General features: G+C 34.3%; 20 protein-coding genes, 1 long non-coding RNA gene and 1 pseudogene across 30 annotated transcripts; 10 read left to right on the top strand and 12 right to left on the bottom strand.

Annotated features, from left to right (window-relative positions):
• Window positions 1-1,263: 1,263 nt before the first annotated feature.
• LOC123217105 lies at window positions 1,264-5,360 on the bottom strand (annotated as a pseudogene).
• A 10,754-nt stretch (window positions 5,361-16,114) lies between these two features.
• Window positions 16,115-18,015, top strand: LOC123216732 (dof zinc finger protein DOF2.5-like). Of its 4 annotated transcripts, none has more exons than XM_044637276.1 (2): window positions 16,115-16,255; window positions 16,895-18,015. In XM_044637276.1, the coding sequence occupies exon 2, from the start codon at window positions 16,915-16,917 to the stop codon at window positions 17,737-17,739; it is 825 nt and encodes a 274-aa protein (XP_044493211.1). In that variant the 5' UTR covers window positions 16,115-16,255; window positions 16,895-16,914; the 3' UTR covers window positions 17,740-18,015. The 4 variants fall into 4 exon arrangements, with proteins under 4 accessions (XP_044493211.1, XP_044493212.1, XP_044493210.1 ...); XM_044637277.1 differs by having other exon boundaries at window positions 16,128-16,255; window positions 16,885-18,015; XM_044637275.1 differs by having other exon boundaries at window positions 16,212-16,349.
• Window positions 18,016-19,115: 1,100 nt separating this feature from the next.
• On the bottom strand, window positions 19,116-22,924 carry LOC123216733 (ORM1-like protein 3). The gene is made up of 3 exons (XM_044637278.1): window positions 22,556-22,924; window positions 20,701-20,849; window positions 19,116-19,491 (listed from the first exon to the last, which is right to left on the bottom strand). Exons 1-3 carry the CDS (start codon window positions 22,742-22,744, stop codon window positions 19,353-19,355), a joined length of 477 nt encoding a protein of 158 aa, XP_044493213.1. The 5' UTR covers window positions 22,745-22,924; the 3' UTR covers window positions 19,116-19,352.
• Window positions 22,925-25,318: 2,394 nt separating this feature from the next.
• On the top strand, window positions 25,319-29,321 carry LOC123216731 (probable serine/threonine-protein kinase WNK4). Of its 2 annotated transcripts, XM_044637273.1 has the most exons (7): window positions 25,320-25,928; window positions 26,778-26,815; window positions 26,912-27,139; window positions 27,224-27,444; window positions 27,522-27,679; window positions 27,790-28,192; window positions 28,271-29,321. In XM_044637273.1, the coding sequence occupies exons 1-7, from the start codon at window positions 25,674-25,676 to the stop codon at window positions 29,125-29,127; spliced, it is 2,160 nt and encodes a 719-aa protein (XP_044493208.1). In that variant the 5' UTR covers window positions 25,320-25,673; the 3' UTR covers window positions 29,128-29,321. The 2 variants fall into 2 exon arrangements, with proteins under 2 accessions (XP_044493206.1, XP_044493208.1); XM_044637271.1 differs by having other exon boundaries at window positions 25,319-25,928; window positions 26,778-27,139.
• A 252-nt stretch (window positions 29,322-29,573) lies between these two features.
• LOC123216205 (DNA-directed RNA polymerase III subunit RPC10-like) lies at window positions 29,574-31,111 on the bottom strand. Its single transcript, XM_044636603.1, has 4 exons — window positions 30,956-31,111; window positions 30,702-30,830; window positions 30,516-30,606; window positions 29,574-29,799 (listed from the first exon to the last, which is right to left on the bottom strand). Exons 2-4 carry the CDS (start codon window positions 30,813-30,815, stop codon window positions 29,672-29,674), a joined length of 333 nt encoding a protein of 110 aa, XP_044492538.1. The 5' UTR covers window positions 30,816-30,830; window positions 30,956-31,111; the 3' UTR covers window positions 29,574-29,671.
• Window positions 31,112-31,992: 881 nt separating this feature from the next.
• Window positions 31,993-34,600, top strand: LOC123217565 (protein yippee-like At4g27745). 3 transcript variants are annotated; one of them, XM_044638648.1, is made up of 3 exons: window positions 31,993-32,264; window positions 33,908-34,047; window positions 34,293-34,600. In XM_044638648.1, exons 2-3 carry the CDS (start codon window positions 33,955-33,957, stop codon window positions 34,518-34,520), a joined length of 321 nt encoding a protein of 106 aa, XP_044494583.1. In that variant the 5' UTR covers window positions 31,993-32,264; window positions 33,908-33,954; the 3' UTR covers window positions 34,521-34,600. The 3 variants fall into 3 exon arrangements, with proteins under 3 accessions (XP_044494583.1, XP_044494582.1, XP_044494584.1); XM_044638647.1 differs by lacking the exon at window positions 31,993-32,264 and adding an exon at window positions 33,175-33,519; XM_044638649.1 differs by lacking the exon at window positions 31,993-32,264 and adding an exon at window positions 33,527-33,796.
• Window positions 34,601-36,142: 1,542 nt separating this feature from the next.
• LOC123216805 (calcium-binding protein KIC) lies at window positions 36,143-36,983 on the top strand. The gene has a single exon (XM_044637380.1). It carries the CDS (start codon window positions 36,374-36,376, stop codon window positions 36,752-36,754), a length of 381 nt encoding a protein of 126 aa, XP_044493315.1. The 5' UTR covers window positions 36,143-36,373; the 3' UTR covers window positions 36,755-36,983.
• Window positions 36,984-37,788: 805 nt separating this feature from the next.
• LOC123216804 (serine/arginine-rich splicing factor RS31-like) lies at window positions 37,789-41,181 on the bottom strand. Of its 2 annotated transcripts, none has more exons than XM_044637378.1 (6): window positions 41,040-41,181; window positions 40,752-40,902; window positions 39,084-39,196; window positions 38,698-38,927; window positions 38,279-38,608; window positions 37,789-38,144 (listed from the first exon to the last, which is right to left on the bottom strand). In XM_044637378.1, the coding sequence occupies exons 2-6, from the start codon at window positions 40,858-40,860 to the stop codon at window positions 38,114-38,116; spliced, it is 813 nt and encodes a 270-aa protein (XP_044493313.1). In that variant the 5' UTR covers window positions 40,861-40,902; window positions 41,040-41,181; the 3' UTR covers window positions 37,789-38,113. The 2 variants fall into 2 exon arrangements, with proteins under 2 accessions (XP_044493313.1, XP_044493312.1); XM_044637377.1 differs by having other exon boundaries at window positions 41,035-41,053.
• A 1,990-nt stretch (window positions 41,182-43,171) lies between these two features.
• Window positions 43,172-45,468, bottom strand: LOC123216133 (pentatricopeptide repeat-containing protein At5g08510). The gene is made up of 2 exons (XM_044636502.1): window positions 44,172-45,468; window positions 43,172-44,067 (listed from the first exon to the last, which is right to left on the bottom strand). Exons 1-2 carry the CDS (start codon window positions 45,096-45,098, stop codon window positions 43,456-43,458), a joined length of 1,539 nt encoding a protein of 512 aa, XP_044492437.1. The 5' UTR covers window positions 45,099-45,468; the 3' UTR covers window positions 43,172-43,455.
• Window positions 45,469-45,622: 154 nt separating this feature from the next.
• On the bottom strand, window positions 45,623-52,001 carry LOC123216131 (U-box domain-containing protein 44-like). The gene is given in 6 exon segments (XM_044636499.1): window positions 45,623-47,068; window positions 47,747-48,237; window positions 48,701-49,004; window positions 49,552-49,718; window positions 49,721-50,948; window positions 51,637-52,001. Coding segments are annotated over 5 exon segments (3,021 nt in total). The 5' UTR covers window positions 50,784-50,948; window positions 51,637-52,001; the 3' UTR covers window positions 45,623-46,072.
• Window positions 52,002-52,674: 673 nt separating this feature from the next.
• On the bottom strand, window positions 52,675-55,032 carry LOC123216132 (pentatricopeptide repeat-containing protein At5g16420, mitochondrial). Its single transcript, XM_044636501.1, has one exon. It carries the CDS (start codon window positions 54,906-54,908, stop codon window positions 53,331-53,333), a length of 1,578 nt encoding a protein of 525 aa, XP_044492436.1. The 5' UTR covers window positions 54,909-55,032; the 3' UTR covers window positions 52,675-53,330.
• Window positions 55,033-58,616: 3,584 nt separating this feature from the next.
• LOC123216134 (ras-related protein RABA3-like) lies at window positions 58,617-59,778 on the top strand. Its single transcript, XM_044636503.1, has 2 exons — window positions 58,617-59,004; window positions 59,104-59,778. Exons 1-2 carry the CDS (start codon window positions 58,742-58,744, stop codon window positions 59,552-59,554), a joined length of 714 nt encoding a protein of 237 aa, XP_044492438.1. The 5' UTR covers window positions 58,617-58,741; the 3' UTR covers window positions 59,555-59,778.
• Window positions 59,779-61,446: 1,668 nt separating this feature from the next.
• On the bottom strand, window positions 61,447-63,905 carry LOC123217005 (AAA-ATPase At2g46620-like). The gene has a single exon (XM_044637732.1). The coding sequence runs from the start codon at window positions 63,270-63,272 to the stop codon at window positions 61,821-61,823; it is 1,452 nt and encodes a 483-aa protein (XP_044493667.1). The 5' UTR covers window positions 63,273-63,905; the 3' UTR covers window positions 61,447-61,820.
• Window positions 63,906-72,210: 8,305 nt separating this feature from the next.
• LOC123215915 (proline-rich receptor-like protein kinase PERK12) lies at window positions 72,211-73,756 on the top strand. Its single transcript, XM_044636214.1, has one exon. It carries the CDS (start codon window positions 72,277-72,279, stop codon window positions 73,513-73,515), a length of 1,239 nt encoding a protein of 412 aa, XP_044492149.1. The 5' UTR covers window positions 72,211-72,276; the 3' UTR covers window positions 73,516-73,756.
• A 2,258-nt stretch (window positions 73,757-76,014) lies between these two features.
• Window positions 76,015-79,510, top strand: LOC123217412 (protein TILLER ANGLE CONTROL 1). Its single transcript, XM_044638440.1, has 5 exons — window positions 76,015-76,175; window positions 76,275-76,320; window positions 76,650-77,287; window positions 78,238-78,382; window positions 79,234-79,510. The coding sequence occupies exons 1-5, from the start codon at window positions 76,170-76,172 to the stop codon at window positions 79,248-79,250; spliced, it is 852 nt and encodes a 283-aa protein (XP_044494375.1). The 5' UTR covers window positions 76,015-76,169; the 3' UTR covers window positions 79,251-79,510.
• A 2,394-nt stretch (window positions 79,511-81,904) lies between these two features.
• On the top strand, window positions 81,905-83,971 carry LOC123217413 (cytochrome b5-like). 3 transcript variants are annotated; one of them, XM_044638443.1, is made up of 4 exons: window positions 81,905-82,038; window positions 82,186-82,265; window positions 83,322-83,388; window positions 83,521-83,971. In XM_044638443.1, the coding sequence occupies exons 2-4, from the start codon at window positions 82,188-82,190 to the stop codon at window positions 83,769-83,771; spliced, it is 396 nt and encodes a 131-aa protein (XP_044494378.1). In that variant the 5' UTR covers window positions 81,905-82,038; window positions 82,186-82,187; the 3' UTR covers window positions 83,772-83,971. The 3 variants fall into 3 exon arrangements, with proteins under 3 accessions (XP_044494378.1, XP_044494376.1, XP_044494377.1); XM_044638441.1 differs by having other exon boundaries at window positions 82,142-82,265; XM_044638442.1 differs by having other exon boundaries at window positions 82,122-82,265.
• A 3,202-nt stretch (window positions 83,972-87,173) lies between these two features.
• On the bottom strand, window positions 87,174-89,904 carry LOC123217411 (cytochrome P450 78A9-like). Its single transcript, XM_044638439.1, is given in 3 exon segments — window positions 87,174-87,437; window positions 87,440-88,013; window positions 88,845-89,904. Coding segments are annotated over 3 exon segments (1,599 nt in total). The 5' UTR covers window positions 89,814-89,904; the 3' UTR covers window positions 87,174-87,381.
• A 4,772-nt stretch (window positions 89,905-94,676) lies between these two features.
• Window positions 94,677-97,710, bottom strand: LOC123215976 (uncharacterized membrane protein At1g16860-like). The gene is made up of 4 exons (XM_044636305.1): window positions 97,256-97,710; window positions 95,945-96,100; window positions 95,204-95,415; window positions 94,677-95,105 (listed from the first exon to the last, which is right to left on the bottom strand). Exons 1-4 carry the CDS (start codon window positions 97,568-97,570, stop codon window positions 94,892-94,894), a joined length of 897 nt encoding a protein of 298 aa, XP_044492240.1. The 5' UTR covers window positions 97,571-97,710; the 3' UTR covers window positions 94,677-94,891.
• A 3,539-nt stretch (window positions 97,711-101,249) lies between these two features.
• LOC123215248 (homeobox-leucine zipper protein ATHB-7-like) lies at window positions 101,250-102,697 on the bottom strand. The gene is made up of 2 exons (XM_044635265.1): window positions 102,111-102,697; window positions 101,250-102,019 (listed from the first exon to the last, which is right to left on the bottom strand). The coding sequence occupies exons 1-2, from the start codon at window positions 102,465-102,467 to the stop codon at window positions 101,654-101,656; spliced, it is 723 nt and encodes a 240-aa protein (XP_044491200.1). The 5' UTR covers window positions 102,468-102,697; the 3' UTR covers window positions 101,250-101,653.
• Window positions 102,698-108,963: 6,266 nt separating this feature from the next.
• On the top strand, window positions 108,964-111,843 carry LOC123216190. The gene is made up of 2 exons (XR_006502204.1): window positions 108,964-109,743; window positions 110,556-111,843. It is a non-coding gene; the product is annotated as an uncharacterized LOC123216190 (long non-coding RNA).
• A 14,310-nt stretch (window positions 111,844-126,153) lies between these two features.
• Window positions 126,154-126,985, top strand: LOC123215825 (auxin-responsive protein SAUR32). Its single transcript, XM_044636076.1, has one exon. The coding sequence runs from the start codon at window positions 126,386-126,388 to the stop codon at window positions 126,692-126,694; it is 309 nt and encodes a 102-aa protein (XP_044492011.1). The 5' UTR covers window positions 126,154-126,385; the 3' UTR covers window positions 126,695-126,985.
• Window positions 126,986-131,175: 4,190 nt separating this feature from the next.
• Window positions 131,176-139,958, bottom strand: LOC123216729 (CDPK-related kinase 3). The gene is made up of 11 exons (XM_044637269.1): window positions 138,983-139,958; window positions 136,574-136,704; window positions 136,181-136,222; window positions 135,687-135,795; window positions 135,454-135,532; window positions 134,124-134,420; window positions 133,666-133,775; window positions 132,604-132,711; window positions 132,430-132,492; window positions 131,901-132,068; window positions 131,176-131,815 (listed from the first exon to the last, which is right to left on the bottom strand). The coding sequence occupies exons 1-11, from the start codon at window positions 139,532-139,534 to the stop codon at window positions 131,678-131,680; spliced, it is 1,797 nt and encodes a 598-aa protein (XP_044493204.1). The 5' UTR covers window positions 139,535-139,958; the 3' UTR covers window positions 131,176-131,677.
• Window positions 139,959-140,224: the final 266 nt, after the last annotated feature.

Raw genomic sequence — 140,224 nt, 5'->3', positions numbered from 1 at the left:
TTGGAAACATTAGGAGAAAAATTTAGTTTTTTGAAAACTTGAGGTGAGGAAAAATTGTTAATTTTTAAAGTTTAACAGAAAAAATAATATAACTAAGGGGCTTAGTTAAATTTAACGGTCTATGAATAAGTAAAAAGGATTTTCAAAATTAATAAAAATGTATTTGAAAAATAAGCATATCTTGGGTGGGAAATAGTCCTTTGGCCCCAAAAAAAACCATTTTAAAGATGGCCAAATTTATTTAGAATTTGAACCTCGTGATGATGTGACATTTGAGGTTTCTTATCGTTTGATCTCACGAATTAAACCAACCACAATAATAATATTAATAAATGGCCATAAGGGTATTTTTCATCCAAAGTGCCTTATTATCTTACGCTGTTTTTTTTTTTTATTTTAAAAATCATATTCATCTATTTATAGGTGATTAAAATTAATAAAATTTTAACTCTTTAAAATTTTATTTTTTTCTTTCCTACATCTTAAAAATTAACTATTTCTCTTATAAACTAAATTTTAAAAAATTAATATTTTCCATCGTAGGTTTAGTTTTCAAACTTCAGCATCAATGTCAACAACCTCTCTCTCTAACGATCTCTCTTCTCTTGATTGAATACCTAATCAAAATCGAATGAAACTAAAGAGACGAAACTCTTTGTCTTTCTAAAAGAAAAAAAGACGTCAAGGAAGATAATCATCTTAATAGACAAAGACAAGATCTTTGTCTTTGTCTTTGTCTTTTTAAACGAGATTTTTTATCAATTGATGTTTCAGAGGAGGAGAAAGAGACTATAGGAACTTAATAATACGTTGAAAAATCTTTGTCGGGGATGCTAGCGTCAAATTTAACTTTAGGGATTAAAAACTAAACCCTAAAGAAAAAATATCATTTTTTAAAAACTTGACATAGAGTGTAAACTTTTAGTTTTTAGAGTTTTGAGGAGGTAAAAAGATTTTTTTTTTTTAATATTACAAATGAAAAGATGATTTTGTTCTTAAAACTAATGGACTTGATTTCTTATAAATGGGTATTTGAGATTTTCATAATTAAGAAGTAAAAATTTGAAAAAATAAGATACTTTGGATGGAAATAAATCCTTTGGCCTTAATAAATTTTTAGAATGTTCTATCACTATTAAGAAATTACAAAAACTTGAATTTTTAATATTTTACAGCCAAAAAGACAACCCAGTTGTCGAAAATCTAGTTTTATGAATATTAGTTTTAATTAAAAAATAATTATGATACTTCACACTAAAATATCTCAAGTCCAGTACTGTATCGCTGAGAATAAATAAATAATAAATAATAACAAATATTTCCTTTCGAAAAGTAATATATTTAAGGATAGAATGACTCATTACAGTAGCTGCAGCCGTACCTGAACGGGTGTTTGTGGCTATGAAACCCGAACAGAATGGTGGACGGACACAATTGACTCCAGTGACAGCCCGAGCACATGGGCAACAGGCTAAATGCACCACTAGACACTAACCATTCAACCACCCAACTAACATACAATGAGGAAAGCATCCCCACTATTCCCTTCTCTTATTTCTCCTCATTCATTCTCATTTTATAATATATCATCTTTAAAAGTCCCCACAGAATATCTCCCTTCTTAAATCAATCCATATCTAAACCAGATGGGGTATGATCCTTCTGTCGAGACAGGTAGATGGGGCTATTTCTACATAAACAAATCAAATAATGGTATAATTACATTTAAACCACCCATATATTATACCAACCTAATACTGTAAAAATGAACATCTGATTCTATTGTAAAACTCCTATAGGTGCCTATTAACCTCGTGCCAAAGAACTAGGATTGCCTTTAACATGGTATGCATAGAGCTCATTCATATGTTTACCTATTCCATCCAGGATTTGCTCTGGTGGGATTTCAGGTGCCTATGAACCTCGTGCCAAAGAACCAGGATTGCCTTTTAACATGGTATGCATAGAGCTCATTCATATGTTTACCTATTCCATCCAGGATTTGCTCTGGTGGGGATTGCAGCTGAAAATCCAGTTTAAGAATAGGTAGTCAAAGTTTACGTCTAAAGGCGTATGGGTAATCCATAATTCTGGAATGATCTGATCCGTCCATCCCAACCACCTGTTACAATAACCAGACCCCATGCATGGGGAGAACCATGAGGGCTTTTGAAAGATGTCTTGAGAAACTTGCACCAGGATTTATGCATTGCAGTCGATACAACCATTGAGCTTGGAGAGAGAAGCTTCTCCTCAGGCCAGGTTGCAGATCCCCCGGGCAAGGACTTGGAAAGTATTCTGGGGTTCAGCAGAAAACGTTCAGGAGAAGAGAATGGTAATTTGCATTGAGAACTCACACCCAACTCTGGTTGCTGTGACCTATGTTCCCGCATCCCTGTAAGTTATCTGGAACTCCAAAGGGTGCAGAGGCTCCTGATAAGCTTGATAAGATGGAGTTCCCACATGCCATCCCACACCAGAGAATGGCAACAGACACATTATTTGAGAAAAAGTGCTCACATGACCAAATTTTCTTAGTTTGGAGCACAGGCCCATCATGACTAACATAATTCCAAATATAGACATTTGAGTCATCACTTGCTGAGACAACATGCCTCCCATCTGAGGTGAATGATGCTGATATCTGACTCCCAGAGTTATGCAGGCCTGAAAAAAAGTAAAAGGCTTTAAGAGGAAATTCAAGAGCTACATAGGGAAAAGATGTTGACTAAAGCATTAATGGTCCAAAGAGACATATACAAAGAAAATAAGGTTGTCTATTTTGCAATAAGAATGCACATTCTCTGTTATATCAAACAATTGCTGCAAGAGAAAAAAGAAATCCTTCATACTGCCAAGGTTTACCCCAAAAAAAAAAAAAAATGCCTGAGGCCATGAACATTTTATGAAGAGTCTGTAAGCTAACAAACAGACAAACCTACTATATTTGCACAAAAGCTACTCAGTGAACCATACCTGACTAAAGGACATTAAAATAAGGAAATAATTACCAACCTTGGAATTTGCAGATTGTATCTACACTATGAAGAATTCGGACTTGTGAATCAGCAGAAGTGACCATCATTTTAGTTGAGTAGCAGGAGACAACTGCACAGATTATATCATCACTTTGTAAAATATTCAACAAGCAATAAGAAAAGCTTGAGAACACGCACATCAAATATGCCATAAGATAAAACAGATGAGAAAGATCACCTGCAAACCAGTTATCCTCTTTCATGGAGATTTCTTCTTACTCTGTAAGCATACTTGAGCATACAGTTGTAGGCTATCTGATCCATGCAAAAAAGACCATTTAGTGTTCACCAAAGCAACCCCCTGCATCATAATATGAATTAACCTATCAACTTTCAAATACACATCCATCATGAGTTTCAATGGAAATCATATGTGGTTTGGGCAAATAGAAAATCCGACTATATAACAACCAGAATCACAGCTCAAGTATATAACAATAAATATCCAGGTAATCCACTAAGATTACAACTCAAACATGAATCAAAAGATTCCATGCAGCAGAAACAGCTCCAAAGTCTATTTAGCACAAGTTAGATATAGGAATCACAGATATTAGGAATCCTTTCATCTTCCTCCTCTTCAAAAAGATCCATATAAAAGAAAATAACTTAAGCAAAGGCTGAGGTTCCATGATCACTTTTGGTAAAAATTTCAATTCATAAACACAATTAAATTACTCAAAAATTAAGCTTAAAATATTAATTCACAAGAATACAGCCAAAAATTCCAGGCAACAAGCTGAAGCTTCTCACGTTCAAATAAGGAAAAAAGAGCAAAAGAATAATTTGAATCTCCAGACATTAATTGTTACAGGAGAACAGGCTGGGTAATAAACATGTACCTGAGACATCATAAAATTGACAATTGCCAGCCATGGAGCCAACAACTGTACCCTGCATGAAAGGAGAAGATAGTATACCGAAAACCATTATAATTGCAGACATTAAGCTATCATTCTAAGGAAATAATGAAGGAAAAAGTTCGCCATAACTTTCCATCAGGACGAAAACAAATAGCTGTGACTATTTCAGTGATGTCAGTCCAGTCAACAACCTGGCAATCAGAAATTGCCCAATACATACTTTCCCCATCTATTGAACCGCTAGTGAAGTAATTATCGTCCACAGGATTAAAATGAACACACGTGACTGTATCGCATGGTAGCACAAAATTAAAACCAAAAAGGGACAAGATTAAAATGCCACAAGCTATCAGTCAACAGTACCTTGTATACTTACACCAGAAATAGCTTTCAAGAAACTACAACAAGGAGCAAAGGATGTACCATAATTATTGTGGGAAAATACTTTGAGGCATTGGTTGCATCCCACTTGCCACAGGCGAACAGTTTTATCAACAGAGGATGACAAGAGATACTGCACACATTACAGGTAATTAGATGCCCAAATATGTTTCAGAGAACAAGAAGTGAATTGCTTGTGAGAAAGCACTAACCTTATTCCTTGACCATGAGAGATCTAAGGCCTCACCACAATGTCCACGTAACTCATGGATTGGTCTCTCCAGTATTTGAAAAACTTTCTGGGGAAAAATGACACAAGCTGAGTCTGATGTTTTCCGTACACCCTTCAGTTTACCCTTATTCTTTTTATCCATGCAAACAGGAACAAATTCATAAAGGTTATTCATGGTGCAGTACTCACATGAAGGATCATAATCAGCAGCTTCAAAATCCTCTGATCTCTCTGACTCCACCACTTGCCACACACACACTAAGCCATCTTCACCAGCACTTGCTAGGTATTGATCACCGGGACTAAATTTCATTGTTAAGATTGAACCCTCATGGGCCTGTATATCTTGTTCCATCTAAAGAGCTGACAATTCCTTTGATTGCTTTCTTTGAGGTTGAACCCTAACTTTTCGAGTCCTTGCCCTGGTAATTGAATAGGAATCATTGGCTATCATACAACCATCCACAATGCAGGCTGCAGAACCTAGTCTTCTCAGCCACCTCTTCTTTACTTGCTTTCTCACAGCTCTCAGATTGCCCCCTTCTTTGACATCTCTCAGCATCACTTGCTGAACCAAGGGGGATAAGCCAAGAGTCCTCTCAAACTCCTCCAAAGTAAGTAAACGGTTTGGCCCACTTCACGAAGTCTCCCTAGCTTACCATCCTGCCCATTTTCATCCACATTGAATTCTGCCCCGTCATCCAAATTCCTAAATCGACATACAAAATTCTTTTTTCTTGGCCCATCAAGCAATTCCCTAGCATCGCCCAAGCAGCATGACAATGAAGACTGACTAGACAACAACCCATCATCAGTATCGGATGATCCTAGTACTGCCTCACTGCCTCACTACTCTTAGTGAGTCTATCAGTCTCTACGTCAACTTTGTCACAAGAATTAATTCCATTTCCAGGATTATCCCTCCCTGTTTGATCTACACATAAATCCATCCATTTTAGAAATTTTATCACGCCGTTCATGAATGCTGCTTGGATTCTTAATCCAAATTTCATATCCCAAACTACTGGGCAAGGTATTAACTACCCCAAAATCAGAGTCCATATGTTCTGGACTATCGGACCCCGAATCAGATACAGTGGACAAGTCCTCACGGTGTCAAAGAACTGATCATCTTCTTCACTCAAGCTCCCCATCAATGAGACTCACCTATTCCAAAACATTTCATCTCTCAGTAACCTTAGGCAATGTCCCAAAAGTTCCTAAAAGTATGAATCAGAAACATATTAATGCCTAAAAATGCGCGTAATCAGTCCACCATAAGAAAGGAACCAAAAACACAGGCCCCAAACAATCCCACCAACCCATGGTAATAAGAAAGGAAAAAACAAACATTTTGAAAGTAAAACTCATAGATCAAAACTAACAATAATATATCCAGACAGATGAGTGCATATTAAACAAAGCATTGGCGGGGAAAAATATAAAAGACGATAATAAAGAGGTAATAAGTAATATTTCTCCCTTAACAAAAAAATATAAAGTAGAAACGAGTCAAACAAGAAAGTGATTTAAGGCGTTCGGGCACCTGGGGTTCTTGACGAGAACTCCGTCGAACAAAAACAATCCTTCGTCATTTATTCATGGTGAAAATGGATTGAATTCACTTCACAGTTCTCTCTCATTTTTTATTGTTCCATTAACTCCAGAGTTAAAAGTATCTGCTTAAAATATTAAAGAAGGCCGAAATATAATAAGAGAAGAGAAATTGGCATACAAAATCTCGATAGCAGTGAAAACGGGTAGCCCAAGAAACGATATGAAAGTGTTGTACGACTGCCGTTTCTTTCTCTTTTTACTGTTCAACCTTTTGATTGGATCTAAACTTCAAGTACAGTTTCATATTCCGCACCTCTCTGGTTTCACTCACACTCAAAAATTAGGATTTTTTTAAGGGAAATTAAAATAATTGCCCCAAAGATTAAGGGCTAAAGAAAATTATCCCTAAATCTTAACATTAAACGAAAATACCCCTCTACTCAAAATCGTCCAAAACCACGCGCACAACAGCCAAACACACGAAACTGAAAATTTTGAACACACGATTCGCACACTCGGCAACTCCGATTTCATCTGGTGATTTTTCCGACGTTTTCGACAACGACGATGGACAAAAAGGTTAGTAAAACAACCTTTGTCATCTCTTTATGCATTTCATTTCACGATTTGAGCGATTTGATGCGAAATTTGGGTGTTTTGCGTTAGGGTTTACGGTTAGAAATTTTCGAAGAAAATGCTTGATTGTTTGCTGATTTTGATGAATTATGTTAGGGCTTTTATGTTAAATTAGGTGTAGAGTTGATTGTTGTTGAAATGAAGTTTGAAAAACGAAGTTTGAAAGGTGAAATGTGGCCACACGAATTCGACAGTCACCACGCGAATGGCGCAGTGACCACACGAATTCGTGTGGTCAGAATTCGTGTAGACGGGGAGGTGTTTTGAACTTTTCAAACTTCATGGACTACACGGAATCGTGTGGTTGGGGGTGAAAATGTGCATTTTCATCGTGTGGTGGGGCATAGTATAAATTGGAAAACTTTGTGGGCTGGCAAAATCACGGTCAACCCCCCGAATTCGTGCAGTTGACTCACAAATTCGCACGGTTGACGCGCGAATTCGCGTGGTGGGGCAAATTGCGGTTTTCCAGAAGTTTAATAGCATGCGTTTCCTCTTGTTGGAATCAGGGGGCAGAATGTAATTCTATTAAATTTTAAGGCTTTTTTGATATTTTTTATATGGGATCAAATTGAAATTTAACCATCTTAAGGTTTTTTGACGTGTAGAATTCGAATTTGATATCTGTTTTTTCGAATAAGGCCTCTATGTATAGAATTGAATAATTTATTCCCTAAAATTTATATAAATTTAATATAATTGTAATTTAATTTTCATACAGAGAGTTGTACAAAAGAGAAAAAGAGACGAAAGCAGAGATGAACTGCGATTTCCTCTCGAAAAACACTTCAAGGCTCAAGTTACTACATGTGGATATAGAGATGTTGGAGCCGTGATAAAAAAATTATTAACAGAGAGACAATTACAAATGTTTTGGCGTACATGTTTCGGACACTTCCTAGAGTTGAAGGATAGTCGATTTAGTGGGGTCCTAATACATTCCTTCATCCTTCGAGCGGTAAATAAGGTGACTTCGGGAGAGGAGTTATGGTTTCGGGTTAATGACGTGGATGTCAGATTCAGTGCATATGAGTTTGCTATTATGACAGGCCTTCGATTCAGTCATTTAGTAGATATCGACCTCTACATTCCATCGAAGGCCACAGATCGGATCCTCCAGACATATTTTCACAGGTGTAAATCAGTTACATATGCTGATCTGAGTCGTGTTTTCCAGCAGAGACCGTAGGGGGAGGATGATACTGATGCAGTTAAGTTAGCACTATTGTTTTATCTTCACATGGGGTTGTTAGGGAGTGACTTGAGGAAAACAATTCCCCAGAAGATATTACAATTAGCTGATCATCTGGATGGGTTTAATGCATACCCGTGGGGAGTACGAGTATGGCAGATGACATATCGCTCTATATGCGATAACATCTCCCGAATTTCTATGGATTCCGGTCCGAAAAAGAAAAAAGAAAATTCGCTTAAGCAGTATGGTATCATGGGATTTCCATTAGCGTTTCAGGTAATTATGATATTTATTAATTCAAACAAAAAATGAAAGTTTAAAATAAAATTAGTTTAATATGATTGTAAATATATACAATAATCGATTTATATTGATATTGCAGTTTTGGATTTACGAGACGCTGGACTCTTTATTTCGATGGGTAGATATGTCGCCGTATGTGGGAGCCGCCCGGATGTTGAGATGGCACACGAAGGATATTCCGGGATGGGATTCTATCTCAGCTATCTTCACTGGAGATTCAGTAAGTACTAATTTATTAAGTATTAACAAATACTCTAGATATAACAATAATGAATACTGAAAATAAATATTTTGTAGGATGATGTTAATTTTTCATTAGATTTATCTCCAGTTGAGAGAGATACGGAGTGGTATGAGGATATTGTCCGATATACAGGGGTGTCGGATAGTCGATCTCCTTCGGTGTCAGGAGATGCACCATCGAGTCCTCGTGACGTTAGTTCTCCGATCGTTGCCCCTCATCCTGTTGATGCTTGTGTTCAGCCTCCTCCCACATGCCCGATTAGTGACCCTATCGAGGAGCACATATCATCGGATCTCGTGCCTAGACCCCCTACCACCGAGAACATATCACTAGATCCCATGCCTATGCCCCCTACCACTGAGCAGATATCAGATGATCCTCCTACCACTGGATCAGATTTCTCCATTCATCACTTTGATGCTGCATTGGCTCGATGGGGAAATCTTATCTTAGATCGACTTACTGGATTAGAGGCTAGGATGGAGGATAGGTTTAGTCGCATCGAGGGTAGGATGACTCTTACGGAGGATAGATTGAGTCGTATAGTGGATACGACGACTCGTACGGAGGTCGGACACTCTCATCACCACACAGATACTGTCGGACAGGTAAAAAAGTTAATATTTTATAAGATATTTCATCTATTTATATACGCAATCATCTGTAATCTTATAATAATTGTAAATTATATTACAACCTTCTCGGGACGATGGTGACAGACTATCGACAGGGGCTTTCACGTTCCCGTCTCCACCTGTTGTCGATGTGAGTGTTAACTGCTTCTAGTATTTTAATAATGTTACTTTTGAAATAAATTTTAATATGTTAAAATTATTACAGCGTCGGTTATTTGATGAGAGACCATCCCGAGAAGATATGATATTGGCTGTTGATATTAGCGATTATATATCATCGCATGAGGTTTTCTCGATAGCACCTCATACGATGGTTCATGTAATTAGAACGTCATTTTGAAATAAATGTTATATCTGAATTATTTGATTATACATCTATTAATCCCGTTAAATATAACTCATCAGTAACTGTAGTTATAACAAAAACTGAAACACATTCTTTAAAGAGGTTAGATAGGCCGTTAAGAACCTCAACATCCTCATCATTCGAAATTTTTATCGGAGCACCGTCGTCGAGATGCCTCGGTTTCATACTCAACTGAATGTTAAATATCCGTCGATCTATATTACACTTGTCGCTCACTATTTCGATTAATTCTTCGAATGATGTGTGTTCTGGAATTTAAATCAATTTCCTATTACCTCCAACATATTTTATAACATTATCACCCTTTTCTATCCAATTTTCCCCATATCTAATTGAAGCATATCCAGCCATTTAGATTAATCCTACAATAAAATATATAATCAACATAAATAATACGACTGAAAATAATATTTACAGATGTCTATTACATAATTATACCTATTTCATAATTCAATTATATATTGTGACTACTTAAATATATCATGTTTTGATATTACCCTTTAAAAAATAATAATTTAATTTAAAAGGGTAGTTTTGGTATTTAAGAGGATATTTGAGGCATTTTCGTTTAAATACTTTAATATAAGGGTATTTTCGCTTAACTCCTAAAATTTGGGGGTAAATTGTATATTGCCCAAATCAAATATATAATCAGCATAAATAATACGACTGAAAATAATATTTATAGATGTCTATTACACAATTATATCTATTTCATACTTCAATTTGACAAAATAATATTATTAAACATACCCTACTAATTTTTATTATTTTACTTATTACACATAACTATAATTTATTATATAAAATATCACATATAATTACATTATTAATAAAATAATAACGATTAAAGTAATGACAAGGATAAATACCTCGTAATGACGAACTTTTCTCTTCACGCCCGAAATCTTGAACACGAACTTATTTTCTCTCTTCAGAAATCTCTCTCAGATATGTTAAAAATGAAGGAATATATGTGTTTTATATAGAAATAGAGGAAGTGTAGTTTTGGTATTATTTTGGGGCATTTTTGTTTAAATACTTTAATTTAAGGGTATTTATCTTTAACCCCAAAATTTATGGTAAATTTGTTTATTCCCTTAAATAAAATAGTAATTTAAATTAGAAAGGTAGTTTTGGTATTTAAGGAGATATTTGGCACATTTTCGTTTAAATACTTTAATTTAAGGGTATTTATCTTTAACCCCCAAATTTGGGGTAAATTTGTTTATTACCCCACTAAAAAGGGCATTTATTTTAAAAGCAATACTATGTGTACCTACTTTAGGTACACAAATGTATACACACTTATATATATCATCATATGATTAGTTATTGTTTTATTCTTAATTCAAAATTATCTAATCATATGATGACATATATAAATGTGTATATATTTATGTATCCAAAGTGGGTACATATAGTTTTATTGTTATTTTAATTTCCCTTTTTTTAATGCATCCATCGTTACTGGAAAATATATGAAAAAGGAAGAAAAAATAAGGGAATACTGGGCATGAACGTTGTAGATAAAGATGGTTATATTTTTATACAGTGATCTGGAAAAATAAAATCAACAGTTACAAAGACTTACTCTATAAGTCATGGTACCATTCAATATTACAGATTTTCTCTTGTTTCTTAACAAATATCTTGGACATCCATTTTCTGGAAAACAAAATTATAGAAGATTCATCAGGTATAATATAATATTTAAACAAAAGTTATGCCAATAAAATCAGTAATAAGTCTCTTGGGGAGCAAAGAAAAGAATCACCATTTTGTAAATATATCCAATTAAAGAAGCACAAAAATTTTGACTATAACATTTCAGATTAAGAACTAGTATTGCCTGATGTAGAAATATTTGCAGGAGTTGTCTGCGGTTGAAGAAACAATTCACCCACAATTCTGGAACGTTTTGTCAACTGCAAATAATATATTACATGTCCATCATTCATCTGAACACCAACTGATAACGTGTTCTTCAGAATAACCACAACGTGGCTGACTTTGTTTCTTTCTATAAATTATATTATGTTTTTGACACAATGGTTCTGAAGACTATGATTGTGATCGATGACCGAACGATCAGGCACTGTTATATGTTATTTTATCGTTGGATATTTTATTCGAGACTTTGAATCTAGTCTTTAACTTTGTAAATTGCAATGCAGATCCCCTTTCAAACCGTAGAGAGCGACCGTTGGAGGGAAAGAAAACTTTGGAAAAGATAGACGGCTGGCAATATTGTCAAATTAAGTGACGAAGATCTAAAAATTAAATCTTAAGAAGAAACTGTTATTTTTTAAAACTTTAATTAAAAAAAAATTTTAATTTTCAAAATTTAAGAAAGAAAAATGAGATTATATTTTAGTTTATTTTTAAAATTAAAAGAAGAATATTTAGAAAAAGAGTAATCCTTTGGTGGGAAATAGTCCTTTGGCCTATATTAAAACGTAGATCTATTAATTAAATGCTGGCTATGATATAATTATAATATAATAGCGTCACGCAGGTGATTATTCTATTAAAGGGCAGTTCACCGAAATTTGGCACCAATGGGCAAATGGCAATGGGCTCCAAGATGCCCCTTTCTGTTTTTATTTTTTAAATGAAAATATATGTTTTTATTTTTTAAATGAAAATGGCAAATGGCTTTGTGCCGATTTGTGCTTAGCAATAATCAATTGAGGTCTAGTTTAATATACCAAAATATAGGTTTGTTTTCTTTTTTTTAAATAAGAAATCCCGTTTAAATTGGACTATTATATTCAATCAGAATTAGTCAAACTAAGCAAGACAAGTTTCAATTTTAGTAACTGATCACATAATTAATAAGTCAAAGAGTTTGATTTTGATATATTATTAAATAAAATTTAAGTTCAAATCTATTTATATATAGATTTTCTTTTTTTGTCACTTAAACTATTCTTTAAAAGTTTTAAAATATAAGTTATTTTATGCAATAACACAAATGATCTTTCTTTTTATCTTATAAATATCGGAGTATTCTTTAAAGAGACATTTTTTTTTTTAACTCATATGGTTGCTCTAATGAAATTTCCCATAAACATAAATTCCATGACGATAGATATCCGATCCCAATCGGCGAGCCAAAACACTTTAAACAATCATCCAATTCATTATAATTTCACTGTTACTAATCCCTTGCCCTAAATTACACCTAAATCTATTGTGGTTTTTTTTCCATATCAACACTTCTGGTTTGTGGTCATGAAGAAAGAAACTATATAGGTGATGCAATTATTTTATCTACAATTTGATCAAAGAAGAATATATATGACCAACTCAACCTCCCGGGTAGTATATGTTGTGCATAAGAGTTTAGAGTAGGTTGCAAATTCCATCAAATACGATAATTACATGAAAATTAGCAAGAGAGGTGCTACTTGTATCCCCAAAGTGTCTTAATTAGGCTACATTTGTTTTTACGATGAACAAAAATATTTTGATATCAATAAAATAATATACACAAATAATGATGTATCATTATATAATTTAATATTATTTTATCTTTAATTTTAAATTATTTAATTATATGATGACACATCGTTATTTATATAGAAAGTTATGAACAGAAGTTGTATCTACAATATTAACCAATTCATGCTCCCAACATTTGAGGAATTATATAACTTTGACATGCCTTCCAAAAATATAACTAAGACAAAGACTATACATACAACTAAATTAGCCAATTGTACACATAACTATACAAGGCAACGTTTCTAACTGAACAGCGGCTATGTATTATTTAGACATTGACATTATTGTGCCGGGCGGTGGGGATTTTATGAGCTCCAAGAAATAAAGATCTGGGAGCATACAAAGCATCAAGACTTGGATGAAGAAACGCCAAGGCAGGCCGGGCCACAGACCACTGCCTAGTGCCTATCACAATTAATCGTCACGGCCATATTGGCTGCTTTGGAAGAAGCATTGATTTGATCGATGCCGAACCATAGAAGAGACAGGAAGACCCGTTAAGCAAAACACACATAATGATCTGCTTGCCATTTAGTGAGAAAGAAGAAATATCAATACTGTTTGAACTTTGTCAGTCAACCTGAGCAAAGTTTGTCTGATGTGAGCTTTAAAACTACACTTTGGAATCCCAGTTTTGGTCTGTAAATTGGATCAGAGTTAAATAGAAACTGTTTAAACCCAAAACCCGAATGAGGCCGAGAACTACAGAATCATATTTTTACAGTTGGGTCATCTTCTTTCATAACAAGGAGCCATATATGTGTCATGGCTTCAACTTAACAAAATGCACATGCTGGGAAATGAACCCATATATTTTGTGGATGGGTATCAGCCCATGGCCTTTTGTAACTTTGTTGGGCTCTAAGGGGTCAGCTTTGACCGCAATTTACATTAATTTAGGTATAAATTATAATATGTTAATTATATAATAATACTCAAATATTTGATGGCATCAATATATTTGATATTTAAATTAATAATTAATAATTATATAATAATTATATGCATCTATTTTATATGTATAAATCAATATTTAATTTTGTATATGATGATTAAATATTATTTTATTATTTATTTATAAATATCCACTTAAATAATGATATATATCAAATATATATTTATATATATAAATTTAAAATGTGTTTCATAATAGTTTTATTATTATTATTAGAATAAGAGTGAAAAGACAAAATGTCATTCTAGTTAAAAAAAAATCTTCTCTACTGTAAATGATTCGACAGACAGAATTAAATAATTTGAGTCACAATGCTTTTCCTTAATTAGTGGTATTGGGCCCTAGGGCCGACCTAGGAGTATGGCCATCTGTCAAAAAATTGCAGGAATTTGTAAGCTGAATTCCAGAGGATACTACTTAACTTAAAACAAGAAGACACCCAGTTTAGGGAAGAACAAAATTTAGCATATGATGGTGTGTATTAATGTCATAAATAAATCTATATAATATTTTAGTAGAAAATGAAGATGGAAGGTGAGGTGTAGAGCACCAGAGAAGACGAGAATCTAGATCCATGTTGTAAACGTTCAAATTCAAAATACCTAGCCCATCACTGTTAAAGAGAATAATTTTGGCCACCAAGAATAATCGTATTCTGTTTTCTTAGAAAGAGATTGATGATTTGTTCAAAAGAATATCTTTTCCAGGAGACAGGAAAAAAGGGTTGATTTTAAATCATGTGTAAAGAATACTTTTGAAAGCAATTGGAAGACCATCATCATTTTGTTCTGAGCCAAAAACATAAAACAAAAGACATGAATTAGCCAGAGGCATTATATTATATTTATATATATATTGATATGTTCATATTTAAAAGATGAAGATAGATTTTTAAAAGAAATTGAAAGAAAAAAGGTGGTGGAGTATCAAGTATCAACATCAAGAGAGGCAACAAAAGCAGAATGAATTTCTCTTCAATCCTACCGCGCATAAAATGGGTACCACCAAAATTGCTTTTGTCGGCTCATGTCGGCTCTTGAACTTTCCATTTTCACTTTCATTTCTTTAATTTCAATTCTAATTAAGTACGCCAACAACTCATCCTCATCACTTTCTTTCTTTCTTTCTTTCTTTCTTTAAAAAAAAAAAAAAACCCAAAATATTAATCAAAACTTGATTCTCATCCTAACCCTGGATTATTTTAGAATTACTTAAAAACAAGAGGAAGACAAATTTTAGCTTAACTTTACTAATTATTCTATCCATCAACTATTTTACTTGGGAATCTTTCAATTCTATGTTAGTCTCAATATGTTATACCAAAAACTCTTTCAAAAATTTCAGTTTCTGATCGTTATTTTCTTTACAATGTAATTTATTAAGAAATTATTAATTTATTTTTTAACATAATTGATAAGATTATAACCATTATTTTCTCTCATTTTATAAATATAATTGATTATTAAGAGGATATGGGACATACATGGGGAAAACCTAAATTAACTTTAAAATTTAATGCCTAATACTTATGGCATGTGACGAGGTTCACATAAAATCCAAACTCTTTCCAAGACTCTTATCAATAAATAACTCTTGCTCACAACACTTCTCTTGCAGTTTTATATATACATTTTGCTATATAACATTTTTATAGAATCTGTTTAAGTAGGTTCGAAAGTGGGTTGAATTATGTTAAAAAATTATATTGTGTTTAATGTACTCTTTTTATTTACATTTGTTTTTTTATATTACCATAGTGGGTATCAAAATTCAATAACAAATATTACTATTGTTACATATTTTATATAAGATTTTGAATTGTTTAGATGATCATAACAAGTGAAGTATAAATAGCAAGGGAAAGCACTTCTGCAGTTTGAAAGAAACATAAAAAGCAACAGCAGCAGTAGACTGATGGAGGGTAGAAGTGCTGAGAAATTAGTACAGAGAAATAAAATCTAAATGTTTATGATGGTCCAAAGTCCACAAATCCCAAGTTCTGCCCGTGTCATGTACAGAAACACTGAAAAGATAATTAAAGGCCTGTAATGAACACCATGCATTATCAGGTCAAAAAGGAGAAACCCACCACCACCACCACAGTGACACTCATATCCCACCCACATTCAAAGAATTTTCTATTACTATATTTTATAATAAAATAATGTCTGGGACAAAATTTCTGTACAGAAAATAACACAAATATTAATAATATATTACTAGTAGTCAAAACAAACACCTCTTTCTCTCTTTTATGGTTCATAAAGTGTGCTAAAGCAATAGCATACAAACAATCTCAAACATTCCTTCTTGCACACCAGCAGCTGCAGACAAAAGAGGTGAATTCTCTTTCTTTCTTTCTGAAGTCATCACTTCCTTTTCATTTACTTTTCCTCATCTTCTGAATTTATGGATGCTACTAAATGGCCGCAGGTGGGTAGATCTTATTAAACTTGATGATTTTTATTTTTTTCAGGCTTAGATGTTTCTTTTTCTGTTTTCTCTTTTGTTTGGATCAAGCTCTGTCAGCTATTTGAGGGAATTCATGATAATCATAATTATTTATGCATGTTATATTAATTTCTTCTGCTATAAAATAATTTTTCTTCTATAATTATAGGGTGCAAATGAATCCCATTTCACCTGATGATGATCTTTTCCCGAAAATATAAACTTTGTTTGTAAACGTGAAAGCACTGCACTTTTTCTTTCTTCACCTTTTAATTTGTATAAGGAACAAAGATAAAGGAATGGAAAAGCAACCATATATATTTTGGGTTGTTATATGTATTTTTTTTCTCTTTGTGTCTTTTCTTTTTCCATATAATTTTCAAGTCGGAAAAAGCCTTCTGTGTTTTTATTTGTTTGTTTCCTCTTGCTTAATCTTGTCTTCTGTAGCTAGATTTCTATTTTCTTATCATCTTTTTGTTTTGTTATTAAAATCTATGATGTCTATATGTTTCTTTAGAATTTTTCAGATATCGGATTGGCGAAGCCCATGGAAGAATTGGTTTCTAAGCCTATCTTAGAGCGAAAGGCAAGACCTCAAGAGCAATTGAATTGTCCAAGATGTAACTCAACCAATACAAAGTTTTGCTACTACAACAATTACAGTCTCACTCAACCAAGATATTTCTGCAAGACTTGCAGAAGGTACTGGACTGAAGGAGGTTCTCTAAGAAATGTTCCTGTTGGAGGAGGTTCAAGAAAGAATAAGAGATTTATATCTTCTTCAACATCTTCTTCTTCATCATCGGTTTCAAGCAAGCTTCCAGATCTTAACCCACCAAACATTTCTCACTTTTCTAATTCTCAAAACCCTAAGACGACTCATAAAGGTCAGGATCTTAATCTGGCTTTCCAAGTTATGCATGAGACTCATGATATGTCTCAATATGTTGAAGTACCCAAAACTGAAAGCAACAACAACACCAACAACAATCAGCAGCATAACTCCTCCTCCTTGGCTTCTTCCTATGCTACCTCATCTTCTCTTTCAGCTCTAGACCTGCTCAGAACCGGAATTTCTTCAAGGGGTTTAGATTCTTTTATCCCAACACCCATACCAGCTGATTCAAATACGCTTTTTCCATCTGGGTTTGCTTTGCAAGATATCAAACCAACACTTAGTTTTTCCATTGATGGGCTCGGAAATAGGTACGGAAGTGTCCATGGGGATCAAGAGAATACTGGTGGGAGACTCAACTTCTTTCCGTTTAGTGATTTAAAACAACTTTCTAGCACAACTGAAGTTGATCAGAATAAAGGACAAGGCGGTTCAACAGGATATTGGAACGGGATGTTAGGTGGAGGACCGTGGTAAAGAAATTAAGAATTTCCTCTCCCTTAATTTTTCTTATGCTTAATTTTCACATGGTATGGTTGTTTAAAGCTGTTTAGAAGTACTAACAGGAAGATACATATGAGTTTTATTTTTATTTGTTTCATATTCTTGTTTTTACCATTTGAACAATGAAGCTTATTTAGGGTTGGCTTCAATGGTGGTTTTTATTTATGGATCGATACTTTGTGTTGTGAAGACGGAAGAATAGGTGAATATAACGCCTGGTTTTTCTGAGGGCAACATGGCCATTGTTCATTTAATCTTCTATCACAAGTTGTTGTGTGGATTTTCTAAGCTATGCAGTGAACAGTTGATATGGGACTTTGTTAACAAAAATATTTACTCAATTAGTTACATTACAGTTACAATCACAGCACAAAATACTAATTAGTTGGTTTCTTTGGTTCTTTGTTATCAATATTCCAGCACCATGAAAGCAATTCCTGGTGCTAATAATGAACCAGACATCATCTGGGGATGTTTATGTGAACATATGGTATAATTTGGACCCAGTGTTTAAAAGAGTTCAAATGAAGACCGTTATCTAATTTGAAAACGAAGGACGCCAGCAGATAATAAAGGAAGCAAATTGAGCTTAAAAAACTAGTTACCTGCCCCAACTAAGAAGCGCTGACCTAATCTCTGCTAGACAGTTGGTCATTTTTAAAGCAAACCCATTTTCCATAATCATTACTCGAAATTGCTTTTTGTATGGAAATATGAGAAAAATACGGCAAATCCATCCATCTTTAGTCTTACGAGGGACCCCCAAACATTCCCCTGGGCAAGCGTGCTCGTAATTAATTTCTCCCGCCAAGTCAATCCTTTCATACAAAATTGCTATAGTTTATTTGGTTTATTTTAGCAGTGTTTCCCTTTCCCACGTTAACGTAGACAAGTTGCAAAGAAACTTCAGCTTCACTTCACAATTCTGCTTACTCCTACACGTCTCAATCTTTCATCGTATTAGGCTGACTCGATTTGTCGTCGTGTCCAAGTATAACTGGTCCTCTAAGATCTCTACAAAGATTTGTCATCCCTATTTCGGCAGCTCAGTCACACTTGACAGTCTTGGAGGGTAGAAAAAGCATCCCCCTTGCTGGCGCTAAATAAAGCTGATGCCGAAGGAACCCTCTCCGACAACAAGTCTTCTCTCTCTCTCTCTGACTATCTAGGAGCATATTTTATCCAACTAATACTTTAGTCTTTATATATGCAAAATAAAAGGCGGTCTAAAATTTAATAAAATTTTAAGTGTCAAAGCTAGGCGCCCCTGACTCTGAATTTGTTTTCTTCATTAGAAAAAACTCAACATTATAGGACAAAATGGTGTTTGGTATGAGAACCACACGAAATAATAGAATATTGAATGTGATATGCGGATATCAGAACTGTAATAAATGACCATCCACAAAATAAAAATTATCTACTGTACAGGATAACTCAGATTACACTTATTCCTTCGTTCAAAGACATTACATATTCAAATATTATCATCCCAGTGGCCTTCTATACAGTGATGTAAAATTTGTGCAGAACACAAAGATCAGTAGCTTTTAAGCAGGTAAAACTGTCGTTGTCACCCTACCAACTCACTTATCTGCATTGATTCCAAAAATCCGGACCTTGTGCATATTAGGGAACTTGGCAATAACAAGCACAGCCACTGCAAGGGTGTTGAAAAAGAGCATTGGATGTTCGTAGTCAGTGGTATGTGATGCAATCAAGTACCTGTTGAAGAATAGATAAAGGTAAGTTTGGATTACAGATGAACTAGATCACACCAAAATTTAAGTTCCAGTCAGAGCAATCAAGTTGAGAATAAATCATTAACCAAACAATTTTCACGCTTCTTGAAGGAGAATATAACAGTTGATCACAACTTTGTTCATTCCCACAACAGGTGTCAAAAAGTAACTACAAAATAGAATGAATTGGTGATCTTTAACATTCTCCACGGGGTAAGAAATGGAGTTACTGCATCATATAACATCCGCCTGGTCAGAAATGGTTCTTAAATATATCGTTTCCTCTTCCTATGCCTGATTGATATAGATGGATTAACTAGTAATAGCAACTACAATGCCTATCTTGTTTCATAGATAAAACAGAGATGATTGCGATTCAATAAGGTACACCTAGCAAAGAAATTTACACAATCCCTGCAACAAATTTCCAGAAACATCAAGTATTGTATTCCAAATGATTCTCTAGCAACTGCAGTTGTGTTTGTCACTATTTAGGGTGAAATATGGCACTATGATGTGTGAGCCAACAGAAAAAAATTAACAAGGATCTGACTACTAGCAGGCACTGGTTGCCTAATCTGGAAAGATTGAACAATTATCAAAAGAATCAGGTATGGAATGCCTATGGTGCATTCCAAGCTCTGGCAAGAGCACCGATATCCAGCTTAGTCAGTCTTAATATTCCATTATCTTGGATCACATGACAAGCCTTAACAGATCATTGATATTCAAGAAATGACCAAATTGCAAGCCCTCACATGTATTCCAAAAACATTTTAATGTATGAATCATTGATGGAATTGCTATGTAACAAGTGTACAGCTGAGAACTGTTTAGAATTCAAATTAAAGCAGAAATGAAGTTACTCCAGATCAAGTTAACACACTTAATACTTGAGCACAAATGCAGGTGCCACTGCATCAGCTATGCATGTGTCAATACACAGAGCAAAAGAGAGCAGGCTTCTCAATTTTATCTATGACATCACCGAAGGTAGCAGTAACATCAAATAAATCCAACCCAATGCTAAGGATTTTCAAACTTCTTTACGACTTGAGAAATGAATAGAGATATAAAATCAAATCAATCACAAATAGACCCAGAGCTAACTTGATAACGACTTTATGCAATAAATTACTCAGTATACGCATCACAGGTTGAATATTGTGTGAAATCATAGAAGCAAACTTACAGCACCACAGGAACAACAGTGAGGAACTTTCTATTGCGAGTAAGCTGCTTTCCATTGTCTATCTGCTCCCACCAAGTCAAACTATTGTAAATCCCTTGATCTTCAGCAAAGGGAGTTCCTTTTTTCCAATGAAAAAAGTGATAAGTGATCTGGAGGGACAAGCATTCATGTCAGTCAAAGTTCACAGAAATAGGAGGCAACTTATAGATGGATTCAGAATGGTAAATGAAAAGGCAGGATAATCAACATATAAATTAAGCCTATCAAAAATTTAATTGGCTAGAACCTAATTCTGGATGGTCTCAGAATACTTATCTTTAAGCCAACATTCAAATGCAGTCACCAAGAGAAATTTAAAAAAAAAGGAAGATATACATTAATTAGCCTGTATATAACATCAGGGTATTAAGTTATGTATTATTATAAGAAAATATGACACTTATTCAATTAATCAGCAACTAGTAAGCATCAGCAAATTATTTAATAGGTCATTTATCATTGTTCCTTTCTGATGAATATCAGAATGTATCTTTTAATCTGAGTTTGCACAAAGCTCACATCTTACAAAGAAATTAAATAAATGATAGAGAACCAATATACAAAGAACTTCACTAATACAAGTACATAATAGAACTACAAAAACATTCATCTCCTTTAGTAGTTGTCCCTATCAATTATCAGGTTAAGTATGATGCAGATACAGCACTATAATACAAAACCACTGCCACAATTATGCCATACCACATTTGACAGGAAGAATTGTTTGTGAAAATTTCAAATTCAAATGTTGCATGCAACATAGCTGAGGAAAGAGGAAACTTTGTTGACTTGGCACCATTAAGAAGATTCAAATGGATGGCTGAATAAACTAAAAACAAAGGCTTTCTGGCTACAAGCTAATTAGTCCATGAGAAGCCCATGGAAAATCATACTCAACAAATGATGAACAAGCAATAAAAAACAATAGGATTTAAAACTGAAACTCTGCCCTTGCCCTAAGGGGATATAATAAATTAATTAAAACAGCATCTAAAATATATGTTACAGTGTAAAAAAAATCTCCGAAAGAAAAGAAGGAAATATTAACAGCTCCACAAGGTTAACCACAGGGAAGACAGTCAAATAATATCCTCTACAAAAGAGTACCCCATGATAAAATAAAGAGCTGAAACAAGATTCATGAAATGATACCAGACAGTAAAATAATCTTTGCCACGATAAATTTTAATGCACTTCAGAATATATTCAATCCAGCTTCCAATTTAAATATAAAATTGTATACAAAACAGTACACTTAAAACTTATTTCAACACATAATTCATACAAAAAAAATCTTTTATTGGATAATACTGACTTAACGAAAGCTGAATTCCCTCAATCTCACTAGTTCTATAAGAAGACAGTAACAGTCAAATGGCAAATAAGATGTCTATCAATTCAATCTGTAATAGAAACCTTGGAATTGAGACCTAATGCTTCATTTGGTACTCCGGTTGCATATTCGACAAGCGAGAAAATAAAATTGCTCACTCAAGCTATAATATCACAAAGCTAATCAACTTAATTAAGGTTGTAAGTCTCCCTTGATTTTGTGAATCTAAACGTCGGAACCCAATTAAATCCCAATTCATTAATAAAATAACCATAGAAAATAAAAATGACAAAATCCACTAGTACAAACTAACAAATTGCAACAACGCTTAACTCTATTAACTCAACCAAAACCAACCCAAGCAGAACATTCCAATTTTTTTCGAAATCCAACCAAACGTAAACCGAACAAAAAACAGATAACTACTGATTCAATAAAAATAAAAAAAGATAATAGCTATCAGGAATCGAATAAAAACCGTACGAGAAAATGGACGAGGTTGACTATGGTCCAGGCCATGCCAGGAGAGCAACCGAAAACAGAGAGAACGGTAAGCCAGGAGAAGAACAGTATGAGTATATAGGTGGTCCATACACCTGGATACGTGAACCAATCAGTGTTTCTATTCAGATCGGCCGGTGGCGTCGCTTTGACATACAGATTCGCCATCATATAATAATATAGATTTTAATTTTTGAAATTTTGAAAACCCTAATCAATCACCCTTCCGTTCGATCGGATTTGAAGATTCTGTTTCAGCAGGAGCAATGGGTTGATTTTTGCAATGTTAATATCTTGGAATCCAACCAAAATCAAGTGGTTTAAATAATCATATATCAACAAAATTATATATATTTATACCTATAATTTAAAATTAATAATAAAATAAAATATATTTAATTATATAATAACATATATATTTATATGTATTAAAAATAAAAATATATAATTTTATTGTTGTTTAAATCATACATCCTTACATGTGAAAATAATAAATGCCAACGAACACCAACAAGCTAACAAACTCAAAGCCAGTAATTTAGTTGAGCCTATTACTCAACCTTCTTTTCTTTACATTGGACCTAAACATTTAGGCCCATTTGACTTGGGCAATCCATGGAGAACCGACCCATAGTCCTTATTGTTAATTTATTTTAAGAGTTACCCATTCACTTTTAAACATTTTTGTTGAATCGACTTGTAACAGTTGTAACAGTTAAAGTATCTGCTTGATAACAATACTGACTAACTTTATGCTTTAGCCTGATTGGATAACTCGTACATTAATTGTTAAAATTTTACTTAAGATCAATAAGATGACTTAACGGTTAAAACAGTTTTGAAAGTTTTTAAATGGTCAAATAACTATTTCTCATTGAATATTGACGAAACTATGGTTCACTTCCTTTAATAAAAACTGTTAAATCGCAATATATTTTCATTTTCACTAAACACAATTTATTAAGAATGAGGCCGATACCAATATCACTTCGAAAATAGATTTTAAGCCAACCCATGAATAATATGTCTACATAAATTGGATCTCGTCTCATTTTGAATATAGTTCAAATGGTCAAATTGAAATAATTGATTGCATAAATTCAAATGATAAAAAATAATAAAATACAAAAAGCATGTTAAAAAAATAATAAATACATTGAACAAGATCAAATAAATATTTTATCGAAACAAATCTAAAACCAAAGACTATATAATAATCTATTATAATTATAAATCGTCCATATAAGACTTACAAAATAAATTATCTCATTAGAAAAACAAAATTGAGTTTCGGTAACTCAAACATATCTTATATCACAAGCAAAATGAGTACTTATAAATTTTCAAAACTATTCTTTAATCCCTTGGTTGCTTTCTTGATGTTGATAGTGTCTTGTAACATATAACCCACTTCTGCTTTCTCTTTATTTTTATCATTAGTAAAATTCATTGAAACACCATCATTCCTTTTCTTCAATTCATTCTCTCTCTTAAACTACCAAATAGAATCCAATGCCTCTCAAGCTCACTTCTCTGTCAAACAGCTTCTTTAGCTCTACTTTTCACTTAAGGCCTTTCCATCCTTGTTGCTTTAGTCATGGATAAAATCGAAATCTTAGTATCCATATGGACTATGACTAAAACCCTAGTTGAACCCATATCAATAAGCCTTTATTATCATCATTTCTCTTACTATTAGTATTATTACCGGTAACAATATTATCATTCATCTAGTTGTCTCTGTTAACTTTGAAAAATATGAAATTAAGGTTTGAAAGAGGACATATGAAAAGTGAGTTGAGGGAAGAAAAGCAAGAGAGGTGCCAAATGTAAGGGCATTTGACACACATGAGACACAGGTGAGGAGGGGATAGTCAAGTGGCAATGAGTTATTAGTACAGATGGCAAATATGGACGGTGGTGAGTTGTAAAATGGATTTGGCAATTGTAACATCAGGAATGAAGATTGAGAATTGTTTTGGAGAGAAATTAAAGGGTTTTGGAGTAAAATAACTTTCTTATCCTTTTACTTAACAATTTTTATTAATTGAAATGGATAACGAGTATGCAAATGAAAATGAAAATTTAAATATTAGAATGATTGTTTCATCAAAATTCGGGTCAAAAATAATTATTGGGCTTTATAATACAACAAGAGTAGTACATCTTATATGGACTAAGCTATTTGAGTAAATTATATTTTCATCATATTTTTGATAAAAAATTAACTTTTTGATGCATGGGTTGATGATGATGTTTGTGATAGATTTTTTGCAATTTTAAAATTTCAAAAAGTAAAATGACACTTTCGTCTATCTATCATAAAAAAATTTCATGAACAAAGTTATGAATTGAGTTTAAAATATTATTTAACACATGTAAATTTTTTAAATTTTGAGCAAAAAAATACATTTTAATCATTAACCGATAATTGAATCAACAAAAATAAAGATTTTTGCAACAATAATGTCAAAAAAAAAAATAAACAACTTACACCATATTACAAAAATTAATCAGTATCAATTTATATTAATGATAATATATTATTATTAACTTAAAATTATTTAATTATATATTCATTATAATAATGTAGTTTCATTGACATGATACAGTTGTTAAACTGGGATCCGAACTGGCGCCAAAAGCGAAAACTAAAAAAAGGCCGTTACAACTGGCCGCCTCAGAAAACCGCAGCCCTTTCATTCGATCGGTTCAAAATTAAGCAATAAGGCACACTGTTTTTACTGTACATGAACACAGACCGTACAAGTGTTAGTTCAGACCTTCTTTTTCGCAACTCCTGTAACGGGATCGCCACAATTGTCTTTACTTGCTTTTCATTTCATCTCTTCACTGAAAAACTTTTTTGCTTTCATTTTTTCGCTCTTTCTCACAACAGATAATTGCTTTCAATTTCCTTTCATTTTATTTTTGTATTTATTTATTTTTGGGTTTTGGTTAGGGTAGATGAGCAAAATGTTATCGGAGCTTCGGGCGGGGCTGGGCATAGATTGAGAATGAGGGAGCTGAATGGTGTGAGGAGAATTGGGGTTATGAACAGTCCAGGTTCATTGCCTCTGAGAAACGAGATTGTAGTCGAATGCCGAATCCAATCGAGATCGGCGTTCGATTCCTTCTTCATTACCTCAGAACACCAACGTCGTCGTTTCGTTCTTACTGGCGTCGTTCTTTGATAGGTGAAATCCATGTTTTAAAAAAGAAATATATTAAACGGGTTGTTTTCCTTGTCTTCTTGGTGGCAGTTTGGTTCTTATCAGGAATGTTCGGGAGAATAGATTCTTCTGAAGGCGACTCTGGCATTGTTGAAAAGGATCCCACCGGTCGTTACGTTAGGGTATGCAACTATTGCATCTTCATTGGGTTCGATTATTATTGTTTTTAACATAGGTTTTCTTTGTTACATAGTTATTCTCATGCCTGCCTAGCATTAACTTTAATCAGTTTGATGGATAGTTTTGTATTGGAGGTCAGTTTTCTTAAGTACTAATGATTCAATTGTTCAAGCAGGGTCCCCGCTGAAATTTCTGTTAGGGAAGCGATTGTGAAGGAAAATAAGATGAAAAACGAAAATAATGAAGTGGGAATTTTAGTTATTAATTTGTATTCCTTTCATTAGATCCAATGCTGTTTTTGATGTATGGATAATGTGAGATTTAGACGCTCTAAAATCAATATTACCATAACACATATTACTAGAAGACCGAAACCAAAATTTTTGAAAATTAATATCAGTAGGAGTAAGTGCCATCACCTCTGTTATATCATTTATGGTATCAAACTATTGAAAAAGTTTAACCTATTTTAGATATGACGATATCAGGTCCTCTTGATATTATTTCCAGTTTGTATGAATTAATTAATATAATCTTTAGTCAGTGATTTGACCAGTTATATTCGGAAGACTTAACTTATATAAAACGGCCCACTGTTTTAACTTTTAATCACACATCAAGCACAGGACAGAAACAATCATTTCTCTAATGTAAGGTTATTGGGGTAAGTCTTCACACTGGCCCTTATGTAGCTCCGTTTTCAGGTTCAAATAGAAAACAAAGGCGACTTCATGTTAAGGTTATGCCATTGAATTTGGAAAGGGAACTATGTGTTTTGTCTGGCCTTGATTCTCTTTTTTGTTAGTGATGGGAACTTATCATTTTTTTTTCTTTTTTTCATTTTCGAACAGTATGATGAGGTCTTGGGCAAGGGTGCTTATAAGACTGTGTACGCTTTTCAACCTTACCTTCTACTCTCTTTCTCAGTCTCTATTTTGATCTGTGCATTAAGGATAGTTCTTGTACTTGGTTGTATCATTTGCAGTTACAAGGCATTTGATGAAGTTGATGGTATAGAAGTTGCCTGGAGCCGGGTGAAGCTCGATGATGTTCTGCAGTCTCCAGAGGATTTGGAGAAGTTGTATTCAGAGGTTCATTTGCTGAAATCATTAAAGCAAGATAACATCATTAAGTTCTACAAGTCATGGGTGGATGACAAAAAGAGATTTGTTAACATGATCACTGAGCTCTTCACATCTGGGAATCTGAGGCAGTATGTTTTCTTGACTGTTTATCAATCTTTCCTTCTTATTATGTTATGAGCTTTTGAAGTGATTGTTTACCTTTTGGTTGTTAGATATCGTCAAAAGCATAAAAATGTTGACGTGAAGGTTATAAAGAACTGGGCCAGGCAGATTCTTAGTGGCTTAGTCTATCTACACAGTCACAATCCACCTATTATTCACAGAGACTTGAAATGTGACAATATTTTTGTTAATGGCAATCATGGAGAGCTTAAAATTGGAGATCTTGGGTTGGCAATCGTCATGCAGCAATCTACTGCCAAAAGTGTTATTGGTAAAATATTTGTTCATCAGATGCTATGATTAGACTGAAGCAATAAGAAAGGAACTTATTTTCCCTTTTTAATCTAGGAACTCCTGAATTCATGGCTCCAGAGCTTTATGAAGAAGAATATAATGAACTCGTTGACATATATTCTTTTGGGATGTGTGTATTAGAAATGGTTACAACTGAGTATCCATATAGCGAATGCAAAAATCCAGCTCAAATTTATAAAAAGGTTACCTCTGTAAGTTAGCCAATCATCATTCTATAATGCATGGGTTCTTTTTTCGTTGAAATTCTTTTCTGTGGTAGCTTAATTTAAATGTCAATAAATTCTTATGAATTTTGTTGCAGGGCGTTAAACCTGCTTCCCTTGCTAAGGTGAGTGATCCCCAAATTAAGGAGTTTATTGAGAAATGTCTGGCTCCAGCCTCTGAGAGATTGTCTGCAAAAGATCTTCTGAAAGACCCCTTCCTTAAAGTTGAGAATCCAAAGGAACCTTCCCATGACCCTTTGCAGTTACCTAACCAAGACCTGAAATTGATCAATTTACCCAAGTCTGGTCCTTCATCCATGGATATAGACCCTGAGTATCAGAAGCTCTCATTAAGCACATGTACTGATAGCAACCATGGAAGTCCACATTTGCCAGTTTGGGAATATCAAAGGACCCATAGGAACAATGTGTTCAGGTTGAGAGGGATGAAAAATGATGAGACCTCTATATCATTGACCTTTCGTATTGCCGACTTATTTGGTATGTGATTTTGCCTATTGAAATGTTTTATTTATTTATTCTTGTTTCATAACTTATGAAGTGACTTGTATATGTTAGGTCGAGTGAGGAATATACATTTCCTCTTCTATCTTGATAGTGATACTGCACTCTCAGTGGCGAGTGAGATGGTTGAACAACTAGAGTTGGCAGATCATGATGTGGCCTTCATAGCTGAATTTATTGATTATTTGATAATGAAACTTTTGCCTAGTTGGAAGCCTTCATCAGATTACTCGGGTGGACCAGCAATAAGTCTCAATGGTGGATACCCAGCCCTGGGAAATGGGAAAACTTCAATGGCTAGCCTCTGGGATACAAGGCAAACTGGTGCTCCTTTTGAGTTTGAAGTGGAGCAAGGTATTTCTGGGCTTGGTACAAATTCTCGAGATCTTATTCCAGGCCGAGGGGAAAGCATGTTTGATGGTGACTATCATTCTTCTCCCATTTTGATTAATTTTGAAGACAAAGAATCACAAGCATCAGTTAGTTCAGATATTCTTGTTGAAGGTGCTTCTGCAAAACATGATACAGCAGCATCAGAACCTGCCGAGTATTGTGTTGGCGGAAGCAGTAAAGAGTTAAATGATTACGCCTCCGAGTTAGACCTTGGAGATTTCTATTATGATCATTGTAAATTACAAAGAAACTATAGTGATGCTGGAGAAGGTACGTTCTTGAATGAATTTATGAAAAATTCAGAACTATCATTCCCTAACTCAAGTGGAGAATTGAGCCTTACAAGCAGTTCATTTCTGTGTTTGGCTGACAAAGATTGTGATGAGCTAAAGATGGAACTGAATGCAATTATCGCTCAATATCAGCATTGGTTTGAAGAACTTTATAAGATGAGGGAAGAGGCATTGGAGGCTGCCAAAAAGAGATGGTTGGCAAAGAAGAAACTGACTGTAAATTAATTGAAAGCATCATTTCATTGATTTTCACATTGCCCGTTCCACCAGCTGTGATTATAACTATGATCTCTTGTATGGGATTTCACATCATTTTCCGCATTTTCTGGACTGCAAGCTTAGTTTTCAATTGAACTTGCATATACACAACTTAGATTTCCGGAAATTCAACAAGCTAATGCCTAGGATCTTTTCATTTACTCGCTGTTTTGGTAGCTATATCATTTAGTTTCAGAACAATCTAACCTAACAAAACCCGTCATCTTTTAAATTAAATTCAAAGAAGTCTTACTACAACTAATCAATCTGATCCAAGCCATATTACTACATTTAGAATAAAATTTGATTAATACCATTAACGCATAAACTAAGACTAACAAGGTCTGACATTCTTATCAAGCAATTTAAATCCTTAATTGGTAGCAAAAACTCATTAGAATTGATGCTTAAGATACTCCAAGAAGTTGGTTTTTTTTTTTTTTATTAAGAAAATAAAAGGGTCAATTACAAATAAGAGACATTCAGTCTTCTTTACTTTCTCCCACACTCCTCATTCATTCCACCTGTGTTTACAATTTTTGTTTGCACACATGTAAAATATTGTCATCGGCTCATCAGCTGATCGTGTCTGGAGTTCATGGTAAACAGCCTTCCCAAATTTGCAATTAGGGCATGTTACTGCTCAAAAAACAAAAAAAAAAAGGGAAAAGGGAAGAAAAATGAGTCATATGATCCACAAACAACAACAAAAACTGAGAAGACAGTTTTGAAATTAAATCTACAATCTTTTAATGTAATACAAACAATAGTAACCACCACTTAGAAAAGGAACTCTAAACTCTAGAATGAATGCCATTTACCCAGTTCCTCGGTTATTGCATAAATCAAAGTCATGTAATCCCAACTGCTAATTTTCTAGGGTTGAAGACAACTCAAAAATTATATGGCCTAAGAAAACATAATTCAGGTCAATAGAATTCCATTTCTCATATGATCATTGGATCAATCTATTCTATAGGAACATTTATATAAATGAGCTTTTTCTTTTCCCTCTTTTTATGGAGTAATGAGTATATTAACTTCACAATTAACATAAATCTTTCTCTTTAATTTCTCACAGAAAGTGCATTAGAAATGACAGGTAACTTCGGAATTCCTACTCACTCCCAACCTATATGAACTACTTATAATAAAATCAAACACCAAAATCCAAGCTAAAACATCAATGATCATGAATGAATCAAAATTGTTCGATGCATAAGAACCAAATATCAATAATTAAAAAAACAAAAAAAACAGGAACTTTAACATAAAACGATGGCACCTACAAACACCAAACATGTTAAACCCATAATAAAGAAAATAAAAATCGAAATGGAGAACCGAAAACATACCTTCAGTTTGGGGGCCATCCATCATGGCATCTTGAGTGAAAATTGGTTGAATTTCTTTCTTGACCAAACGTTGTTTTCTCTTGATTTTAACCTTAATAATATAAAGGCCATAAAATCTAAATCACCAAGAATTTAAAAAAAAAAAAAGGTACAGCAGAAATTACATTTTACAAAAAGAGGACACACCCTGCTTTCCATGTTACAGACGTATGGACAAGCAGGACAAGCGAATCTTGCAGGACGATCCAAGTGTGGCAACTCGTATTGCAACATCGAACCACAGGTCGGGCAAAATTCCATCTCTTTATGTCAAATCTGCATTGTAATTTCTTAATATTAATAACTCCTATTATTAAAACTCAAGAAGCATAGTAATTCACCTATATAATATATATAAACCAAACAACCAAGAACAATCGATGTAATGATCATATACATACATGGTAAACCGTTTATGCGAAATGACTTTTTCTGGGATTAGAAGGATTTTGTTGGGTTTTTCTAAACCCTAATTTCGGCAATTTCTGTTTCGGGAGACAAAACCACAAGTAAACACGAGTGAGTTTACGAATTTGGTAACTCCCTTCAAGGCCCCTAATTTTTGAGGAATTATTTTGCCCCCAGTATTTTACGTTAATTGTGCACCCCTTCCTATATTATTGATGCAGGGAGATAATAAGTTTTCTTAACGGCTTAAAACTGTTATATTCCCTATTTAAAACCTTTTATCGGCCAACATTTGATAGGTGGTTTCTATCATTTATCCCCCGGGTGGTTTTGGTTTAATTTAAGTTCGGTTCTTGGTGGTATATTGTTAGGATTTTAAGTTTAAGCATAAAATTTTGCTTTTATATTAAAAAATATAAATTTTTAGTATAAAATTTATGCGATCTCGAAGTTTTCAATTTTAATAACTAATTTTTTAGGTATAGTTTTCATAAGATAAAGCTAGTGAGAAACTAACGTACAATCAGACAATATAGACATTGTAACTTTAGAGTATGATGGTATATCAATATTTTAAGTATAAGGTATAAAACTTGAATTTCATATTAGAAATTATAAACTTTTAGTATAAGGTTTTTAACTTCTAATTTGAGATTTATATAACATTAACTTCCTAATCTCAATAATTAACTTGTAAAGTAAGTTTTGTATTATATTATATATATCTTTGAACCCAATTTAATCATTTTTCAATACAGAGTTGAATGGCCTAAATCGACCACAGTTTACTGATAGTCAAAGTCTGAACATGGCCAGTGATGAAAGATGAAGCAAATTTAACAAATCTCATTCTTTTGATTATATTTATATAATTCTTAGGTGTTGATTAAAATCGTAAGGACTCTTTTTATGGGTTAACATAATTAATTACCCTTTCTGTTTTATCAAGAAAAAATACATCAAATTTTCCCTTTACTTGATTAGTATTGTTGGGACTTGCGAACTCATAATGCCAATTGTTCTGCTGTAAATCTATGGCGTTTATGGTTTTCTTATGAAAGAGACTTCTTTGGGATAAGGCTTCTACCAGCCTTTACGTTCGTCATAAGTCTAACATTTAGTTAACATATTTTTGGGATTTGCTTAGATTTGTTGATGATAGCGCCTGACCTCACGGTTCCTGAAACGAAGAAAATAAACACAACTTTTCCATAATTTGGCCATTCCTTCTCACTATAAATATAGTAATATTGCAGTTGCAGACCAGGAAGTGTTTCTTTGATGCTTTCGTCAATGCTGCAGGTATGATTTTGATTTTTACTGCAGGCTATTTTTTCATTTCATGTTTTTTTTCCCTATAATAGGTAGCTGCGTGAATAAATTTTAGCCTTCGAAGTTTGATGGTGTTTAAAATCAGGAATTTTCTCACCGGATTATGGTTGTTTACTTGTTTGTGCTGATTGCTGAAGCAAAATGTCAAGTATTCAGTAACAGTAACCTGCCAATTTCTTGGGTTAGTGATTAGTGAGTAAATTAAAGTCAATTATGAATGAACATTCAAAGTCTTTTGCAAGCGGCATCAGCTACTTTTTGGTTTCAAGTTTTGATCGTCTTAAATCAAGACTTGGAATCTTATTTATTAAATTTCCATCTTTATACCAACCCCACCTCTTAAATTAGTGGATATGATCTCAAAACCTTCTTTATCAATCATCTTAAGATATGCCCTACCACGATCATTGTCATGAGAATTTATTTTAGTTATTTAAGAAATGCAGCATTATGATGGAAACTAGGAGCACTATTCCGGTCAGCCCAGTTTTGTGATACTTTAATTACATGTTTCTCAATTGATTATATTTTCTCTTTATCTACTTTTCAACTTGCCATTATGTAGGAGCAGAATTTGCGGCTCTTTATCTACAGTAAATTTCTTCCTAAAAAGTTTTAATGATTGACTTTCTCCTCAGAAATTAGATGGAAGTAGAAGAGAAACTTAGTTAGGTCAGAACTGGAAATTTTCTTCGCTTTAATAAAAAATTATTTCATTTTGGTCAGCATTTGGCTATCAGTGTCTTTGTAGTTGAGTTGTCTATATCAAGGCCAGAACTGGAAATTGTGGCTCAAACTTATAGACCCTGAATCAAATTGCAGTGCCTGCTTCTTTTTTCATAGGAGAAGAAGATAGGATAGCCTAAGGGAATAGTTTAATGAGAAAATTACAATTTTTACATTGGTTCTTTGAGAAAAATAGAACAAGAAGTAATTTTCTCCTCTGAAAAAAGGTTCTCATCTTAGTTTTCCCCATAAAACTAAACTATAAAGTCTTATCACAATTAAGAAAAGGTCAAATAATTATAATGATAACCACTCTTTGTCTCTGATACACATAAAAGCAAGCACAGCAGACAACATAATATGACAAATCTCTGGCTAGAAATGATGATATTCTATTCGTTTTTGTTTTTGTTATTTCATTTTTCAATAGAGGATTGAGTTTCTTGGTGGCGAAAACTAAGAGGACTGAGTCTCCAACCACAAACAAGGGCCATCATAAGTAATAATTTCTCATCAATGGTTTTATTCTATAACATTTTATAATCTTGGATGTTGCTTTTTAAAACTTCCATTGTAATACTCAGCCTTGTTAGCCAATCCTGTCTTTATCAACCCCTTTTGTTTATTCCATTTCTAATATCTTGTTTGGAATCTTCACTCAATCACCAGTCTTTTTATCATCTTTTGATTATAATATTTCTCAATCATTAATCAGACACAATTTTTACTTTTGTTCATAATTTTAAGGAAACTTTTGTTTTGAAGGTGATCTACAGGTAATATTTCTTCTGGTTTCACTGGAGGTGAACTATGATTTGCTAGTTGAGAGTACACTCAGAATCAATAAAAAATCTGACTGATTTTCTATTGTTTCAACTTTTCTGCAGTAGTAAATTGAACGGCTTCAGCAATTCGGCATTGAGCATCTTCTTCAATGGCAGATTTAATTGGGAATAGGATGTACAGCTGCTTCAAGTGTCGGAATCTTGTATCACGCCATGATGATATTGTTTCTAAAGGATTTCAGGTGATCTCTACTCACTGATTAGAAGTTTCTGCAAATTCTGTATTATGGGGTTTGTTTATATTATCACTCTTAGAAATAACACCTGATCTAATGTAAATACAGAGTCGCATTTTACTAAACTAATTGGGGTCTTTGTGTAAATTAATCGTTTAGACAAGTTGATCTGATAATAAGTTATATCAGTTGTTGAGGTTTTTTTTTTTTACCTTATATTATCTTAGTCTTTGAATCTTGTTATTGGGCAGGCAACCAGTGGTAGGGCTTTCCTATTTAGCCACGCAATAAACATCATTGAAGGGCCTAAAGAGGACCGGCATCTAATAACTGGTCTCCATACAGTTGCTGATGTATTCTGCTCTGATTGTGGAGAGATTCTGGGTTGGAAGTATGAGCGCGCTTATGATCAATCACAGAAGTACAAGGAAGGCAAAGTTGTGCTTGAGAATTTCAAGATTGTCAAAGAAAACTGGTAGCCATTATTAGTGATCTTGAATCTGTTCATGTTGGACCTGTACAGAAGAATTTATTCTTTTCAAGTGAAGGGTTTAAGCCATATATCATGTGTGGATAATATTGAAATGCTGGTGGTTTATAAATTCATTCAGACTGCACACAGAATGAATATTTTCTGACAGTTTACTTTTTGCTTTCATGCTGTGAAAATGGATGGCAGGGGAAAAATTTTTGTTCAAAGTCATAACTCATTAGCTAGGTAGGCCAATTTAAGATCATCTTTGAATCCAGTAATCAGGGCAGGGAAAAAATTCGTTCAAAGTGGTTTCCAAGGAATTCATGATATGCTAAGTTACTTTCCCAGGTTCTGGTTCTGAAGGGGAAATGATATCAAGATAATGATATCAAGATATAGATGAATAGTTTAAGTAGAAATGGAAATTTTATGTTAAAAAAAGTCTTAAGATTTACAAATGGATGCTTTTGCACGTTCTTCTGCCGGCAATGTTGAAAGGAAATACCAGCATATTCTTCTGTAAATTAATCCATTTAAAACTTAAACTAAACTTGTTCTTTCCTACTCCTTAATTACATCATGTAGATGGAATCTGCTAAAGGTTGAAAGGACCTAGCCAAACCATAGCTGTACCTCTAAAATCAGAGAGCTTACTTGCTCTTACGCCAATTTCTTCATAGATTTCTACTCAGTAACTACCAAAATCCTCCCTAAACAAGGACCCTCTATTCAAAATCAAAATCAACTCATTAAATTTGATTTTTGTGACTTACAGAAGCTTCCTTGTGATTTACAACTTATTGCTTTTGTCTTTTCCATGGAATTCAGTTCCAAGGCCCATGTTCATTTCATCAATGTAAGAGCAATGACCACGTACATCATAATTTCTTAATGACAAGTCTTTCAAGCAAATGTGTAGGAAAATAAGGTCTCAACTGACAGTTTGAAAGTTCATCTATGGAGACCACTTTATTTCATGGAAAAAAAAAATTAATTTAACAGACAGAAATAATAATTGTAGATAAATTACAGGAAATTGCTTTCATCTATACTAACCCTAAAAAAAAATTGAAAGGGGGCACTGAATTCTCGATAAGCAAGCATGGAGAAATCATGGTATTACAGTGCACCATGTGGGAGAAAAGGTTTGGATTGGGGCCAGGCCGGGGCCACGTCTTCGATTGTTTGGCCAAAAGGCAAAAATAATAATTGACATCAAATGAAGTAACAAAAGAAGAAGAATCCAAATATAAAATTGTAGGGTTGATAACAGAAAGGAACCTTCATAGAAGCACAACATCGGACATTTTAAGCAATTCAATTCCTTCGACTCCCTCAGCATTACGAATCCCCATCCCTATTCTCTCTCCAACTGCACCTTCCTGGAAACTCTTCCATTGGAATATTAAATTCGTTTCCATTTTCTAATTTTGCAAGAATATTTACGCAATGGTGGCACCACCATAAACACATAATGTACTGTATCACATGCCATACATGTGTCCTGTCATATATGGATCAAGCCGTCCAATATAATGAATTTATGATTTAATATACATGCAACGATAATATTCGTAACTTAAAGCCACAATATTAATATAATTAGATTTGTCATTTAGCAAGTATCCAAAGCGGACGGTTGTGATGAAGGTTACAAGTCAAGCTCAACTCACATCATCAACAATAGGCCGCAATAGAGTGTATAGAAACTTTCTACGCTTATAAAGGCTTCATCAACTCCGGTGTGTATGTTCCATTGTTAACTCCGTTTGCTAAACAACTTCAATTTTTTGTTTCTTTAAGTTAGGTATCCATTTTTTTATGTATAGGGGAGCTATTTGATCAGAATAAAAAAGTATGGAAAATAAGGAAATATCGACGAAGGCAACAGCGATGACAAGCGAGTATGAAGATTTATTACCAGTGATGGCTGAGAAGCTTGATGTAGAGACGTTTGTGTCAGAATTATGTGGGGGATTTCGACTTCTTTCGGACCTGAATAAGGGGCTGATAACGCCGGAGAGTCTAAGGGAAAATTCAGCATATCTAGGGATGGAGGGGATGACGAAAGAGGAGGCAGAGGCCATGGTAAGAGAAGGAGATCTTGATGGAGATGGAGCACTCAATGAAACTGAGTTCTGCATCTTAATGGTCAGACTTAGCCCTGGAATGATGGAAGATGCTGAGTTCTGGCTAGAAAAGGCTCTTGAACAAGAGCTAACCAAATCTTCATCTTGATTCGTGGTCTCTGTAAGTGTTAATTCTATGGTGAGTGGTTGAAAACCTCTGTTGGTTTCGTCATCATCATCAACTCTTTTGTGATTGTAAGAACAGTTTGTTTCTTAATGAATAATCATCATATTCATAAAAAAGCATTGCCTGTCTGGTGAATATTGTACACTTAATTGGCAAATATAATATTAGCTTTTGCCATACACAATAACAAGACTCCCTGCTTTCACATTCAGTTACAGTTTCATTTTCAAAAAAAAAAAAAAGGCAAATATTGGAATTAATTCAAAGTTTTAGACAGGGAGTAAATTCTTATATCACCGAAAACTTTGTTAGCAGATTTTTCCAACAGCTTCCCTTCAATCTACGAAAAGAAATATTTTATGGGCACAGACAACGTTTTTCTTTAGTCAAGTCAAGCAATGACTTGACTAAAGACTTTTTCCGGAAGCCCACTCAAAGCAAAATCCCGAACAGACAAGCACCAAGAAACCAATTGAATTAATCACTTTTCGCAGCAGCACAGAGCAAATAATACTTTAAGAGATTAACAGTTATCAAACACAAAGTGCTAGGAAAAGGGATTCGAAACAGTCATCATCACCTAATCAACAAGTAAGATTTCCACGTCAAACCAATTATGATTTGACAGCCAGCACGTTATTTACAGATTTTGGTACAAGTCAAAAGCTAGTCAAAATTAATTGAATGTAATGCGACGAGATGCCAGAATTTAACTGAACCGAGACTTCAAAGTAGGCTTACCAACTTTTATTAACCATAAGGGTCTATTGCATCCTTTAAAATAACTTTACCAAGTAAAGCAGACTGCAAAATTATGCATGGATCCGTCGGCATATTAATAAGAGAGTATCAATCCCAAATTTCCCTAGGTTTACCTTAAATATTTTGAAACATATAACATCTGACCACCTGCCCTGAGTACAGAGTAAATGTTTTTACTCCAAAATTTGAACATACGAGGATAAAATAACAAATAGCTTGATTTTATTTTTTAAATTATATGTAAATCCAAAGGATTTAAGAAAATCTTACATAAAAATGAATAAAAGTTTACATAGCTTGACAATATTCCCAATTAATTAAGCCAATGAATAAAACAAGATAACAATCAACATATACTCTGCGAATTCCACCTGTCAAACCGAATATATATATATATAGGTTCTATTACTAATTTTCTGCAAATCCAGAAAACCAATAACCAAACGTACAAATACATCCATAAATGATACCTCAAACTGAGAAAATGCTAATTCTACGCAAGACTATCTAGAAGTACCATGGACAGCTAGAAAAATAACATGGTTCGTGAGCACACTTCTTCCCCAGAATGCGTATTTCTCAAGTTCTTGACCTTCTAACTGGAGATCGGCTGTTATAAGGAGATCCAAGACAAGACACACACACACACAAAAAACAAAAAAAGATTATTAGATGGATATGAATATATCAATACATATAAGCAAACAAGCTCAACACACAGATTGCTGACAAGTGACAAAATACCTGCGGTATCTACCATACTCAGGACTCCTATTCCGGCCATAACCAGGACTCCTTCTCTTGTCATACACTGGACCGGGACTAATGTTCCTCCCATAATCTGGACTTCTGCGCCTGTCATACGCCGGTCCATTGTACCGATCATAAACTGGGCTGCGGGCTCGGCCACAATCAGGACTTGGTCTCCTACGATAAGCAGGACTTGGTGACCTCCCGTACGGACTATCTCCACGCCTACCATAACTACCTCTTCTAGGGCTATCATATCGGTCATCCCTCTCACTATCATCTTTTAAAGCGTACTCAACAGAAATAACCCTGTCCAATAACTTGCTGCACAGTGCATAGTGGTTTTGTTAGGAGCAAAAACCATTCACACAATAACTGATAAGCAATGAAACAAACAAGCATATCATAAGAACCTTCTATTGGTAGCATCAAGGGCCTTCGTTGCATCTTCTTGTGTTTCAAACTGCACAAATGCAAAGTTCCGTCGAATCCGAACATGCAGAACATTTCCATAAGGCTCAAAATGCCTTTTTATATCCCGCTCTTTTGTTCGAATAGGATCAAAGTTTATCACAAACAAGGTTTTAGTGGGCCTTTGATTTGCCATTGACCTAGACCCTTCACGATGCCGACCACGTTCACCCTGATGGATGAGAGATTTATCACTTGACAGTAAAAAGGGCGTTGATCTTCAAATAAGCCAATTGAATAATTGATTACAACAAAAGGTAGGCCAGTAATTGTGAGGGCACAAATACAAAATAGTATGAAACCCAAGGGAAAAAGAACCATAACACACCCTAGCCCACTCCACCGACAGCCTGCGTCGGTCATATCCAAACGGATGATTATCAAGTCCACGAATGGCATCTGAAGCATCCCGATCATCCTCAAAATAAACAAAAGCAAAGCCTGCAATAGCATGAACAACATCAGAGGAAGAAGTAATAATGCAAGACATTGGTACTACATTCACACAACCTGTAGTACATCAGCCAAATCAGGGTTCCTTCCCCAGACGAACAAAAAATATGCGACACCTGCATATACGTGAAGGCTGATGCACATAAGGATGCAGAAGCATTGTATGATGAACTAAATCAAGATGATGGCTAATGAAAGATTTAAAATCCAAGTTTTCAGGTCAGAGACGTCATTGCTAAGCATGCTTCACCATTCAGACAGCACGAAATCTGTAATGGAAGGCATGGCATGAAAGATTTCATTGATCCCACTATAGCTAAAGGTGGTAGGCATGACATATAATTTGATTGCTCCCCACCACGACCATTCTTGTGAAATGGAAACTTTGGCAGTGAGGTGGGTGAGTGACAGATGATCGTGTGAAGAAAATGCAGGATGATGCCATCAGTAAATGGAAGGAGAGCAGGCAGAGAAGTTTCCATTGCAATAAGAATATTTTGTAGAGAAGTTGGCGAGCCCAGAAAGAAGCTCAATTTCCCTTAGTAGAAGTTCCTGCGTCAAAACAAACACTTAATATGGAGGTTTTCTCCAAAAAATTTGTAAATTTGAGGTTTCCATTTTCATTTCTGCCAGGATGCAGTAGGTTTTTTTTTTTTCAATAGAAAAGAGGCCCTGAAATTATCACTACAACAGCAGTGACAAATCATAGTTTGATAAGTTGATAAAATCACAGCAAACCCTATACATTCATATATCAGTTTACAATTATCCTAGTGCATGGAATATAAGATACTTGTCAACGGCATGGCATAAGCCATAGGTCACTCAATAGATCAAAGCAATTAGAAACAATGCAAGGCCCTGATAAAACAAAATGAGGGATGCTAACTTCTACCCCACAAGAACAATTATCCAAAAATAGAAAAAAGTGAAGAAAAAACAATAAGAATGGGTCAAAAGCATAAGCTCCACGATCCACATGGATCATAAAGAAAAGAAGCTCACAACCATGCATGAGCAAGATAACAACGGGCACCTAATGGTCAGATGCAGAACATAAACACAAATCCAACTTTTCAACCACAGTAATTCAGTATACCAAGCTTCTAACTATAAAAAAGAAGTCCAGGTCAACTTTAATTTTGATACAATTCAACTAAATACTGCAGAACCTAAATATCGCAACCTAATCATCAGGATTCAATTTGTTTAGATTCTCTGCCGCTAACGGATTTTAAAATGCTGGAGTTTAAGTCCCCGACTAAGCTAGATTTGTAGCACTTTACTGAAAGTAATGTCTCGCAATTACATCTCAACCGTAGAGGAGCTGTTTATTTTTTATTTTACTTTATTTTAATTGTTTGAAAAGGGAGGTATTGACTTAATTCCACAGTTCAATGGCCATGGTAAAGTACACTGAAAAAGTCATTATGAGTGAGAGGAGTTTCTCTTTTTAAAAACTAGTTTGAGTAAAACCCAGTTCGTGACTGGAGTGCAAAATAACGTTTACAAACTTGAAACACGTATAACGGACGAAAGTTACCAGATTTCATGTCAACTCGCTCCACTCTTCCGTATTTGGAGAAGAGACGCTCTAGCTCAGATTGGCGAGTCTCGTACTCAAAGTTTCCGACGAAAATGGGTCTCGACATCGTTATTTTCACCAACAGCAACAACTTCACCCGAGCAAAAATCTACAAACAGCGCAGATAATATTAAAAATCAAAACGCAAGATAGAATAATATTAGTTTGTTGATTCTTAATTATAGAGAGAGTCGAAAGATTAGCCTATAAAGTTGTGATAGAAAAAAAAAAAAAAACAAACCTTACCAAATATATTCTAATCGAGAGAAAGAAAAAAACCCTAACTAAAGAGCAAGTTGGTAAAGTAAAGCATCCATGTGTTATGCTTTTATTTTATAAGAAGTAAAAAACAAAGCCCTATTTTTGAATTTTCCAAGTCCGTACGATTATCCGCGTCGTCTCTTGATCAAGCTGCCACAGTGTAAACCGTTGGATTTTAAATTACGCGTATTTATTTTAATTGCTTGAGCATTTCGTCTTGTTTGGGCTTAGACCGGAGAACAATTCTTTGATGGATCAAGAACAAGAAGCTTGTGATTTTTGTGTTTAACAGCCCCGTGACTTGAGGATAAGTGGATAAACAGAAGTAACAAGGAATCATCATCCACATCATCATCATCGCTAGAGCAGAGATTGGCTTTGGCTCTCTCTCTCCAAATTGACATCTCCTTCAAATACAATTGTAGTTGATTCAATCGATTGAGAATCAACTAAGATTTGTCTTCGTTAGTCATTTGTATTAGTTGATATTTTCATTTTGAGAGCTAATGATGATAAACATTTTGTTTAGGGAGTCAAAGACAGACATTCTGTTTAGGAAGCCTAAGACGAATGAGATTCAGTTGAAAAGTCAATTGCTTATGCATTCGTTGGAGATGAATGAGATTTATTGAGATTCGATTAAAAACGGTCGAATCAGTCTATCATTCTATCTTTGGGAGTGATAAAAGCATCAGTTAAAGATTGTTATTCTAAAAAAAAGTAGTCAAAGTGGATTCTGTCATCAAAAAATTTGTTGGTTTTTGAGTTAACCCTAACAAAGAAAAATGATAACTTTTTAAAATTTGGGTTTTATGAGAAATTATTATTTTTTAAAATTAATGAATGAAAATTAGATAAAATTTTATTTTTTATATTATTTATTAAATAATAATTTTATCCGTATTATTAATTATGATTCTAAAAAAATATAATAATAAATAGGTATTTGAATTTTTAAAACTTCGCAATTAAGAGATTGAAAAGACACAAAACCTTGAGTGAGAATAAGTGTTTTGGCCAATAAAAAAAAAGTCCAATAAAGTAGCCACATGTGACCTTATGAACAATTACTTTTTAATGCGGGGCCCTTGTGGCTTTTATTCCGTACTTAAGATTTACATGACCAAACTACCCCTCTCGGAGTTGAAAATTTAATAATATAATAATTTAAAGGCCAAACGATTATTTCTCACCAAAGGTATGCTGCAATCTCAAGTTTCTATCATTTAACTATGGAAATATCAAACACCTACCCATGACAAGTTAAATTTAACGAAACCCTAACCCCTGAAAATTTAATCTCATTTTTCTCTCTAAAAGTTTAAAAACTAACATTTTTTCCTAAGCTAAGTTTGAAAAGATTGCATTTCCCCCCTAGGGTTTAGTTTTCAAACCCTTTCACTTTCTCCAGCGCCATCGTCAGCCGTCTCTCCCTTCTGACGGTTTCTCTTCCACCGACGACCCCCCTCAACTTCACCCCAACCCATCCTACGTAAAGAGACGTCATCTGGGAAGGCGATCGTCTTCCCAAATGAAGACAACTCGTCTTCCCAGACGACGACGACTAGGAAGACAAAGAACTTCGTCTTCCATGGCTTCTCCGATGCCGATCGGGCATCCAAATGGGAGGAAATAGATCGTCAGAAGGAGAGGATGCTTCGGGAAGGAGAGACCGTCGGCAATGGAGCCGGAGATGTCGCCAAAGATTTCAAAACGAAACTCTAAGATGAAACTGCAATTTTTTAAAACTTAGGCTAGAGGAAAATTTTAGTTTTTAAAGTTTATGGGGGCAAAAGTAGATTCTATTTTAGTTTATTTTTAATATTATAGAGAAAATGAAGATTTTACCCTTAACACCGTTAATTTTAACTGTTCATGGGTAGGTGTTTGATGTTTTCATAGTTAAAGAGTGGAAACTTGAGATTGCAGCATACCTTGGGTGGGAAATAGTCGTTTGGCCTAATTTAAATATAAAATATTACAAGTCTCTGTCTGTTACGTGTTCAACCAAAGGAAGATTAAATTTCTCTCATTTTTCTTTTAATCGAATATCATTGTCCACACTCACAATGATTCATTTTTGTAGTTTCTGTTTGAAAATGAAATAAATTAAAATATTAAAATCAAATTGTAAATTCCACATGCATACATAATCTCAATCACAATAATAATTTCCTTGCATTACACTCACAGAACTTTCCTGGAAAGCTGGTTCTTTTTTTAAAATTGCTAATTATGACAACACGACTAATTCAATTCATTCATTCACATTTGTGATCACCTTCAGTGGTTTCCTAAACCAGGTATTCAAGCTAGTCTAATAAATTTTTTAATTAAACTAAATTTTTTAACATGTAAGGTTAAAAGCCATCCGTACATAGATTCACTATACCTGATATTTCTACTCTAGCAGGCATAGTTCTTCAAGTTCAGTTGTAAAGTAAGTTACATACCTTGGAAGTTTCATTTTTGCTGAAACCTCATCCAGTAGGGCATATATCTCATCACATCTAGCATGCCTTTTATCCTCTACAATGAATTTATGAATATCACCTCCCTCTTCAATGAGACTATATCCTGCTCCCTTCAAAATCTGACAACCTTTCATTGCCTTCCTTAGCCTTGCTACCCCGTCCCACTTTCCTGCAGATGCATATATATTGGAAAGAATAACAAAGTTTCCCGGATTCCAGGGTTCTAGCTTAAAGAGAGACTCAGCTGCTATTTCACCCAACTCAACATTAACATGAAAACTGCACGCTCCCAAAAGAGCACCCCATACTACAGAATCTGGTTTCATAGGCATAGTTTGTATAAGATCATAAGCTTCTTGTAATTGGCCGGCACGACCCAGGAGATCAACCATGCATCCAAAGTGTTCCAGTTTTGGAGGAATATCAAACCTCTTCTCCATGGATTCAAAAAGTTCTCGGCCCTTTTTTACCATGCCTCCATGAGTGCATGCTAAGAAGAGTCCAACAAATGTAACATCATCAGGCCCAGGTCCTTCCCTCTGCCACCACCCACCAAAAACATAAAGGTAGAACACAAACATGTTAGAAACTAACTGTCAAATAAACAAAAGAAAAAAAAAAACAGTAACCAAAGAGTCCATACCAGCATTTGCTCATAAAGCTCAAGAGCATCATTACATTTTCCATGAACAGCCAAGCCCATGATCATAGAATTCCACGAGCACAAATTTCTCCTCTTCCCAATCTCATTGAACAACTTCTTTGCCACATCAATTTTTCCACACTTAGCATACAATTCCAATACAGCATTGCACACATAAATATTCTTGAAAAAACCATTCTCTCTTGCATATTTTTCAATCCTCTGTCCAATCTCTAATGCCCCAAGATTTGCGCAAGCTGGTATCACACTGGCTATGGTAACCTCATTAGGCCTAACATCTTTCTCAGCCTCCATTTTCAAAAACATTGATAAGGACTTTGGATACTCTCCATTTTGGGCGAAACCAGAGATAATTGCTGTCCATGAAACGACATTCCTAGCTGGCATTAACCTAAATAATTCTAATGCTGCCTCCATATGACCGCATTTTGCATAGCCCGCAATTATTGAATTCCAAGTGGGCACTTCTTTAACCGGCATTTCATCAAACATCTTTCGTCCTAATTCTAATCGGCGCAGTTTCGCATACATATCAACCAAAGCAGTCAAGGCGAAAACATCGCTTTGAAATCCCGATTTAAGAAAATGGGAATGCAGGGTTTGGGCATGAGGAAGGGAATTGAGAGAAGCACAAACGGTGAAGAGGAAAGTGAAGGAGTGTTGATTTGGGGAGCAGTTTTTTATGCACATTTGGGCGTAGAGGGAAAGGCATTGGTGAGGTTGATTCTGAGAAGAGTAGGCTTGAATGAGCTTGTTGTAAAGAAAAACATTTGGCCTTGAAATTTGACTGAACAAGTTGTGAGCGTAAGGGATGTTTGGGATTCGCAGGAGCTCAATTATGAGGAACCTGTTATGGTCAATGCCATTCCTTAGAGTGTAGGCATGGATTTGTTTCAATTGGTTCATGCCAATTTTCTCCTTTGCGCATCACTGAAAAAACTTGTTAACACGTTTTGAACCGAGGCAACAGTATTCTTGTCTTCCCAAACATAAGTAGCCGCAATTAAAAGACTTGAAATAAACTGGGCTTATAATAATACAAAGACATGTTGGGTCAAAACTGTCTGAAAATCCATCAGCAATTGAGATTCATTGTACAGACAGAATAAATCTTCCCTTCTAACAAACGCTTTCTTTACAACAAGAGCATGAAAATATGTTCACGGCTGAAAACCACAGTGCACAGACCGCACATGGGCTGCTTTGAACAGAAATATGGTTCAGCAAACTACTCCATTTTTGCCTCGAGATGAACTGTCACCATCCACGGGGAAATGCAAACTCTCGGGCTTTTTCATGCATACTCATCCCCGCTTGTTCTATAATTCTGGACCAGCGAAAGCATCAAGCAGAGTGTTGGTAACCCAACAAACTCAGCAACAACTATCACCAACAAACAAATTTTTAGAAGAAAAGATTAACCGAATAAATAAGTGAGAACAGACAATAAATCTGTATTAATTCAAACAGCTTTACAATGGATGAGAGTCACTATTGCTTTACACACAAAACAGTAACGAAAAGAAGAATGAATAATTAACAATTTCCCCTTCCTACTCTGGCTTTTGAAAGGCCAATATCTCTCTCAATATTAACTAGCTAATCAAGAGGCTAGACTTTTCACGTCCAATGGTTTTCAATATGCCAACTCTCTTCCTCAATCAGTCAAAGACTGCCCAATAAAAACTCAATTTCCTCCTGTCTCTCCTTCCACAATGCCTTTCTTATTCCTCCTCCTTTCATAAAAGCCCTGCCCATTTCATTACTGTCCACTTCCCACTTAATAATATGAGTCCTTGAAGAGAGTTTTGCACCATCATCTGTTTCATCAGCACAACTATATATATAAAATTCATATAGCTGAAAGCCTCTAAATATCTTCAAAAATAAGAAGACTGATCGTGAAGAACATCCAAGTGAGCTAGTACTCTAGCTGAAAGAGACTTCATACTACTGTTGGCCCGCTGTGTTAAGTCAACCAAAGGCATCTGAGCAGATTTCCCATACTTCTGTTTGAACTCTGGTAGTCTGAAAATCCTTTCTATAGCATGCAGGGCTTTCTCCTGCAGTCTGGGAGAAGGGGAACTCAGAAATCTTATCATGCGGTCTATGGCATTTGCTTCTTCAAGCACCTTACTACCACTGTGCAGTTTTACACCTTCAATTAAAGTCAATAGTGCATCTAAAGAAGCTTCAGAGGCTCCAGGATCTGATTCTTCAAGAACCCTCACAAGTGGTGCAATTGCATTAGCCTCCAAAAGGCAAAATGATGTTTCAACAGCACAGAATCCTCCATGAATCCTGCAGACAGTATCTGGTGGAGCTGAGAAACACCAGAAACCTCGGTGCTTTGGTATTGGACGACTCAGCCCAAGTGAATTTTTTGAAAACCGAGCAAGAGAAATGGCTGCATGTTTTTTCGTCAGGCTGCTTCCATATTCTAGCAACTGAACCAATATGGGAATAACACCAGCCTCAGCTGCTCTCTTTTGACACTCCATATTTGCTGTAGAAGTGAAATGCCGAATGGCTCCAACAGCATTTTCAACTAACTGACTCTTATTTGGATCATTTTGCCTGCTATTTTTTAGAGAATTCACAATGATTGGAAGTGCCTTGGCATCCAAAAGCCACTGAGTGAATTGGGGCACTTCTGGAAGGTTAGAGATAATTCCCATTGCAGAGGCAATCTCTTCCTCATTGTCTGAAGATTGTATGATCTTGACTAAACACTCGATGCATTTCTGACCAACATGCTCCAGGATGATAGCTTCATCACCATCATCTACCAAGTGGCAGAACAATTTCACAGCATTTGGCCGGACATTTTGATCTTCATGCTCACATAGCTGAACTAGTATTTGAATAGCTGAACACTGTTTTAAGTCAGCAAACCAGTTAGTATTTTTCCAATGACATCCTACAGAAACTGATCATACAAAGAAAGTCAAAGCACAGAGAAGATATTCCAACATGGTGTGGGCTCAAAACAAAAAGTAAAAGGGTAATAAACTACTTGGAGTTATCAAAACTAGGCAATAAGGATCCCTAAAAAACATTGCCCATATTCACAATTAGCTCTAGTGTTGGGAAGATAGAAGGATTTAACATATGCAGTATCTAATTTAAAAGGTTAAAAAAGAAAGATGCCCAATATAATGGTTCTTATGTAATGTATAAAAGTAGCCCTTCTAGCTTCTCTGTCTCTCTTTTCCTGAAGATCAATCCTCAATCAAGACTAGCAGGTTATGCTAGTACCCTACCTCTAAATAAAAGTCCTCAGGAGCAAGGCTTCGATTATGTACAGAAGTACAAATTAATTGATTACTCCAGTAATCAGTTAATTAGTTTTTTAGTCTAAAATTACTCTGTAGACTCACATATAATACTTCATAAGAACCTTTCTCTATCAAACTCAAATTACATCCATAAATTTGTGCAATTAGCATTTTTCGGTATATGAAAATTGCACCCAAGAAGAGTCTATAGTTATTTCCTTCTGGATATGGAACACATACACAAACACAGAGCTAACAAGCACCTATAACAGATACCTGTATTAACATTGTCTTGATATTTCTTGCAGATGGAGACTGACACAAGGCATTGAAGGTTCGTAGAATCATTTGTTTGACATCAGGCCCTGTCAAGTTTATTAGTGAGAAGAGCATAAAAGTATCTTCTTTGGATTCCAATAGAGACACTGATGTCTGGCTGGATTCTTGAAACATTGTTGATTCAGCAAGATGCATAATAGTTGCTGCTGCCTGCTCACGCAAGCTTGAGGATGATGAACTGTGTCGGAAAAGAAGATCAAGTAATGGGCCCACTGCACCTTCTTTTATCATCTTCAATCCATTTTTAGGTACACTTGAAAGGTTTCGAAGAGCTCTAACAGCCTCTTTTTTCATTTGAATGTCACCATCAGAAACCAATCGAAGAAGTGAACCTAGCACTTCTCCTTCAAGCAAAGATGCTTTATGGTGGTCAGTCAACTCCATTTCGGCTAAAGTTGTTGACATGAGCATTTTAACATCTTCTGGACCTGCACAAACAATGAAACAGTGCCATTGAAACATGAGTGGCATACAAAATTAATCCGACAATTAAGCTGCCATTTGATTACCCTCGACACTTGAATCATTTTCCAATATCATCTGAAAAGAAAACAAGTGAAATTTTGACCTGAAAAAAATGCTTCAGCACCAAATTCATCTTACAATAATTCAAGCGAAAAGAAACTTCTCAATCTTAAAAGTTCAAAATTGAACAATTTCACATGTTGCAGTTGCAGGCTAATGTTACATTTGGTTGCAACAATCTCAGGAAACTTAAGTGGTTGCATAGCCTATGCAACTATTTAATTTGCAAAGGGACCTTCCTAATTTCCACCAGAAAATAAATTGAAAGATGTTTAAAGGAAAACAACAGTACAAAGGCCACTCATGTAAAACTAAGTTGACTCAATTTGACAAAGAAGCTAAAAGGTCATGAGTGAAGAAAAAAACCTGTCGAGAGTCGCTGCAGCAAATGTTTAAAATAATTTGCCTTTGCCATCTGAACCACATTTTGGTCAGAGAATGAGAGATTCTCCAATAGCTCCTGTGCATCTCTGGAAGCTTGACTGTCATCACTACTTGACATAGTCACCAAGAGGAGAATGCAGCCCTGAACTTTGCCAATGCAGTCTCGTAACATATCAAAATGAGACATTTCCAATAATAATGCAACTGCTAACTTCCTCTCTTCAATTCGACGCCCAAGAGATCGAACAATTGATTCAATTGCATTATCAACTTCTGCTAGTCTTTCCTGCAGCATATTTTCAGTTATTAGAGAAAAAAATCTAACTAAGTGATCAACACCTTTGTAAATATAATCCTATACACATCAGAATTGCAAATTATCCCAATTGGCAAAGGAAGACTGTAAATCAGGAGTATCCTTGACCAAAGTAGACATGTTTAGCATTGTCACCATGATGAACATGGAAATAAGTATGATCCTAGAAAATGAAATTCAGTATATTATTTTATTTTCTTATTGAAGTTTCTATTAACAATCCTAACTCACAAATTGAATAAATGAGTATATACCTCACAATGCCCATTAAAATACATGATATAACACAGATACATTCGCAAGTGAGGGAGTGAGAGACAAATACAGACATTTGTCTCAATAAATAGATAAAGATGTTCTAAGGTCTAAGTAAACATATCCGGACTATCCATAAAATTTAAAACAAACTCATGAAAAGGCTTAATTATGTAGTGGCATTGGATACTAAACAAAGCAACCTTCTCATTCTTGTTGGGAAATCAAACCAGAAAAAAAAAATGTAGTTTAAGTTAGGTACCTTAGCATCATCACTATACTCTGCTAAAATGCGAAGGATGATGAGAGTTCGATTTTTTACGTCACGATCTCTAGAACCAAGTAAATCAATAAGACTTGGTATGTAATTCTCTAAAATTAGCCATTCCCGATGCTGCTCTCTTTGTTGACAGAGATCCTGTAGCTGTTCAGGCAATGAAGCACTTCTCCCACGTCTTCGGACATGAGTTTTGGTTTCATAGAAGCGATTGTAATCATAGTGTTTCTATCCTTCCATTCTTCAATTGACTGCCTTAAGGTCTTGTTTGGCCGAAGAACTGATGTATCTAGAACTGTCATTGTTAGGGGACACAATTTGTTCCCATCTGAAAACCATTTCTCTATTGCACTTCTTTCAAATGTCTGTCCTGAAGAAGTTTCCACAGGGTCCACCATAACATCCCGAGTGATTGGGCAATAAAATGATTGGAGAGGTTCTAAAGGCTGACTACCCAAAGACTTCCGCTTGGAGAAATACCTTAACTCTTTCTCCCCTGGGGATGAAGCAGCATCTGCTCTTTCTAACAAAGCAATGATCTGATCCATTTGTATTGCCTCAGCTTGATCCTTCCTCAATCGAGCATTTTCAATCTCACTCTTAAATTCATTGAGCTCCTTCCTCAACGCTAACCTCTCAGTTGAGATACCTACAGCATCCGCTATGAGAGACAGTAAATGATTGGCATAAGAACGATCAGCATTCCTGTCCCGTATTCCAGATTCAACTTTCTCCAAAATTTCTTCTTCTGCTATAGCTGCCCTAAACTCGGCTCTCTGCATATTCTCACAGAGTTTTCCAATCTCTTCGATTATACCTGTTGAAAGATTTAGAGAGGCCAAAGGAATAAGACTGAGTGCACAGCTGATTTCTCTAGTTGCATCCTCTAAGCGCTTAACTATTGCTCGACAATTCATCAATTGATACACTTTGCTTTTCTTATTGCATTCCATGGTAAGTTGTTTCGCAGCTCTTATTTCTCGATTAAGAATCTCTATAGCATTGTTTAAGCTCTCAGAATTACCAACATCTTTATTATTCAGCTCTTTCAAGACTGGGATAATCCTGTGTAAATAAGTTGAAAGTTCCTTAAAACTCTCCTTGTTAACCAAGACATTGTTGGCAGCAAACCCGATCTCAAGGATAGCCTCTACAGTGTAAGAAATGAGTTCTGAAGCAGGAACAGAGGAGGCACTAGTAACCACATCTAGTGTCATGATGTCACAAACCAACTAAGTCAAGGAAGCAAATCCCTCTTTTCCCATTTATGACTGACTAGAAATGGAAGATGTCAAATTGAAATGCAATTGTCTGAGCATTTTTATTGAAAACAGCTTAGAAGCTTAAATCACCCTTCAAACTGTTCACAAAATATGCCTACACTGGATTCGAATTTGAAACAAAACTGTCAGCTATTTGCTTATAACTTTCAATTTCATGTTAATTATATATTCAAAAATTAACTCGTATAAAAATGGAACTAAGCCATCAATTAGTTGCAAAGAACATGGAGAAACAAAGAAAACCAATAACTGATTGTCAAGCCATTACAATGTAGAAGACAAAAATAAAATTATGATTCAAAGATTCTACATTATTTGATAACCATTAAAACTCGTCACCCACCAACCATGTCGAATACAATTTCTTAACCATTTTAATAAAAAATTTAAAAAAAAAAAAAAACTAAAGCAACTGGATCAAATTTCTATAAAACTAAAAAAATCAAATCAGCGTAGCTTTAAAAAAAAAAAAAAGGAATCAAAATCTAACATCAAGTGAAAATTGTTGTTGTTTTCCTCTGTTTCTTCTCAACCAAGCAGGCACCGGTAGCTTCAATAGATTCCAACAACACAAACAGTGTAAATTCTGCCAATTTGAGTCTAAATTCAACATAATGAGATCATAAAATCAGAAAGTTCCAATTTTCTTTCTTCAAAATGCGAGTCACAAAACCAAACCAAAACAGAAGCGAAGACCAAAATGGTCAACAGTGTCCCAAACTCCCAATGATTTTAATTGTATTAAATAAAACAAGAGCTTTCAACAATATAGAAGAAAGAGAGATACCTGAAACAAAGAGTTATGTCCGTGAAACTTCCCTGTACGACCGCCCGCTTCTAATGATACACCACAGTGTAATTGCGAGAATGAAAAAAATATCCCGATCAGCACGAGCCTTTGAGTAGTCGCCGGACCAAAGAGAGCCGAATAAACTAAACAAAACTAGGAGTCTACGAAGAAAAGTAAAATTGCAATTAAAATTTAATTTTATTTATTGTTTCTTTACAACTTGTCGTATGACTGTAAAGACTCTTTCCCAAGTCTTTGGCTCTGCAACTGTGTAGTTCAAAGGGGTTATTTTCCTGTCACTTGCCTTGACATTTGACCTCCATATGAAACACCCCATTACAAAAATAAATACATAAAAAAAGGAACTTGTATAAATAACTACCTGACTGAGCACAAAAGTTTATAACTAGATTCTTTCAATATTTCCTTTTTTTTTTTTTTAAGAATATATTAATTTGTTAACGTAAAGGGCGTTGCCTATGCAGCTCTCTCCAGCTGTGACTTTACACGTATACGTGTCAGATAGTAAATGATTGTTACAGCGCAGTGAGGGACCGGGCATGAGTGGGACGTGGGTAATTAATTTAATTAGAAGGTAAAATTCACTTAACCGGCCTTGTTTTGACATTTCAATATGATTGATACAGGTCAAAATGCCCCACAGCAGAAACACGGGGACTAGAAAATTAGTGTCCCGGATGGCGACGAATCTTCGCTTAAATTCCACAAGCGAATAGACTTACTCAAAAAAGCTTGCCATGCGTCTGTAACATAACGTGTTTTAAATATGGTTATTAACATCTTATGTTATAATATGTATCACACTAAATAAGATATATAATCTATGATATATATCGAATTAATAAAAAACAGTATTTTTGAATTTGTCAAATTGGATATTTAAGTGGTTTCAGAATTTTCTGCACCATCTGTGGATACCCAGTTGGACCTTTGAATGTTTTTAATTAGTCTATTTCCACAATTTTGCCAATCATTTGTTTCTGGATAACAAGCTGAGGTAAAGTGGGTCAAACATTTCCTGGTAATGCGGTACGTTTAAAATTGCAAAAAGAAACAGTCTGATATGGACAAACGCATCAAGTACAGTGTTTACTTTCCGTCCGGTTCCCTGAAACCAACACCAAAATCGTAAAAAAGTTGTGTCCTCTGCTCTTTTTTGGTTATTATCATAACAACGATTTAAACAAATGCATTAAGAACAATCGTACCTGTTCCCACTAAACAAAAATAGAAAAAATTTAATTGAGGAAGAAAAAAGACGCGTTTTCCTGTTGGTGAGCAAAGGCATAAGAAAATCTAATGAACAATATGCTGCAGTCAATCCACTCTCCATGGTCAGCGTAAACGTGTGCTATGTGTCTGCAATAATATACCTCCAACAGAATCTCCCGGCTTTGAAAATGATTTGGTAGCTTCTAAATACGTCTCTGCCAAGCTATGGTGAACTACCAGTCTACCACCATTATCTCTTCTCTTCTTGGTTTATTGATCAAGTCATTCATATGTCCACACTATACAAGTCTGCACTTAATTACTTCACAGAATTTGGATCTAAAGGCTCAGTAAATAATCAAATCTAAATCTTCTTAGAAGTCTTTCTTTGAAAGTCAGTTCCCCAAATGCAGAAATTGGGGGCAGGGTGAAGGCAGGTTCCGGCTTTCTCCATATGTTTAAGAAGCATTCTCCACCAATAATCTATCCAAAGTATAAGACCCGTTATCCAGAGTACCAATTATCCTAGTCAAGAAAAAGTCCCAGGAATCACAGTCAAGACCTCCACTAGCCATTGCCATTGAGAGAACCTTACTAACCTCTCCTTCCTTCTCTGACTCAAAAAGACCCTCAATCAATAAAGAAAAAGTCGACTTATTAGGTAAGCATTTTTTATCCAACATTTCTTCTAAAATCCTAATCCCCTCCTTTGCATTACCGATCTTGCAAAACCCTTTTATCAGCATGTTGTAAGTAAATGCATTTGGCTCGTGCCCTTTCTCCACCATGTCATCCCACAGCCTTCCCGCCTCAGTCAATTCACCACTCTCACACAATCCTGCAATCAGCGTATTATACGTTAACAAACTCGGAATCGAACCTCTTTCAAACTCATCAAATAACTTCTTGGCCTCAGAAATTTTCCCATCTTTACAAAGCCAGTGAATAAGACTACTTGAAATGGCATTATCCGGCATACAATTCTTCTTTAAAAGCCTTCTCCACAAATCGCAAGCATCTTCAACCTTCCCCTCCTCACACAACAAATCAATTACCTTACAACAGAGGGACGAACTCGGTACATACTTTCTCTCAAGCATATCATCAAGCAAGTTAAGTGCTTCACCGGATTTTTTTCCCTTACAGAGACCTTCAATCATAACTCCATAAGTAACATCATTAGGCTCAATACCATTATCTTCCATATCATCCATTACCTTAACAGCATCAATTAATCGCCCATGCTTAATATATCCATCCATTAAAACGGTATACGTAGTCGCATCAGGTACCCACCCACGATCCAAAATCTCACCAAAAACTCTCCTAGCACCATCAAGATCACCTCTCCAAACAAAACCACCTAAAATTGTGGTATACGTCACCACATTAGGTACCATACCCATCGAGGGCATTTCATCTAAAACCTTAATCGCGCCCTCAACGTTATTTTTCTTACAAAGCGCTTTAATCAGAATGTTACAAGTAAACACATTGGGAACAACGTTAAACTTGTTCTTAGAATTCTTGAACATTAAATGAACCAAATCGTATCGCTTGTTTTGCACTAAAGCGTTTAACAATGTATTTAACGACCTCACCGAACGCTGGACCTCAAACTTTTCGATGCGTAAGAATGTTTTTACGGCTAATTCCGGACGGGAAGCTAGTCCGTAACTACGTATAACATCGATGAATAAATTTTCACCGCATTTGATTTGTGGATTTTGTTGTAGCTCTGATAGGAGAGACTCGACGGCGTCAAAGGCACGAGCACGACAGAGTTTGTATATGATTGAGTGGTAGGTATCGTAGGTATGGAAAAAATTGGGGTGGAATTTGCCGGCGTAGACGAATATTTGTAGCGCAAGATCGAGATTCTGTTGTCGGGAGATCATGGAGACTAAGCGTTTGGGGTGGAGGCGTTGAGGCCAGGGTTTGATTGGTGGTGTCACGGTGGAAAACGAACAACCAGTGGTCCTCCTGGAATGAAGGAGGGAGGTGACTGTGATATTGAAGGGGCGGTGACGCAACATCTCAACGCCGATTTTTGAGGAGGAGTGGCTGGTTCTTTCTCGGGTAACGTTTTTTAACAGGAGGGGTAATTATCGACAATCAATGCAAAGGCAAAAAGAGAACTAAATTTTCCTTCTGTCTCTCTTTTTTTTTGAATTTTACGTTTTTTCAGCGCCTTAATTTGCATAAGTCACTTTAAAAAACTGCCAAAATTACCATTTTTATTTTCTAAAATAAAAAAATTGAAATTTGAAAAGGGAGACTTATAATATTTTTGCAATGTAAATTGTATAAATATATAATAAATGACCAAATTACATTTAAATATATTTATAGATTTACACCTTCTAATACCAAATGGTTAATACAATTTTTCGTCTCTAACTAATATACATAATTTAAAACTAAAGAGTCAGCTATGTCTAGTTATAACTAGGGTTTCAACTTCTTGATGCTCATTTTCGACCCATGTCACTTATATTATTAATTAATATATAAATATAAAACAAAAAAATAGGGATATTAATTAAAATACTTATTTATTTTGTTTTTTATGTATATATAATCACTTTTTTTTTATTATATAAATATGACTTGACCTTTGAAAAAAGAAAATTATAAAATTTGGGATTGGTTGATTGGTCAACCATTCGATCAATTAATTTTTTAAAATAAATTGATTGACCAACCAATTTTTTAAAAATAAATTGGTTTGTTAGGTTTTTGACTGGTTGACTAACTATCTAGACAACCTTTTCATTGTTAAAGTTATTAGAAATTTTCATATTTCTATTTTATTTTATTTCATATTTTAGTTTTAGTTAGATAAACAAATAAGTTTTATATTTTGATTAAGTGAGTTTATGTTTGATTAGGTGAGTTTTAGCTAAGTAAATATAAAGTTTAAAGATATTTTAAATATCTTATGTTTTAGGTTTTATATAAATAATAAAAAAAATGGTTATATATATAAAAAAAAAAAAATTTAATCCATATCTAAAAAATATATATATTATATAAGGAAACATAATTCCTCCTCGCCTTGTTATAATTTGAGCAGGCCTACAACCCAAGCCCAATCAAAGTTTCCAGCCTGACTCCAAATGGATTTGGGTCAGTTTGTTACTCTGTTAGTTCAGCGGTCGAGCAAAAACATGTAATGGGTACCATACACTGACACGCATTTGATTGATTTATTTCTTCTATATCTTTATTGAAACAAAATTAAAATTCATCATTACATGGCTTTTATTTGATAAAGGCCAAAAGACTTCTTATCATGCAAGGTAAAGTGAAATCCTAAAGTATCACTATTTTAATTTTTAAAAATACCTATAAATTAAATTAAGTTAAAAATCACAATTAAGGGTAAAATTGTTTTTTTTTTACGTTTTAAAAATTCATAAATTCACCCTTTCCAACAACTTTTTCAAGTTAAAAAAATCATATTTCCCCTTTTTCAAAACCTAGGTTGTGTTTTCTTTGCGTCCGATCACTATCTCCAACGTTGACAACATCCTCTTTTCATCTTAAACCATTATCGATGTCGGTTGTATATTTCTTTACCTTTAATTAGTGTCCAAACGATTTTTGTCTAAATTTGTCAAATCTAAACGAAAATCATCTAGATGACAAATCTTCAACTATGATACAATTCAACTAATATCAAACAAAAATGATTCCTCCTCATTCAATGAAAACGGCGAATGAAGAGAAAAAATTGATAAACCTTGAAGATGTGGGAAGTTGATTGATGATTGAAGCAAAAATGTCGTCGAAGAAGAAAATAATAAATCCTAAAAGTTACAATATTAGTTTTCAAATTTTGAGTGTAGAAAAAATTGTTAACTTTTAATATTTACGAAAAAAATATGATAAATTTTTAACATTTTAAATATTTTTATTAAATAATAATTTTATCTTTAATTTTAACTAAAATATTTAACAAAAATTAACTTATAAATAAATATCTGGATTTTTTAAAATTATAAGATAACGCTTTGAAATTTTATCCTATCTTGAATTGAAAACAGTCTTTCGGCCTTGGACAAATAAAGAGGAAGGTCTTGAAACTCGAAATCTGTCCACCATTGATATTTGATATCCCCCACGCCTCAACTGGCATATGACAAAATTCTACCGTTCTGGATCCCATTCATCCCATGATTTGGTACCAACTCTGGGTTACTTTATCAAAACCACCTTAAACCTCTGATTAAGGCATGAATTAAGGCACAAGTAATTTGTCCACGTAGGCCCCCTAAAAAGTTAATAAATAAATAAAATATCATTCCCTTGCATTGCATGGTATCCTCGTGATGGTGCTTTAAAATACGAAAACGACACTGCCCTACTTTTAACAGTCCACAGAAGCATTTTCCTTCTTGTTATTTTATTCACTATACGGGTATTTAATTTTGATAATATTTAATTATTAAAATAAAAATTTATTTTAAAAATAAATTATTTAAAAAATTATTATGTATAAATGATTATTATATTTGATAAAATTTGATAGATATAAATAATTATTGTATTTGATTAAAGATAATAAAAGAATATTAATAAATTATTTTACTTAAATATCTTTAAATATAATTATTTTTTAATATTATTTATTATATTAATTAAAAATAAATTTATTTTTATCTTATAAAATTAATATATAATAATATAATTATAATAAAATCAAGATTATCTAATAACCTTTTAATACCTAAGGTATATGTGATAATCCTTAAGGTAAAAGTGATAATCAGATTATCACATATATTATTTACCATATCAGTATTGGTAATAAAATATTATCGTAATATTTTATTACTGATAAATCAAACAAGATAATATAAATAATAAAATATAGATTATCAAAATAATTTTTAAATCTTTAAAACCGAACAACCCCTTAGTATTTTATAATGTTGGTTAAAGTTAACAGTTATATTATTTATTTATAATTTTATTATAGATTAAATATCACATTCACTTTTAATAATATAATTATATTATAATTTAATTTTAAATATTTTTTTATTTTTATTCTACTATAAATAAATTTAAAAATTAATTGTAATCAATATGATTTCAACCTAATTTAATATGATTCTAATTGAAAATAGTATTTATTATGTAATTATAGTTAAAAATCTCACGTATTTGTGTGATTCTTAACTTTACATAAGATGAATGACATCTGTGATAGTTAATTTTAAATTTATTTTTAATTAAAATTAAAAATTAAAAATATATTTAATAAAATTTTATAGATAAAATGTTATTTAATTTGAGAGAGTTTTTTTTTTTTTTTAACTTTTGGTTAATTTTATAAAAAAATTCACAAATTTAGTGAAAACGGTTTTCTGCCGTTTCAACGAAGCTTAGGTGGGAAACCATATTCGGTAAAAATATTATCTATTTATGGACATTAACAATTACGAATGTATATTTGTCCCGTATTTACAGAATAGAGACTATGCTTTGGATAATTATGAATTGAGATGTAAATTAAATAATTATAATTAATGAAATAATATATAATTTATAGAATTATAGTCTAGTCTAAAAAGAAAATATAATTTTATAAAATAAAAAATATATATTAAATTAAAATAATATCAAATAAAAAATTAAATATAATTAAAATTAGGCCGAAAGGGAAATTATGTATTATTTAACACCCCTGAACCAACTTTTGTCCGCTAATCCTTTTTAAATCTTCAGTCTTTTGGTAAGTAATCCTTTTTCAATCTTTCTTCTGTCCCTTCACTTTCTCCAACCCCCACTTAAAGGCCGAAAGAGTGTAGCCAGCTTTCTTCTTGTTCTAGGTTAACTCTGACTTTTAGCAGAAGTGAAAATGAATCAAGAGACGAATGGTGATCGTGCGACGGAGAATCATCATCAACAAGACACCATTCATGAGAAAATAGACTATGTGTTTAAGGTGGTGGTAATCGGAGACTCGGCGGTGGGAAAAACTCAGATACTGTCAAGGTTTACCAAAAACGAGTTTACATTCGACTCTAAATCAACAATTGGCGTTGAGTTCCAAACCAGGACTGTCACCATTAATGGGAAGCTCATCAAAGCTCAGATCTGGGACACTGCTGGCCAGGAAAGGTTTATTAATCTTCCATCCAACTTTGTCTCTCCTTTTAAATTCTCCTTTGTTGGTATATTAATTGTCTCATTATAATTCCATAATTTGTGTGCAAATAGATACCGTGCTGTGACAAGTGCATACTACCGAGGCGCACTAGGAGCTGTGCTGATGTATGATATAACAAAAAGGCAATCGTTTGATAATGTTGCTCGGTGGGTGGAGGAACTCCGAGCCCATGCTGATAATTCCATCAGAATTATACTGATCGGGAACAAGTCAGATCTTGTGGACGCTCGTGCAGTGCCAACAGAAGATGCAGTTGAGTTTGCAGAGGATCAAGGGTTGTTTTTCTCAGAGACATCTGCACTTAACGGTGACAATGTTGAAGCTGCTTTTTTCAGACTGCTAGAAGAAATTTATAGCGTGGTTTCTAAGAAGGAATTGGGATGTGGCAACGTTAAAACTGATGCAGCTTTGCTTAAGGGCTCCAAGATTGATGTTATGTCAGGGCCTGAGTTAGAAATTAGTGAGATGAAGAAATTATCCACTTGTTCTTGTGGATTTTAATTTCAAAGCGCTGCAATGGCAATGCATGCGTCAGCTTTACCATATATTTTTCTTTTACGCTTGTCTTTTGAATGTCTAGTGTCTTTCTTTAAGATTGCTGAAATTATTTGTCACATTTGTATAAATATTTTTCAGTTTGGTACTGGAGTAGCTAAGTGGTCTTGGACATTCTTGGCCCAATTTTTTTTAGAATGACCCAATTCAGTTCAAAGTTCATGTTGAAAGCCTATCTCATTCATATCACAGTACATTGTTGCAGAAGATGTCTACTTCTGCTTGGCCCAAATCGGATTGCAATGGTAAGGAAATTCTTAAAATATATATTGGACAAACTTTTAATAATGAGAATGAGCTTTAATAAGGGTACCAAAGGCATATATTTATGGGCAGCAATCAAATTATACATATTCATTTTAAGTATATAATTAGATACATATTTTATATATATTATCATATGATTAGATAATTTTGAATTAAAAAAAAGTAACATTTAATTACATGATGACATATATAAATATGTATATATTTGTATATTTAAAATAAGTATACATAGAATTACTTTTAAGGGTAGAATAGCAAAACCAAAAGAAATTTCTAAACAAAGGTGTAATTTAAGTCAGAGACATCATTGAAACGAATAAAAGTTAAACACAAATTGATTAGCTTCACTGTTTCATGTTAAAGCTTTGAGGCCTACCTGTCTCTAAAAGGTAACCCTTTTCTGCTGTATGATTAATTACCCCGTCATCTTGAAAATTGACAGACTTGCTACCTGATTATATATATGCCCTACATCACAACCCACCTAATTGTAAATCATTGATGAAAGAGCCGTTAGGTCAGTGAATAATAATTATTTCTCTTTCCCTTCTTTCTTGTCGAAACAAATAAGAAAAAAAAAAAAGCAGAGTGTTTCCATCATGAAAAAAGCAATACCAAAATAAAGTAAAATCCACCATTTTCACTTCAATTATACTTGCTTAACTGATACAAGCGAAGTGTTCCCATCAGGGATTTTGAAGGAACCTCCTCATTAATGCCTTGGCAATAATAATGGCTTATTGGCTTTCTTTGGCTCCACCACCAACCAACGCATCATACTTGAGCCATTTCACATGTTTGCACGTGCACACACATTTATGAACAAATCCGGGCAAGTAACACGCCAAGGATTGACTTTAACTATCTATTTGCGTGTGCATGAGTTGGCCTGCTATATCACCAGTCCGGGAGTTCAGAGTTAGCCTGAAACAATTAAATGAGGGTCTCGACGGTTGATTCTGAACGGCTAAACTCCAAAGACTAAAGACAAAGTGACAGAAACAAGAAGAGTGAAATCGTTTTCACTAATGATGAGATGAAGAAAGTGTTGGACCGTCTTTACATTTTCGCATCAGAAAAGGTTGAGAATCACGCCATAAAATTAGGAAAAACTACCAACTGCCATATTTAGATCTACTTTCAGTTTTGTTGATATCTGCCTCTGCCCACTGCTCAATCGCAAAAAGCCTGCTCATATGATCATATCTGTATTTTCAGCCCCCTCAATACGGCCATCTACAACCACACAAATTTTATCCCAGTGCGTATCTTCATAACAGAGCCATGAAGATTTTTCTTTTCAATCTCATTCTCTGTACATAAACAAATTTCGTATATAAATTTGGTAATTTTAAATATCCGTGTAACCGAAAATTCGTCAAAAATAATTATTTAAAAAAAAAAACATAATTGTGACTTCAACTTATATATCAATTTTAAATATTATTTTTAAATTATTAACAAATTTAATTATCAATTAAATCGAATTATTTTTTCACCTAATTACTGTCTAATCAAGTTTAAAAAAGATTGGTAAAAAACAAAAATAATTGAATATCGAAACATTAAGATATTCTAGTGTGTATCTTGATAACAAAATCATGAAGATTTTTTTTTTTCAATCTAATACTATATACATGATCAAATTCAACCAAAAATTCGTCAAAAAGAACCGTTTTGGAAGCCGGTATTGTCACCACAACGCTATCCATAAAAGCATAAACCATTAATCTTACGCTGCTAAGACCAAATAAATTAAATACACTAAATATTTTACCTATCAGCAAAACATTAAAGCAACAAGGACCGACTAACTACGCTAATCTTTTGCCGTGTGTAATTTTTACGCCCTTCTGGCCACAATTGCCAGAGCATCCGTGAATATATTTCATCCACAATTCTGGATTTACAATTGAGACACGTGACTCGGATATCCACCGCACGATCATCCCTCCTTTTGCTCTGTAGACAAATCAAACGGTTGAGTTTTTCTGCTACTCTTAATCTTCAACAAACCGTACAGCTTTTTGATCTCCTTGACAGTATTTTCCCTAAACATTGAACCGGAATCACCCGTTTCGTCCGATGATTTCCTTGACCAAGTGTTATACAACCGTCGTCCGATACTGGAAGACCCTCTGCCATCACCGTCTGTTTGCAAAGCTGTGATCACCGATTTCAGGGCCCGACTAGGCGAGTTCCTGTTGGCTATCATTAACTCACCAATCTCTGCTGGACTCAAACTCGCCCCACTTTGGAAAACCTCCTCTACTTGGGGAAACAATTTGTGATCTTTAAGTCCCAAATAACTGTTTGCTAATGTTTTGAAAGCTGAGAAATCGCATAATGGAAAATGGATGTGCACATCTATGCGTCCAGGGCGAAGCAGAGCCGGATCAATAAGCTCTTTGCTGTTCATTGTAAAGACCATTACCCTCTCTTCCAGACAGCAAGAGTTTAATATCCCATCCATGAAGTTTAGTACCCCGGATAAGCTCACCGCCGTCGATTTATCAGCCAAAAATCGATCAAGGTCCTCGATTAGGATCACAGACTTGCTCGTTGTTTGCAACAGAAGCATGTTGAGATCTGAATCCTCTGAGACTCTTGAAAGATCGATGTCGTAAACATCGTAGCCTAAAAAATTAGCCATGGCTGCCACAAAGCTTGATTTTCCTGTACCTGAAGGACCGTATAAGAGGAAGCTTCGTTTCCAAACACGGCCTAGTCGATGATAGAATTGTTTCGCTTTAAGGAATGACTCAAGATCAGATTTTACCTTGTTTTTGAGATCAGACTCCATGGCAATCGTCTCGAAAGTTGAGGGATGAGTGAAGGGGATAGATCTCCACCGTCCCTCTTGGCTACGGTGATGATTTTGGATGTTTATGTAGAGTCTCAAATCTTTCTTTTTCTGGTCGAGCTCATCGGATACTGTGTGTATGTGTTGAAGATAAGGACGCAGAATTCTTCGCTTATCAGCTTTCCTCACCTTCAAGACGAAGGTTTTGCAAGTATTTGTGTCGTTCTTCTCTTGGTTTATCCAAGAAACTCGAGCTCCAAGAAAATCATCTTCAATGGTTTGGTTAGGATCGAGACCGAGGACGATTTCATTTGACTTTTTCCCGGTGAAAAGGTTGGTGAAATCTGAGTCTTCAATGGAAGTTAAAGAATTTAAATAAATATAAACTTTGCGATACAGCTGATTCTCTTGCATATTTTCGTTGAATTCTGGAACCTTGAAGAATTGATACACATGAAAACAATCTTCGATCACTCTCCACCATTTCTTGGTAACGTATATCAACCCGGTTTTAAATAAAAGCACTCGAATCAAAAACAACAAACCAAAGATTAAAATCAAAAGAATAAACGAGTTCCAGACCATCCCCAACATTATAACGGGTTTGGTTGGATTCCAAAGAGGAATACAATGAAACAAAACAGAAGCAGTTGGTAACAGCTTTTGAAGGAAATAAATTCAAAGACGTCTAACTTTTTTTTTTTTTTCCCCTTTTCGAAGAGAAAGTAAAGTTTAAAAAGAAAAACATGAAAAGACATTATATGATGGCATGGAAGAGAGAGAGAGAGAGAGATAAAAGAAGAGAGGATATAGAGAATAGAGAATTCCGAAAGAGAATTGACAGACGGCTGTTCGCCGGCAAGTCCGACGGAGCAAACTAGATGCGGAGAGAAGGAAATCAGAGACGAGAGGAGAAAAGGTTTGCCTTCTTGTTTATATTAACAGAAGAAGAGAGTGTTTTTAGTTTCTCCGTCACTTCTATATTATTTTAAATAGCCTTCCTTAATTAAATCTAAACACGGTTTGGCCACGTTGACATATCGAATGCTCGACCCCACTTTCTTCTCCATTAAGCTTCTGGCCCTTTTAAAGCCCTTCATTTTCCTTTTTTTTTTTTTAATTGTAGTGACATCTACGGCCTTTCAAGCATTTTTATTTTTCTTTTATTTTTTTAAAATAAAAACGTATGGTTGTGAATAAGACTGTCATTTTCTTTTTTTCTTTTCTTAATTTCGATTTGGTTTGTCATCACACACGCTATCAAGGTTGAGATATGTAACGTAAGGTAGATATTTATATGGACTATGGAAGAAATCATTATAAAATGAAATTAAAATTCATATGTCCAATCAAACAAATTAATTTCCCTTATTACTTGTTGTAGGATTATGAATAAACCCCCACATATTTAATTGACAGTACAAGTAGAAATTGAAGTTGAAAACTACAGAGGGACAAGTAACCATTAACCATTGTTTGCACCATATTAGTTTGACAGGTGGAGAAATGTCGAGGAGAATTTGGTTACCGAACAACAAAAGTTTGGTGGGTCATAAAATTAATTCAAACTCTTAAAGCTGACCGCCTCAACTCGAGTATTCTAGTAGGATAAGTTGGCATCCTATAAATTAAAAAAGAACCGTTTCTAAATTTTAAATATTAAACTCTAAACGTTATCCTTAAATTTTTAAAGTTTAGGGTATTTTGGTTTGTTTATTAAATATATAAATATTATATATTTAACATCACTTTTTTTTATTAATTTAAATTTTTATTACATAAAGTGTATCTTTAATTGGAATAAAAAAAACCAACTCTTACCCTTCCAAAATTTGTAGTCACATCATTACAATTAAAACTAAGATTAAAATTGCATTAACATAGTATAGTTAATTAAAATCACAGTAAAATAGTACAATTCAATAGAAAATATATAATTTTGGTTAATTTTAATTGAAATTATATTATTTCAGTATGATTTTAACTTTATAATATACTATTTTGATGAAATTTTGACTGAAATTATATTGATTCGGTGTGATTAAACAATCATTGCCAACATTCACCATTAGTTTTATTTATTTTTTAAATAATAATAAAATTGTAAATAATAAAATTTGAGAGTAAAGAATTATTTAACTTTAATAAACATTAATAAAAAGTAATAAAATATTTTTTTCGCAATGTGAATCCTAAAAATTAGTAAATTTCACTCATAATATATGATAGAAATATGGAACAATTATAGTTTTTAAATTTATATATAATCATTTATTATTTTAACATAATTCAACAAAAAAATAATCGTTATCCGCTAAGGTTGGATTTGAGCCTAACCGAGCTCAAGCGAGTTTGAGCTCGAGTTTAGCTCGGTTCACATATAGCTGAATTTGAATTCGAGCTGGAGTTCGATGAGGTCGTGAAAACCAAGCTCAAACTCTTTTTAAATTCGGTTTGATTAATTTTTTATTATTAAAACGATATCATTTTAATATATATTGATCAAAATAACGTCGTTTTGTATAAAAAATTTTAATTAAAAAATCTGACAAAAAGCTCAAACTCGATTAAAACTGACTTATTTTAGACTCATTCGAGTTAAATTTAAATTTATATTCAAATAGATTCGATTTAAACCTAACCCTATTATCCGCTGAAATCAAATGAACGGCTAAGAAAGCCAAATATATGATTAATTGACAATGTCCAATTGGCTTTGTAATAAGTGTTAGACTTGACCAAGTCCAAAGTGGAATCCTACGACTGCAGCTGGGTCTTATAATTTATTTGATTTCACCACACCATCTCTTTACGTACGTCCTTGCACCCAAAAATAAATAAATAAATAAAAGAAAAAGATCTACGTGGAGAGGTGGCAGATAGCTCATTGCCCTTACAGGGTCATTGTGCAACTAGAAAAGATCAGAAGTATTTGAATTTGGTTGTGGATATTAACTGGCATAGAATAAACAAAAAGAAAAATTGATTTTTAGACTAAGTAACATGTGAACAGCCTACATATATAATATCTATATAAAAATACTTGGAAAAGAACAAATTCGACAAGAAGTCAATCGTTTTCCCTATTTGGCTCAATTGAAGGGAAAAGGAAACTTTAACAAGTGGGTGAGATACAAAATATATAAAATAAAAAGGAATAAAGCATAATATATAGATGAAAACTTTAGTGGTAAGATGATTAATGTAAAAGGCTAACCACTAAAGCAATTTCAAACTCCTTTATTCACACGCCATTCCCATACCGTATAATAATTCCATATTGAATATATTCTCTATCACTATTTTTAGACTTTCGTAAGCTATATCGTAGGTGCTCATTCCGTAAGTTTTATCATCAATAACACCTTCACTTGATTTGTCAACGATTTGATTAAATAGAGTTATGATTAATATAATATCAAATCATCACGAAAAAGAGAAGAGAAACAATAATAAATATATAAAAAAAGAAAAATGAGAATACAAGAGAAAGTGTTGAATGAAGGGGTTGTGTATGTGAAGTGAGTTGTTAGAAAAAACGGATGGTGAGAGCCGAGTAAAGAACTAAAGAAAAAGAGAGTAAGAGCAAAGATATAAAAAAAAAAAGAATAAGGGTTTCTATGCAAATAAAATATATAAAGTATTATTTTTAATTTTTATTGATTTGATAACGATAAAAAAAAATAAAGTAATTATAAATCAAATCAAAATTATTTGATTTACTTTAATTTAAATTTGATTGTTTTTAAGTTAAAATTTGTGGACCGTAGATACCCTACGTAAATATCATAACATTAGTAATAAAAGCGACAATTGGACGGAGCCATAATCACTACAATTATAATGATATCTCCCCTCTAAAAGCCTAGACCCACTGAGAAAAGTTGGCTGGCGTTGCTTCATTCCAATCTTGATTTTTGTCCACTAACGGGCAAGTGTTTTCGACTGTGCTAGAATCTTCTGCCCATTGCTGTTCAGGCATCATTAGCATGATCGATTGGATCAGAGAGAACCTCTCAGATCTAATCTGGCACTAATGGTGATAGACTGACAGTGAAACCAGAGGGCAAAATAATTGTTCAGTGTACATTAACTGTGGCTGCAACTCACCCAATTCCGTCGACCAACATTTAGGTGAAGACAAGGCAAACAACGTAAAATCATTAACATTCTTTCACTTCTCGTCTTTTTAGAGGGCAATATTAATTTTTATCTATTATTTTAAATTGATAAAATATTAAAAATTTATATTCAAATTTTTGTTATATTTATAAAATTTTAATTTATTTAATATAATAATTATGAGTTTAGTTATTATATTTTAAATTTATTTACTTAATAAATATAAACGAAATCTTTAATTATAAAAAAAATTATATTAATTTTTACCCTTTTTTTGAAAAATCAATTAGATGTAAAAGTACAAATCTCCTAACATAATTCAGCATAGCACGGAAGGCGGGAGTTTGACGTTCAACATAAATTGTCGTTTTATGATGAAATCATTTAAACCACTCTGGATTATAACTTATTAAATTTGTTTCACTTATCAATTATTCCTTAAACCAGAAGCTAATCAAGTTTTTAGTGTTTGCTCTTCATTTACCGCTATATTGATACTAACTGGTAAAGGACTCGGGCATGGAAATATTTAAGGCAAAACTGAATTACCCACAGTCTTCATTACTGTAAACAAGCACAAACTTACCTGTTTAGAATAATTAACTCCTCTTTTTATTTACTAATTAATTTCAGTCATCTTAATTTTTTGGAGCACATGGTATTCTTTGAGTAGAAAATAATTAAATGGGCTGGCTATACAGGGTAGATATTTCTTGTCACAGACCTTTTGAGCTTGCGTCCACCTTGGTTCTGGGCTAGCTGATACATCATGTCGCCTATTTCGTTTCTATGGGCCTCTTTGAGTCCTAGTACTACACTGACTTTATTTTTTAGGGAAAAAGACTATTTCCCAAATTTTAAGTCATTTTTAAACCTATACTTACGGGAGATAAAAAACTCCTATTTTTGAACAAACTGCTGTCCAAATTTTCAGTTAAGGACAGGGGTAAAATCGTTATTTTATTATAAACCTTAAAACTTTAAAATTTCACCATTTCCCCCCTCTAGGTTTTAAAAACTAACACTTCAACTTATCCTCAAAGTTTAAAAAGTTTAGATTTCACTCCTAGGGTTTGCCTCATTCTCTGGCCACCACCGACGGTCGACGTATTCCAGCTATCTCCCATCTCCGACTACAAATGACGACCCTTCGTCGCTTAGATCTAGAGGACGAAGCGTCGTCCAGATCTGGAAGAATAGACGAAGGATGATGCTTTGTCGTCCTTCGTCATCGCTTCTGGACTACGCAACGAAGAGAGACCGACGAAGAGGTCGCAGTCTCTTCGTCGCATCATGTGACGAGAAGATGAAGATCTCTTCATCGCACCACCACCGTCGCACTAGGAGAAGGAGACCAAAGATGATGTCGAAAGATGAAGCTAAAGAATGAGGGTGAAACTGCTATTTTTGAAAGTTATGGGGGCGGATGTGTTTTGAAAAATATGAAAACCCTAGGTTTGGGGGTGAAAATGTTATTTTTCAAAGTTTAAAAACTTTAGGTAAAGGTGAAATGTTAGTTTTTAAAACCTAAGGGGGGTGAAAAGTAATAAACTTTATAACTTTTTAATATAAACAGTAAAATAACTATTTTACCTCTCCTTTTAACAGAAAAAATTAACAGAAATTTGTCTATGAGTGAGAATAGAGGTTTTTATCTTCTGTGGGTATATGTTTGAGAATGACCTAAAATTTTGATGAAAAATAGTCATTTTCCCTATTTTTTTATTATTATTTGTTGATAGATATGCAAATTACGTGAGTTTTTGTGATCTAAAAGCTTTACTATTTAACTATAATTTCTTTTTGGAAAAAAAAAAAAAAAAACCTCAGGGGATACTTGATTTCCATTTGTTGGTTAACGTGGACTCGTGTGAGAGGAAAATCAACTAGGATTAACAAAAGTTAATTTGTTAAGGAATTACAGATAGAATGATTGTATAATTTCATAGTATTATTAGAGAATTTGAGTGTTGATTTACAAAGTCCAAATACTCCTCTTTAATTTTATTTTTTTTGAATATTACGTGACAAATGTTTGCTTAAAATTGATTCTTGTGCCACATAATTTGACGATGAAGTTTTGAGTTGCATACATGATCTAAATACATTGGCACTTCAAATTATTCAGTAGAGCAAGGAGTTATGTTCGTAAAATGGACTGTAGAATTTACAGTTCAGTGTGCTGACATCTGTCAATTTGCAGGGATATTAATTTGATCGCGGTGGTTTGATATTTGTACAACAACCATAACAGTTGTATGAGCACCAGCGACAGCATCAGAAACGAAATGGCCTTCAATTTGATTTACGTATGCTGTAAAAATGATAAGCTATTTTGTAATAAAAATAGGTGGATTAAATATTAATTTAGTATCTAATAATTATTGTTAATTAGATAATTTTAAATAAATATAAAATAATATTTACCCACATACTAATACCTAATTTAGTGTTAATTATAATTACTATCAATCTAATCTTTTCTAAGTAGGTGGTATAAAGAGTAAAATAATAAACCAAAGATTTATTTCCACCTAAAATATAGTGAAATCTTAAACCTCACTTTTAACTTTTAAAAACCCAAACAACTACTCATTAACAAATTTCTGTTAAAAATTTTTAGTTACGGTTAAGGATAAGATCAGAATTTTTTAAAAATTAAAGTTTTATCATATTTTCTCCCTATATTTAAAAACATTACAATTTCCTCCCAATTTAAAGTTTGAAAAGTGACAAATACCTTCTAAGGTTTGTTCCTCTTCCTCTGACGTCGATTTTCTTTTTCTCTAGTCGTTGGTCGTCCTCCCTCCTCATTTATCTCTCTCTTCGGTCTTTCTCCCTTACCTCTTTGGCCATTTTCAGTTAGAGATAAAAATGAAATCATCTTTGTTTTAAGCAAAGACTAATCGTTTTTGTCTCTGATCGAAGATGGTCGGAGAGGCAAGAGAGAGAGACTGAAGGTGGAGATAAGGGGGAAAGATGATGACTAATGGTTGGAGAAGAAGAAATCGATATTAGAGGAAGAGGAATAAATCTTAGAGGGTATTTATCACTTTTTAAACATTGGGTTGGGGGGGGGAATGTAAGATTTTTAAATATAGAAGAGAAAAATATGATAAAATTTTAATTTTTTGATAAATAATCTTAACTAAAATTTTTAACATAAACTTATTTGTAGACGGGTGTTTGAGTTTTTAAAAGATAAAAAATGAGATTTTGATATTTCACTGTACCTTGAGTAGAAATATCTTTTGGCCAAAATAATATATGTATTGAATTGAGCATTAGAAATGGAACAATATCACTTACATGTGTTGATGTATCAGGTGGATAAGTAGCCAAGTGATGAGGCACAGGTTGACAGGAATTTAAAATTTTGGGAAGGTTATTTATTTTTAATATATTTGATTATTTTAATTGCAAGACAAGAACAACTTGCTTTTAAATGGACATAGAAACTTTTTTTCCATTGACAACTTTAAATTTAATGTAAATTAGTGAAATAGAAATAAAAAGAAATTAAACAGATACTCCGATGGCCCATTTAAAATTTTATTCTCTTCTTCTCTTATGAAGCAATATAAAGCACTTTAGAATCTTTCACGTTCCTTCTAAGGGTTGCTAGCAATATTAAACGTTTCTGTCACACACTTGAATTGTCGGGACACCTTAAATACCGATTACAGTTGAAAGTCACCCCAACCGTACGATCAATGCCAGACTCCTCGTGCATCCCGAAGGGGAAATGAAGGCCAAAAGACTATATCCCACCCAAAGTATGCACATTTCTCAAGTTTCCTTCATTAACTATGAAAATCTCATTTACCCCCCTATGAATTGTTAAAATTAACTGAATCCGTTAGTTATATCATTTTCTCCCCCTAAACCCTAAAAACTAAATTTCACCCTCAACCCAAGTTTTAAAAAATAACATTTTTCCCCTAGGGTTTCCAGTTTTCAGAGTGTATTTTTTTGGTGGCGTTTCTTCCTCTCTAGCAACAGCTCTTCCTCTCCGGCAAGGTCTTCTTTCGGCGGCTCTCTAGGAGTGATGATCTACGAAGAAGAGTAGTCTTTGTTGCGTCTTCGTTTCGATGAAAACGAGTCAACGAAGACTCCTCGTTAATGAAGAGTCTTCATCTCGTCTTTGGACAAAGACAATTCGTCTTTGTCTGGACGAAAACGACTTGTTTTCGTCGATCACCTCTCCCAGGAGAGTCGCCAAAAGAAGACTGTGCCAGAGAGGAAGAGCAGTGGCCTGGAGGTCACCAGAGAGGAAGAAATGCCACCGGAAAAACGCACTTTGAAAATTGGAAACCTAGGGGGGAAAATACTATTTTTTAAAACTTGAGTTGGGATGAAATTATTAGTTTTTAGGGTTTAGGAATGAAAAATAAATCAAATTTAAATTTATTTTTTATAATACAGATAAAATGACAATTTTATCTTTAAAATTATTAGTTTTAATAGTACATGAGTGAGTAAATAAAATTTTTAAAGTTAACAGAGAGAAACTTGAGATATGCGCGTATCTTTGCTTGGCCGAAAATGAATGGTTAAAAGATAGAGAATAGCAGAGACAGCATCTAAATCTCTGCAAGCAAAGTCAGCAGGACGACACTGACAGCTAAGGTAATAAATTCCCCTTAAGATTTCACGAATCTAAAAATAGTTAGTGCTGTTAAGTGAAAGCCGAAGGATGTTCACGAACCTTAACGAATTTAGTCTGAGAATGTTCAATATTGTAATGTTAAGCCCAAAACAAGAGTGGCACAGCAGAGAGCCGCCAATTGAACGGTGTTTTAGCGGCTAATATTGAAAAGCAGCCATTGCCAGTTGCACAGAATATGCCACCATCATCGCACTAATCTTTGATAAGGAAGTGACATTTGATTCCAACCCACGATTATTAACGACTTCTAATTAAATATCAACTATGGGCATGAAGTTACGTGACATACATTCATTTGTTTAACACTGAATAACAAATGTGACACATGAACCAATGCCGACCATCAGACATATTACTGTATTTGCTTTTAGAATCAAGAGTAGATATATGGCAATGAGCTACCTAGTGGTCGGTAGTATCATCTTAATTTACTGTTCTTAACACAGATGCTTGCATCACAATTAAACTGAGCTGAAATTCATTTATTAGATCCTAATATAACCAAACAAAAGAGAAGTCACCCTGCCAAGGATCCATAAAGCTGACTATTCCATGTGGTCATTAAGTTTATACCAATCTTGCTTTTGTGAACTTTTGTCGGCTGTGGGTGCCCGCTGCATCTGATGCCTTACCTTATTCTGCAGCTGTGTATGTGTGTATCTGACGGCTTTTTAATCTACCATTTCGCTTCCAAATGGGTTAAAGCTTCTTTGCTCATGACGTGAACATTCTATAAATAAGAACCCGTAAGAGCCATCTATCCTCGGGTTCATTCCTTCAAGTTTCAGTTTTCTCTTCTTAATTGTTATGGCAACCAACCAACCTCCGTCTCGTCCTTGGTTGCGTTTACCATCCATAGTCCGTCCAGTTGCACCCGCTAGACCAGCCCCCGAGCCCCCAGCTCCCCAGCCACGGCCTCCTTTGGCTCTACCTGTGTTTAGGCCATTAGGTCAGCCTCAGCCTCAACCTCAAGAACCCACTACTGGTTTGTCTTCGGTTCCTACCTCTCCAATTAGAAGAGCCTCCGTGCCATCTTCTCCTGTCACCAAACCAACCCAAACTACAACTTCTTCAGTTCCGTCCTCTCCTGCTAAACCAAAAGACTCTGCTGCCTTCCCAACTTCTCCTCCTGAAAAACTACCCCCATCTTCTACACTTCGAATTTCTCCTCCTTCTTCCCCAAAACCTTCATCTATCTCTTCATTGCCAACTTCGCCTGTCAGACGACTTTCAACTTCCCCAGTCAGAACAGTCCCAACTATCACTAATCATCTGCCTAGCCCAACGCCATCTCCAAGAACCATAAGGCCTGCAGTTCAAACCCCACCCCTGTCTCCTAAGCACAAGCTCACTGCCCCCCCACCTTCTCCTTTAATTCTCCCACCTCCACAGTTGAAATCCAAGCCCGAGCTTGAACCGAAGATCCCGGTGGAGGCTGAGCAAAAGAGCGTGCTGGTTCAAAAGACCATTGATACTTCCAAGCCCAATGGCTCAGGATCTCTGAAGGATTTGCACAAGAGTCACAAGCCCGACATTGCTCACCATATTCATAGGAAACACGAAGAGCACAAAGAATCCGATGCAAAGAAGAAAGATGGTCATCACAAGAAATTCTCTTCAGATTCTGAGGGTGGCATGAAGGTTATAACAATTGCAGGCGAGAATAAAGGTGCATTCATGGAAATAATCATGTCTCCTGCGAAACATGGGTTTGACGGCAAACCTCAAACTCTAGGCCGCATTGACCCTAAAACTGAGAAGGATAAAAGCGTATGGCATAAATATAGCAGCAGCAGTAGCAGTGAAGAAGAGAATTCGAAGAAGAAGGACAAGAGTCACAAAGGAAAGGGAATACATTCTCCTCCCATGGATGCATACGTGAACAGCAACGTGCAAGGTGTTAACAACTCAATTTTATTCAAATCTTCATGCTCCCATCATGACCCCGGAGTGCACCTTTCGCTATCAAGAAAACCATTAGCCAAAGAATCCCATGTCAAGGACAAGGAACGCAGAAATGACCATCCCAGCCAAAGAGAAGCTTAAATAAAGAAAATGTTCTACTTATGTGGTTCTATTTTAGGCTATTTATACTAATAATGTGGCGTCGAATCAATAAATTAATATGAGTGATAGACGGAATATGAAGCCAGCATGGGTCTTGGTTCTTCATTGTTATATTCCATTTGATGTGGAGTGTAATTGAAGATTATCCCACGCCCCTGTTTGGCTTGTGTAAGAGAATTACATATGTGCGGTAAAAGTAATAAAGTGAGTCGTTTATTTACTTCAACTTGTAAACAAGCAATGCTTCTGCCGCTCTGCATGACCAACTAGTAATTTATATTTGTATGTAAGTCTTTCCAAATTTTTCTATTTATGTTCCCTTTTCTAATAATACATTATATCAGGGTCAATAAAATTATATATACACATCTATATATTATTATAATATAATTAAATAATTTTAAATTAAAAATAAAATATTATTTTATCATATAATAATATATTATTCATCTACTTACTAATGGCATATATCATTACTTAATCACAGTTATAATTAATTAGTTAATAAATAATTATGTGAGTCCAATGGACCTGGTGCTATTTTTGTCTACCTTAATGCTTCTAGTTTCACTGGGTATTCACTAACCCAATTTTCATTTTTTCAGTCCAACACCAAGTGAAAAAGGGAGTCAGTTGTGGGCTTCAACCCGCTGGCTAGCTTCTGGTCTGTCGTATACATAGGCCTACAGGGTGGCCCCCTTCAGTTTGAAGATTTTACTAGGCTACTTAACGGCAGAGGACTCCGGACAAACAAGTGCCCTATTATGCTATTCATCTTTAAAGTGGATCCCATTTGATTCTCTAAGCAGAAATGAGCCAAAAGGATGATGCAGCAGCTTGTACCTACCCCTACAAGCTAATACTATTAAACTTAAAAGTGGGTCTTTGGTGTTCTAATAAAAGTTTTAGCATGTTCATTGGATAGCATCTATTGAAAGCGTTAGCTCTTAGGAGTTTCTGGCTGTGAATCGTTCAGTATCTGTATTGCGACCTATAATAATGCAGCAAACGATTTCTGTAAAAATAAACAGGATCTTGCTAGATAGTCCCGAGACATGAGAATATGGGTCATATCTTTTTAACCTCTAATGAAACATAATATCATTCAAGCTCAGAAATGAACTTGGCTAGCATTAAAAGTTAAGTAGTGAATGGTGGGTCTGTTTTTTTCCCTCTACATTCTGAGCCTTGTCTTTCAGTCAAGAAACTGTGCAAAATAATGGTCATTATTAGCATTCAAATTGATACTAATTCACATAGCATCACTTAATCTGACCCACTAGTTGATTAGAAAGTCCCCACGAACTCTGGATCCAAAGCATCTTCAAGGGATTGCGAGAGTTGGAGTTGGAGGTGATGTGATTTGTATTAAAACACTAACAACTTTAGCTTTAGGCTCTTAGTTATAACCAGACAAGTCATTAAGTGTCAAATAACAGCTCTAGCTATTAACAAACACCAGCTCTTGTATCTGTTTCCTCTTCTTACAAACTAACCTATGCCGTCCAGATAAATAAGCTTTCATTTTCAGTCAACATTCTAATTCTGAATATCTGAATCTGATTAGGGAAACTTCTTAGCTTGCTGTTCTTCCACATGTCACGACAGTGGGAAACTAAGGAGATGTAAAGCAAAGTTATAGATCAGAAATTGCTCTGCACCTAACCAACAAAAAGATAAGGAGCACATATTAGATATTACACTAGCCATAAGTCAAGAATTTAACAACAAACTCCATTCCCAGTACAATTTATTATCCGAAGATCTAACTCTGATATCATTCAAATCAAGTAAAAAAGATTAACTTTTCTTCGACATTTTTATTTCTATAAATCAATGTGTTGAGTGTTTGGAAGAAAACTCATTTTCCATAAAACAGTTTTCAAGATTCAAAAGGTGGTCTGAGAATACAGAGGCAATTAGATATTTCAAGTAAATTATTTGGTATTTTTCTGTTGACAATAACAGCTTGCCTGTTCTTGATGTCACAGAAAGGTGAAAGAATGGACTAATCAATACTGTTTTCATTGGTCATGTGCAATGTACACTATCCAAAACTTGGTTCTAATTACAATTTGCACAGAAGAAAAAAAAAAATCTTGCTTTGTTGTTTTTTAGGAAATGATGGAATATCAGCAAAGTCATTGGGCATAATTGACCAATGTCATTCGAATGTTAAATCATAAAATTCAACCTATAAATATGGATATTAATATTTTTTTTCTAAAATTACAGAGTATATAGGTGACAGTCACGTTCAGAGTAATGGAAGAGTGAAAGGAAAAAAAAAAAAAAAGAAAGGAAGAAAAAATAGAGGTGGGAGTTAGGTGAAAGAACAAGTAGTTAACTGAATTTATGTGAAAAAACCAGAGAGCATCATTTCGAGAATTTCGGAGCATCGATCATGCCAGACAGACCCAACATAGTGCCTCCTCAAACATCCCATGAACACCCAAAACATAGTTCCATTCAAAGACCCCACTTCTCGTTACAGGTGTCAGCCACAAATTCTTCCATTCATGTTGGCCCCTGCTTTTGCTTCTTCTGCATAAACAATTCCCCATCCATTCTGACACTCTCACTTCACTCATCCCTTCTGCCAGTTTTGCTCACTGAACGCTTTGGCTGAGAAAATGAAGGTCGACTATCTCTTACATATTTTAGTTTATTTATCTCTTACTAGTCTTTTTCGGCTTAACATATCAAGTGGTGTTTTTGTTTTTCTGTCTTCACAACAGATCTTCAACTGGGTGCACAGGAAGTTTGGTCATAACGTTATTAAAGGTTTGAATTTAGAATTTTATGCCCTTGAAGTTATATAGTCACGTTAAAGTTTGTCATCCAACTAATATTTTGTTTTTCTGCGAATTTCTTAAAGCAGTTGAGAATCATGCTGTTTGACTGCAGCTGAGTGGTTTTTTAGCCCTGTTTCACTTGCCTCCAATTATAATGAAATAGTCTATTTTTGAGTAATATATATATATATATTTTTCTATTGGGCTACTAAAATTCTTTAACATGATTTGAATGCATTTATTTGGATACACAATTTGACAATTTTTTAGGCGAACTAATAGTCTATATATGGAAGGGAAAATTGTTGTTTTGTGCAGATGGTTTTACTCGAAATGTGAAAAAGACCGAATCCATTGCCATTGACAGTAATACAAAAGCATTACTCGAACAAGTAGCTTTGGTGGATGTGCTTGATGGCTGGAAAGACGGAATTCTAACAATTGGGACGTTTGGTTTTGATCCAATAAAACCATTCGACCAACCAGAGGACTCCTTTATTTTCGAAAGTGAGGAAGAAGAAGAGGAAGCTGAGAATGATTCAGTTAACAAAGATGATGATCTTGATGAAGACGACAACATTATTGTTGAAGAAGAAGAAGTGAACCCATTGATTTTCACGACATTTGGACATAATTTTAAGGATATTGCATCTGCTGCTGCTGCTGGACATGTTGAGAAAGGTGGTGTCCCATCAACGCCATTTGTTGGCTCCTCTAATGAACTCAGATTTGAGGGCAGCACGGATAGCGAGAAAGGAAATAATAGAAGAAGGACAACACTTGCAGACCTTTTCTCAGAGGACTCCGGTATCAATTATAAGAAGACAACTTCGGTTGAAGTGGAGCAAAATGCTGGCAAAAAACAGTCTGCTCGCACAAAGAATGGCCTCTCAATTGCTAAGAAATTCATCCCTAATGTCAAAGAGGATTCACGTCCCATCAAGAAAATACACCAAGTGAGTGACGCAGCTTTCCCTTTGGCACCCAATCTCTATTGCAAATACCATCTTCCACCCACAGGATTTCAAAAATCCAAATACCTCCTGTTATCTAACTTTTATTAGAATTTTTTGTTAGGGTATTTTACCAATAATTTTATTTCATTTTTTCTCTTGGGTTTTGAAAACTATTATTTCACTCTAGCCATAAGTTTGAACAATGACTTCCCCTCCCCCTTCAAATCTTGGGGTTTTCTTCTCTCTATCGAAGGCGATGGAGAAGACTATTGGCTCCACCATTTTCCTGCCTTCTCCCTCTACCACCGTTGATGACGTCCAATGATCATCAAAGAATGTCGGTGCGAGGAAGCTTGATGAATCAAAGATGAAGAGTCTTTGTCAAATCATCTTTAGACAACAAGAATTTGTCCCATTTTCTATCGATTCGGCTTCAAACAAAGATGATTTGCACAACAAAAGCTTTGCATGGAGTTGATTCGATAGAAAATAGATAGATTTGGAGAGTTGATTCTTTGTTTTTGATTCGTTGTTAGTTAGAACTTTTTTGTCTGTCATTAGACGTTGTCAATAGTGACAAAGGGGGAAGGGAGGAAAATGGTGGAGATGACGCTGTTGCTATCGTTGAGAGAAGAAAACCCTAAGATGTTTTTTTTTTTGGTGGTGGAGGGGGAGGGGAAGTCACCTTTCAAGCTTAAGATTTAGGTGAAATGTCAGTTTTAAAAACCTAAGGGAGGATGATATAAGATAAAACTATATATTTTTTAATCTAACTGATAAAATGATGGTTGTACTCTTAACTCAAACAAAAATTAGATAACAAGTAGGTATTTAAGTTTTTTGACCTTGGGTGGGAATAAGTCATTTGGCCTTTTGCTTTTATATACATAATAATAATTTTCTACTTAAAAATTAGATGGTAATTTGCATACTAATTTTCTGCTGATCAGATGATGAGGAGGATGTTGAAGAGGAAGATCCATCCAGAGCTTGAAGGCAAGGCTAGTAAACCAGAAGCTCAAAACAAGGGCAGCGTTGTTGACCTTCTTGGCAGGAAAAACGAAACTGTTGAATGGGTTTCTTTACTTCCGATTCAGGTATAGTTTGTTTTACATGAACCATTTATAAATCTCACATCACATACAGTAACCTGTACTGCTGCCATGCAAGTTCAACCACATAGTCTCTGTTTAGTTGTCCAAAATTATTTTCAGGTGCATTAACATAATGATATAACCATGCGGATTGGATACCCTGGCTTTCAATCTGCATGGCTGTATTATTTGAAACAAAAATGCCTAGTCTTATCTTAAACATCAAATCACTGGATTTGCGACAAAAAATTCATCACCAAAGCCAGATTATTTCCTTCAAGAAGGGGCCTAATTCCCAATTTTCTGTGGCCCATTGTTGACTGTGCCAACCGTTCATCAAAGATGTGTTTGTATACATGACTCAATCCTTTGTTCTTGGGCACATAACTTTTCATCATCATAATCCAAATCATACAATTCGATCAGAGTAGATACTAGTGGTTCCTATTGCTCTTCTTCTCAAAACACTAATAGTATAAATGCATAGTGTTGTGAAAGTGGGTGAATAGGATGAGAAGCTGAAGCTGTACTTTCACTGATCACAAATATGGTAGTAATGGATTTGTAGTAATGGGTCCCTACTAGAAAATAACTGGAAAGATGGATACAACTAAAAAGCTGGCAATTAATGGCTAAAATCATCTGAATCTCTGACCCATAATAATCTCCTTTTCAGCACCAGCCTGCCCATGTCTCCCATCCCAATATGTAGGGACCAATACCCAATATAATTTTCCCTATCACTCTACCAATCATCACCATCATATTATCATGCATATTCATGAAGCATTCTAAACTTTTCTTGTCGGGTTCCAATCCAATCTTTACTGATTTTCGGTGACCTCGTTGCTGCAGATGCTACAGTTTGAGCTTTTGCGTGCTTTGACCTAGTTGACCGGAATGCTTTCTGTTATTGTGTAAGATTTAAATATTTTTGTATGGGGAATAATGTTAGTCAGGTTTGTGCAAATGGGGAATTGTGTTGTGCTTTGTAATTTTATTTTATTTTCTGTGGTTTTGGTATTAGTGTCTGTACTTAACTGGTTGTATGTTTGTCGCAACATTGTTAACGGGGTTTAATTGGTTTATGTTTTGAGGAAAATATATATGATGCATCTCCTCAAGCCAATTCTAAATTGCACTTTAACAGTTCTCGTGTTGATTTGGCACACGTCCAGACAAATATGGACCTCCAATTTTTATTCTTATCTAACAGCGAAGAACCAATTTTGTTTCCAATGAGTCAATGACAGAGCCATTATATAACCACATCGTTTGTCATTCAATGTTTTGTTCTTTGATTTTTCATGTGCTTGTCTCGTCACTTATTTCCTGTATTTCGTGTCCATTGATGCCATTTTCACCTCCAAGGCATATACAAATGTTGCAGTGCCATGGTTGAAATGGACAACATCAATTTTATGATAAAGAGAAAATGGACCAAGAATAGTTTAATAAAAAGCAACTTCTAAATACTATTAGCTTAGAAGAAAAAGGAAATGACTTTTCATCAATCAATCAATCAAATGTCCCTTTAACTCTTTTGGGTGTTCTTTTGTTTTTGTTAACGGACATATTTACTTATATTAAAAAAAAACCCTTTAATTCATTGCTAACACTTTTTCTTTAAAAAAAAAAAATCTAATTATATTCCTAAAATAAAAAAAAAAATCTTTTTTTTCATGATTTCATCTATTCAATGATAGACTATTCTGGGTTTATCAGCCTTTTTTATCTATTGGAGAACCAATTTGTCTATTGTTTTCTCTTTTTTCTTTTGTTGAACCTTCAATATCTTGGCACTACTTCAAATCATAGTCATCAATATGGATGAAATTGGGCCATTTAAGGCTAGTCCCAGACCCTCCCTAAATTTTTTTAAAAAGTTCAGTGAAGGCTTACCTTTAATTGTTTCATTAAGTCCACCCTTAATATTAAGTTTTCTTTTTTAAAGTATAAACAAGCTCAAAAACTTAATCTCAAAATCTCTAACTATTCATCACATGCCATTTTTCCTATTCTTCCAACTCACAATTCTAAATAATTTTCAAAACCCACAAGCTACTGCTAATTGAATTAGGTTCTACCTTACATAGTTATAGGTAAAAATTATATTTTTCTGCAACAAGCCATCATCCAGTGCCCATTGCATCTAGTCTCAACCAATTTTGGAATCATTTTATTTGTTTGGAGCATTTTCATTTTTTCAATGAGTCATTACATGCTTAACCTGTTAACCATATATTGTTTCTCTTCGATACTTGCAATATTATATACAAAACTTGTCAAACAAGTTGTTTCTGCCATTTGCTTTGCATGCAACTGTGGTTTGCATGATTGCATTATTTTTTTAAAGAAAAAAATCTACAGTTTGTGTTACATTTGTTGGGAATTTTGACAAAATAGAAGAAAATTTTGGAATCATATCATTATCATTGTTGGTTGAAATCATTATTACTTCGAAATCTTTTATAGTTGTTTGACTTCTACACATTGGCATTTGCTCACACATTTATTACTTTTTCCCTGGACTTCTTTTTGACTTGATTTTTGATGTATATAACATGTTCAATATTTCTCTAAATCATCTATAATATTTGTGTAAGTTTAATTGTAGTTACTTGTATGTGTAATTTAATGTATTTACCATAATTTACAAATTATTGAGGTGTGTGTTGATATAATATTACAAAATTAATAATTTAATGTAATAACCTTAACAATATATAGTTGTAAGTTTTTACCTTTTGTTTATATTTTGTTAAATGTCACTCTAAATAGGGCAGATGAAGGATTAAAATACAAAGATAAGTTTACATTTAGTGTACTTTATAGTTGTGCTAAAGCAGAATATTTATTTATTTATTTACATTGATTAAGCATTTTAATTATGCTTAAGTGAAAAATAATATACCCAAGATAATATTTGAGTTTTTTTTTTTATTTGGACGGATATGATATCTAATTGTTTCAAAAGTTTAAATAAAACTTTACTCGATGAAATTGTTGATGAATAAATTACTATTGGTGTGGAGGTTAATTAAATCCAATTAGAAGAAGAAGCTCCACAACAAGTAGATGAGGTTGACAGAGTCAAAATGCCACAACAACAAGAAGTAAAAGAAACTCAACCTTCAAATAGAGTATTCAATTTAGGTGAGCTTCAAACAAATCCACGGTTAAGGACACCAATTAATGAGCTTTGTTATACTAAAAAACAAAGGGAAGATGTTCGAAGAGCATACTTATTGAAATGTCCTTATCAAATTAAAGATCTTAACTCTCCTTTCACTTTTTGTTTGAGATAAAAAACGTATGTTTATATTAGAATGGTATAAAGAAGTTCTAAGTTAAATGAAATATAATGTGATAAAAGATACAATATTTTGTTTGAATTATTATTTTTTCAAATGAGTAAGAGTATGGTAAATTATTAATTAATTTATGACGTCACACATTTCTCTCTTAGTAAACATCGAATATATGATTACCGTCCCACATAAAAAAAATGTTAATTATTTATATTATAAGCTTAATAATATTTATAATTTTGGTCACAACAAATTAACGAAGACTCGCACCGCTTAAAATGTCAACGAAGGAAAGTTTAAGATAAATCAGACAAGAAGCGGATATCGGCGCTCTTCTCCATCTCCTGTAAGAAAAAATGCAAAGATTTTTCAACCGATCTTTCGCAATAAATATAGCTTTAAACTTGATGGGTTTTGGCTCATTTGTAGGATCTCGTGTTTTTAAATAGGTGTGTGAGGGTTTGACCTTAACAGCACCAGCCTGTGATTGCAGAAATGGCTAGAGTTATTAAGTTCGAAGAGGTAGCAAAGCACAAAGAGAGGAACAATTGTTGGCTTGCAATCTTTGGAAAGGTTAATTCATCTGACTTGTTAATATATATTAGTTTTTCGTTTGGCTATAATTTATCTTGAATTTGGGGATTGCTTTTCTTTGTTACAAAGTAAGTAAAAAAAACGTAAAACAGTGTTCTTTAATCGGAATTAGATTGAACCGTATATCTGATTTGATTTGATTCAATATATGGATTTTCTAGGGATTAAGATCTATTAGAATTAAATCTGTTCAGACCCAATCAAGTTAAAAACAATAAACCACGGTGATTTGCATCATTTGGCTTATGGCCAAGACTTCTGAATTGCAGAAATTTTGTTTGGGGGAGGTTTGTAAGGTTAAAAGATTTTAAAAGGCTTTAAAGGTTGGACAGTTCTTGCATATTTTCCTGGAATAGACTATCTTCAATTGCGATGTAAACCCTGTAATTTTGAGTACTCTTCTTCTGCCCTTTCAACGAAATTGAACAGAGTTTTCTGATTTGATACTTATATGGAGGTATGATCCTGGGTGCTTTTGTCAAAAATATTTGAAATTTACTCTTTTCTCTTATTGTTATACAAGTTATTGAGATGAGCAGAAGTATGTTGAATTGCAATCAAAATTCCTGTGCTAATCATAATATTTGTTGGCAAAATATTGAGAAGTTTATGCAACAACAGCTTTTCTTATTCTGGAAAATTGCCTTTTGGGATTTTCTTATAAGAATACCATATTGACTCTGAAATTACCTATGGTTCTCTCCTGAAGCGCTTTTATTAATGACTGCTAAAATTTGAACACATTTTAATTTAAAACTTGAAGTATATACTTCAAACATTGACATCATGGACAATGACTCGACCATTAATTCTGTAGCTTTTCATTTGCAAAGGACCATATACCCACCATAAAAGGTAAAAAGCTGAATGAGGACTAGCGAAGCTTGGTCTGATCTCTTTCCCTGTTTTTTTTTTCTAAGCTTGTTAGTAGTAGATCTGTAACAGTTTGAGGGTACAAATTACTAAAGACGTTTTATTTTTTAATGATTCAAGTAATTCATTAACCAGTGTATCAATCTCAAACTTTTGTATCAGGTGTATGATGTGACTTCATTTCTTGAAGATCATCCTGGGGGTGATGAAGTCTTGCTAGCTGCTACTGGTAAGACTGTTTTATTGCCTAGCTTGTACAAACCTGACCCATCGATTACTTTGTTTCATTGCTTTCTGTTTTAAGGTGAACACCACATTGTATGAAACAACTTTATAGTTAGTTGTATCTTTAACCTTGCAGAGAAGGATGCAACGGATGACTTTGAAGATGTGGGACACAGCGACTCTGCAAAAGAGATGATGGAAAAATACTATATTGGTGACCTTGATAGCACCACTGTTCCACCAAAACAGAAGTACAAGCCACCTCAGCAAGTAGCGCAGAGACCTGGTAACTCTGAATTTGTATCGAAGGTTATGCAATTCCTTGTACCACTGTTGGTCATGGGTATAGCATTTGCCTTGCGATTCTTTGCCAAGAAGGAAGACTAGTTGGATGATGCTATGGAGTTGTGAAAGTTAGCCGATGTTTCAGGATTGATCTTATATAGTATGTTTGTATCTTTGATTTCTAATAACGATGGCTTGGTTAATATATTAAACTAGGAAGAAAAACAAGCTTCAGACAGAAGCAGCAAAAGTTCATGAGACTTGGATCTACAGTAATTAAATAATACATTGTTTTGATATAATTTTAATTGCAAATATATACATTTAAGCATTGAGATAGTCTAATCAGCCAGTGATCTGGCCTGGTTTCATCTTGCCTCATTCACAGCCCATTAAAATTGTTCTCAGCCGGACCTTGTTTAAGTCTTTTTAGTTTGTACAACAGCAAGGGGGGACCAAGGTTAGTATCAATTTGGGCTACTTCTGAAATCTGAGTTTGATTTGTTTAGGCTTTGAACCCAAAGCTTAGGGCCCAAGAGCGTTTTCTTCTAACTTCTCAGTCAGGAAGTTCATGTCTGTTATAAGTTTTTAAATTTGCTGAAAGGATCATGCTAAACAGAAATCCACAATGAAAACAAATGTGCCAATAAGCAGTAATTTCTTAATTAGAATTGCTGTACATCAATATTAAGCCTTTATCATAAAGTTTTGGGTAGAATAGTAAATTGATTAGCATGATATTAAATATTAATTATTTTGAAATCAAATTATTATAGGCAATGATGGATCAATCAGAAAGGTGGGTCGGCATGTGCAATTAATGAGCACTGATTAAAAGTAAGAATCTTGATCAAGTCTCAATTATTTGGGATAAAGGTGATTAAATTGAACATCTAGTGGTCTCATTTATATTTGAGAGGCATGTGATTTGATCTAATAATTCATAAAGATTTATGTGGTTCACGATTTGTAGCATAAATCAGCGGGATCTCTGGGATATGCTACATCCATGTGTTGTTTTGTCAGGTTGGCAACTTCTTCAACTACTGTTCTTTAGACATGTACATGAAAGTAACAATACATATATAAGATTGCAAACTGGAATATTTTTACTACATCTTCTTTACCTATTTAATCATAATTAGTCTGAGCCAGATTAGATTAATGACATGGTGTTTGAGCATTTTTCTCTTTCTTCACTCGTTTAGGCAAAACACTCAACCCTGTATGATTGTTTAACCAAGTTTATACATGGCTGAAATGTGCGGTGATAGGGTTTTTCAAGCAGTCACATCATCAATGGACATAATTTAATTTTAAATGCTTGAAATTCAATGCTTCTTCTATGTCATCCCCGAATAATTTATTAAAGAGACCCACAATCTATTCTCAGCTGGTCATTGCACTACGACTACAAGGCAACTCCACTTCCATACTAATTCTAAATTGGAAAAATTAATACAATATGCTTAAAGGAGCAAGTGGGTAATTTAAGATTCTCTTTTTAAGGAATAAAAATATTTAGATTGAAAAATGTCATCTTATATACTACTCAACAATAACAGCTACAATGGTGGCTTAATTCTTATCCAAACTAGGAATCGATGTTGTTTTCAATTGTATTAATTTGGATGAATGAATGAAGTCATATGGTTTTGTTTGTTGTGTTTAGATTTCTTTCCTAGTGACAATCTGTGTCTACTAATCCAGGACAAGCCATGAAGAGGTTCTTGCGGCTTTGATTGAATCTGAATTGCTATGCAAATAATTAGCTTCGTTGATGTTTATCTTATTGAATCGGTGGGTAGTCATTTTCAATTTCATTAAGAGAAAGCCTCGAATTGTTTATTCATAGCTGTCACTGGCTTCATATGTTCCTCTCATTCGTCTTAATTGCATGAGCCAAGTGGACGACAACTCATCACCATTGTTCAAGCTTTGGATCTTTCTGTAGACAGTTAAGGTTGATATATAAATTTATAAAAAAGGAAAAAATAGTTAAGCACATGGCTTTTTTTATCGATTAATCAACCAGGCAGAGGGTAATGGGACTTTTAGATTTCAACCGGTCAAGAACAAAAATGAGTAGGATGATGTGAGGGAACAAATTTGTTAAGAAGAAAAGAAATACATATGAAAAGGGGCCAGTTCCATATTATAAAAGGTAAATCAGCCGCTTTCAGTGACGCATTCTAAACCTTCTAGTGTTATTTATGGGGTGATGCAATAGCCATTTTGTTATCAACAATTTTAATCATTTTTTGACACCAAGTCGACGTGGTGATTTGTCACTTTTCACTATTCAATTATAGTGTCCAAGCTTCATGACTGATTGCTAGCTTTTAATAATACAAAATTAACTTGCATGATTAATTTGATTATCTTCCCAAAAGTTAAATTAATGAACCAATCACAAAGTAAAAAAGGCAATTCAGATAATTGTAATTCTTCATACTATGACAAATTAATCTAACCAGACACAAAAAAAGAAACATGCATGAATAACGTTATTTTGTGTCATATATATAACACGTCCAGTTTGTTGTTCATGTTGTGTTCCAAAAAAGTTGGAACATGATATTTAATATTTTGGATTATAATCAGGGCCAATCCATTTCTGGGACCCTAGAATTCACAAACGTACGTGCTGGTTTCATCAGTCTTGACGGCTAGCCAGCTCTCAAGTAGGTTTTTTGCGTTATGATCTTATTATGCATTGTATAAATTCAATTTCCCTATCAATTATTGATGCTAAATAGCACAAGAATAGAAAATAATAATGTTCGATTTTCAAAATCAAGCCTCAAAGTCAACATTGTAACGTCTTTACCGTTTTATCATATAGATTATCTATCGGCTAATATTTAAATGAAATAAAATGAATAATCTAAGTGCAATTGTGATTAATTTACATACTATGTTAATGTATTATGATAACGTACCCGTCTAAAAATGGATTCAATTAAATGATGACATACCTAATAGTTTATGATAGTTACATTTAAGTGAATATATTAAAGATTAAAGTTTCACATTTAATAAATATAATATAAGTGAATAGTATATAATATGAGAGATTGAACCTGATCATAAGTTAATTGGTTTTATATAATATGACTTTCGATATTCACACTTATAGACCAAATATATTTTCAATATAGTATCAGAGTACAAATTAAACGAAAAGCTTAATAACTTAAAGTATTCTTGAATACAAGTGACAACACACCCATTAGAAAACGAACTCAATCAAATGGCGACGGGCCTAACAGTCTATGGTGATTGCATTTGAGAGAGGGTGTTGAAAATTAAAGTCTTACATCTAATAAACACAATATAAGTAAGTTGTATATAAATATGAAATATTAAATTTTAACACAAGTCAATTGATTTTGTATAATATGAGTTTTCATATTTACACTTATAAACCTAATATATTTCTGACATATTATGATAGTTGTAATCATATAAATGATAGTTTTGAATAAATAATAAGAATGAGAATTGATAAATGCAACGTGAAACTTGTATTATTTTTTCATGGGACGTATTTACAACATTCAAGAGACACTTTCATACTAGTTAAACTATTAGAGTGAAACTCTGAACTAGTAACCCCCGTGGGAGAGACAAACGAGATACAACATAAATATTTATATATATATTGCATAAATGACACAACAAATTACTATGTCGTTTTTAGGTTCCAAACTTAATGAGGCAAGCTTGAGCCACGCCTTGGGCGCACCTTAACTGTTAAAGGATTTTCATCTCACAAGAAAGTCTTAGTAACTCTGATAGGTCAACGGTTTTCTGATCAAACGATAACCATTCATATTCATGCAATAATGATGCTACCCAAAAGCTTACCGTAGTCATTCCCAAATTCTTTCCTGGGCAAACCCGTCTACCTGAACCAAATGGAGCCAGTCTTAGATCTGATCCAAGAACGGAAAATTCAACCTCACCCTCTTTGGCTACAAATCTATCAGACATAAATTTAAGAGGGTCCATCCACACGTGTGGGTCCCTAGATATAGCCCACATGTTCACCATTGCTGTGGTCCCTTTAGGCACGTGATATCCGTCGATATTTGTATCAGTAATGGCCAAACGGGCCCATGAGAGAAGCGGGCCTGGAGGATGTAACCTCAACACTTCCTTAATCACAGCCGCTAGATAATATAACTCACAGATATCAGATTCGGAAACTTGACGTGATCTGCCAACGACCTTGTCAAGCTCATCATGCACCCTTGACTGAACATCAGGATGAAGCACCATTCTTGCTAATATCCACTCGATCAAAACAGCCACTGTATCGGTGCCTCTAAATACCATTTCCTGCATCAAAAGATAAAAAGACAACATTCAGTACAACTTAAAGTGTGTTAGAAATATTGTGACTTACATTTTCTTAACAAGCAATAGCATTAAATACCTAAGTCGTATTTTCCCTTAAAATATAACTTAATTAAAAAATAAATTATCATATTATTATCTTACCAAAAACTAATAGAATGTTAAAATAGTTATAAGAATATATGTCATCAACATCATCTTTTTCTCTTTTCAATTTCATTTTCTTCATCCTTGCTCATGGTTTTGGGCTTGGCTTGGTGGCAGATTTAGTGGATTTGGGTTTAGGTTAGCGACGGTAATTAAATTACAGATTTTCAGGTTTATAAAAGGAGCAAACTGTTATGATTTCAATGGGTTTGAGTTTGGATAGGTAGCAGTTGTGGTGAGTTTGAACTTGTGTATGTGACAATTTTGGTGAGTTTGGGGTTGGATAGGTAAGATTGTGGTGTTTAGATTTTCAAACTTGAACTATAAAGATTGAATTGCAGATTTTTATATGGGTCAACTATTATATTTAAATTTTAAAACGTTAAAAGATACTATTTGTTAAAAGGATCATTCTTATTATTATTATTATTTTTCTAAATTTTTAGTTGATAAAATTATTTTGTCCCTTATGACATTAGGTTTTCAGTGGAATGGGTGAAAAAAATTTTTAAGACCAATCCTGGGATAGGAAAAACGTAAATCAATTACTGGAAATATTATGAACATATATATATATATATATATATATATATATATATATATATATATATATATATATATATATATATATACATGTTTGATAATACTATTTGTTTGCATGCTTACCCAAAGAACGGCGATCATATCCGAGTCCGACAGTTTTTCTGAGCCTTGAAGAGACAGTAAAACACCAACAAAATCCACTGTGTTTTGGCTACTTTGAGCTCTGTGTTCAGCAATAATTCGGCTAACGAACCGGTTCACTTTGGATACAAGTTTTGAGCATCTAAACCGGATTTTTTGCGGGTCAAAATCAGCTAACCAAGGAAGGTGGTCGGTCCAATTTAGAGTGCCTAGTAACTCGTACCCTTCATCCACTAATTCTCGTAGTTGTTTCACTTCATTATTCGACGAATTTAACTCATATTCTCGTCCAAAAATTGAACACATCATATTGCTTAGTGAAGCTCGTTTAAGTACTTCACGTACACAAAAACCTTGTTTGTGTTCAACAATCATGGAGATCATCTGAGAAGCTATTACACCTCTCGGAATCTCAGCTCCCTTGATTTGTTTTGGGCAGAAAAGGTGAGTAGCTGCGATTCTCCTTAAGGTTCGCCAGTACACACCATAAGGAGCAAACCCAATTGCTCTATTGAACATTAAACTATAAGCAGACTCCTTGACAGGACGATCAGCAAACACTGAACTGCTGAGTATTTCTTTTGCTACGTCTGGATTACACGTTACTATTACGCGAGTATCACCCAGACTAAACGCCATGAGCCTCTTAGCGTTGCATGCTTCAGCGACAGCAGCAATTCGATGGTGTGCCAGTGACATCATCAGGTTCATGCTGCCAATTACAGGCAGTCCTCTTGGACCAGGAATTGACTTGGGCATACCAAAAGATGAACCTTTTGTTAACCTATATTTGCCCCAAGCTGGACCACCAGGTTGAACCCAGTAGAAGAGGGCCATGGCTAACCAAGCCAAAAACATGAACAAAAGTGACCATGCAATGTTTTGTGGACTGAAAGCTCTGCATTTGGAGGCAAGAGCAAAGACCCAAAGGCTCTCTATGTCGGTTTTCATGGTTGGTTGAGATCGAGAATTAAGTGATGGAAAATAAAATAGTAGGTTTTAAAAGGAGACTGGCTTTTGATCTTGGGGGCTAATACGAGAGAGTTCAGTTGGTATATATAAGGAGAAGCGAGGCAAAAATAAATAAATAAATAAATAAATAATCGCTTCATATTTATATGTGAAATTAGTAGGAATTTTTAACTGAATGTGTGACCATTGGTAGAAAAAGTAAGTTTGACATTGCGAGCGTGCTTACACGGTCCAATCATCTAGGGATGTTGTGCTTTGTAAGCTGACGTTTGCTATGTTGGCAGTGGCCTCGTATTTGTACTACTTTTCAGTTGGAAGTCTCTTCTTCAAGTACTCAAGTTGACCTACTTGACCTTCTGAGCAATTATTGTGTTCCCATGATCAATTTATAAATCCTTCCATTGATGTAAATGTCCAAGAAGAAAGGGTTGACATTTGTGTGAACACAAATAAAGAATTTAAATAACAATACTTAAGAGTTAAGAATGTTCCTTTTTTTTAATTACCAAATGATGTAATTGGGTTTATTAAAATTAATAATTTCTAATTCTAACCATTTCAAAACAATAATGTCATTTTCCAAACAGTTGATGGTTCGTTGAATTTGTAAAAGCTACAACTATGAAACATCATTCTATTTTAAACGTCATTTCATCTTGATTAAGCCTCTCAACCTTTTTCTTCCACTTGTGGTGGGTATTAAAAGAGAGGTGGAGCGTGAGTTGGAAAGATAAAGAAAAGCGCGTGACAAAAGCAAATAGGTTGTACAAGTTGACATGTGGTGATGAAGTAAATTCAAAGGTAGCTCAGTATGACACGTCGTGAGCGTGTGGCGGGATATTTCCACCAGCAAGTAGGCGGCCGCACGTGAGACCCATGCACTCGTGCTCTTCCATTACCCTTCATTTCATTATCAAATCTTATATGATTTATCAACCATCACACTGCACGAACAACACGTGTCAAATTATTTTATCTGATTGTGACGACTCCTCCTAGCCGTGATAATCTTTCGTACACGTGGCGTTGAATTGCAGTGAAAAACAACATTACATTTAATATATGCCGGAATATAACTTGTGTCCAGGTTAAAACGGCAACGGCACTCGTGGCTTCGTATCCTACCGTTTGAGGACTGCGTAATTTGGGACCCACGTTGTAACAATTCAGTGCTTTGGTCGAACGGCCTGTATTGTGAAGTTGTAGCATGAACAATCCCTGACCGTTGATCTTGTTGCTTTCTGAGGAACCAGGTGGTCAAAAGTCTTTAATTTTTCTTTGACCATAGAAAAATGACACTAGTGTACAAGACAGAGTGGAGTGGGTGTGCATGCGTAATTTATTATTATAATTAAAAATAATCACATATTAGTTAGAATTATGGTTAACAAATTCTTTTTTAATTAATTAATTTGTTCACATCTTGCATTAGTTGGATGTAAATCACCATTAAGAGACCTTAAACAGTGGAACAAGAGGAAAGATATATAAATCCTTAAAGTAAAATTCATATCTGTCACAAGGACCAAGGTCGTCATTAAATATTATAAGCTTCGAAGAAAATACTGATAATGTTGCTTAATTATTCGAATCTTTAAGAAATGCCTGTTTACTCAACGGCATTGGACAATTGCTGCGTAGAGAGAGACAGAATGAACTGCTCATTGGAGAATTTTATACAAATAATCACCTCATTCAACACGTTAAGGTTATTTATAATAATTTTAATTATATTATAATATGGTCAGTGTCATTATTAGTAATGAAAGAAGACTCATAAAGAATAAGAAAATGAAGCTTCATTGAATGAAACTTCCTCAGATATATTCATGTATATTAAATCTGAGTTGGTGAAGTGAAATGGAGGACCCTGCCCAGTTGGCTTCACTAAACTTATTATTTGAGGAAAGTTTCCAAGAAACAAAGTTGAATAGGTCTATAGTTTATTATTGAATCAACTCAATTACAAATATTTTACTCTCAACTTCATTTATTTTTTCCTTAAAGAATCACCTAATTCCTCTCTCGATCAAATCCCCATTTACTCAAAGCCTGCTGATGCAATCGATCGTGTGTGGGACTAAATTGATTTGATATATAAGAATATTTCATTTCAAAATGATGATCGCGTACTTAATATAGGGATCGTGTACCAAGCTATGCAAAGATAATTTAAATAAGTAATCCTTGCAACAAATGACTGGAGAAGAGAGCATGGTGTAGATAAAGCTATTTTTGGTGAATAATCCATTAGTTTAGTGCGCTAGTTAAGGCCTAACCCGCTTTACTCAAAAAACCTCGAAGGCTGATTGGATTCGATGCCATAATCTAAGTCAGATTTTACTTTCTCACTGGCTTGGTGGGGTGGGGAAGGTCTAAAGATTCTTGACATTTTTTTTTTTAGTCAAAAATTGAATCTTTGAATGATATATAGAAGAATATGTGCAGCTTTGAATCTGTGGTCCTTTAACAATGCCCATTTTCTGGGTTCTCTGATCATCTACGAATTGGTGCTAGATAAGATGCAACCATTTCTTCTTCTACTTTTGACTTTAAAAAAAAAAAAGTTAAACATCAAGCTAGCATTCACAAGTCTATTTGGGTCCTCCATTTAGATTTGCTGGTTCTGAAATATCCTATTAAAATACTCCATGCTCTATTCATCATTTTTCAAACTTATCGTTAAAATTTCAATGCATGCATTTATATGAAGTTTCTATGTATATATATACCAGCATGGAGACGAAAGGGACTAGAAAGTGAAGCTATTCAGATCACAGTAGATGCCTTGATATTATACTAACGAAGCACCAATATTTACTCTTTTAACTAAGCAAATAACAAGGCACATAACCGAAGTTCAATCAAGTGGATAAACAATAAAAAGGCATAATCTTTATTAGCTTATATTCCCTTTTCCTCTCAAGATTTTATTCCACATGGAACCTATTCTATAATTATTTTATGTTACTCCAAATCCAATTAACAAGCTTTCTCACCCATGCTTAAACAAGATCTAATCTCCTTCTAAAAATTTTGAATTCTCCACTAGGGAAAAAAATTCTGATTTATTGGTTTCCTTTTAATGATTTTATTGGATATTAAATTATGTTGGTGCTGAACAACTCAGTTGTTCTATACAATATATTCTTCTGGAACATAGTCCATGCCAGGGCCACCAATAGCGAAATATAGATCACCTTTTATATATAATTAATTTGTTTGGATAATTACCTTCTCGTAAACAAATCAAATTTTGTATTATGTGAGCCCTAAAGACCTGTAATGTGAGTTCGTGGTAGTGCAGTCGGTGAGTATTTGTTCTGTTATGTTTACTCTCCTATAAAATTAAAGAAGCATGGCGTACCTTCTATTATTATAGTATAAATCAATGGTGTTATTTCTTAATGACCAGGAAATTAGGTGGACTGAAAGAGTTGTGTTGACTGAGAAGAGTATTAAAAATCAAGGTTTAGTCAACTTGGAAAATAACTTGGGTTAAATTTAATAAAAGTTTGTTGGGATGTTTGAGTCCTAAGGTCGGTAAGCGGCAGTGGCCTCAAAAATCACATTTAATATGTTAGATAAATAATATCAGTGATGGTGAAATCGATTGGCATCATTAGTCCAGAGGAAAAAATTCAATCAGACAATTGGGTTTATTAATATCATTAAGTTTTTTCCATTTGAATTATAAAATAATTACTTGATTAATGAATAATGGTCAATTGTTATCATTTACAACTCGTCAACTATTGACCTGCATGTTGCAGGTATGAGCCAATCACAAATCGCAATTACCAACTATTAAGTACTTGTATTAAATAATCTAATAAAGGGACTCTTTTGCTCCAATGGGTAATGGATGAAACCGCTGAAATGGTGTTTGGATGTATGAAATCTGAGAACAGAAGTTAAAAATCTTGAAGTAAGAAAGAATTCACGCTGATAATCATCTAGTCTGCAACGGCACGATGTCGTTTATAATTACCGATGCTTGTGTGTGCTTTGTAATATGAAAAGGTGTTTTACGAGGGAGCCTAAAATTTGTGCCCAAAACTGTTAAAAATGGGAGCGTCTTATTTGAGCTCACTTGCTGTTTTTTATTATAATGTGAATGTTACAAGGGTTTAGAGGTTTTTTTTTTTTTTTTTTCTATAATGTTTCTGAAATGAAGATTTTCCTGCTTCTTTTCACTATCAAGAATGTATAACTGGGTTTTTGGTAGAGTCCAGAGTGGGTCTTGTTTGAGGCTACGATGTGGGATGTCACAGACCAGAAGTTAAGTAGGAGTGGTACAGACTACAGATTCAGCTTCGCTATGATTTACGTAAAATTGGTTTTCACATTCTAGCTGATGGCTTTCAGGTCTCAGGCAGTATGCTTGATTACACCCCGGTGTTTTGACACAGCAGGTGCTTTTTAAGCTCTATTGTTCTCTTCAATTTCTCTGTTGTTTAAATAGCCGTTGCAGCCAAAAATGAAGATCAAGTAGAAGAGATCGTAAAGCTTATAATAGTAGTTGCAGATCAATGGTCGCGAGTGATTGCAGTCGGAATAGCTGTTAAAAATGGGTTTTGAATCCTTTCGTTGGCCATAATGTTTGATCAAGTGTTAAGGAGGTTTGCGTAGAAGTTGAAGTTTGTGTAATGATGTTGCCCAATGTTCTGTCAGCTATATCAGCTATGTTTAAGAATGAACGTTTCATTGATTGTGCAGACAGTTGTCAGAGCATTTCTTTGGCTTTGGAATGCCTAATGTTTGTCTGCATGAATCAGATACTATAGACATAAGCCACATGAGATAGACGAGTGTGACTCAGAAAGAACATACAATTATACGTACACCAAATTATAAAATTGGCCTATATTAACTCTAGAATTCAGTTCCATGAAATTTACAGCTTAAAACACTTTCCAAACCTTTATCTTCAAATTGAAAGAAGATTAAGAATTAGACTAATTAACTAATAAACAAAAGTTCAGAGGTTAAACTTAAACAGATATAAATCTACAAGAGCAACATAATCCTAAACTGTAACTCCAGGCAAGTAAACATTATTGTTCAGGGTGACGCACGGGGACTGTGTTGGTTACTGGGTCAGTGAAATCAGGGACTCCCAGGACAAGTCCATCAACTTCAACAGGTAGAAGAAGCCTTTTCCATAGACATCCTGTGGAGACGGGCTGTGGTGGCTGAACAATCATCAAAGCATCATTATCTTTATGTAACATTCCAATAACAGTCACAGAGCTGCCTTCCTGAACATACCTGCCAAAACCCATGCAAATCTCCATCTTAAGAAGCTCTTAATGTAACACCATGAAAGCACCAGAAAATTGAAGTTTCTCTATGTATAGGTCAGTTACCCTTCTTCCACACATAGTTGTCGGGCTTCAGCTGGGAGGTTTCTTTCTCTTAACCATTTCCTAAGGTGAGGGGACAGTACACTGCAATATTTAGTAATTGTGACAATTTTGCTCTCAAAGATCAAGGGAATGACTTTACAACCAGAACCAGCTTTCACCATTGCTCTTATGCCAGATTTCCTATCAGTTATGTAAAAGTCTGTGGAGAACCTCTGAAGGTGGACAGACCAAGCAGAACATCATTACCTCCAAAATAGATGCATGCCAATAGATGATGCTAAGAGATTATAAAGAAGCAATCTAAATGATGATGGATGCATCTAGTAACCAGGATTCATAACTTATAATGCTGAATGCCTGAATGGCTCAAAGGTACTTATCTTTGACATGAGTGCATAAGGCTATCAAAATGGAGTAAAAATGTGGGAAGGATAAATATTAAATGACTGGTATGCAAGAATATTAAGTAGCAGTAATTCAGTACAAATACAAAAATCAGCTAAGATTCTTTTGCTATGTACAGTGATAGTAGTAGCCCTGTGCCAAAAAATAGTTGTTGCTCTGTAGATTAAACTATTGAAGTGCATGAGAACAAAATGTGAGCCAGAGATGATCAAGAATTATTCAGATATAACAGATTTTGCGGCCCTAAATATATTCAAATGTGAAAAAGCCTTGGAAACAAAGTGACTTATACTAAGGGTATATTAAAGTTCTCAAGTAAAATTAGAATTTACATACCTCACAATATGCTAAACTCCACTGGAAGCAAGATTTTTTGATATTCACAGGCTTGAGACCCAAACTTCCATATTCATACAAAAGAGTTGAGGTATAGATACATCTGGTGGCCCTTTCATATGAAGATTCCAGGGACAGATTCCCGCATGATGCTACCTGAAATTATCAGAGCAAGAAAAGTAGTTGGCGATCCATTAAGCATAAGTAATATGCTGTCCACTATATAGAGAAACAGACTCTGAAATGAGTAATGAGCATGCAAGGATCTGATTAATAAATAAATTAGGGATGAAATTTGAGATCAAGAACATATAAAGATCAAGTCACCAAGAAGTATTATATATATCTTTAGACAGATACAAAGCCATACATTTTGTTTCTCGGAACACATATCCAAGTTTAAGGTCATCACAAATTCCTGGAACAATTAGTTAATACACAAGGACATGCACAGCACATCAAGAATGTCAAATCCAAGTTTTAATCTAGGGCAAGACTTACAAGCATGAACTTTTTGCTGTTTCAGTATGCCATTTTAGTAAATCATCAGCCTACACTGGAAAAGTAATTTGGTAATTGGAAGTCTGTTCTTGCCACAAATGTGTACACACACACACACACTATTCGATGGTTGTTTTCAGATTACTATCACACATTTTCAAAATTCAAAACCTCAGTAGTAGTAATTAGGAATAAGAGCATGACGAATTGCACAAGCCATCTGACTTCAAATGGACATAGACACATTGACCAATGCACACGATTCAGGAACTTGCTCTCATCTTTTTTCATCATGTTCTCATCTCCACAATCCAATTCATACAAAATCCAGATTTTTAACCACTTGTGCCTTGAAATTTGCACTACATTGATCAAGGCAACTGATTATTTATAGCTCTGAGGACCACAATTCTCAAAAGCCTGAGACATTGCTATCCGTTTAATGATATCAAGGCTCAGAAGTAAAATCCCTAAATGTATGTAATCCACCTGCCTAGTAACGATAACAAAATACAAGTTGAAAAGCACTTCTAACAATGTTCTGCTTGGTTGGTAAGAAACCACATAATTTCCTTATCCTTATAAATAAATTTTGCACATAAATAATTAAAATTGAAGGAAAAAAAAAGAAAAAAAAAACTCCATATATCAATTCATTCTCATTTTTATTCTTATTAACTTTCTGGGCAACAGCAACCAAACACAATATGCCAAATAATCAACAGTATTCGAATAATTAAAAGAATGAACCAGTTTAAAACCGCAACGGAGCCAGAAAATGTAAGAAATTAAGGTTGTAAAGAAGATTACCCCAGTGATTTTAACAATCTGGCCGTCAGTTGCTACAGCAAGGTCAGAGTCGGGAAAAGAACGGAGAAAATATGAAATGGCAGCTATTTGCCTTCGGTTAAGAGTGTTCCAAGCTATAAAAGATAAAACACAAGTCGACAAGAAAAGAAAAGAAACCAAAAAAACAGCGTTGTGGACAACAATAAGGATGAAAAGAGAGACTGAAAGACCAATAAAAAAGAGAGGAATGAGAATGTAAAAAGCTAAAGAAGGTATGGGTTTGCAAGCGAAAGCAGTGTGGTGTTCTAACAGAGCTGCATTAGAGAGGTCGTTCATCACTCTTTTCTCTATCTTTAGTCTTCACTCCCAGCTCTTAACCCAGGGACAGTGAGACACCAACCCAGGCCCAGGCCAGCAACCTAAAGTGCAGCGTTTTGGTTATTTCCCGTAAAACGACGACGCGTCGTTCTAGTCTGTCTTTTGGTCAACCACGCACTTGTGCTACATTTAACTGCTTATAAGAAAGTAGAAGGGCAAAAGAACATTTCTCACCCAAGTTTTAGTTTACTATCAAAATCATATATGTAGTAATTAAAAAACCTAAATATTCACCTATAACTCAATTGTTGTTAAACTTTTCTATTAAAAGTAATAATAAAATTATCATTTTACTATTAATATTAAAAAGATATAAAATTCATTACTCATAGATTTTAAAAATTAACAATTTCACCTTAGCATAAAGTTTTCAAATTTTAAAAAGTAATATTTTCTCCCCTAAACCTAGGGTTTTCAATTTTTTAAACTGTAATCTCCTTTTAGAACTTTCAAAAATAGTAGTTTCACCCCCTCACTTAAACTTCAGCTTTCAACATCCCTTTCAACATATTTTTCTGTCTCCTCTTTCGCCTAAGCCGACGGGAAAAAAATGGTACAACGAAGAGAGATGAAGAGGCAGAGATCTTTTTATTACACCAATCTTTATCGCTGGCTCAAGCGAAAGAGAACATAGGAAGAATGTCGAAACGTGAAATTCAATAGTAGAAGTGAAACTGCTGTTTTTGAAAGTTCTAGGGGGCGATTAAGTTTGAAATATATGAAAACCCTAGGTTTGAGAGAGAAATGTTACTTTTAAAAGTTTAAAAACTTTAGGTAAGAGTGAAATTGTTAGTTTTTAAAACCTAAGAGAAAAAATTAATGAATTTTATATATTTTTAATATTAACAGTAAAATGATGATTTTACCTTTACTTCTAAAAGAAAAATTTAACGGTTATTGGGTCATAGGTGGGTGTTTGAGTTTTTCAATAGTTGTAAGTATAATTTTGAAATTAAGCTAAAACTTGGGTGGAAAATAGTCTTTTGTCCAAAGTAAAAAGAAAGTTTATTTTAGGGTCAAAGGACTATTTTCCACCCAAGTTTTGATACATTCTCAAAGTCATATTTACAAAGTTTACAAAACCTAGTCTCATCTATGAGTCAATGCTCATTAGAATTTTCTGTTAGAGTCAAAGGTAAAATTGTTATTTTATCAATAATATTAAAAAATATAAAATTTATTATGTTTTTCTCAAAGTTTTAAGAATTAACAATTTCATCTTTCTAAAGTTTTATAACTTTCAAAAGTAACATTTCCCCTCCTCTCAAAATCTAGTGTTTATTTTTCAGATGCTCTCTGACCACCAGTGATGATGCTTCAACCCTCCATCTCCAACCATTAGATCTTTACTCTTCGATGCAAAAAGATGGGACAAAGACGTGTCCATTCGTCTGAATTGATAAAGTCTTGTCGGTTTCAGACAAATTTACGAAGATACTATTCTTTGTCAATTCATTTGAAATTGATGAAGACTCGTCTTCATTGCATCTTTTGGAAGCATTGGAGCGATAAAGGGTGGCTAAAGATTTATGGGTTGAAGTGTCGTCTTTGGTGGCCAGAGATGGTGGTCAAAGAGTGTCTAAAAAATAAACATTTTGTTTTTGGGCGAAAAATATTATTTTTTAAAATTAAAAAACTTTAGATAAATGTGAAGTTGTTAATTTTTAAAATTTTAAGAAAAAAATATAATGAATTGTATATATTTTTTAATATTATTGATAAAATGACGATTTTACTCTTATTTTTTCTAATGACAATTGACCAATGAATGAGATTTTGTTTTTTTTGAATTTTATAGATGTGATTTTAAAAATAAATCAAAATTTGGATGGAAAATAGTCCTTTGGCCTTTATCTAAGAGGTCTTAAAATGTTTAAATGATGTTAAAGGGGTGTAGGAAGTGGGTGCCAAGTTATTTTCCCAGTCAATCGAAGTCTTAAAGAGGGACAACAACCTTCTATCGTAGTCTCTGTTTCCATGTTAAATTAGAATATTATTTTATCATATTTTTTATGAATATTATATAAATTTACCTTATTTTGTTTTTAAATCTAATTCTAACATATGCTCTACATAAGTTTAGATTCAAATTGAATTTATTCAAGTTCAAACGAGCCCAAAATAAGCCAATTTTAAATAAGCTTAAGCCTACAGCTTTGAGCTGAAGCTACTTGTTAAGTTTGTAAATTAAAAATTTTGATACAAAAAGATGTCATTTTAACTAATATGTATTAAAACGTCGTTGTTTTAATAACGAGTTAATTAAAGCTCTAACTTATTTGTCATGAACTTGACGAGCTCGAGTTCAAATGAGCTCAAACTCGGTTTGATTCAAATTCAATCTTAACTCAAAATAACATTAAGACATAGTTTTAACTAAAAATAAGATCCACCATTCGAATTGAACAAATCGATTTTGATATGAATTTTAATTTGATAATTTAGTTTAAGAACAATTTATTTTTATATTTAATAATATTATTTATCTTTTTAACAATATTATTTATTTTATTAACATACATCTAACAATATTTAAACTCAAATGAGTTTAAATTTAAACTTACTTTTAATGTAACTTAAGTTTGTCTGAGGAACGACTGAAATTTAGTGTGCCTTAGCTTTAATGTGATTAATAATAATATTAAACAGATCAATCACCCAGATTGAAAATGTTACGGAATGTAACTTTTGGGTGGGTATGGTAAAGTAAAAGTATGAAAATGCCGGAGTTATTTTGTCTTATATTGGTTGGCTTATTGGGCGATTAAAGTTTTTTGTCGGTAAGTTGGTAGTGGCAGTGGGTTCTGGGACTTGGAGTGGGAGTGGGACTTGACGGAACCGTCTTCTGCCACACACATGGCAAAGCTGCCTACATTCTGGACGCATTCCCTTCCTTGGTTGTGTGGGTGCTTTGAAAAAGCCAGATTTATCTCCTTTCAACAGTATCTTTTATTTTATTCATATCATTTCATTATACTTTCACCTAATTTTCAGGTTTTAATACTTTTTAGAGCTCTAAAGCTTAGTTTATTAGAAAGAAATTTAAACGATCAGCACGTGTAATTTGTGTGTCCTCTCTGTTTCTTGACCTTGTAGCATTGGGAGCTGAAGTAATCTGTTCAGAGGATGTTGATTGGATGACCCAATTTGGAACAGTTTACCGCCTACATTATGCAGCAGTATGTTGCTTAATTTACAAGAATCTATTAACTTACTTTTCGGTCTCAAATCAATTTCAAAATATTAAGCCTGAATCTGTCAATGGGATCATGGACATGGTTGTAGGCAGACGAAGGATATTCTTTGTGTTGGATAAGAAGTAATGGTGGTGGGTTCTCTTCGTCATTTAATATCAAATTTATGACTGTAAGAGAAATGATTATTAAGATCTTAATTCGCTCTGATTTCTTAATTTATCTGAGTGAGTGCTATAATTATCTTCCAAATTAATTCTGATTAATCTGGTTTCATTTAACATCTTGAGAAAAATTCAACAATTTAATCTGAATGTTCATTTATATTCTAATTATCTTACAAATTAATATTTATTAATAGGCAGCTGAGTTGTTTAATCCTGTATATGAGGAATCATATATATGCAGTATGGCTATGGAAACTTCTGTGTAAAACAATGTTCTGACATCAAAATAAAAACAACTAAAATTGAAGTTTAGGCACTAAAACAGGGTCTGGGTTTATTGCTGAACACATTTTCACTTTCTTCAATGTTATGGAAGAACGAGCACATCTTTTGTAGTGATTAGTTGCGCAGAATCAAGCTCTCCCTTTCTCTCTCTGTCTTTCCGCCTCACATGTTACTCATTATCTCCAACTTCCAGCATATTACAAGACCTGCTTGAAGACTTTCTACTTCCACGGATCGTAGAAATTCACAGCTTTTAAGGAGTGGCACTGATAGAAAGTGAAATTTACTTCGTAATCCGAAAATTCTCTGAAAATGTCTCCAACAATTTTGTCACATCAACCATAAGGAAGATTATTTGCATACAATTCCTTTATGCTATTTTGATTCTTAATTATTCAAGACCAGAAATCCCACCACTGGTATCCAGTACTAGACTGATCGAAGAGATCATCGGGCTCAAATTTCCCCCAATCTTCTGGTGAAGTCAATGAACTCTCGGCAGGTTCCACCATGGGAATAAGATCGGGCTCTTCTTCAAGTGCAAAATACTCAGCCTTTATACTTATATCATCATCAGACAGGACACCAACTCTTTGTTCTGATATCTCAAGGGACAGACCCGGCTTCACTTCTGATTCACACTTTGTGTTTCTGGCCTCTCCATCGTCTAATTCACTGTCCATGCTGTTGACAGCTTCATCTTGCCCACAACTCTGCCTTTCTCCTCGTGGTTCTTGCAATAAATCATTCATTCTTTGCAACTGTCAAATATTAAATCAATTAATACATAATGCTTTAACCTTCATCAAACAATTAAGCATTACTGAATTTAAATAATCATATATAAGGTACCTGAATCACCAAGGCCTGTTTTTCTTTCTTCAGAGATTCAAACCGGGAAGCCAAATTATCGTAATCGGTTTGCAGTATGTTGTAATCTCGTTCAAGCTGCTTCGACTTCCATCTAGCTCTCTTGTTTTGAAACCATATTGCTACCTGTCGCGGCTGCAACCCAAGTTCTCTAGCCAACTGTAGTTTCTTTCGTGGCTCAAGTCTCGTTTCATTTTCAAAAATCAGTTCCAACGATCTGATCTGTTCATCACTGAACCTTCTCTTGTTACCCTTGTTCCTCTTTTTTCTTGAAGTTGCAAGCTCGTTTAAGCAGGAAAATGACTCAGCCGCCGGAGAATATTCGTCTGCATCAGACATCTTTTATCGGGTATATACGGACATACAAGTAATATTCTCGGTTTTGGAACAAAGTGGCTTCAAATTTCAGTGGTGAATATTAAAGGGAGCTGATGATTATGATGCGTGTTGAAGCGTTTAAGCTTTCCGAAGTACATGACCAGGGAGTTTCCTGCTTCTGCTTTATATCTTAACAGAGGGCGTTACTGTTTCTCCTCTTGTGCCTGGTAAAGATTGCCCCTTTTTTAAATATTTTTTTCCTTGATAAATTCTATGATAAAGAGTTCTAACTACAACAAAACGTGTAAGGCCGAAGGCATTTGTACTGTACAACCGCTCCAAGCCGTTTTTTGGTCGCTTGCGTGGCTTGATTTTACTATAATGTACATTATGCACGTAATTATATAAAATCATTGTTAATTTTATATTAAAAGTAATAAATAAAATCACCATTGTTTTCATCGTCTCAATTTTCTGCCTAGACTTGTCGTAAACCATTTAGTGTCGGCTGCGTGAATCACGTTCTGCCATTAACATTTATTATTTTAGTTACTGCTGGCTTTGTTGCTACAGCATTAGTTTATTCCCAGGTTCATTGGAAAGCCAAACACTATTGTAATTATAAAAATAATAAATACAAATTTATTATAATTAATTTATTAATGGCCCGCTTTCCTTTCAAAATCGCCTAGTCGTTATCCTCCCGATTAATTCATCTGTATTTTTTTTTTCTTTTTTTGTAAATGAGACCTTGGATTACGGAAAATTTATTCAGATGCAATGCACCACTTGAGCATAAAGATGAGTGGGTTCAGCCTAAATATACTTTATAATTTTTTAAAAATGAAAACTTTATTCTTTTCAATTAGATCAATTTAAAAACAATAAAATGTAACGTCTGCTTAATTATTTTAAATATCTATAAGGATATGCGTACTAAACTAAAATTAAGTTTGTCCTTATTGACAAACTTAACAATATGTTAACGCTGAATTCTATGCTAGGCCTTCTTGGCTAAGCTTCTCGCTAAATAAAACAGGCTTGAGCCATGAGACTGGTTAGATTGAGTCTGGGCGTACCCCAACTTTATTTCTCTGTTAAATTTTCATTTAATTTAATATTTATTTTTTTATTATTTTCGAATTATAATATTATTTGCGAGGCGACAAGTATCTATCACCTAACACACCTTACCAATCTTGTAGTGACACCTAGATTCAGTCAAACTCAGTAATTTCCCACATCGTCTTTATCTCCTTATCTTTAGGTGGTACTTCATGACGTGTCGAGAAATTTTAACATGTTAATACAAAGATTATTTTACTTCAGACACGTGTCATAATTTGATGAATTTCGTAGCTGGTTTAAAGTCGTCCGGTGGGACAAGTGTTGTCTGATTGTGCTTTTTGGTAATCTCCATTTTTCCGCCACGTGGTTTTGCAGCTTTCACAGTCGCCCTTTCTCCGTCATCTTGGGCTCTTCCATCTCTAATCATAACTATTTTTTTAATTTATTAAAGCAAATAATTAATTTAAAAATTGATATCGGTTTGAAGGTTTCCTCACATTAACTATAAAAAATAAAACGAAACCAATTAGCTAACAACATTTATGCCATTAATTATAAATTTATTAAATAAATTGGCACATCCAGTATTAAAGGAATGTGTACACGTTGTTTTAGTGTCTTTCTTCATGGACTTGACTTGGTCCAACATTTTTGTCTCTAGCTAACACTTGTAAGGTTGAGATTGGAAGTTGAAATCCATATTTATCTTATTGTGTAATAAGCAGAACTTTGAAGAATTAGTAGTATGAATAGAAGAAAAACAATAAAGTAGAATAATAAAGTGATGTGAGTGCGTTGACAGAGACTTTAAATCTTGTTTGTATTAGGCTAAATAATGAGTAGCTGTAAGCATTTTTTCCGTCTAGGTAAGTACTGAGTAATGGACCAATCTCGACTAATGGAGTGGCACGTAAAGGGTACATGAAACTTAAGTTAAAATGAATTTCAGCTTCTATTGAATTATGTGAGTAGTTTTTTAATTATAGGTATATAAATATTGTAAAAATATGTGATGAATTATTATTTTATTTTTAGGGTTAAAGGATTTATTCCTATTTAAAGTATATTTTTATTTCAAGTTTTTATTTTTTAATTTAAAAAATTTCATTTATTTATTATAGACAGTTAAAATTAACGAAACTCTAACCCTTAAAAATTTTATCTTATTTTTTCCTTGTAAACCTTCAAAAATAATTATTTTTCACCTAGGCCAAATTTAAAAAAAAAAAAGACATTTTCCCCTTTAGGGTTTAGCTTTCAAACTCTTGTGTCATTGTCAACGGTCTTTCTTTTTCAACGCTTCCTCTCCTTTTGATGATTTGTCTCCTCTTATCTAGACGTCCGATTAGCATCGAATGAAGTCAAAGAGATGAAGACAAAGATCTCATCCCAGAAGAAGGTTGTCTTCCTTTAGAAAGACGAAGAACTTCATCTTCTCGACTCTTCGACTTCATTTGATATCGGTTGAATATTTAGGTGAAAAGAGAGAGATCATTAGAGGAAGAGAAACTGTTGGGAGAGAGAGACCGTTGATAATTACACCGACGTTTAAAAACTAAACTCTAAGAGGAAAAACGTTATTTTTTTAAACTTGACATAGGAAAAATAGTTAGTTTTTAAGGTTTTGGGAGAAAAAATTAAAATTTAAGTTTATTTTTAATGTTATATATAAAATGATAATTTTATCCTTAAAACTAATAAACTTAATTGTTTATAGGTAGGTAAATGAGATTTTTAAAATTAAAGAATAAAAATTTATGAAAAGAGAATACTTTAAATGGGAATAAATCCTTTGACCTATTTTTAATTTCAAATAATTAAAATAGATTTATAATTTATATATCTAATTATATATTTAAAAGTTATCCGTAATTTAAAAGTTATGCGTAAGGAATATTATTATATGAGAATAGGAAGCAGGGCGAGTAGGCCAGGTATTATTATAGCAATGGACCCTGTCGATTGTGATTTCAATTGTGTTTGTGTGGATAAAATTGCAGTCACATTCATGGAATTTAGTGGATTTGAAGTCAAGGTTTCCGAGGAGGCTCGACAAAACATCTCCTGGAATCTCTGGTGATCTTAATTCTTTCATTCCTGCTTTAAAATAGAAATAAATATCATTTAGTGCTCTATTTAATGTTAATCACTTGTTCATTTCTTTCCAATTTTAATATGTTTATGGGCCATAGAATGTTCTTGTCAGTGTTCTGCACAATGCTGGAGAACTACTTGGCCTAAATTTTTACCAAATTTAATAGGCCGAGTCTAATCAGAGAAATTTCTAGGCTGGCCCAATTCCAAAGCAGGATGATTGTGAGCCATTATTTGGGTGGGTCAAGTCGAGTCTCGAGCATTATAAATTCTTCTATTAAAGATATGATAACTAAGAATTCCAAAATTCCAATTGAGTTAGTAAATTTCACTAAATCCATCATAGTAATTACGCTAGGCTATTTAAAATATTTTTACTAGCGTGTAGAACTGCCTTTACCACGCTTCAATTAAAGTAAAAAGTTATAATTTATTGATTTAATTTTTCTTCTTTTGTAAAAATGAATCTCACTCGAGTCAAAGAATTCATTTGAAATTGAATTAATCACTTCAAACAGGATAAATCTTGAATCTAATAACTAATTTCATAACTATTGAATTGAGTAAGTGGAGAGTTTGATATTAAAAAATTTTAACTCAAACTTTTTTATTTATAAAGTCTTTGTTTTTACTTCTCAAGACTTCCTTCTAGGATAATTTATTGACTTGAATTGTTGCTAGCATTTTCACACTTGGGTCGATGAACTTTCTTTATTTCCTTGAAGTGAGGTTTTATGTTAGTTCAAATCACATTAAATTTTAGTCTTTACGTATTTATTATGTGTACACACAAATACCTAATTAATTGTGATGAACAGTGATTCTTAAATTCCCGATATCAGAGATTTCCATTCTTGATTTGTGAGTGTGGAAAAGATGAGTTGTTGACGCATGAATGGGGTTGTGGGATGTGATGTTTAAGTCTAAAATAAAAAATTCACCATGAAATTAGGGTGAAGAAAATAATAATCTATGTGAGTAGATCGCTAGTGAAATGACACACCAATGGTGCAGCCACTTAGAAGTATCCATCTCCGGCAAAAATGAAACCTTGAGACCCGCAAAATCACTTTCTACAACTGTTATATATATATATATATATACCAGGAAACCGCTCATGGAAAAATTAGGGTTCACGAGCTATCTGATAACACATTTGTACTTAAAAATAGCCTAATAGTGTAGGATAGTCAAACAGTTACATGGCAGTAAAATAGCCATAATATATATTAATTGGTCACTGAAATGACGATATGTTAGTGATTGTTGAGAAAACTTTACCATACTTAGCACTGATGATCTAAATAATTTGCCAGTTATAGGAGTTGATCAATTTCAGACATTTAATCACGGCTTGTTTGAATTGAATATATCCACAGAGGGTAGTTAATTAACAGACTGACCAATTCTATTGTACTTACTGCCTCTTTTCACTAATTGCAATGCTACACCCTATACACAACTCTATTTAATAAGTTTTAAATCAAACTTAAATTTGAAAATATGTTTAATTGAGGTTATGAAATTGTGGGGTTGTGTGAGAAATACTAAAGATTTATACTCCTAAACAATCACAACCCACGTAAGCTTTGCTTTAAATTTGTACGATTTGTTTTGCTTTACAGAGTATTGAGTGATCTCTCTTCCTCGATGCAGACACAAAATTGACTTGAGTGGCAAAAAGCTAGCTCAAAAGTTTTCTAAACCGTTTCTTGCTTTTCAACCACTCCTCTTTCTCCATCTTTTCTTAAAGGAAGAGAAGAGAGAGCACGTGACCATGCATATGGAGTAGAAAACAGTGCACACTCATATGTCGGGGGAAAATTAAATTCAGAAAAAAACAAATAATGTAAAGAGGAAGTGATAAATACATTGTAGTGTGTTTTGAAATTTTTGTATATGTATTTATATTAAGAAGTGGACAACCTGGTTGGAGATGCAGGATTTGACATTTACGTGTTGTTTCTATCTGTAGACACAAGTTTCAAAAACTTTTAAAGCGTTGAAATCTGGAGCCAGTATCGTCCACTCCGTTTGTCACTCTGATGTACAGTAATAGATGAAGAGAGGGCAATGTAGGTTGGGTCGTAACATTTTGCAGCACATCTTCCGGGTACCCTGTTAACTTATACATATAAAAACAAATACCATCTCCATTGCCACCTCCATCTGTGTTTCATGGACCTTAACTTACACTATTTCCGCTGATTTTCTCACCTTCTTTTTTTATTTTCACTTAGGTTAACAAGAAGCGCCATATTCTGACCAACCTTCTAGCGTGCTATTCATTATTCAGTTTCTATTTTCTTTGACATTGATTTCTTGATATTGAAAAGGGTATACCTAATTTGCTTAACTTAATAATTAAAACTTTTAAAAATTAATTAATGGATTAATGTGGATCACGTGTGTGTGAATATAGGAAACTAGCCAACCAGTTAATGATTAAAATATATTGGTAAACAAATGTCGAAGTCCATGATTATAATTACGAGATGCATTTTCCAAAATCACTCCATAAATGACAAGAATTAACAACTGGCTTTTGAATAATCACACTGTCATTGTTTGATTCAATTTAAATTAAAAGGTCATGTGGGTTGATTACTATTGAACTAAAGCTCAATTACCAGAAGAATCGTTGAGTGATAGATAGTTTGATTGGATCACTGAATCCTGCATCACTATGGACCTAAATTTTTACCAAATTAAGAGAAAACGAAAGAGACTAATTGCCCACCTCAAATAAAAGACAAGAAAATTAACCAATTGGATCTACCTGGACAGACTGGTTATGGCTATGCCAAGTCTCTTTCTGGACAACTAGGAGTAGAAGATTGTTTCTATTATGCCAAATATATCATTATCTCAGCCTCGCTTTTCTTTTCCAGGCATCTTTTGCTAAATGTGCTTCCCATCCAAAAAATTCATGCCTTAGGAACTTGAAATAGGTAGGTCAATTTTGAAATCTAAAAGCATGAAAATTGTGTTTCAATTTTAATTTTTTTTTAAAAAAAGAAAACGTTGTCATTTTGACCGAGGGAAATATTCGGCGAGGAGTTGGGTATAGGGTAAAAATGCAAAGTAAAAAGGAAAGCGTGGACCCCTGACTCTATCTGTCGGTCATCGCCTCGAATTCCTCGCCTTCCCTAAAAGTGACACGACAGACGAGGGTCCTTTTTCATGAAAAACTAAAGTTATCGAAATATTTTATTATATTTTTATTTCCAAAATATAAAATTGGAATATATTATGAAACTTAAAAAAGGGTAGATATTAAATGGCGTTTCTATTATCGGGCAGCTCAATTACTCAACCACTCCTCTGACTCACATCTAGCCCTCCTTTACTTTGATTCCCTTTTCATTCAATTATTTTTATCATCATTACAAAATTTATATTATTTTCTTTTCCGATCGTACCATGGTGATTTCCTTGTAATCCGACGGTCCATAGTGGGTGTTCATATCAAGGCTGCAGACAACTGGGTTTTTTGATTGATGACACCATCAACCTTCGTACTCAAAATCTAATGGAGGTGTTAACATCAGAAGAAGGATCTGGCTAATCGAACGGTCGATATTAGAGTTGAAAATTTGAATTCATACAACCTACATAGTTTGACAACATAATGCATACATACAGAAACAGCGTGTGCATGGGGTCGTGGTCATTTCTGGAGCTGAGAAAACCAGCTGGTAGGGCCGAACCTGCACCAATGTTTTGTCTTTTTTGGTGTTGGCTTCTCACTTCTTTTACTCTTCTTAAAACCCCTTTACCCTATCATTCTCTTCATCATCATCTCATCTTACAAAATCCAAAACTTGCTCATTTCTTTCTCTGTCTTTCCTCTCATCCCCCTTGAAGGTAGCCGAGACTCTTGGGGGATCGATAAACACATAAAACCCCTTTTTCATAAACACAAACGGTTCAAGAGTTTTCAAGTTTTATTTCATGGGGAGCCTTTCCTTTTGAGGGGAATGTTGTCTGGCTCGAGGACACTTATTTTGATCCATATAGATCTGGATTTTTGAAATTATCATTTATCTAATCGACGATCATGTGTAGCGTCGTCGGACCAGGCTTCATTCCCCCCAATTATTGCTTCCAGATTCATCCGTCCTTGCATGTACAGGTTTGCTTTCTCTTTTCATTCTTCGTTTCATTTTTTTCCCCTGATCATTTGAGTTTTGGGTAAAAGTCGTTTGTTTGAACTTACGGGCTTTAGCTCGTACAGAAATTAAGATTGTGAAGTTATATCTTGATTGCTGTAATGATGAAATATTTGACTGTTCGTTTCATCATGACTCTTTTTTATTTCTGATGAGGTTATGATTGTATTTTGTCAGTCTAAACCCTTTTTCTTTCATTATTAGGAAGCATTGTTTTTCATGATAGATTCCAGGATCTGATCTGTCTGTTTCTGCTATTTTCAGATCTGGCCTTTTAGCTTTGTTAGCATCTTTTTTTTTTTTCCCTAGGGTTCCATGTTTACAGCAATCGCCTCTACTCACTGAATAATCTTTAGTAAAAGCATACAGCAAGCTTTTCATGTAAAAGCAAGCAAGTGTTTCCCTTTCCATCACTGTTGAAAGATCGCTTTTTTACAGAAATTATCTCATATAGCCCTACCTTTTACTCTATTTTTAATTTTATTAAGTTCTATTTTCTGTTTTGTTCGTGGAAGATTTCTTCAGCATATTTCTTAATGGTGTTTACTCCATACCAAACATCCCCTGGGGCAAGAGCTTCTGCTCTTTATGTCAACATTGTATCTTACCAATCAAATGGAACACCGTATGCTTGCCTTCCATTGTCTTTCCATAACTTGCATAAAAAGAAACCGGTTCGTTTATTCGTTTCCATGGCTTTTCTATAACTCTATGGAAGACATTTCTGGTGTCATTTAACTTATTTGTTTATTTTTTCCGTTGAATTTGTGCATAGCATGTGAAGTTAAGAAAATGACAAGGAGACTTCTAAATCCGTGATGGTTGTGATACGGGTATGGTAATCGGTGTGGGAATTGACCACTGGCCTCAGCTTCGTCATCTCCTACTTTAAAACCCTAATGCTTTTTCACCCATATATCATTTTTTCATACGTATTTCATGTCTGTTGTTCCATAAAGTGCCGTTTCCCTTCCTTGGTTTCACTCAATCACTTTGTTTCAGGGTTTTGGGCGAAGTTGAAGCATTTCTATAATCATTATGTCAGGTGATTGAATGGTTTTCATTTTGGTCATAAAAGAGCTAGAAATATATGTCTTTAAATGCCATAGATAGATATGTACTTTAAAGAAATGTTTCATGAAATTTAACAACCAGATATGGTTAAGAAAGATTTTGAAGATAAAATACTACTTAAATGAGTAAACTGTCCTTAAAAGTTCTATTTCCTATGCAGCCTTCATTAGTTACTGCATTTCAGGGAACTAATGATTAAAACCCAGGTGCCGAAATTGTTGGTGAAATTAAGTTACTTTTTTCATAATTTACTTAATTAATAACAGAGAAAACGAGGGATATAAATGCACGCAAAATAGTTCATTAATTATTAGTAAGAAGGGTGGAAACCGGGAAGAGTTATCTAGCCCTTTAGATCAGCGTAGGTGGTAAAACGTCAGCAGGAAGATAAGCCATTGATTTTATGTAATTTGTCAAGGCGATAAGTAAAATTAATTAGTTAGTATGAAGATGTTTGGTTTGGAATCCAGGAAGCGTCAGTTTTCTCTTTCCTTTGCTCCTTGAGAGCAATGAAAACACTACCAATGTGGTGAATTACGTGGATGCTTATCTCCTTGATCCATGCTGAAAAGGGATTGTATGAATGCTGTCTCATAAAGGAGTGGCTTTTGGGAAATTGCATCTTTTTGACCTTAGCAAAGATAAAGTAAAACCCTTGTTGCTCTGCTTTAGTTGTTGATTTTTGAGGATTGCTGCTTTTAGTGCAACTGTTTTTCAAGAGAAAGTGTCAAGTCTTTCGGCCATTTCTAAGACTATGAATTTCCCTTATGCCCACTACCTTGAATGATTAGTGTGTAGTGTGTACAACTTGACTAATATTTCGTCAGCCTAGCAATTTGAATTTTCATGGGTTGCTGCCTGCTAAGGAGGCTCATAAGTACTTGTACCAAAATAGTGAAGTTGAAGATAGGGTCTTTAGAATTTGACCTTTCTCACGTCTGATCCAGCACATTAATTTGTTTCATTCTTCAGCCTTAGTAGCTTCTACATAGAATTGGCCTTCTTGTTAATTTATTCGTTACTATTTCAAAATCTTATCTCTATGATGAACGAAAATTGTCCAACTTATAATAATAAATTTATGGCTTAAATGGTACACAAAATTCAGCTGTCAAACCGTCACACACACTTGATTAGAGGCCGTGTAGATAATACACGTATTAACAAAGAGCAATATTATGTGCACTAATATGAATATATTCAAATGATGTGTTATAGATGATTAAATGTTAGTTTATTCTTAATTTAAAATTACTTAGTTATATAATGACAATACATAATTGAATATTGATGTGCATAATTTTATTGGTTAAGCAAAACTCGTATCTCTCCATGCTTATCATCATTTCTATCCTTCCCATAAATATAAAACAAATATGAATTCAATTTTCAGCTTTGTCCCATTGCATTACAAATGAACACTTGAAATAAATTCTTGGAAATTGTAAGTGGAGCATCATAGCAATATTCGTGGTAGAACTGAGATGAGCATTAACCTCTTTAGTTTCAGGAAATCAAGTAAGCTTCACAACAATGGGCCTTATTAACCCAAACCCATGTTCATACGTACAAAACTGAAACCAGTGAACATGTGTGGTCCAGTTTACTCCAAAGAACCACCTTATTCTGACGTAATAGCTCATGTACAGATGGGTCAGAACAAAAAAAAGCTGCCTTTTTATACTTGGTTATTCGATACTTTCCTTTTCCTCTGGGCCGCCATTTTTATGTTTTTCAAATCAAGGATTTAGAACCGGCCGTAGTTAGGCTCGAGGTGGCTGGCTTTCATAGTTTTTAAAGAGTTTTAGAATGTATCGAGCCGATTCAATGAAGCGAAGCTCATAAGCATCCGGTTTAACATAACTGCATCTATTTTAATAATATATATTAAAAAAATAAAACCCAGCTTTATTAAATTGTAATAGAAGAAGTAATTTTAATTATTTTTGAGGGTGCATCTATAGAAGCTGTAGATGTGGGTAATGGTATGGAATTGGTTGGCATTAGGGTCCACAGGTTTTGAGGTCAAATGATGTGTGCTGGAGGAATTATACATTTTAAAACGCCAACACAATTGTACTCCAAAAGCAAAAAGTAACAGAGAATAAGATTTCAAAAATATCTTTAAATTATAACTTTTGCTTTTTGGAAAAAGTTACACTCACTCACTCACTCCCTCCTCCACTTTGGGTTGTTTTCAATTCCCCACTTCCTTCACTTTCGCTTATCTCTCCCCACCATCTAAATTCCCTAATCATCTATTGTAATACCAATAAAATACATTCAAGTACAATGTAAGTGGGTGATTGAGGCAGCTGCTTATTGACTAGATAATCCGGAAAATGTTCCACTGATTACAAGCGTGCTTTTATAAACCGGACCAGCTGATTCAAGTGGGAATGGAGGCAAGTCTGATCTAGGTGATGGTTCATAGTAAACAAAGGCTTGGAATTGGTGTGAATCGTGGTCAAAGCATAAAGTTTAAAAAAAATTAATTGTATTATACAGTTTAAAAATTTGTGATAAAGTTTGATCTTTTAACTATCACTCCAACGTATAACAATTAATAGATGATAAGTTTTATTATTATAGAATCATATGCCTAAAATTCATCAACAACAATCGATGAAGCTACTATTGCATTATCATTCATAATTAGTACATTTACTCCAATGTAATCTTGTTACTATAAATCTATAATATAAGATATTAATAGGGAATTAGTATAGGGTAAGTCCAAATCATCAAAAGACAAGTTAGTTTTTATTATTATCGTATGACACATATTTTTCATCTTAATAATAACATTGTGGATGTAGGCTTTTATAATTTTTTTTGGTCAAATCCCGTAAAAACCATGTGTTTCATTTTTCTCTATTTTAAGTTTTCATATTCTTACAATTTGGTTTATTTTACATTTGTATAATTTTACACATTAACAAATAACGAGACTCAAACCTATATCACAACTATTAATTTGGGAAGCACCACGATGCTATATATTATGTTTGATTTTATTTTTTTAATTTAATCTATATTTTAGATATTATATAAAAAATAAAAATTTTTATAGATATCACCGTATCAAATTTATTTTAAGTAAAAACATTTTAAATTTAATAATAAAATTATTTTAAATACTATTTTTAATATTAATTTAAAATTCGTGGATTGATCTCCTGTCCTTTCACAGGTCAACGTTCAATCCTTTTTTTTTTTTAAAAATTATTATAAATATTTGTTATAATTCTAGGTTGATTTTGGGAAACCATATTGTTGGCTGCATTGAATTCCGTATACCAATGAGCTATTCGAATTTCGAATATTATCTATTTTTCATAAATAAATTACATAGCGTAACCTCTATCTCTTATTTATGTCTTGTCATTGTTGGTAGTTATACTTCCTGTCAATCAGAGTCTATAATCATTCTGTTCATTACAAGTTAATAATAATTATGAAAGTAATTATCAATTAATCACCAAGAACGTGAAATATTTCCCTTAAATATCTTATTGTCATCATCAAAATACTATATTTATAAATAAATTTTGTAAACTTATTCTAAAATTGAAAAAAAAAAATCATATCACGCCCAATATCATGTTATCATCTCAACTTTTATAATTAAAATTATATATATTTATTTTAAATATATAAAAATATATATTTATATAATAATTTTAAATTAAAAATAAAATAATATTTAATTCTATAATAATATATATATAATTATATATACAAAATAAATACACAAAATATTATTCCAGTCTAATTGAAGCCACTTGTGCAGCTGGGGTTGGACCATGAAATCCATGATATCTAGCCAAACAGATTCTGGGTCCCATATGAATAGTAATCAAACCTGCAGAAAAGGATATATTTGTCATTCTACTTTCGATTTTGTTCCGTCATTTATGTTTGGGCCATGTAATTTGTCCGTGCAGAGGTCGTCCTCATATGGAAAGACCCCTCTATTTTATGATTTACGCTATTGATTCCCTGATATGTATCTGACGGTCAGAAACTGAAGATCACGTGCCTTTGGCGGCACACAAAGAATAGCATTCCTTTCTGTTGACGTATGTATGATTACTGAAGTTGATGATTTTAAAAGTACTTGCTTTTAATAAATAATGGTTTTCTAAAGTTGATTTATTTATCTGCTTTAAATATGACGACATAAGATATGAATTCGGATGATATAAATTATATTACATGTCAAAAAATTGGGATATTAATTAAAATAGGCAAGCGGATTCCCGCCTAAACCTTTTTCGGCAACAAATACTCTGTTTTACCTTTCTAAGCAAATCATCTTTTTCATTCCAAAAATGTCCCTAATCTAATTTTACAAATTCAACGCCTGACTTTTCCGATTAACCGATTTCTACCACGAAAATCATTAATATTATATTAAGATTAAATTATCTAAAATAAATAAAATTATAAATTAAAAAAGGATTAATATTTAAAAAATAATTTATTTGTATATATCAAATTTGGATATATAAAAAATGATAAGTTTTTCTTTAAATTATTTGTAATGAAAAATATCTAAAAATTTTATTTTTATAAAATAATTGAAGTGAATTTGGATATTTATAAAATAATCTATTAAATAATATATATTTATAATATAATCTATTTTTATAAAATAGATTATATTTTATTTTTACAAAAACAGAATTTGGCAAGGGGTGCGTGGATTTGGTAAGGGGTGCGGCAGTTTGGTAAGGGGTGCGGCTGCGTGCGAGCGCGCTGGTGCGTGCGGGCGGGCGCGTGCGTTCTGGTGCGTGCGTGCGGGCGCCCTAGCGCTGGTGCGTGCGTGCGGGCGCGCGCGCTCTGGTGCGTGCGAGCGGGCGCGCGCAGCACCCGCACCCTTCTAGCAAATTGCCGCACCCCTTCACCAATTGCCGCACCCTTTAGCCAATTGCAGCACCCTTTCAGCAATTCCCGCACAGTTCAACAATTCCTGCAAATAATGGTGCGACAATTGCTCACAGCGTACGGCCATTTCTGAAAGGGTGGGGCAGTTTCTGAAAGGGTGCGGAAATTTGTTGAAAGGGTATGAAAATTTCTGAAAGGGTGCGGCAGTTTCTGAAGGGGTGCGGAAATTGTCAAAAGGGTGCGTGAATTTTCTGAGGGTATGGAAATTTCTGAAAGGGTGCGGCAATTGCTGAAAGGGTGCGGGAATTTACTGAAAGGTATGACAATTTCTGAAAAGGTGCGGTAAGTGCCGAAAGGGTGCGGGAATTGTCAAAAGGGTGCGGAGATTTGCCTAAAGGGTATGACAATTTCTGAAAGGGTGCGGTAAGTGCCGAAAGGGTGCGGGAATTGTCGAAAGGGTGCGGAGATTTGCTTAAAGGGTATGACAATTTCTGAAAAGGTGCGGCAAGTGCCGAAATAGTGCGGGAATTGCCGAAAGGGTGCGTAGAACAACTTATCGTCTTTTTTAATGAAAACCTTTATTAAGAAAATTTTAAAAAAAGTTAATAATTATTTTTAATAAGCAGAGAATTTAATTCTTCATTAATATTTAGTTAGGGTAGATTTGTGGTAGCTGAAAGTATTTACTGCAATAATAATAAAACTAAGATGATTTACTTCCTCCAGTAAGAAACCGTTGTTATTTTACAGAGATTTCTTTGCTTCTTCGCTTACTTTTAATATTTCAAAGCTTCATTATAACTTCAATCTCACTTTTCAATCTCAGTCTTTTGTTCTTGAATCCATACATTAGAAAAAATGGTAGGAGTGATGTTTATGCTAGGATTCGGGGGAGAATGGCGCAACGATGAAGGTAATAATCTCAAATATATCGGTGGATTTCAGAAGCTGTTTTCGGCTAATAGAAAAATTGATTACGAAGGATTCAAGGAAGGAGTATGTTTTCGTTTAGGTATCAATCAATGTTTTAATGAAATTAAAATTTATATGCCAAGTCCAACAGAGTTTAGCGATTCACCTTATTTATTGAAAGATGATTATGATATCCGAATGATGATGCAGTTATGTAAATCTCGCAAAAAGTCTCATTTTTTTCTTGAAGTGGTTTTACAGCAACATTCACAACCAAGTCAACAGACTCATCAAGAGACTCATCAAGAGATTCATCAAGGTCAAGAGACTCATCAAGAGATTCATCAAGGGATTCAACAGAATCCATCAACCGAAGTTCATTCCATGGATAACATATATACAGTACCAAATAGTGTACCAGAGAGTGTAGCAGGAAGTGTACCAGGATGTAGCAGGATAAATATAGATGGTATTGAGAGTGATATTGGTTGGAATTCTTTTTCTCAAGACTTGGCATATGGTGAAAGAGGCCCAGAACCAATATGGGGTACACCTGAAGGCTGTTATCAAACAGATGATTTACCTCTCGTGCATGATATTAACCCTCAGGAAGAAGATGAACATTGCGGTTGTGATAATGACAATGATAGAGATGATAATCCTGCGGAAATGCAAAATGATGATGTTGTTGATGATGCAAGGGTTGATACGTCAGTGACAACCCCTGAACGTGTAGTTGGTCGCAATCCATTTTTTGGTGGTCCAGAACCCTATAGAGATGTTGAAAATGAAGGAATTGCGGTTCATACGGTTGCACCATCAGGCGGCAAATTAAAAGTGAAAGACCAGTTTGCATCTAAAGCAGTTTTAAAAGATACATTATATAGAGATGCAATCGAAAATGGCTATCAATTCAAAGTCTCGAGCTCAAATAAGAAAAGATGGGATATCAAGTGTTTACATCAACAATGCAAATGGAAAGCAGGAGGGGTTAAGTTAAGTAATAGTGATATATTTGTATTACATAAATTAGGAACACATACTTGTCCTCGCGATATCATAAGGCCTCACCACAGGCAAGCAGGTAAAAGGACACTTGGAAAAATCTTACAGAACTTATTTACTGCTGGGGATCGCGTGTATAGGCCAAAGGAAATTATAACAGATATGGCAGATAGGTTTCAAATTGATATATCGTATGCACAAGCTTGGCGTGCAAAGAATTGGGCATTGAACGAAATTAGAGGTTCACCGGAAGAGTCATTTAGATTATTACCCATATTTTGCTATAATCTTCAACAACGAAACCCTGGTACTATTACAGAAATTGAAACTGACTCAGACAATCGATTTCAATTTGTTTTCATATCTTTAGGATGCTCTATCAGAGCATTCCGTCAGTATTGTCGTCCAGTTATTTGTATTGATGGTGCATTTTTGAAAGGTCAATATTGGGGTACACTTTTTATTGCTGTGGGCAAAGACGGAAATAATCAAATTTATCCGATTGCGTTCGGAGTTGGTGGAAGGGAGGAAACAATGACTTGGACCTTATTTCTCCGAGCGTTACACAGATGTATCGGGGATCTCAATAATCTAGCAATCATCTCAGACAGACACAATGCCATCACTCGTTCTGTGAGAGAGGTGTTTCCTAATGCACATCATGGCTGGTGTAACCATCATATAAAAGGAAATATGCGTGCTCGATATAAGCAAACAAAACATATAGAGGGATTATTTTGGAGAGCGGCGAAGGCTTATCGAACAGAGGATTTTGAAGAGGCTTTGCATATGATTAAAATTGAAAACCCCACTGCAGCTGCTTATTTGGAAGGGATTGACTACACACGGTGGGCTCGTGCTCACTTTCCTGGCATTCGATATAACATAATGACCACAAATATTGCTGAATCATTTAATGCTTTGGCACGGCATGCACGTAAACTTCCAGTGGTTATGCTTATTGAATTTCTACGTTCGACATTACAAAAATGGTTTTATACTCGTCGCAATATAGCAGGTAAAAAAGTCATTTAAATTGTTAATATTCATAATATGATCTGTATAAACCATCTATGCCTGTATTTTTATAATTGTCTGAAATGTTATAATATTTTCTAGATACTTGCACTCATCCTCTGACTCCATGGGCTGAAGAAAAGTTAGCCAATCATATTCATAAATCAGCTAATATGATTGTCAAACCAATAACCGTCGATAGATACGAAGTGTATAGCAGTGGTAGATCTGTCGCTATCGTGAATCTTGCAACAAAAGAATGCAGCTGCAAAAAATTTCAGCTTTCACAAATCGCATGCGTACATGTTGCGGCAATTGCCAGATTTCAAAACCTCTCCAATTGTTATCCTTGGGTAAATAAATATTACTCAACTGAATATTGGAAAACTGTCTATCGGGAGGCTGTTGAACCTTTGGGAGATCCTTCCGAATGGGTACAACCTGAAGATATCCGTATTGTTAATCCACCACAAATGCAACAACGACGTTCCGGTCGTCCTTCAGAACGTAATAGAAGACCATCAGAAGGAGAAGAAATATGTCAAATTGAATGTAGCAGATGTCATCAGAAAGGGCACACGCGTTTAGTTTGTAAAAATCCCTTATCGGCAGCTACAACATCTTCATCAGGTCTAGGTTTATCAGAAAGAATATAAATTCATGTAATTTTGAACATTACTATATTAAATTGTCTTTGCATATATGATATATTTGTTCATATGCTGTGTGGGTTTTTTGCTTTTTTTTTCTTTACACCCAAAGTTTTGTGAAAAAACACTATCATCGACGGCCGAAGGGTTTACTAATTATTTCACATATTATAACGATAAATAATATAAAAATAATCCTTTAAATTCTGTTTTCCTGTCTCATAATCATCAACTCGCAAAGGATTCGCCAAGTAGAGTTTTTTTTTTTTTTTAATGCTTCCTTTTTCTGATTCAAAGTATTGGGTTTCTTGTTAAAGATGCAAATACACTTTGTTTCATATTAGGTCAGTTTCTTTATTTATTTCTTTTTATTTTCCAGTGTTTTGTGGTTTGAATAAGTATTTTATTGGTTTGTGTACTTATTCTATCATGAATTTTTTGTAGTTTGTAGAGTTAAAGCTGATTGCTCTTGTTATGATGGCTTAGTTGAGTTCTAGTAAGTTCATAAAAAATTAAACTTTCGATGCTTTCTTTTGGATCTTGTTTCCATATATTGAAGGAATTGCTGGTTGCTTTCTAATTTTTTTTTAAGTTGAAATTCTGATGGCTTGACTTCTTGATATTGTTTTTTTCCTTAATTTGAATTTGTGTTGGTGAGTTACTTTACTTCTGGATTATACACTTCGATTTATATTGGTGAGCTCTCAACTATTGAGTGTAAAGGAAGCCACAGCAGAACAGTGTACTTGTAATGTTCTGCTGTGGCTTTTACTATGGAAAGCGAAGTTTTCATTTTTTTCTTCCTGTTGATGCCTGGAAATGACTTTATGTTGTTTCAATATATCCAGAATATATTGTGCCACAAAATCTTGTATGGATCGATGCTTGTTTGTTACTCAAATAGAGTGGATATTGCAAAAGCTTTTGCTTGCTCTTAAAATGGAAGAAAATTTGCTTTCAAAGTAAGTTCAAAGTAAGCTTATGCTTTTTGTGTTTATTGTCTGCATTTGTTAGATATTGACATGGTAGTTAATTTATAGAAATTAGTGTCATTGAGGATTTCCTAGTGGATGGAAGAGTCATGAAATGCACTGATGGATCTTCTGCAACATTGAGCGAAAGTAATTCAAAAGTCAATGTCCATCTAGATGGTGCAAATACAATGTTGGAATTGTTGAAGCAACTTAAGCTAACCAGTTGGTAGCAGGGAGCATTGTATTGGCATCAATATCTGCATCAACAAATTTAGTAAATTACCATAATCATTTAGGCATTCATTAACAGTATTACTTAAAAATTTCGGCAGCATCTCCTCTGTAATTTCAATATTTCCCAACCTGTATATACCAAATTCAAAGAAATTGCACTCCAATATTATATTTATCCATCAACCCAAACTCCAGCCACATCAATATATCAATCAAAATATGCAATATTATATATTAGAAACTTCCTAAATAAATCAACCTATCTATGCATATGACTAAAACTCAATACATCTTAACCAATAAATACAAAATAAATATATTAAATTTACATACTATTAAAAAAAAAAAAAGAAATTTTTACAAGTTGATATATAATACAAAATATCAGAGAAATATTGAATTCCCGGCATGCTTCCATATTTTGGATGCAAGAACGCACCGCATATAGGAAGCATTTCTGGCCCTAAAATTTAATCTCTTCCCAGTTGCTTTATACTCTAAAATATATATTGCGAATATTCCGCAATCACCGGAGGCAGTGCCTTGTTGTGGTACATCTACACATCTAGTAATAGTCAATGGATCTAACTTTGGCTCCAGACCCCGTGACACCCAATAGTTGGTCGCACTAATAATAGCCGGAAGATAAGAATATCGTTGCATAGCCTCCAGAAATCTTTCTGTAGATCCAAAAAATGCCTTCGAAGAGTCATACACCGTCAAAGTCCATGCATTTAGATCCAATTCACCGCATGCCCAGTGTTGAGATTCATAATTGATCGGAATATAAACCTGTAAGGTCAGAAATTCATTCCCATAAGTAAAATTTTTACTTTATTATATACTGACACAAATAATATATCTGTTTTAATTTAAATGATACATACCCGATCAACGTTAGCCCATGCGATATAACCTCTATGTAACTCTGGATCATTTATCCCTTCGATCGGATCTAATAATAATCGTGGCCATTGATAATTATCTAATTTATAATTTTCTCGTTCTTTTATTATATGTGGTAACCACCCATCAAACGAAGTTTCCACACAAGTCCATTTAGCATTCGGAAACGTATGTCGTAATACCACTAAATAACTATCAATATGCTGAAAAGTAAAATAATATTACAAGTGAGCAAACATTATAAAATAAATAAAAATATTGAGTAAAAATAATGAAACTTTTGCATTTACAGATTAATATACCTGATCTAGTAACCACTGGTTATCTTCAGTTATTAGTTTCCACCACTTAATTTTATCACACGGTCCATATAAATAAGTATTGCCCAAACCCGGTTCTGGAGGGTCCCCGTACCATTGCAAATATTCAAACATATTATTTTGTAAATCCTCCAAAGAGGGTGGGTGATACACCTCTCGTGCACGGCGATGTTTGAAAGGATCGGTGTATGGACTCTGAAGTGCTTTACCCTTCTTCAATATCCTTCCGCGTAATGTCCTCCGAGTAATAGAACGGTGATCTAATGGAGTCTCATTTGTGACATCTGTTGTTTGCTGGATAGCCGTATCAAATTGGTCAATATACTCAAATAATACTTCAGTTGGTTCATCCTGAAAATAACAAAAAAAACACTTGTTAATTTTCAAAATAATATTATTCTGTTAATCGAAAATAGTTACCGTTAGAATATAGTTTAAATACATACCGATTCTACTGGTGGGCTTGTTGGGTTCGGATTGTTCGTTTGTTGAAGATCTGATAACTTAGCTTCCATGGATGCTTGACGTGCTTCAAGTAGTATTTGCCGCTCATCGATGTTTCCAAGTCGTTCATCAACTTTTTGTATAAATCCTTGTAGAAGCTCTTGAAGCTTATCAAATTTATCATCAGCTATCCGGCTAGATTCACCCATAGGCATGCAAGTATGTGTTTCTTCGGCCCGCGGAGGCGATGATATAAAAGCAGTACACTCAGGTGGCTGCATAGCTGATGGCATAGGACTACTAACAAATGAACTTCGTCGCCTACGAATGGGAGTATTCCAACTTACAAATGCAGATGGGATATCTGGAGGGGAGGCTACACCACGTTGGATGTCTGGAGGAGGAGATGTTATAATGGCAGGAGTAGGAGATGTTATAATGGTAGGAGTAGTATCAGAATCTTCTGGATCATCAATGTAATTCATAACATCTTCGTAATGTGGTGATTGTCTCTCAACTCTGGATGCAATCAACCGAGGTGTGACAAATTCCTAAAAATATTCAAAAAATTGTTTATTCAGAGAGATATATGATAAACTACCAATAAATACTATTGAAAAATATAATATCTTACTTCAGAAGAGTTCAAAATACGATCCATGTCCTCCCAGCTTGGACCATCTAAACTTCTCCATCTCAACATTCGAGGAATTCTCTTCACCGATTTACAAGTCACAAAACTTTGTAAATTATTAAGTGTCTCATAGATCCAAACCTGTTATTTAAAAAATAAATATATATAATATAAATAAAAATAATAATAAAAAATGTATACTCATCAAATATTAAAAAAAAAAATTAATATTACCTGAAATGCTAAAGTGCATCCTCTTATCCCGTAAGTTAATATTGGGATATCTTCTGAGTACAACGGATATAATTTCGAAACTTCGTTATACTGTTTTTGTAAAGCTTCACCTAAAGATTTAACAGTCAATCTCCAAACGATGGTACCCCAAGGGTACGAGTTAAAAGTATCCCAATCATCCACAATATGTAAAATATGCTCTGAAATAGTTTTTCTATTGTCTGATCCTAATAATGCAAAGTGAAGCAGATACAGGGCCGATATTTTAATGGCATCCTCATCATTGTTTATCCATGCTCTTTCTTTAAATATTGTTGCGAGATCACCATAGTTAACAGCTTTTTTACCTCCAAAATACTTAGACTTCAATTGAGATTTTCCGATAACCTTGCTCTTTCCTATTTCTCTACTGAATTTTAATCCAGTAATGAGGGCAAACTCAACAGGGCTAAATCTGCAATCCACCCCATTAAGCCGAAACCATAATTCCTCTCCCACTACTCCTTTATTGATTTGTCGGAATAGCACAGAATGCAATAAACTGGAGCTATGCTTTAAAGTCTCCATCTTTAAAAATCGCCCGAAACAACATGTTTTGAACATTCTTTTCTGGGCATGGGTAAGAGAATTTCTGATGGCTTCGACAGTATCCATATGAGCTCTAACTTTTAACTTCGCCAAAAAATAATAGCCTTCGTTGTACCTCCTTTCATCATGGCGTTCGTTAACCCCAGTTTCCTATAATCCCCATAAACAAACATATTCAGAAAATCAGAAAAATGGGAAAATTACAATCAATATAAACATTATCAAATAACAATCAATATAATTGAGTAAATTGCAAACATGTTTAATCAATCAAATTGCAAACAGGAGGATATAAAATCTGAAAAGCATGGGGAAAGTGTTAAGGGGTGCGTTAAAATGCAAAGGGGTGTGGGAAGCTGATAAAGGGTGCGGCAAAATGTTAAAAGGGTGCATGAAAGTGCAAAAGGGTGCGTGGAAGTGCAAGGGGGTGTGGCAAAATGTGAAAGGTTGCGTGGAAGTGCAAAGGGGTGCGGCAAAATGTAAAAGGGTGCGTGGAAAAAGCAAAGGGTGCGGCAAAATGTAAACGGGTGCGTGGAAAAAGCAAAGGGTGCGGCAAAATGTAAACGGGTGCGTGGAAAAGCAAAGGGGTGCGGCAAAATGTAAAAGGGTGCGTGGAAAAGCAAAGGGGTGCGGCAAAATGTAAAAGGGTGCGTGGAAAAAGCAAAGGGTGCGGCAAAATGTAAAAGGGTGCGTAGAAAAAGCAAAGGGTGCGGCAAAGTGGTGAGGGATGCGTGCGTTTCCGAAAGGGTGCGGCAAAAGTGTTAAGGGGTGCGTGCGTTTCCTAAAGGGTGCGGCAAAAGTGTTAAGGGGTGCGTGCGTTTCCTAAAGGGTGCGGCAAGATGTTTAAGGGGTGCGTGGATGCGTTGAGGGTGTCTGCAAGTGTCAGTGGTGGTCTGTCGGTGTGAATGTGTGTGTGAACGGTGTCAACATGCAAATCGGCACTCCAAAATAAACACCTCCTCCTTCCATAACGCCGAACCAAACCAACACAATCAACAATCAACAATCAATCAACAAAATCGCATAAATTAAACCAACAATGTCGCACCGGCAAAATCAATCGCATAATCAAGACTGTAATCAACTAACTAATCTACATCGATGCATCAAATGAAAGAAGAAAGGAAAACCTAAATCTCGTCCAATGTCCGAAAGCAGAATCAATGTTAGCAATAAATATATACCTGAGACGACTCCGACGACATTGCCGTGATGTTTTCCGACGACGGTTTCGGGACGGTGAATGGTGCGTGGGTAAAATTTTTGTTTCGGCGACACTGTGGATCCTCCTGGCTAGGTTGACGTTTTGAATTGCATCTCTGACATTTCTCAATAATTTTATATTTTCATTACCCAGCGCACGCACCGAGCCACGTGACCCGCACCCTTGCCGCACCAGTTCATCAATTGGTGAAAGGGTGCGGGAATTTATATACGGGTGCGTGAATTGCTGAACGGGTGCGTGACTTGCTGAACGGGTGCGGGATTTGGAAAGGGTGCGGGATTTGGTGAAGGGGTGCGGGAATTGGTGAAGGGGTGCGGCATGTGCGGGTGCGCGCCCGCACGCACGCACCAGCGCTAGGGCGCCCGCACGCACGCACCAGAACGCGCGCGCCCGCCCGCACTCACCAGCGCGCACGCACGCAGCCGCACCCCTTACCAAAGTGCCGCACCCCTTACCAAATCCACGCACCCCTTGCCAAATTCTGTTTTTGTAAAAATAAAATATAATCTATTTTATAAAAATAGATTATATTATAAATATATATTATTTAATAGATTATTTTATAAATATCCAAATTCACTTCAATTATTTTATAAAAATAAAATTTTTAGATATTTTTCATTACAAATAATTTAAAGAAAAACTTATCATTTTTTATATATCCAAATTTGATATATACAAATAAATTATTTTTTAAATATTAATCCTTTTTTAATTTATAATTTTATTTATTTTAGATAATTTAATCTTAATCTAATATTAATGATTTTCGTGGTAGAAATCGGTTAATCGGAAAAGTCAGGCGTTGAATTTGAAAAATTAGATTAGGGACATTTTTGGAATGAAAAAGATGATTTGCTTAGAAAGGTAAAACAGAGTATTTGTTACCGAAAAAGGTTTAGGCGGGAATCCGCTTGCCTATTTTAATTAATATCCCTCAAAAAATAATTGGTAACGGAGTTTTGGGTTGGCAAAATGCAAGTACAAAAATGAGTGAGTAAGCAGAGAGAAAAGAAACAAGTTCTAAACCTGCAATTGGCTGTCCCTTGGGACACCTCATTGTCGGCTATGGTTATGATTCATTACCCTACCACCGTCCACGTGTCTTGCTTATTTTCTTATTTTAAAATTACACTTTTGCCATTACAACAACAACGGCCCTCTATTGTGATTTGCAACATCATCATCTCACTTCACTTTGATCCAACGTCTCTAATCCTACTGAGCGTAGAAAACAAGATACACTATATAAAACCCCTTCAGTCTGGTATTGTTGGAATGGTGGGTTTTATATTGGTGTTTATCAAGCATGAATGCGTATCAAGGTCTTACAGATAATCATCTCTAACCCTCTTCAAGCAAGCCATAAGAGCAGACCCTTGGCCTTTTTCCTTTACTTTCTTGTGAAGATCTCATCTCCAAAGCCAAAAAATAAAGAGATAGTTTTGTGTTTTGTATTGGTTTCTTGATTCTCTTAAAAGAAATCAAGCTCAAAGAAATGGGTAGTGGAGAGAAGGGTCTAAGAGGGTTTGGGAAGAAACAAGTAATCAGGGATATTCCAAAAGGGTGTTTGGCGATCAAGGTTGGGCAAGGAGAGGAACAACAGAGATTTGTAGTGCCAGTCATATATTTTAATCATCCATTGTTCATGCAGCTGTTGAAAGAAGCAGAAGAAGAGTATGGATTTGATCAGAAAGGAACAATCACCATCCCTTGTCACGTTGAAGAGTTTAGGTACGTTCAAGGCATGATTGATAGGGAAAAGTCCCTTAACCACCATCACCATGTTGGCTGTTTTAGAGTTTGATTCAAATCCTTATCGGGGGCGGGGCCAAACAGCCCTAACGCTTGATCATCATCGACAAATACCTTATCTTTGTCTAATGAATGCCTTTTTCGTCTTTGTAAATTTGAATCTTTTTGGTCGTTTTGTTTCCGTTTATTACTAGAACTAGATGTATTAGGTTTTGGTTGGTTTCTGCTGTTGCAATGATAAAGATGATGTCTTCATGACGACAAAATGCTGCCATAGTAATTTTGTTACGAACCGTACGTTGTATAAAAGAGAAGTAACTACTTTGCCGTTCTTTTTTTCTAATCTTTCTTTGTTTTCTTTACTTCGTTAAAAATGATTAATTAATAATTAATCAATTAATCTAATCGTTTAGGTTTTGGCATTATTAAGACCAGTCATCGTGACAACAATGAGAGTGAGCGAATCTATAGAGGATTGGCAAACCGACGGTAGGACCAAAGCAATACCTTTATACCTTGCCTTTTAAGAGTAAGCCAATAAGGCTGCAGGGAACATGAGATTCTTTGAAATGGGTGATAATTAACTTGCCTTTTAATCAATGAAGAAAATATGGTAAATAATAAACGCCATAAATGGTCGTTGTTGCTATTTGGAAAGAATTGATTTGAGTTAGGTGATGAATCAAGAGGGTCAGTAGGTGGTGAGCGGTCTCCAGGTTTGGTAATTTTCCATTGATATCGAGGTTTTGTAATTGTAGGCCTGATCTGATCGCAAGAACAAAAGAAGTACAGTGTGGTTGAGGAATAACTAGTTTTCACACGGCAATTTTGGCTCATTCATGTTAAGCCACACCACCGTGGGCCACGTGGCTATTGGTGGGGTTTCATTGTTCTTGATTCTTCGTGCTTATCACTTCTACCAATTCAGTACGACCTCTCATTTGCTTAATTATTTGATTATTAGGGACGGGGACATTTTTTTATATTTATTTTATTTATTTTTCTTTTACAATACACAATCGGAAATCTAGAAATCGTGATATTGACTTGAAAGCTAATAAATATCCTGGAACTTTTTTATTTGGTATTTATTGGAATTTACAGATTGCAAATTTCTCATATCTAATTCATCAATTTCAACAATATTGGCTTGAATCTGTTGTAAAGGTAAAAATTCAGTATATGCATCCAATTCATAAATAATCCAAAACGACAAGAAGTTTTCAACATTTTGCTGAGTATTTTATTAATACGAGCATGAGTGAAGAAGCATGCCGAAACAAAAACAGTGGATATTGGCGTGCATCATGTTGTAAGTTTGTGCGTATAGATAACATGATATCCTTAGACTTAAAAAGAGTAAGGGCTCAAAGTCAATCGTTAGTTGTTTGTAATAGTAACGACTAATCAACGAATTAACTTCTTTTTAAGTTCCTAATTAAATGGAAAATATATAAATTCGATCAAGCGTGCACGCAGCAGTCATCAGTCAGCCCCAACTGGCAGCGACTCTAGGGGGTTGACTCGTGGAAAAAAAAAAGAAATCATGTAGTTTGTTTCAGAAGTCTTTCATTTTGTCAGTTTCCTCTTGAGGTCAACCCATAGAGACCGTTAAAAACGCAATGAACTTGTAGAATTGTTACAGTTTGGCATCAAGTCAGTTGTGTTTTTTACCATATTTACATCAACATAATTTTATAGAGAAATTCCTATTAAATTGTTTTAATGCTTTGAAACTCTATAATGGGCTTATTATAACGTATTAGAGATTAAAAAGTCTTACATCAAATAAAAACAATATAAATGAGTGATATATAAGTGTGGTAGATTGAACCTTAACACATGTCAGTTAGTTTTGTATAATATAAGTTTTGATTTCTGTATTTATAGAGCCAATATATTTCTACGTAGTATGATAATATCAAAGCTCACTTGATCCTGGATATCAAGTGGCAATGCACCCAACCATACCCTTTTATATAGTATGATGGTATCAAAGCCCACTTGATCATAGAAATCAAGTGGCAATGCATCCAACCGTACCCTTCTACATGGTATAATGGTATCAGAGCCTTTAACATAAACCAATTAATTTTGTATAAATAATTGATTTTATATAATATGAGTTTCAATCAACATGGTATGGTATGATGGTATTAGAGCCTTTAACAAAAGGTAATGCACCCAACCATACCCTTCAACATTGTATGATGATATCAAAGCCTAGTTGATCATGGATACCAAGTGGCAATACACCCAACCATACCCTTCTACATGGTATGATGGTATCAGAGCTTTTAACACAAGTCAATTAATTTTATATAAACAATTGATTTTATATAACATAAATCAATTGATTTTGTGTAATATAAGTTTTGACTTTTACACTTATATGTAAAATTGTATAAAGAATATTATAAACATAAAAATCATTTGTTGGGTCGAATAGAAAATTTTATATATATACATTGGTATATATTAGATTAGTTCAAATCGAGTTCATTATAAGACTACTTGCAATTATAAATTGTGAGAACTGTGTACTTAGCAGCAGTTTAATAGGAGCACTGACAAGTGCATGCAGGTAGGGTTTCATGTTGAGATTTGAAACCGCAACCTGCATTGTGTTCGTCAAAAGATTCTTCATAAATTTTCGAGGAAGGCAAGCCTTTTCACTTTCATTAACCTGAGAACCCTTTCATTATTAAAATAAAAGGATGGAAAATTCTTAGCCAATAGGCGGATGTGAACACTGAACAGTGTCATGCAAAAAGCCAAGATAAATTGAAACCCTAGATAGGAAGCGGCCATTTTTTTTAACTTTTTGAAGTATCTATCTTTAAAAGTATTTCCAAAACTTTACCTCTGCTACTGAAAATAGAGTTGCGTCCAAAATTTTTGATGTGAGAAAACAAACGTTCTAATTAAATAGTCTGTTTTACGTCGTTCACTAGAAGAAGAGAAATCTGTTTTATTATAATCAGCGACTCGCATTCTTCTTTATAACATGATATATATTATTATAAATTTATCTGTAAATAGTATATGAATATGTGTCAAATTTCTTAATAATAAGGACCCATTTTCTATCCAGGCGGCTAAATCTTTCTATGAAGGCCGTGATTCCACCTAAATTTAATTCAACTTAGCCTTCCTTCTTTAGTAATTTGAACCAGAGCCAGTCAACGTTGCAATTACAATGTCAACTAGTTGACATGCTCCAATCTGAACTTTTTGAATTATCAGACAACACGACTTGGATCAATAATTGAAGCAATTTCCCACTTAGCTTTAGACTATCATATACTTTCATATATTTTTCATTGACTTTTAAGATATAAGACAATAGCTTAGTTTCTGTATTTTTTGAGAGATGAACCAGTGGCATGTGATCAACAAACACGCACGAGCTAACTTTTTTTAACTTCTGAATATTTTAATGATCTCCAGTTAAAAAATGGGGTGTATATATATATACACACACACGCACACATGTAGTTGTGGAGAAAATGGCGAATGCAATGTTGTAATAAATGGGAGAATTGCTTTTACTTATAAAAATATTTATATATATATATTTTTAATAAATGATAATTAGGCAGGCAACATCTCGAATCCTTCTTATTTCTATCCACTTTAAGAAAAATGATGATGATCGAGTGCTTTAGTAGAAGAATATTTTTTCTGGTACGTACTTTTTACACAGAAATGAAATGGTCTAAATCGGCTCCTTGACCTGGAGTAACAGTCATATAAAAGCATTATTACACACCAGAAAACCATTATAAAACAGTAGATACAGATTTAGAAAGTGGGATTACACTCCAATTATCACTTTTTTCATTTAAATAATCAGGTTTTTGTTTAAAAGTAACTAAACGAGCATTCATTGTGGTGAGTAGGGGCCTAACATGTCATAATAACAATGTGAATTTCCTGGCTATCACAGTGTACATACAACAGTACGAGATGAAGGATCCATGGCTTTATTTTCATTATCCATTGCTTTTTCACACATACACCAACACCAACACCAACACAACACAATGCGTCGTCCAATATTTTAGTGCACATGTTCTTGAGTAAAACACTAATTTCTTGGAGTTCAGCTGTGAATGTGATGATTGGTGGGTCACAAAGTGAATATCGTGCTATTGGAAACAAATAAAACTATATTTACAAAACAAATTACACAGATGTATTTATATAAATTGATATAACAACTTGTGGTAAGATAATGTAATATTTATTGCTGGATTTGTATAAAATTTATGGGAAGTTATCTCAGACCTCAATTTGATCGAAATATATAATAAAGTGGCCGACCATCAGCACTACTGGAGACTGTTTTGTAATTACCATTATGTGTACCCTAATTGACAAAGGACTTCCAATATTTCGTGCCTTTGATCGATCGACTTTTGCAGAAAAGTGTTTGATACATTATCTTCAACACAACTATCAATTCCACGCACTTTTCTGACTTGCAATTCCAAATGAACCACAGTAAACTTATCAATTTGCAATAAATTATTTTATTAAACAAAAAAGGGTAATTATCATTAGATAATAGAAGATAAATATAATTGGCTGAAAGAAGGGATATGTTCCACCCACCTAATTCTTAATCATCCCACATGACATATGAATATGATATGCCATGAATACAAAATTACAGAATGAACATCAGCAAACAAAAAGGAGAACAAATGTTACAATTTTTTGCTGTCCATCAACCTTTTCGCCTCCATAAATTAACCAATAATCACAATTTCAGCTCTAACCCATTTTCCATGTAGGTTTGCAAAAATAGGGTATGAGCAAAGAAGAGAACCTCCACTGCAAATTTGCCTCAACAATCTCATAACTGACTTTGACTAACATTCATTTTATGCACATCTTCTGTACCCCAGCCCAGAAGGATTAAAAATAAAATAAATAAAGACAGAAGCAAACCCTCCAAGTTCACCAAATGCATAATTTTTTTAATTTAAAAAAAAAAAAAAAAAACCTATATGTCAAAGGCTAATAAAAACTAATGTTGTCTTGTGTTTGTACTTCGAATTGTCACACCATGCAAAAATTTTGTATATCCAAGTAAACTAAGTTTTCCATCTGAGTTTCTAATCCAATCCTTGAGATATGCATAAGCTGAAGGGCCAACATTCAATTCCTACAGTAATGAGTTGAAATAGATATAAATCAGAAGAGTGCATCAGTATTCAGAGTGAGATAATTTAGAAAACAATTCAGCATACCCGGGCCAATTCTTCAATTGAAATGACTCGGTTACCCTCGAGCTCAAAATGCTCAAAAGCAGTAGAGGCAATCTGTTCCCACCCTTCCAGAGCCTCCAGTTGATGTGTGCTGATTGCAGCTGCACAAAACTCTTCAAAGTACATCTTCCTATATGCAAGTGATTCCATCTGAAGATTGATTGATACAACAACAGTGAATGAGATACATAGACAAACAAATATGTTAGAAATATTGAGTTAAATGCAAAACTTAATACTACAGGAACATCATGATGAAAATCCAGATGTCTCAAAGTATATACTACAGTAAAAAGAAATCTCTCGGAAATCAGAAAAAGATTCATAATTAATTAAGGACAAAAACTTAATCCTAAAAAATCATTAAGGCAAATACTCTATAGAGCATGCAAATTTTATCCAAAAACATGTCAAAACTTCAGGTGACAGTTAAAGTTTACAATTCGGAAACTTGATGCTTGAATTTAATTTTAAAGGAAAGGGGAAGATAAAAATAATATGAACTGCATACCGCATTAAGAACATCAGGAACCCTTGACTCCCTCATAGCGTCAGTTGCATTTCTTCCTAAAGCCTGCACCATCAGTTTCTTATAACCATAATTATATCCATATGAAGAATAAAAACCAATGAGATGGCTCTAGATTAGAGTATCAAATTCAAACAGGTACGTGCAGTAGATAACCAATCTAAAATTATCAAGAGATACGCTTCCATCTTTATTGGGTTCCAGCAGCCTGAACTGTGCTCTAAGATACACCAACTCATCTTTGGTCAAAGCTTTTGAGAGGGCCTGCAGTTACAGAAATTTACATGAACGTGAGTTGAGACCATAACAGAATTCATAACCCTGTCCCTACAATTCCATTCTTAAGCTTCTGAGAAAATAATCTCTAAAACAGAAGGTACACTGAAAAACTGATCATTTTATTCAATTAAAAGGCCTCTCAATAGGAATAGGAAATGCCCCCAGATTCTCAATATTACATTTATAAGCATGAGAATAAACTTCGGCAAATAGTTTATAATTATAAAGGATGTTAGATAACGATATTCTGCTAACCAATAAAGTCTATGCAAGAAGAAGAAAGAGAGGAAAAAATGAAGAGGCAGCAACACTGGAACTTTAAAAAGCTGAGAATGGAGAGGCAGCAGTAGTGGGACATCAAAAAGTGGTGGTCCAATAGCAAGAAGATTCAAGGATCATACCAGTAACTCCACATGGCAATATGAGTAGTGAGGACAAGAAACAGTTAGAGGAAGGAGAATAAAAAGGGAAAAGAAAGGAAGAGAAGTCAGCTGGAAAAATTGTTTATGTTGAGTAGTCTTGGACTAAGAGAGAACTGGCCTCTCAAATTGCCAAGATTAATCTTGATGTATAGGACAGATCTGACCTCTCAAATTGCCAGGACTTGATGGTGTTATTTTACAGTAATTTGATGTTGGTTCATGTTAATTTGCATTGTAGCTGATGATGGCCAACCTTACTAATTAGTGAGAATACTGCAGTAGATTCCCAGAATTTTTGTGTGAGTGTGGTTTATTTTCTTTCATTTCTTCTGTTCTGCAAAGACAGTTTTGATACTGAAAAATTGTGACTGAGTTGGGTTCCCATCAGATAGTGTAAATATAGCTTACACTAACATTATTCAGTTGATTACCACAGCAAACCACAATATGATTACAAGCACATAAAGAACAAATCAAGAAAAGTGTTCACATAATGTTATTACAACAAGAATAATACCTTCAGTGCCATACGTTTCAGAGGTGTAGCATGGAGATATGCCTTTACCGACTTGTAGATCAATATGTCCAAAGGAACAGGCCGATCATCATTGTGCAACCAAGGGTGAGCTGTAGTTGGAAAGATCTTTTTAGTCTAGCAAATTATTTAATTAGACTGACCTACAATAAAAACAACCCTCATTTCTAGGTAAAACCAACTTTTGCTTGGTCAATCATATTATACTTTGTGAAATGAATATTGAAAATGGAAAAGATTTGCAAAAGATGTTTTGGATGCCTTCTCACTGTAAGAGGATGGGGAAGTTAGGGCAAGAGAGGGCTCGTTTCATTGTCTTATCATAAAAGACTACTACTGGTCAAGCCAAAAAAGGCGCAGGCTTGTGGCATTTATATATACCTACCAGTAAATTAATATCCATAAAATTCCAGAAAGCAATATAGGAATTACCAACTTACTTAAAGCTTGAACAGCAGTCATTCGTTTCCTGAAGTCCTTGTTCAGGAGTCTCTTTACAAAGTCCTTAGCCTCAGGAGAGACAGAAGGCCAGGGTAAATCATCAAAGTTGGGATCAGATCTTAGCACTGCACGGAAAATGCCGGACTCTGTCCTTGCCCAGAAAGGTCGGCTTCCACATAACAAGATATATGTGATGACACCAATGCTCCATATATCTGCCTCCAGACTATAAGATCTATGCAAGACTTCAGGTGCGACATAGTATGCGCTTCCAACAATATCATTAAGTCTTTCATCTGCAGATATGCACACAGAAGGGAAGAAAAGTTAGAGAATTCTAAAGCATCAACCAACAGGTAAATTGCTAGTAAGTAAAAGTATATAAAAACACAGGAAATCTAGCATTGTGATCCAATGACAATTTTGCATGACGAAGAGATAAATTCTAGATTTGTCATCAATTTTCAATAGTCAGTGTAAGCATCTCATTTTATGTTGCCAATGCTAATAAGCCAGTCCAAGTTAGCACTTATTTCAAGCTTGTAATGTTAGATTCACATTATTAGTAACCTGCCACTGTGCAAACATATCTCTTTAGAATGGGATTCTCTTTGGACAAATATAAAAAGTTGAAAGAGGAAACTACATAATAGATAGAATAAAAAAAAAAAAAGGTAATACTATTAATACCATTAGATTGCATTGACATTAAACTAATAAGGAAATGCCATCACAAACACTGAATTAAATAGATACCTTTAGAATTACCATTTTTTTTCTTTTACAAGTTACAAAGCAGGAAGAATGCTTACTCATTAGAAGCCACTTAAAAAAGCATGTGTAGATATTACAAGAAATGCACCATAAGTGAATTAGCTTCTATTATTATGATAATTAAGCCATTGCTCATAGGACATAAAATTTACTACAATGAGGGTAAAATCTGAAAAATTAGAAGGTTTTTTGTATCCTCCTATTATCTTATATGGGAATCAAGTTCTGGGGTTCATAAATGAAATTAGCATTGTTGTTAACCTATCTTTTTCACTCTGAAACACTAGTACCCAAATCAAGCAACACAGTCATATATGTCAATAAGTTCCATGAGTGCGCACACTGCTTTTGTCACCCAAGCATGCAAACTAGTTGTGGAGCCAAGTTTAGAATAAAATATCACAAAATTAACAACCACAAAAGAGAACTGCAATCGTTATACTCCTTACACAAAATATTGTCTAGATAAAAGGCTTTTGCCAGTTAAATAATTTTTGCAGGGGCATGAAGATTCTAAGCAATGTAGAGCAAAAATATGGCTGAAGTTCAGTTTACCTGGTCTGCTAAAGTCAGAGAGACCAAAATCAATAAGCTTCATATCAGCATCATCGTGTCCAGAAGTGAAGAGGAAATTCTGTTGTGATGAGAAGTCAGTTATAGAATTGCTAAGTTAGCAAAGGAGAAAATCCATAAAACACTTGATCCAACCATTCCACTGGTGTTGGATAGAGAACAATGAAAGACCTAAGTACACAACCAAAATATTTAATGATGAATTAAACTCAAACCTCTGGCTTTAAGTCACGATGCACAACACCTTGAAGATGACAAAATGAAACCACACTTAGAATTTGCACAACTATAGCTTTTGCATCATCCTCTGTGTACCTTCCTCCCCTGCAATGGACAAGAAGATGTGTATATAGAAGTACCATTTCCATTATTCAAGTGTCCATTTTTCTATCCACAGCAGTTCAAATCATTCGTTCTATCTCGCATATAATTCTGTAAGCAATTCATCAATACTAAAATAGAATAAATGAATTAACAACTATTATTACAAGGCATATAATTAAGGGCAAATAGCAAAATCTAAAGTTCAAATCACACCCTAACAATAAAAATTTTTGAATCTATTCAAATTTCAAATACCAGGTTACACGTGGCTCTATTTAAGATGATAGTTCAGTGCTTAGACGTCAAAATTACAATACAAGTTCAGTTTGGAGCCAATAAAAATACTATGAGACCTTAATAGAGCACAGTGAACATAAACAAATACCTCGCTAAAATTCGGTCCAGTAGTTCCCCACCTTCACACAATCTGCCATGTGAAAAATGAAAAAAAGTCAACCCCAACAATTGAAAATTTGTAACATCATTTTAACCACACACAAAACCCAACCCTCCCTAGGCATAAGGAAATTGATCCTTGGACCTCGAGCTCCATGATAGGAACAAGGTTATTTTAACAAAATAGTATCTAATGATCTATAGTGAGGCTTACCTAAAGACAAGTGATAACATATAACAGCAAAAGTGGCCAATATGAAGATTGTTACATCACACATTGCAGATAAAAAATTAAAAGATAAAAAGAACCAGCAAGCATCTTCTAACAATGCTAAAATATATCTCCCTAGCTTACTTTAATAGAGGAAAAGAAAAGACATACTCCATGACTATGTACACATTATTCGCATCCTCACATGCATCATAATATTTGACCAGATTCTTGTGTCCTGATAGTGATTTCAATATTTTCACCTCCCTACGAACATCTTCGATTGATATTGCTGTTGTCATCTGCCACATAAATCTTATAAATATAGATATTGCACAAGTAACGCATCAATTAATCATGAATTTAAATAAAAATTAAAAGCTTTTATAAATTTTGCTAGTATAACAAATGCAGAATCAAATAATAAAGATCAGGTATGAGCGTATATAAGACAATATTAAATAACAGCTAGATTATGAGAGTAAAATGTGATATTCTCTCCCATTGGTTAAGAAGTAAAGCATTTAAGGATTGAGCACAAGATAGTGTCCCATTTAATTCCTATATATCACATTTTTGCATGTGTTCACGTGCTGTTTGTCTGGGCTCACGCCATATTGTTAAGGCTTGGTATATATTCCAAAACAAGGGCTTCCCCATTGCATTTAAATGACATTTTTCAAAATTGTCCATATTCGAAAAGGAATTGTAACCGACGTAATCTCTTTATTCGCAAAATGACAACAAATGCGATTAAGATTAGAAGTATTAAATGATCAAAATACATAATTTGGTTTAAAAAAATAGCTTTTACAGTGCTTTAGCAAAAACAATCAAAATTTACTTAAATGAGGATATATATGTCAGAAGTTGACAATTAAGGATTATTTGAAACAAATACAACATAAGTTTTTTCTTTAATAAAAAGAATCCAGTTTAAGTTGGCATAAATCACAACCATGCAAAGCCACGTGGTCACTATATTCACTTGCTTAGTATCTAAGATAATATGTACATTAGATATTTGTTTTATAGCAAAGCAGTAAATGAAAAAAAGCCCATATCCTAGGAACTTTAAAATCTACAACTACCCTAAAGCATCATTGATAGGTCTGCATCTCAGCCAACTCATTAGTTATATCAGTACAAAATTTTAGTTATCCACCTTCAGCAATGATTACCCCGCCCATCAGATTTGCCAAAAATTTCAATCCAAAACCAAAACAAATGGTGCAACACACTGCTTGTGTACCCTATTTTGCGTGAAAGACACACTAAACTCCTTTCAACCCCATTACTGTTAAAATAATCCTAGAAAAAAATCATAAAAATGTGATAAGGAGACGTCCAGCAAGGTAAATTATTGTAATTGCAAACACATAGCGCATAAAGTTACACGTCAAGGATCAGCGACATGTAAGCAGAGTTGACTAATCTCAACTCTAATCATAAAGTAGAACAATAAGAATATACTCAGAGAGTTTAGTTCTAAATTGATGCAACAAGGTGTCACAGACATTTCTTTTAACCTTTTTCACAGTGTTCAACACGTTGCAACCTATTTTTTGCTGACATTACGCAACATGGCTATGGGACATTGTAGGAGTCCTTAAACAGAAACCACTAAATATATTCACATTGCAGATATATATATATTAGGGAAGCCAAACATGGTTGAAAATGGATTGCAGTTTAGACAAAGCAATCTTGAACTCAGATAACTATCATAACTTGTGACTTCTTTGGATACTATGTATGCTCATCAAACACAGACAACCATGTTTTCACTCTTTTCATCAACGTGTTTCATACAAACAATTCTTATCAACGTGTATTTCCCTAAGTGACACAATGCTGGCTGACTTAACTCTTGACTCAATTCACAAGGCATAACCTTAGGGAAGCTGCATACAACTTAGACTTGTCGGATACCCCATAAATTTGTCGGATACCGACAAACATGCTAATCAAGTCTTTTTTCTTCTTTCTACAAATTCCAAACAAAGAAACAATATTCAATTCAAAAGAAAAAGACAGATCCTCGAAATCCCTGTTTTAGAATGAACAACCAATTTCTTGGGAAAAGCTGATCAGAATCCCATGACATTTTAAAAATATAAACCAAAATACCAGCATTCTCCAAATGACTGGCAATAACTTATCTTCATTTACTAGGCGTAACTTCTAAAGCTTACATCGAGCATTGATCTGCAAAACTTATAATTTTGAAAATTTCAAATTCTAATGCAGCGCTAGCATTAATCAACAATTCTCCTGATAACCTCTTAAGAGCAAATATAAAATATCCAATCATTGAGAACATGGCATATCATTTGTAAAACATTTTCAAAACCAGATAAATGCACAAATTTATCCTGCAAAAACAATCAAACAAAAACCCAGACATAAAGCAACCAGCAAAAAAGTATCTCATTGAAATTCCAAAAACGAAGCACAGTCCACTGAGTGAATTAAAGCAATAACTAGAGTTCCGTACAACGTCAATGGCAATGGATTAAGGTTTTTGTATAATTGACAGCAAAAATTGAACGAAACAACAAACTCGTAGTAGCATTGTACCTTGGCTTTGGAGATGATCTTAACAGCAACTGGTTGATCTCTGAGCTCACCCTTTTTACCTCTAGCAGAGCATGTATGACCGAAATGTCCTCGCCCTACTTCCTTCCCTAGTTCGTACTTAGCTCCGAAATTCTTACCGTATCCGAAGCTCTTGTCAAGAGACTGCTCCTGCTCCGTTCCAAAATCCTCAGGAATTGTACTCTCCTTGGGCTTCCCGCCGCCAAAACGCTTAACTAAAGAAGCCTTTATGTGCTTCGCCGGAGACGGAGGGGGGAAAGGCCTCCGAAAGAATCTCCTCGGCGTAGATGCTCTAGCTGGAGACGGAGAGACGCCAGGTGGCAGTGGACTAGCAGAGGAGCCGTAAGGAAATGGACTGGGCCAAGGACTAGGGTTGGAAGTGCGGCCAGGTGTGTACTTGACAGGTAGGGGGCCATTACCGGGAGTTGACGGCCGTAACGGCGTTTGATTTTGATTAGCGGAAACGACCGCGGTTATTGTGTTAGTTGTATCATTTTCCGATGTAGGAATGCCCTTACCATAACACTGTCCCATCGTAAAAAACCTTGAAGCGCCACTATGTCCGATTGAGACTCAGTCAAACTCCACACATCGGACGAAACAGAAACTCCCACACGGATCTGATGACCACCGGAAAAAGACTGTATAGTAATAGGAGAGAGATCTACGCCGAGAAAACGATAAACGAAGAGAATTTTTGAGTCAGAGGAGACTGAGACAGACAGACAGACAGACAGACAGAGATAGAAAAAGAGAAGAGACAAGTTCTGTTAAGAGAGAGTTTAACAACAACAGAGGCAGATGAGAAAATTATACACTTCAAGGCACACTAAAAAGGAATAATCTACAGACGTTAAATTTTTCGAATCAGCACAATGAAGATACGTAAAATGATTTTCCGATGGCAAGTCCTGGGATTTTCCAATTTGTATCGCTTAATTTTTGGTTTCATTTTGTCTTTTGCTACTTTTCTAGACATTTTTTTAATATTTACCAACGCACACTGGTTTTCTATCCTGTGCTGTTCGGCATACACATTGAAACTAGACTTTTACAATTTTATTACCAAAACACCCTTATTACACACGTGGTGTTCAATGGGGCTAGGGTGAGTATGGTAAAACCACGGACTCTGGAGTATAGAGAAAGACTCCTGAGAGGCTGGTCCGAACTACGAAGTTTCTAAATGGGCGAGAATTATGTGTTTCAGATTTATCCTATTGG

The sequence above is a fragment of the Mangifera indica genome, chromosome 5 (assembly GCF_011075055.1).
Source record: "Mangifera indica cultivar Alphonso chromosome 5, CATAS_Mindica_2.1, whole genome shotgun sequence".
Taxonomy (NCBI): domain Eukaryota; kingdom Viridiplantae; phylum Streptophyta; class Magnoliopsida; order Sapindales; family Anacardiaceae; genus Mangifera; species Mangifera indica.
The sequence above is the reverse complement of the archived record's forward strand: the minus strand, read 5'-3'. Positions and strand labels throughout refer to the sequence as shown.

What these genes read in the sequence shown, in the direction of transcription:
- LOC123217565 (XM_044638648.1), top strand. Translation starts at nt 33,955, where the DNA reads ATGGCAGATTTAATTGGGAATAGGATGTACAGCTGCTTCAAGTGTCGG. An exon ending in TTGTTTCTAAAGGATTTCAG is followed by an intron (nt 34,048 to 34,292) that starts GTGATCTCTACT and finishes GTTATTGGGCAG; the next exon opens with GCAACCAGTGGTAGGGCTTT.
- LOC123216205 (XM_044636603.1), bottom strand. Translation starts at nt 30,815, where the DNA reads ATGGAATTTTGCCCGACCTGTGGTTCGATGTTGCAATACGAGTTGCCA. An exon ending in TCTGTAACATGGAAAGCAGG is followed by an intron (nt 30,607 to 30,701) that starts GTGTGTCCTCTT and finishes TATATTATTAAG; the next exon opens with GTTAAAATCAAGAGAAAACA. An exon ending in GGATGGCCCCCAAACTGAAG is followed by an intron (nt 29,800 to 30,515) that starts GTATGTTTTCGG and finishes TTTTTTGAGCAG; the next exon opens with TAACATGCCCTAATTGCAAA.
- LOC123216134 (XM_044636503.1), top strand. Translation starts at nt 58,742, where the DNA reads ATGAATCAAGAGACGAATGGTGATCGTGCGACGGAGAATCATCATCAA. An exon ending in GACACTGCTGGCCAGGAAAG is followed by an intron (nt 59,005 to 59,103) that starts GTTTATTAATCT and finishes GTGTGCAAATAG; the next exon opens with ATACCGTGCTGTGACAAGTG.
- LOC123217413 (XM_044638443.1), top strand. Translation starts at nt 82,188, where the DNA reads ATGGCTAGAGTTATTAAGTTCGAAGAGGTAGCAAAGCACAAAGAGAGG. An exon ending in GGCTTGCAATCTTTGGAAAG is followed by an intron (nt 82,266 to 83,321) that starts GTTAATTCATCT and finishes CTTTTGTATCAG; the next exon opens with GTGTATGATGTGACTTCATT. An exon ending in AGTCTTGCTAGCTGCTACTG is followed by an intron (nt 83,389 to 83,520) that starts GTAAGACTGTTT and finishes TTAACCTTGCAG; the next exon opens with AGAAGGATGCAACGGATGAC.
- LOC123216731 (XM_044637271.1), top strand. Translation starts at nt 25,674, where the DNA reads ATGCCGAATCCAATCGAGATCGGCGTTCGATTCCTTCTTCATTACCTC. An exon ending in CCACCGGTCGTTACGTTAGG is followed by an intron (nt 25,929 to 26,777) that starts GTATGCAACTAT and finishes ATTTTCGAACAG; the next exon opens with TATGATGAGGTCTTGGGCAA. An exon ending in TTTATAAAAAGGTTACCTCT is followed by an intron (nt 27,680 to 27,789) that starts GTAAGTTAGCCA and finishes ATTTTGTTGCAG; the next exon opens with GGCGTTAAACCTGCTTCCCT.
- LOC123216805 (XM_044637380.1), top strand. Translation starts at nt 36,374, where the DNA reads ATGGAAAATAAGGAAATATCGACGAAGGCAACAGCGATGACAAGCGAG.
- LOC123216729 (XM_044637269.1), bottom strand. Translation starts at nt 139,534, where the DNA reads ATGGGACAGTGTTATGGTAAGGGCATTCCTACATCGGAAAATGATACA. An exon ending in GACTGCTGTTCAAGCTTTAA is followed by an intron (nt 133,776 to 134,123) that starts GTAAGTTGGTAA and finishes TTCCAACTACAG; the next exon opens with CTCACCCTTGGTTGCACAAT. An exon ending in TTCCTGATGTTCTTAATGCG is followed by an intron (nt 132,069 to 132,429) that starts GTATGCAGTTCA and finishes ATCAATCTTCAG; the next exon opens with ATGGAATCACTTGCATATAG.
- LOC123216132 (XM_044636501.1), bottom strand. Translation starts at nt 54,908, where the DNA reads ATGTTGCGTCACCGCCCCTTCAATATCACAGTCACCTCCCTCCTTCAT.
- LOC123216804 (XM_044637378.1), bottom strand. Translation starts at nt 40,860, where the DNA reads ATGTCGAGACCCATTTTCGTCGGAAACTTTGAGTACGAGACTCGCCAA. An exon ending in TGTCGGTGGAGTGGGCTAGG is followed by an intron (nt 38,928 to 39,083) that starts GTGTGTTATGGT and finishes CTCATCCATCAG; the next exon opens with GGTGAACGTGGTCGGCATCG. An exon ending in CTTGATGCTACCAATAGAAG is followed by an intron (nt 38,609 to 38,697) that starts GTTCTTATGATA and finishes TGCACTGTGCAG; the next exon opens with CAAGTTATTGGACAGGGTTA.
- LOC123217005 (XM_044637732.1), bottom strand. Translation starts at nt 63,272, where the DNA reads ATGTTGGGGATGGTCTGGAACTCGTTTATTCTTTTGATTTTAATCTTT.
- LOC123215915 (XM_044636214.1), top strand. Translation starts at nt 72,277, where the DNA reads ATGGCAACCAACCAACCTCCGTCTCGTCCTTGGTTGCGTTTACCATCC.
- LOC123216133 (XM_044636502.1), bottom strand. Translation starts at nt 45,098, where the DNA reads ATGAACCAATTGAAACAAATCCATGCCTACACTCTAAGGAATGGCATT. An exon ending in AGCTTTATGAGCAAATGCTG is followed by an intron (nt 44,068 to 44,171) that starts GTATGGACTCTT and finishes GGGTGGTGGCAG; the next exon opens with AGGGAAGGACCTGGGCCTGA.
- LOC123215825 (XM_044636076.1), top strand. Translation starts at nt 126,386, where the DNA reads ATGGGTAGTGGAGAGAAGGGTCTAAGAGGGTTTGGGAAGAAACAAGTA.
- LOC123216732 (XM_044637274.1), top strand. Translation starts at nt 16,326, where the DNA reads ATGGATGCTACTAAATGGCCGCAG. An exon ending in ATGCTACTAAATGGCCGCAG is followed by an intron (nt 16,350 to 16,884) that starts GTGGGTAGATCT and finishes ATGTTTCTTTAG; the next exon opens with AATTTTTCAGATATCGGATT.
- LOC123216733 (XM_044637278.1), bottom strand. Translation starts at nt 22,744, where the DNA reads ATGATGGCGAATCTGTATGTCAAAGCGACGCCACCGGCCGATCTGAAT. An exon ending in TCAACCTCGTCCATTTTCTC is followed by an intron (nt 20,850 to 22,555) that starts GTACGGTTTTTA and finishes TTGTCCCTCCAG; the next exon opens with ATCACTTATCACTTTTTTCA. An exon ending in ACTGTTGTTCCTGTGGTGCT is followed by an intron (nt 19,492 to 20,700) that starts GTAAGTTTGCTT and finishes ATTCTTCAACAG; the next exon opens with GTACTTGATTGCATCACATA.
- LOC123215248 (XM_044635265.1), bottom strand. Translation starts at nt 102,467, where the DNA reads ATGTCTGATGCAGACGAATATTCTCCGGCGGCTGAGTCATTTTCCTGC. An exon ending in AACAGGCCTTGGTGATTCAG is followed by an intron (nt 102,020 to 102,110) that starts GTACCTTATATA and finishes AATATTTGACAG; the next exon opens with TTGCAAAGAATGAATGATTT.
- LOC123217412 (XM_044638440.1), top strand. An exon ending in TGGTCATAACGTTATTAAAG is followed by an intron (nt 76,321 to 76,649) that starts GTTTGAATTTAG and finishes TGTTTTGTGCAG; the next exon opens with ATGGTTTTACTCGAAATGTG. An exon ending in CCATCAAGAAAATACACCAA is followed by an intron (nt 77,288 to 78,237) that starts GTGAGTGACGCA and finishes TCTGCTGATCAG; the next exon opens with ATGATGAGGAGGATGTTGAA.
- LOC123215976 (XM_044636305.1), bottom strand. Translation starts at nt 97,570, where the DNA reads ATGAACGACCTCTCTAATGCAGCTCTGTTAGAACACCACACTGCTTTC. An exon ending in AGATTGTTAAAATCACTGGG is followed by an intron (nt 96,101 to 97,255) that starts GTAATCTTCTTT and finishes TGATAATTTCAG; the next exon opens with GTAGCATCATGCGGGAATCT. An exon ending in CAACTATGTGTGGAAGAAGG is followed by an intron (nt 95,106 to 95,203) that starts GTAACTGACCTA and finishes GGGTTTTGGCAG; the next exon opens with GTATGTTCAGGAAGGCAGCT.